This window comes from Microcaecilia unicolor, chromosome 8 (assembly GCF_901765095.1).
Source record: "Microcaecilia unicolor chromosome 8, aMicUni1.1, whole genome shotgun sequence".
NCBI lineage: Eukaryota > Metazoa > Chordata > Amphibia > Gymnophiona > Siphonopidae > Microcaecilia > Microcaecilia unicolor.
Genome location: NC_044038.1, coordinates 208,860,374 through 209,004,552, shown reverse-complemented (window position 1 = coordinate 209,004,552; position 144,179 = coordinate 208,860,374). Strand labels below are relative to the sequence as shown.

Here is a 144,179-nt window from a genome sequence, read left to right as displayed (position 1 = left end):
TGCCCCCCCCCCCCCCATCCACTTTCTACTACTACTACTTAGCATTTCTATAGCGCTGCCAGGGTTACGCAGCGCTGTACAAGTTTAAACATGGGGAAGGACAGTCCCTGCTCAAGAGAGCTTACAATCTAAAGGTAACAAGCTATGTAGTCAGTATAGGTATCATGAATGGGGAAGGTGTTTAGGCGCCAAAAGCAAGGGAGAAGAGATGGGCTTTGAGTAAGGACTTGAAAATGGGCAGGGAGGGTGCATGGCGTATGGGCTCGGGAAGTCTGTTCCAGGCATAAGGTGATGCGAGGCAGAAGGGGCGGAGTCTGGAGTTAGCGGTGGTGGAGAAGGGTACAGATAGGAGTGATTTGTTATGAGAGCGGAGGTTACGGGTGGGAACATACGGGGAGAGGAGGGTAGAGAGGTAATGGGGGGCTGCAGATTGAGTGCACTTGAAGGTCAATAGGAGAAGCTTGAACTGTATACGGTAGCGGATCGGGAGCCAGTGAAGCGACTTGAGGAGAGGGGTGATATGAGAGTATCAGTTCACGCGGTAGATAAGACGTGCAGCGGAATTTTGGACAGATTGAAGGGGGGATAGGTGGCTAAGCGGGAGGCCAGCGAGGAAAAGGTTGCAATAGTCAAGACGAGAGGTAACGAGCGAGTAGACGAGGGTTCGGGTGGTCTGTTCAGAGAGGAATGGGCGAATTTTGCTAATATTATAGAGGAAGAAGCGACAGGTCTTAGCTGTCTGCTGGATATGGGCAGAGAAGGAGAGAGAGGAGTCGAAAATGACTCCGAGATTGCAGGCTGAAGAGACGGGGAGGATGAGGGCATTGTCAACAGAGACGGAAAGTGGGGGAAGAGGAGAAGAGGGTTTGGGTGGAAAGACAAGGAGCTCAGTCTTTGCCATGTTCGGTTTCAGATGCTGGTTGGACATCCAGGCAGCGATGTCTGAAAGGCAGGCCGAAACTTTGGCCTGGGTTTTGACTGTGATGTCGGGAGTGGAGAGGTAAAGCTGGGTGTCATCAGCATAGAGATGGTACTGGAAACCGTGTGATGAGATCAGCGAGCCCAGGGAAGAGGTGTATATCGAGAAAAGAAGCGGTCCAAGGACAGATCCTTGAGGAACCCCAACAGAGAGCGGGACAGGGTGGAAGAAGAGCCATTAGAAAATACTCTGAAGGTCCATTGGGAAAGATACGAAGAGAACCAGGAGAGGACGAAGCCCTGGAACCCGAATGAGGACAGTGTGTCAAGAAGTAAATTATGATTGACGGTGTCAAAGGCGGCAGATAGGTCGAGGAGGATTAGGATGGAATAGTGACCTTTGGATTTGGCAAGGAACAGGTCATTTGCAGACTTTAGAGAGTGCTGTTTCTGTCGAGTGTAGTGGGCGAAAGCCGGATTGAAGCGGATCGAGGACGGCCTGAGAGGAGAGGAAATCAAGGCAGCGGCTGTGGACAGCGCGTTCAAGTAATTTGGAGAGGAAGGGTAGGAGAGAGATGGGGCGGTAGTTGAAGGGACAGGTGGGGTCAAGTGATGGTTTTTTGAGAAGTGGTGTGACAAAGTCAGCACGGATTTAGTGAAAGGAAGTCTTGCCTCACCAATCTAATGCATTTTTTTGAGGGGGTAAGCAAACATGTGGACAATGGGGAGCCGGTTGATATTGTATATCTGGATTTTCAGAAGGCGTTTGACAAAGTGCCGCACGAAAGACTCCTGAAGAAATTGCAGAGTCATGGAATCGGAGGTAGGGTATTATTATGGATTAAGAACTGGTTGAAAGATAGGAAGCAGAGAGTAGGATTGCGTGGCCAGTATTCTCAGTGGAGGAGGGTAGTTAGTGGGGTCCCGCAGGGGTCTGGGTCCGTTGCTTTTTAATGTATTTATAAATGACCTAGAGATGGGAATAACTAGTGAGGTAATTAAATTCGCCGATGACACAAAATTATTCAGGGTCGTCAAGTCGCAGGAGGAATGTGAACGATTACAGGAGGACCTTGCGAGACTGGGAGAATGGGCGTGCAAGTGGCAGATGAAGTTCAATGTTGACAAGTGCAAAGTGATGCATGTGGGTAAGAGGAACCCGAATTATAGCTACGTCTTGCAAGGTTCCGCGTTAGGAGTTACGGATCAAGAAAGGGATCTGGGTGTCGTCGTCGATGATACGCTGAAACCTTCTGCTCAGTGTGCTGCTGCGGCTAGGAAAGCGAATAGAATGTTGGGTGTTATTAGGAAGGGTATGGAGTCCAGGTGTGCGGATGTTATAATGCCGTTGTATCGCTCCATGGTGCGACCGCACCTGGAGTATTGTGTTCAGTACTGGTCTCCGTATCTCAAAAAAGATATAGTAGAATTGGAAAAGGTACAGCGAAGGGCGACGAAAATGATAGTGGGGATGGGACGACTTTCCTATGAAGAGAGGCTGAGAAGGCTAGGGCTTTTCAGCTTGGAGAAGAGACGGCTGAGGGGAGATATGATAGAAGTGTATAAAATAATGAGTGGAATGGATCGGGTGGATGTGAAGCGACTGTTCACGCTATCCAAAAATACTAGGACTAGAGGGCATGAGTTGAAGCTACAGTGTGGTAAATTTAAAACGAATCGGAGAAAATTTTTCTTCACCCAACGTGTAATTAGACTCTGGAATTCGTTGCCGGAGAACGTGGTACGGGCGGTTAGCTTGACGGAGTTTAAAAAGGGGTTAGATAGATTCCTAAAGGACAAGTCCATAGACCGCTATTAAATGGACTTGGAAAAATTCCGCATTTTTAGGTATAACTTGTCTGGAATGTTTTTACGTTTGGGGAGCGTGCCAGGTGCCCTTGACCTGGATTGGCCACTGTCGGTGACAGGATGCTGGGCTAGATGGACCTTTGGTCTTTCCCAGTATGGCACTACTTATGTACTTATGTAGGGACCGTAGCAGTGGAGAGAGAGAGGTTGAGGATGTGACAGATTGAGGGGTTAACTGTAGGAGAGATGTTGGTAAGCAGGTTGGTGGGAATGGGATCAGAGGAACAAGTGGTGCACTTAGAGGAAGAAAGAAGGCGAGCAGTTTCCTCTTCGGTGATCTCAGGGAAGGAGGAGAAGGAGGCCAGGTTAGGTTGGTTGAGGGAGTGGGTTAAGAAGTCACAGGGAGGAGAAGGCCTGGAAGTGAATTCAAGGTTTATCTTCTGCACTTTATCGCGGAAGTAGTCAGCAAGTGTTTGAGGAGAGAGTGAGGGGGGTGGGAGCGGAGGGCACTTTAAGTAGGGAGTTGAGGGTGGCAAAGAGGCGATGAGGGTTGGAGCCAAGAGAATTGGTTAATTTAGAATAATATTCCTGTTTGGCATGGAATAGGGAGGACTGGAAGGAGGATAGCATGAATTTGTAATGGGTGAAGTCTGACAGGGTGCGAGATTTCCTCCAGAGTCGTTCAGCAGATCAGGTGCAGGAGCGAAGGTAACGGATGCAAGGGGTTAACCAGGGCTGAGGTTTAATGCGCTTAGTGGGGCGAGAGACAGATGGTGCTAGGGTATCCAGAGCAGTGGAGAGAATTTCATTGTAGGTAGAGACAGCCCTGTCGACAGATTCAGAAGACGAGATGGAAGGGAAGAGATTGGAGATGTGAGAGGATAGGGTAGGGGGGTCGACAGCTTGGAGATTCCTGAAGGCAGTGGTTATAGTTGGGCGAGGTTGAGGGGGAGGGTGATGAAGTGTGAGGGTGATTAGGTGATGATCTGAGATAGGAAGGACTGAGGTGCAGAGATTGGAAGGTGAGCAGGAAGGGAAGAGAACGAGGTCGAGACAATGGCCATTACGGTGAGTAGGGGTGGTAGAACATAGTTGGAGGTTAAAGGAGGATGTCAGAGTGAGGAATTTAGAAGCGTAGGAGTTGGAAGGGTTGTCCACTTTCCCCTTTCTGTCCTGAGCCTGGGTAGAGAGGCAGAAAAACAAACCCCATAAAGGCAATGGGGCCCACCCCAGGGGTCTCTAGAGCAGCTGGGGGCCACCCCAGGGCAGCTACTGGCCCCCAGGCCTCGTATTGAAGAATACTGACCTAGGGCATCCGATACCCGTGGGCCAGCATGTGAAAATGGTGTTGACTTCATTAATGAAGAAAAAGGGAAAGAAGATAAAATCCCAGCAGCAAAACAGATGAATAAAAACATCAGTACAACCAAAGAGAGGAAATAGCAAACAACTTGGTTCAAATATTAATTGTATTGTCCAATAACAATTCATGCTGACCTGACATGGCTGTGTTGTGACATACCCTGCCTGCATCAGGGATCCAAACACTGTAAAATGGAAGATCCTATACACGTATCGATTCATAGGATACTCTTGAGCTCTATCAGAGCTGATCCGCTGTTTTTCTTCGTTAACGTCATTAATGCAAAGTACCAGTTAGAGACATTTTCAACTCACTGAATGATTCTCTTTATTTGAGTCATACAGCTTATTTTCAAAGCACTTAGACTTACAAAGTTACATAGAGGCGTATTTTCAAAACATTAGACATACAAAGTTACGTGGAGGGGCATTTTTGATATGACATCTAAGGCAGACTTTGGACATTTTGCACAAAACGTCCAAAATCTGAATAGGAAAGAAGGCCATTTTCAAAAAAAGGAAAAGGTCTATTGTTTTTTTCCAAAAGTACCATTTTGAACAAGGTTTTGTGCTTAGTATGTTTTTTAAAATGAAAAAAATAGAAAATAAAGGCATTGGGATGTAGAAGGAACCAGCATTTTTAGTAGTCCCCCAGACATCCCAGGAGAGCAGTGGGGCCACCCTAGGGGCACTGCAGTGAACTTCAAATAAATGCTCCCAGGTACATACATCACCATTGCTCTCTTATCTTGTCTGCTAAGCCCCACAAAACCCATCCAAAACCCACTACCCCCCAAACTATACACCACTACAATAGCCCTTATGGGTGAAGGGGGCACCTATATATGGGTGCAGTGGGTTTCTGGTGAGTTTTAGAGGGCTTACAGTTTCCAGCACAAGTGTAATAGGCAGGAGGAGGTATGGGCCTGGGTCCGCCTGTCTGCAAGGACCTGCATGATGCTCTAACGACCTCTGGGGGAGTAAGGGGAGGTCATCCCTTATTCCCTCCAGTGGTCATTTGGGGCACCGTTTTGTGCCTTATTCATTATGAAAACAGGTCTATCTCAAAAGTCTTAGTTTTAGTCTTGGACAGTTTTGTTTTGTTCCATCATGACTGAAAAACATCCAAGTGTTAGGAACACCCAAAGCATAGTAACATAGTAGATGACGGCAGAAAAAGACCTGCATGGTCCATCCAGTCTGCCCAACAAGATAAACCCATATGTGCTACTTTTTGTGTATACCTTACCTTGATTTGTACCTGTCCTTTTCAGTGCACAGACCATGTAAGTCTGCCCAGCACTATCCCCGCCTCCCAACTACCAGCCCCGCCTCCCACCACCAGTTCTGGCACAGACCATATAAGTCTGCCCAGCACTATCCCCGCCTCCCAACCATCAGTCCCGCCTCCCACCACCGGCTCTGGCACAGACCGTATAAGTCTGCCAAGCACCATCCCCACCTCCCAACCACCAGTCCCGCCTCCCACCACCAGCTCTGGCACAGACCGTATAAGTCTGCCCAACACTATCCCCGCCTCCCGCCACCGGCTCTGCCACCCAATCTCAGCTAAGCTCCTTAGGATCCATTCCTTCTGAACAGGATTCCTTTATGTTTATCCCACGCTTGCTTGAATTCTGTTACCGTTTTCATTTCCACCACCTCCCGCGGGAGGGCATTCCAAGTATCCACCACTGTCTCCGTGAAAAAATACTTCCAGACATTTTTCTTGAGTTTGCCCCCCTTCAATCTCATTTCATGTCCTTTTGTTCTACCTCCTTCGCATCTCCAGAAAAGGTTCGTTTGCGGATTAATACTCCCCTAAACACACCCCTAACACACCCCCTTGAGATTTGGATGCACTGTAGACAAACAGCATAGAAAAACAGTTGAAACAATAGATTTGAAAATCCTGATTTGGACGTTTTTGTGAGTAAAATGTCCAAATGCTGCTTTATGCCACTTTGTAGACGTTTTTCTCTTTTGAAAACGAGCCCCACAGTAACCTATGCACCTTTGTAAGTCTAAGTGCTCCACAAACATATCAGAGCGGTGTGTAATTAAGATATTAAACTGTACGTAAAAATAAAACCACATAAACACCATAATAAAAATTACAGACAAGTCACAAACGGAAAAGAGATGTATAGCACAACAATTTAAACCAATCACAACCATGTAATCTGTGATACACAAGGAAAAAACATAATTAATTAACTACCACCGCAACTATATAAATTCAATCTTACAATTCAACAATTTTAATCTCAAATTCTTCACACAGATTATTCAACCAATATTAACCTAGAAAAGCTTGCCTAAACAACCATAATGGTAATTTTGAATTTCTGAACAGAGGGTCTCTAAACGAATTTCCAGTGGTAAAGAGTACCAGGGCCGGTCTTAGCAAGTGCGGGGCCCTGTACAGACCAATTTGATGGGGCCCCATCCTAGCCCCGCCCCACCCTAGCTCCACCCCTCCAAGCTCCAGGTCTGGCCACCCCTCCTTCTGAGCTCCAGGTCCGCCGCCCCTCCCTCTGAGCTCCCTCCGAGCTCCAGGACTATCCCCCTCTCCCTCTGAGCTCTCTCCAAGCTCCAGGACCATCCCCCCTCCTTCCCTCTGAGCTCCAGGGCCCCCCTCCTTCCCTCTGAGCTCCAGGGCCCCCCTCCCTCCCAGCTCCAAGGTCTGCCTCCCTCCCTCCCAGCTCCAAGGCTTGACCCCCCTCCCTCCGAGGCCTCCCTCCCAGCTCCAGGGGCCTCCCGCCCTCCCTCTGAATTTTAAAAATCATCTTACCTCGTCGGGTTACAGCGGCAGGCAGCAGCAGTGAAAAGCATGCGAGCTCGGCGCTTCAGGAACATGGACTGATGAGACAAAGTCAGCACGGATTTAGTGAAGGGAAGTCTTGCCTCACCAATCTAATGCATTTTTTTGAGGGGGTAAGCAAACATGTGGACAATGGGGAGCCGGTTGATATTGTATATCTGGATTTTCAGAAGGCGTTTGACAAAGTGCCGCACGAAAGACTCCTGAAGAAATTGCAGAGTCATGGAATCGGAGGTAGGGTATTATTATGGATTAAGAACTGGTTGAAAGATAGGAAGCAGAGAGTAGGATTGCGTGGCCAGTATTCTCAGTGGAGGAGGGTAGTTAGTGGGGTCCCGCAGGGGTCTGTGCTGGGTCCGTTGCTTTTTAATGTATTTATAAATGACCTAGAGATGGGAATAACTAGTGAGGTAATTAAATTCGCCGATGACACAAAATTATTCAGGGTCGTCAAGTCGCAGGAGGAATGTGAACGATTATAGGAGGACCTTGCGAGACTGGGAGAATGGGCGTGCAAGTGGCAGATGAAGTTCAATGTTGACAAGTGCAAAGTGATGCATGTGGGTAAGAGGAACCCGAATTATAGCTACGTCTTGCAAGGTTCCGCGTTAGGAGTTACGGATCAAGAAAGGGATCTGGGTGTCGTCGTCGATGATACGCTGAAACCTTCTGCTCAGTGTGCTGCTGCGGCTAGGAAAGCGAATAGAATGTTGGGTGTTATTAGGAAGGGTATGGAGTCCAGGTGTGCGGATGTTATAATGCCGTTGTATCGCTCCATGGTGCGACCGCACCTGGAGTATTGTGTTCAGTACTGGTCTCCGTATCTCAAAAAAGATATAGTAGAATTGGAAAAGGTACAGCGAAGGGCGACGAAAATGATAGTGGGGATGGGACGACTTTCCTATGAAGAGAGGCTGAGAAGGCTAGGGCTTTTCAGCTTGGAGAAGAGACGGCTGAGGGGAGATATGATAGAAGTGTATAAAATAATGAGTGGAATGGATCGGGTGGATGTGAAGCGACTGTTCACGCTATCCAAAAATACTAGGACTAGAGGGCATGAGTTGAAGCTACAGTGTGGTAAATTTAAAACGAATCGGAGAAAATTTTTCTTCACCCAACGTGTAATTAGACTCTGGAATTCGTTGCCGGAGAACGTGGTACGGGCGGTTAGCTTGACGGAGTTTAAAAAGGGGTTAGATAGATTCCTAAAGGACAAGTCCATAGACCGCTATTAAATGGACTTGGAAAAATTCCGCATTTTTAGGTATAACTTGTCTGGAATGTTTTTACGTCTGGGGAGCGTGCCAGGTGCCCTTGACCTGGATTGGCCACTGTCGGTGACAGGATGCTGGGCTAGATGGACCTTTGGTCTTTCCCAGTATGGCACTACTTATGTACTTATGTACTTATAACCTTCCTTTCTCTCTCTCAGCTCTGGTCCCGACTCCCGCCCTCATTTTCTGTTTCCACAAGGGTGGGACCAGAGCTGAGAGAGGGAAGGGAAGGCTCCTGAAGCACCGAGCAGCTCGCATGCTTTTCACTGCTGCCGCCTGCCGCCATAACCCCGACAAGGTAACTTAGATGACTTTTAAAATTCAGAGGGAGGGGGACTGGAACTCGGGCGGTTGGGGCGGAGTTCAGGCGCGCCACGTGGGGCCCCCTTGAGCGCGAGGCCCTATGCGGTCGCCTCGCCCTAAGACTGGCCCTGAAGAGTACCATAACTGTGGCATAACACTTTGAAAGGCTGTTCACCTGGACTCCTCCAAGCAAAGTTTTTTTAAATGATGGGATGACTTCAGGGAAATAAACAAAGTGTGAATCTAAGATGGAATCCCAGTGTAAAAAACGTGGCAAGTTTATCATCAACATTTTAAATTTAATTGTATGAATAATTGGTAACCAATGCTGTTCATGCCGCAAAGGTTGAACGTGCTTATTTTTTTTAGTCTAGAAAAATATTATTATGTCTTTTCTCATTTTAGTATATAGCACTATTCTGGGAACAAGATACTTGGATTGGAAACCTCTCTGCTTCCAATAAAATATGTCATTTACTAAGCCCAAAGAGTTAAATTAAAAAAAAAAAAGGTGATATTTATTATTTATTAGTGACCTACTGTGTCATTTGCAAGACTGGTAATGACTGAACACAGAAGCAGCTCCAAACAACACTGACAGCCCCGAGGCAGGCAGCCGGCAGCCGTGATATCACACCTTGGAGTGCTCACAATTATTGCTGTTTCTCCAGAAAGCCTGCTCACTCCCTATCAGCCCAGACTCTGATAAATAAGCCCCTGTAGACACAGACTCACCTACGTGCCAGTCTGCTTCAGCTGGGCATAATGACAGATGTCTGCTCTTGCTTGCACCACCCAGGATTCCAGTTTAGTTCTAGGCTGAGCTCTCTGGTTATGGCTGACATGAAGGCTTGAGGAAATGCAGTCAGCAATAGGCAGGCACAAACTCTGAAAATAAGCAGCTTTTTCAATGATTTTTTTGGACTTTGTTTTTATATACTAGGCCTTTAGACAATAGTTTATGAAGTAAGGTGGGCCCACAGGAGCTGAAGGGATGAAATACTGAACAGAGGAAGGGCTTTGGGAATAACTACTGCTATTATCATTTCTATAGCGCTACTAGACGTACGCAGCACTGTACACTGGACATGAAGAGACAGTCCCTGCTCGACGAAGCTTACAATCTAATCAGGACAGACAAACAGGACAAATGAGGGATAAGGACAAAGAGTAGCAAGATTCTGGAATCCCAAAGAGTAGCAAGATTCCGGAATCCCAAAGACTACTACTACTACTTATCATTTCTATAGCGCTACTAGACGTACACAGTGCTGTACACTGGACATGAAGAGACAGTCCCTGCTCGACGGAGCTTACAATCTAATCAGGACAGACAAACAGGACAAATAAGGGATAAGGGGCAAAGAGTAGCAAGATTCCAGAATCCTAAAGAGTAGCAAGATTCTGGAATCCCCAAGAGTCGCAAGATTCCATGCAGAATCCCAAAGAGTAGCAAGATTCCGGAACCCCAAAGACTACTACTAATACTACTACTTATTTCTATAGCGCTACTAGATGTACGTAGTGCTGTACACTGGACATGAAGAGACAGTCCCTGCTCGACAGAGCTTATAATCTAATTAGGACAGACAAACAAGGCAAATAAGGGATAAGGGAATTACTAAGGTGGGAATGATAAAATATGGGTACTGAACAAGTGAGTAAGGGTTAGGAGTTAAAAGCAGCGTCAAAAAGGTATGCTTTTAGCCTAGATTTGAAGACAGCCAGAGATGGAGTTTGATGTAGCAGCTCAGGAAGTCTATTCCAGGCATATGGTGGAGCAAGATAAAAGGAACAGAGTCTGAAGTTAGCAGTGGAGGAGAAGGGTGCAGATAAGAGAGATTTACCCAGTAAAGAGTTCCCGGGGAGGAATGTAGGGAGAGATAAGAGTGGAAAGGTACTGAGGAGCTGCAGAGTGAATGCACTTGTAAGTCAATAAGAGGAGTTTGGACTACATGGAAATGGACAGGGAGCCAACAAAGTGACTTGAGGAGATGGCTAATATGAGCATAACGACACTGGCGGAATATTAGTCGTGCAGCAGAATTTTGAACAGATTGAAGAGGAGCGAGATGGCTAAGTGGGAGGCCTGTGAGAAGCAAGTTGCAATAGTCTAAGTGAGAGGTGATAAGAGCGTGGATAAGGGTTCTGGTAGTGTGCTCAGATAGGAAAGGGCGAATTTTGCTGATATTATAGAGAAAGAAACGACAGGTTTTAGAGGTCTGCTGAATATGTGCAAAGCAGGAGAGAGAGGAGTCAAAGATGACCCCAAGGTTACCAGCTGACGAGACAGGGAGCATGAGAGTGTTATCCACAGAGTGGTTGGGAGGTGAGGATAGTGGAGGGCAGACTTATACGGTCTGTGCCAGAGCCGGTGATGGGAGGCGGGACTGGTGGTTGGGAGGCGGGAAATACTGCTGGGCAGACTTGTACGGTCTGTGCCCTGAAAAGGGCAGGTACAAATCAAGGTAAGGTATACACATATGAGTTTATCTTGTTGGGCAGACTGGATGGACCGTGCAGGTCTTTTTCTGCCGTCATCTACTATGTTACTATGTTACTATGAGATAGAGAATGGGGGAAGAGGAATAAAGACAACCACTACAGTCACTATTAATTTCTTTTTTTTTTTATTTTTTATTTTATTTATTAATTTCAAATTAAATTGACACGTAAATTTTACATTGTCATGAAATACAGCATCATAATGTTATATAAAGTATATGGATACAGCTCAAATATAAAGGGAAGAAAATAAAAGTAAAAAATAAAAAAAAAACGAAAGAAACATTTTTTCCCCCCATCAGTATCCACTAAACTATTAATCTGTAACATTCAGTTATATTGCTTCCTTAGACCACATATTGAGGGGGACGGGCAAACATATTAGAGAAGTTACTTATTATATTCAATTTCAAGAAGAACTGATGCAATCCCAAACTCATATCATAACAGGCTTTTTAGAATCTAAGAAGACTCTCAATTGGTCAGGCGAAAAAAAGACATACTTTGTTGAACCTAACCGAACTATACATTTACATGGGTAGGCCAGTAGGAAAGATCCTCCCAAGTCCAAAGTTTTTTGTTTTAATTCCAGAAAAAGTTTTCTTCTCTGTTGAGTAGATTTAGTAACATCTTGAAACATCCAAACCTTGGCACCCGCAAATAGAGTGACTGAATTCCGAAAATAAAGACGTAAGATTGCATTAAGATCTTGCTCAAAAGTAAATGAAATTAATAAAGTCCTTCGCTCCGTATTAGCGTCCAAAGTTTGTTCTAATATTTCGGATATATTCGCCAAATCCAAACTTTTCTCTCCTAGACCACCTGGTTCAACTGGCTCTTTTCCTTTCTTCTGGGGTAAATAAAAAATTTTACTTATAGGAGGAAAATCTTCCTGGGGTAACTTTAATATCTCAAAGGAATATCTTTTAAACATGTCCAAAGGTGATATCCCTGGGAGTCTTGGAAAGTTCAGAACCCTTAAATTTAGGCGCCTGTTGTAATTTTCACTATTAATTTCTAAAGCACTACTGGATACACACGATACTGTACATATAAGAGACAGTCCCTGCTACATGACTTACAATCGAGTCAAGACAAACAAGAGTCTACAGGGAATGTATTTACTATAGAGAAGTAGTTAAGATGCCACAAGTGTATTAATGAGACATCAGCTCACAGGTGTTGGAATGGGATTGGGCACCTGAGCCCTGCACTAGACACATTTTCTGATAATAGAAAGAACTTCTTCCTTCACTCTCCACAACTGCATTCTGTTTGCCAGCTACTAACAATTAGGTGGTGGGGGAAATGGGGAAAGAGGATCATTACCAACAAATGCTGGGGAGGGGGTATAATAGAGAAAGAGTTCATTACTGGCGGATGGTGAGGAAGTGGGGAAGCAAGAGTGGGCTGATGCTAGCAGATGGGGGAGTGAGAAGGAAGAGGAGGGGGAGACAGAAGAGCATAGGCAAGAGAAGGTGGAGGGGGAAGCTGGGGTAAAGAGGAGGAAAGGCAGAGTAAATAAATACTGGAGAATGAAGCAGTTTGGGGGAAGAGGCAGAAGGCAGGGAAGGGATGGGATGGGGAGGATGGGGAGAAAGATGCAGGAGGGCAGATGCTGGGAGAGAATGAAGAAAACAGAGGGAAGATATTAGGGACATGAGGATGAGAGAGAGAAGGAACTCAGAGGGAGACCCAGGGATTGGGTGGGGGACCAGAACACAGTATCAATTGGCTGGGCATTGGAAGGGTGGCTTGGGGATTGGGTAGTGGGAAAATGTGGGGACATGGAAATTAAGTGAAGGGGCAGTGGAGAATAAGAAATTGAGGGATTAGGAGGGCACTGTGGGCTAGGTGAATTGGAGAGTGGCATGAGTAGAGCTGTGCGACTGAGTGTAGAAAGATGCAAGGGGAGTGGTTTGAAGGACCTGGAGGTTTTGGAAAGGGGTTGTGAAGCAGTGAAAAAGGACACAGGGTTACGGAGAGGATGAGATACAAAGAGGACAGGTCTTTGATGGGAGTGAGAGATGGTGGAAATGGATAATACAAAAGGGAGAATGAAAAGCTTAAAAGGGGATAAGACAGAAAAAAGGAATTGGAGGAGGACAGAGGATACGTAACAGGAAAGGAATAGGGACTGGTGAGAGGATGACAGAGTAAGATAGGTGAGGTGAAGGACTGGATGAGTACATGGAGTGGAGATGGGGCCTTGAAAGTGGGTGAAAAACAAAAAGAAAGAGGAAGCTGAGAAAATAATAAGAGATAGGGAAGAATAGGAAATGGAAAGTTAGTAAATAGGAGAAAAGTGGAGAAAGAAAGACAGAACAGGAGAGGGAGAAGGAGAAATAGAATCTAGTATGAATAGGTAGGCAAATGGAAAAAATGGAGATAAAAGACGAAATAGAAGTGTCAACATTAGAGACAGAGGTAAGGAAGGAATTAGATTGTAAGCTCTGTCGAGCAGGGACTGTCTCTTCATGTTCAAGTGTACAGCGCTGCGTACGTCTAGTAGCGCTATAGAAATGATGAGTAGTAAAAGAAGAAAGGGAGAATGAAGAAATAGAAAATGAAATGAGACCCTGGAAAAGCACTTAAGAGAAGGTCAACAAATGAAAGTGGTCTAGGGAGACCAGGACCAACCCAATTAGAAATATTATATAATCAGCTAAATGTAATGTATTTTAAGTTTTTACCTACTCACCTTGAACTAATGTAGAAAATGTGAGCTAAATCTACAAAACATTTTTAAAAAATTGAAAAAGGAATATAGTGGCCAACCAAATTTTTGTTTCTGTTTTGGTTACAGTGCTGGAACCAGTCCTTTTTCTGCTCAGTTTCAGTTTTGGCCAAAAGGTTACTTTAATTTTGGGCCATGGGTTTCAGTTTTGGCCCAAAATGACCTTGTGTTTTTGGTGGAAGCTGAAAATTAGTGTTTGGTTCCATTTATCTCTCTCCCAGCCCCCCCTTGGGTCTATTTTACAATCCCTGGTGGTTCAGGGGTGTAGTTGGGGCAGGAGTGATCCCCAGTTACACAGGCCCAATCTGGCTATACTCTCAAAGTTTCTGAAGTGACTGGGACATCACTCCCGTCCTGATTACACCACTAGACCATTAGGGACTAGCAGTGTTCGGCGGTTTACAATGGTTTTAAAACACGTTGGAAAAAGGAAAAGAACTAGAAAATATGACAGGAAATCAATACAACTCTTAAACAGAAAGAACAAGAAGGAAAGAAGGAGAAGACAAAGGGAGGGGGGACAAAAGAGGCTAAAAGGGAGGGACTAAATTTGAGGGGGGGGGGGAAGCGGGACAGTAGTTTTGTGGCACAAGGGAAGTTCAAATTTAGGGAAAAGCAATACTAAACAGCCAAGCAGTGGCATACTAAGGGGGGGGGGGGGCGGTGGGGGCGGTCCGCCCCGGGTGCACGCCGCTGGGGGGGTGCCGCGCGCCTGTCGACTCTTCGTTCCGGGGCAGAGGGAGCATGAAAACGAAGAGCCGGCAGGCGCGCAGCATCCCCCCCCAGCGGCGTGCACCCGGGGGGTGGTTTCGCCAGGGGATCGGGGGGGTTTTCACCGGGTGGGCGTCGCGCTGTTCCGGGGGGGCGGGGCGCATCGGCGATCCGCCCCGGGTGTCAGCCCCCGTAGGAACGCCACTGCAGCCAAGTCTTCAATTTTGATTTAAAGGTCTTAAGTGAAGATGCAGCACGGATGTCTAGTGGAAGAGAATTCTGTTTAAGTGGAGGAGTGGCTTAGTGGTTAGGGTGGTGGACTTTGGTCCTGGGGAACTGAGGAACTCAGTTCGATTCCCGGCACAGGCAGCTCCTTGTGACTCTGGGCAAGTCACTTAACCCTCCATTGCCTGCCACATTGAGCCTGCCATGAGTGGGAAAGCGCGGGCTACAAATGTAACAAAAATAAATAAGGCAGCAAAAAAAAAAAGCATCATGGCAAGTAGAATCAAGATGAGCAAGTTTAGAGGGAGTTTGTGTTGCCATTACTGATGTGACACCATAATTTGAGGAGAAATTTGTGTGTTCAGTTGTACACTGAGACATCCTACTTCTCTGCACCTTTTTTTGGAAAGATTTTTATTGGTTTGGAAATGTCCTATGTGAATGAATAATTATACACTAAGGGGCTTCATTTTTGAAGCACTTAACAAAGTTGCACAGGTAACCTATGGACGAACTTTGTAAGTCTTTGAAAATACACCTCTAAATGTCATTCTCATACTTAAAAAAAAAATAAGTCACAAAGTATAAACGTAAAATAAGAAACCAGGGTGGGAGTAGGGTGGAACTTGGTTTGCTTGCCACCCTTTCCAACAACATCAAAAGCATTCTGCTCCCATGCATCAGCTTGCTGTCTAAAGAAGGATAAAAGATTTGAAGCATTATTATACCCAATGGATCAGTCTTAACTGACTCTTGGGAGTCTATAGCTGGTTAATAGAAGGAAAACATGTTTGCTCTTTTTTTTTAGGCTTGTGCCTTTAAAGTATACGCACAGGGGCAGAAAGAGAAACGTGTAAACCAACTGCCTTCAAGCACGGTGCTTTGTCATTAGTTTCTATGCTCTTTTGGGGCTTGCAGGCTTAATTGGACTTCCCAACCTACAATAAAAGATTAGTGGTGGGAACACAAAGCCTACAGGATCCAAAAAGGTGAAATGAGGACAAAATCTGCACGTTGCATGGACTTCTCTGAACCCTGTTTGAGTCATAATGTAGTGTAGGAGTTGTGTTCCTTGTGTATAGTACGAATGAGTGAATGTGACCATGTGCACAAAAGAAAAACCTATTCATGACACAGTTGGGGAGGGGGGAGAAGAGAGATTAAGAACGTCGCCATAATTTTAAGACCATTTAGAGGGGCATAATCGAAAGGGACGCCCAAGTTTTGCTGAGGACGTCCTCGCAAAATGTCCCGGTGGAAGGGCGGGGAAACCTGTATTATCGAAACAAGATGGACAACCATCTTTCGTTTCGATAATACGGCCAGGGACGCCCAAATCTTGACATTTAGGTCATCCTTAGAGATGGTCATCCCTAGACTTGGTCGTTTCTGATTTTCGGCGATAATGGAAACTAAGGACACCCATCTCAGAAACGACCAAATGCTTGCCCTTTGGTTGTGGGAGGAGCCAGCATTCGTAGTAAACTGGTCCCCCTGACATGCCAGGACACCAGCTGGGCACCCTAGAGGGCACTGCAGTGGACTTCATAAATTGCTCCCAGGTACATAGCTCCCTTACCTTGTGTGCTGAGCCCCCCAACCCCCCACCCCCATAACCCACTACCCACAGCTGTACACCACTACCATAGTCCTTACGGGTGAAGGGGGACACCTAGATGTGGGTACAGTGGGTTTCTGGTGGGTTTTGGAGGGCTCACATTTACCACCACAAGTGTAACAGGTAGGGGGGGATGGGCCTGGGTCCGCCTGCCTGAAGTGCACTGCACCCACTAAAACTGCTCCAGGGACCTGCATACTGCTGTGATGGATCTGAGTATGACATTTGAGGCTGGCAGAGAGGCTGGTAAAAAATATTTTGAAAGATTCTTTTTGAGTGTGGGAGGGGGTTTGTGACAACTGGGGAAGTAAGGGAAGGCCATCTCTGATTCTCTCAGGTGGTCATCTGGTCAGTTCAGGCACCTTTTTGTGGCTTGGTCGTAAGAAAAACAGGACCAGGTGAAGTCGTCCAAGTGCTCGTCAGGGACGCCCTTTTTTTCCATTATAGGTCAAGGATGCCCATGTGTTAGGCACGCCCAAGTTCCGCCTTCGCTACGCCTCCGACATGCCCCCATGAACTTTGGTCATCCCCGCGACGGAAAGCAGTTGGGGACGCCCAAAATTGGCTTTCGATTATACCGATTTGGGTGACCCTGTGAGAAGGACGCCCATCTTCCGATTTGTGTCGAAAGATGGGCGTCCTTCTCTTTCGAAAATGAGCCTGATAGTATAGCACGTTTGGCCATTCAGAATTTCCTTGGTACCTTCAACAAGCTCTACTTGCCTTCAGATCCCCTTCTAAATATCATTTTGCATGACAATTTTGGATATTTATCTAAAAATATAGTCTGCATGATCTATAAAATCCAAGTGAATTACAATAAAATATACATAAAAATGAACAATGCATATCTATAATTATTACATCCACACTGCAACAAAATAATAACTGACTAAACTCATAATAATATCAAAGTAGAAAATGCTTGCTGAAACAAATATCCTTTCAATCAGTGGCTTAGCTAGGACTGAATGGGCCCCCCTATAATACCAGTGCTCTCAAGGTAGTGAGGACCAGGGTGGGGGGAGATGGAAGATGCACAGTTCCCAAAGCTCACATATTACAATAAATAAATTCAGAAAGAAAATACTTTAAAAAAACAAAACTTTGTTGTCTGAGCATTGCTTTGGCACTAGTGTTTCTCTTCTGCTTTTCTTCTTCACTCTCTCCAGGGTCTCCTGTCCTTTTGACATTTCTTCCATATGACTACCATTCATCTTTCTTAGGTGGTGTCTCCTATCCATCCTGTCCAGTGTCTCCCCTCTGTGTCCCTGTCCCTAAGCATCCTCCAGAGCCAGCATCTCTTTTGTGTCCCTGGCTCCTCTCCTCTCTCTTCTTTTTCTCCTGTGTGCCCTTGACCCCCCACCCACCTTCTGTAGTCTGGCATCTCTACCCCCATCCAGTCTCTGTCTCTGTTATCTCTGCTTCCCTCTCCCCTCCCCTTACGCTCCAGGTCTCTCTCTTTCCCTCCTCTTAGCTCCTCCATCCCCTAGGTCCAGCATCTCTTTCCCTCTCATCCATTTCTCATTGTTCCCAGGTCTCTCTTGTTCTCTCTTTAATCCTTCTGTGCTCTGTCCCTCCCACCCTCCACTTGAGTGTGGCATTTCTCCACCCTCCCCTCTCACCAGTCCTCCAAATGCTGCGACAGGTCATGGTAAAGGCAGCGTTGAAAGAGCAGGGTCCTGTGTCCAGCAGGGTCTTTCCTCTGCCACATGCTACCCACAGGACGTTGCAGCAGATGTGGGATGCAGCCATAGGCGTAGACTGGGGGGGGGGCGAGGGGGGGCAATGCCCCCCCAAACGACGCGAGGCGCCGCCGCGCCATTAGTTAAAAAAAAAAAACACATGCAGGCACGCGCTCCTCTCCATCCGCTTGGCTTCCCTGCCCTCTCTGTCTGCGTCCCGCCTTCCTCTGACGTCAGAGGAAGGCGGGACGCAGACAGAGAGGGCAGGGAAGCCAAGCGGACGGAGAGGAGCTGTTGTCCATCTACCCCTCTCTCTTCCTCCCTCCCTCCCTCCGCGGCGCAGGCAGCAGTCTTTTCCAGCGTTCCTGGCAGCGGTAGCATTGTACACGCTGCCTTTGGCTCTGCCCCGAAGCCTTCTCTTCAAGTTCCTGTTCCCGCATAGGTGGGAACAGGAACTTGAAGAGAAGGCTTCTGGGGCAGACCGAAGGCAGCGTGTACAACGCTACCGCTGCCAGGAACGCTGGAAAAGCTGAAGACTGTTGCCTGCACCGGAGGGAGGGAGGGAGGAAGAGAGGGAGTAAACGGAGTCACCATCTTGGACCTCGCGGGGGGGGGGAGCAGAGGGAAGATGGATGGGACTGGGAGGGGTGGGGAGCAGAGGGAAGGAGCAAGAGATGGATGGGACTGGGAGGGGTGGGGAGCAGAGGGAAGGAGCAAGAGATGGATGGGACTGGGTGGGGTGGGAAGCAGAGGGAAGGAGCAGGAGATGGATGGGACTGGGAGAGGAGGTGAGCAGAGGGAAGGAGCAAGAGATGGTTGGGACTGGGAGGGGTGGGGAGCAGAGGGAAGGAGCAAGAGATGGTTGGGACTGGGAGGGGTGGGGAGCAGAGGGATGGACCAGGAGATGGATGGGACTGGGAGAGGTCAGGCACAGCAGAGGGAAGGAGCAGAAGATGGATGGGACGGAGGGATGGTGAGCAGAGGGAAGGAGCAAGAGATGGATGGGACTGGGAGGGTGGGGAGCAGAGGGAAGCCTACTGGAAAGAAGACACTGCATAAAACAGAAGACACTGGGACCAAAGCGAATAGAAAAACTAAATGATCAGACAACAAAGGTAAATAAAAGTATTTTATTCATAATTTATTAATTGAAATGTGTCAGCTTTTTGAAATGTGCATCTGTGATATTTTGCCTGTAAATTTCATTTCCTTCCTCCATATTAGCATATTCATTTGCATATGTATATATGCAAATTATATGCTAATATGCTCCGCCCATTCTTTGCCCCCCCAAATGAAACAGTCAAACTATGCCTATGGATGCAGCAGAGGCAGTGCTGAAAGCTGCTCTCTATCTGATGGGGCCTTTGGAGGACCAGTGTGTGTGGGGGGGAGGGGTATAGACATATGCTGGCCCGCATGGGCTCATGGGGGGGGGGGGACTGAGAGGGGAGGAAGGAGGTGCAATTTTAGGCAGCCCCTATCATTGGGTAGCTCTGGGTCTTTTGCTGGGCTCACCCCTGTTTTCCTTGTTTTCCTATAGCGCCCTGTAGCGCTATAGAAATGCTAAATAGTAGTAGTAGCTTCCTAAAAGAGAGCAAAGAAGTCATTTGTCTTAATTCCAATGGAAGCTCATTGCACAGTGTAAGTTCTACAATTTAAAAGAAAACCCAGCAGTGCTCGATCTCTCTCCAAGTGGACCTGATGAAAAGAAGGGACATCTAAAACGATTTCACCCTACTTCCAAGCCCATTCTTCCGTACTATGCTGTGTGTAGGCCAGTTGTTAAAGCAGCAAAGGCAGGGTTCAAATTAGAGAGCTGCACGGTTTCCGTCCCCGCGGGAATCCCGCGGAACCCGCGGGATTCCCGCGGGGACGGAGGCAGTTCCTGCGGGGTTCCCACGGGGATGGAACCAGTTCTGCGGGGTTCCCGCGGGGACGGAGGCAGTTCCTGCGGGGTTCCCGCGGGGATGGAACCAGTTCTGTGGGCTTCCCGTGAAAGTGTAAGCTGCACCTGCACCAGCCTCTCATCTACCGAATACCAATTTATTTGAGTGCTGTCTCCTCCTCCTCTTCTTCCTTGCTTTAACAGCATAAATGTGGAAAGTCTTCCATTAAGGAGGTGGTAGAGTCACAAATGATGACGGAATTCAAAAAGGCGTGGGATGAACATAGAGGATCTCTAATTAGAAAATGGAAGTTATATAAAACCTAACCTTAAATGGCTGCATGTGTGTGGATATGTCAAGTGGCACTTAGATGGTGACTCTCGCTGTGATGAACTAGAGCTGATACCTGGCAGACTTGTATGGTCTGTGTCTCATACATGGCAATCTGGTGTAGGATGAGCTGGAAAGGGCTTAGACAGCAACTTCAGTGGCTGGAACATGAGGACAGTGCTGGACAGACTTTTACGGTCTGTGTCCCACAAATGAGAACATGAATAGGCTGGAGTGGGCTTTGATGGCAACTCCAGCAGTTGGAACATAAGGATGGGGCCAGATATGTTCCAGAAACACGAAAGAAAAACCATAATCAAGTATATAATATCACACTCGTTGATTTAATGATGAATTGATCATGAGTGTGACTATTGGGCAGAGTGGATGGACCGTTCAGGTCTATTTGCTGTCACTTACTATGTTACTATTAATCCTCTTTGCTCCCAGGCTGGTGCACAGACCTCAGCTCTGACACAGGCACGAGAATCAGATGTCACCTGACCTACTGGCGCGTGCATGTGGCGGCCTCTCAGCACACACTGCCAGTGAATCAGAGACAAATCTTACATGTGCGCACCAGGGTTCCAAGTTCCAAATTCCGTTCCTTCCTTGCCTACAGTGCTGTGGCTCAAATCCAGAAAGAGACTGAGGGAGCTGACTGGAACTTTCTTTTATGTACTATTAAATTCTTACGGGGATGGGTGGGGATGGGTTAAATTCTTGCGGGGATGGGTGGGGACGGGTTGGGATGGTTTAAATTTTTGCGGGGATGGGTGGGGATGGGTAAGATTCCAGTGGGGATGGGTGGGGACGGGTAAGATTCCAGCAGGGACGGGCGGGGATGGGTAAGATTTCTGTCCCCGTGCAACTCTCTAGTTCAAATCACATCCTCTCACTGATGCTCCCCTGGTGGCAGAGCAAGGTATTACAATGATGGTACCAAATATGTCACAGCGTTTCCCCAAAATGACTCAACACCAACCAGGGAGTTTAACAATAAAAAGAAAATATTTTTTTTATTAGTTGAATTATATTTAAATGCTAATGAAATTTTACCAACTTGCAAATTTAACATATGTATTTCAATTACAGATTTGCAACACAAATCAGTTGTCTCTAGAAACATTGAGAGCATTTTCAGATAAGTATAAATATTAGTTACATAAATCATTTAAGTACATTCAATTCTGCAAAACACTAGATTCTTTAAAGTTTCTTTTCTCCTGTCTTTCAGATTTCCGGAGACCTTCAAGGATCTCAACATGTAAGTTTTCCTCTACTCTTTTTTTCTTCTTTTAGTTATCTCTCACTTATTGTTCAGGTTTCCTTTACTATTTTCTCTTATGTGCACTTTTTAAAATAGTTTCAGTCACTTGGCTGCTCTCTTGGTTTTCTCTCTCTGGCTCTCTTGAACGTTGGGCGCCTTTTCTTTCAGGTGATGATCTCCAGCATCAACTTTCTTCCAGACTTTCCCTAGTAACAAGTTCTCACCAGGGGCGTATCTGCGTGGGGCCACAGGGGCCTGGGCCCCCACAGATTTCACCCTGGACCCCCCTACCGCCGTCACTTACCCCCGCCGAGGTCCGCTTCCTCCTGCCTGCCGGTGCCTTTTACTTCAGCTGGCGGGGGACCCCAACCCCCGCCAGCCCAGCCGAGGTCTTGTTTAAGTTTTCTTCCTCGTGCTGTGCCGTAAAAACTGCATCCCTTCCCTTCCAGTTTCGGACAGAGTGTCTGACATCACAGCACGTTGACGTCCTGCACGTACAACGTGCTGCGACGTCAGACTCTGGTGGAAAAGTTAGGAGCACTCATGTAGGTCACAGGGATGGCAGTAGGCTTACCTAGAGGAGGAGCAGCAGAATACCTTCCATGACTTCTTTGTCAACCTGCAAAGGAGGGCGGCAGGAGTTTCATACAGAGAAATATCCATCTCCAGAAACATAATGTGCATTATGCCACATTATATCCAGTGCAGCTCTGGGAGTCACAACTTTTGACTCAGCTAAACCATGAAGAGATTTTTTCCTGGCCTGGGCCTTGCAGACTCACTGAATGAAAATAACTAAGGCTGGGTTTTGCATGATGATTGCAATGGCTGATACTGAATCTTCTCACATCTCCCTGTAGATGTGAGGATTGGTGTAGGTCTGGTAGTGTGAGCTCTGGATAGGTTGTTGGGATCGATTGCCATGTGGAGTTCAGAGTATAGGCAGATAAGGAGGTTGGGTCTTGTAATTCATATGACTGAATACTGGAAGACAGAATACTGGCTTGTATTAGGCAAGGCTAGACCAGCACCTAGGGCAGCAGCTTATAGGGAGGGGGGGGGGGGGTGTAGTAATAAACAGCTGCATTCAAAGCAAAATAAACATTATCAGGCTTATTTTCGAAAGTGATCCCCGGGCATCTTCCGACATAAATTGGGAGATGGCCGGCAATCTCTCGAAAGCAGCGAAATTGGTATAATCAAAAGCTGCTTTTTTGACAACATCGCTGAGCCGGTAAAAGTTGAAGGGGGCGTGTCGGAGGTGTAGCAAAGGCGGGACATGGGCGGGCATGGGCGTGGCTACCAGATGGCCTGCTTTCGCAGATAATAGAAAAAAAAAGTGGCGTTAATCAGTATTTTGCCGGGTTTACTTGGTCCTTTTATTTTCACGACCAAGCCTCAAAAAGGTGCCCCAACTCACCAGATGACCACCGGAGGGAATGGGGGATGACCTCCCCATACTCCCCCAGTGATCACCAACCCCCTCTCACACTAAAAAAATAAAAACCTTTTTTGCCAGCCTGTATGCCAGCCTCAAATGTCATACCCAGCTCCCTGACAGCAGTATGCAAGTCCCTGGAGCAGTTTTTAATGAGTGCAGTGTACTTCAGGCAGGCAGACCCAGGTCCATCCCCCCCCCCCCCACCTGTTACACTTGTGGTGCTAAGTGTTGAGCCCTCCAACCCCCCCCCCAAACCCACTGTACCCACATGTAGGTGCCCCCCTTCACCCATAAGGGCCATGGTAATGGTGTAGAGTTGTGGGGAGTGGGTTTTGGGGGGATTTGGGGGGCTCAGCACCCAAGGTAAGGGAGCTATGCACCTGGGAGCTATTTGTGTATTTTTAAAAATTTTTTAGAAGTGCCCCCTAGGGTGCCCGGTTGGTGTCCTGGCATGTCATGGGGACCAGGGCACTACAAATGTTGGCTCCTCCCACAACCAAATGCCTTGGATGGAGCCGGGGTTGAGATGGCGGCTTTTAGCTTCCATTATCGCTGAAAAACAAAAGCAGCCATCTGAAACCCGGCTCCATCCAAGGCATTTGGCCGGTTCGAACCGTATTATCGAAAGAAAAGATGGCCAGCCATCTTTTTCGATAATACGGTTCCGGCCAGCTGTTGTGCCACCGCCAAAATAAATCGCCGGCGCCGTTCGATTATGCCCCTCTAAGACAACCAAACGCACTCAAAGAAGCATCAGTACATAGGTTAACCTGCATTTTTGTACAACCATGATTGAGTTTAATTATCAAAATCGGGGGGGAGGGAGGGGCACAAGGTAGGAGCCTGAAAGGTAATGAAGGGGAGGGGGTATATGAAAGCTTACCTAGGAAGCCGACCAACCCTGAAGCACAACTCAGCTGTGATTCCATCCCATCTCATTCGACAAAGTATCTTGCAAAACCTCAATTTAATGTGACCTCAATAATGTAGTAACATCCACCAAAACTCACAAGTCAGCAGAAGTACCTGTTTTCTCTGTGATATATAATACTGCTGGCAGCTTGTAATGTAGCAAGGCAAAATTACATTTGTGTAAATCTATGTACTTAATAATCTGATTACATAAAGCTAATATGATTTTTCTACTCTATAGAATGTCTTTTTTTTCTCAATTTTCATTGCAATGTTATTGAATTCTGTGCTTTGTTCTTTTCATTTATGTCACTAGCAATTGTCAAGCTGGCGATGCTTTTTTTTTTCTTCTTCAGTTTTGCCCTTTTTAAAGATTCTACACCAAGAGGAAACAAATGAGACGACAAACCAGACATATTTATCTGTTGCAGTGTCAATGCCACCCACAGCTGCTCCAGGAAGTGGCTTGTCTGCCAGAGATGTGTCAGCCTGGCTCTGACAGACACTGTAAATACAAGCAGCTGACCCACATCACTGGCAGTAGCACTTAAGACACAGGTACTGTCAGTTGCATCTCTGAGGACAGGAAATACGTTGCATAATTATAATGCAACGTTTTCATTTATGATGCAAGTTCCAGTATATGTGTTCATTCTGGAGAAACCAACAATCTTTGCTTCAGTTATTGTTTTGACATAGGTTATTATAAATATAATTTTTGTAATTTTATACCATTTTAAAATGTTTGTGTTTTATTATCCCAATAGTTCACAAATATCCAGCTAGAAAGTACTTATATATGTTATTCTCAAAAACACTGCTTTTTTTTTTTCAAAAAAACATTCAGATCACTTGTCTCTCTTTAATTGACCCTAGTGATGTTCGCTGCCAACAAACGTTTGTTTTTTATGGCAACGTTATCAACATCGGAACATCTTCAGAGGTCAGCTACACTGACTTTATACAATGTAAAATTTGTTTATTTATTTTTATGTTTAACATCTTTTTAAGATCATTTTTCTTCGGACCCAGGGGATTGTCCTTGAGACAGCTGGGCCTCAGGCGAAGCATATGTCAGACATTTTTAAACCCCTGGGTCCGAAGAAAAATGATCTTAAAAAGATAAGTTAAACATAAAAATAAATAAATTTGAGATTGTGTAAAGTCAGTGTAGCTGACTTCTGAAAATGTTCCGATGTTGATAACGTTGCCATAAAAAACAAACGTTTGTTGGCAGCAACCATCACTGGGGTCAATTAAAGAGAGACAAGTGATCTGAATGTTTTTTTGAAAAAAAAAAGCAGTGTTTTCGAGAATAACATATATAAGTACTTTCTAGCTGGACATTTGTGAACTATTGGGATTGTATGTTGATGCTATCCAAAAGACATTGTAAAATTGCCTTTATACTGGTTTGTTTTATTATCATCATATTAACTATATTATTCAACTTTTAGAATCCCCCATCTTGACTTTCGTAGAAAGGTGCTTTCTTCAAGTGGAACCAGTAGGTTTCAACTTGGTCCACAAGTCAGTCTGAGGTTCAGCATAGCTTTGATGAATATGGATTAGATTTGCCTATAATAGGTATAGTGTAATTACATATTCATAGTCACTGTAGCTTTCTTGATAACTTAAGTGGTTGGGTTGCATTGCAAGGGCAAGGTTAAGAACTACTGAATAGGACAATCAGTGCAGGGCATATCAAGACAAGTGAAATCTGATATTCTATCTAAAGATGTTTCCAAAACAGAAGAACTTTGTAAAGACTTAAATTAACCTTAATCTGTTAAAAAAGATCGGTGTTTTGTTTATTTACTCCCTCAAACTACTCATCCAGCCCAAGTTCTTTATGGAATTTTAAAGTTCACATAATTTGGGTACTTTTGACAAAAACAAAATAGAAAAATACAATGTAAACAATACTTAAAAGTATTCAAGGAGATGGAAAATGTCAAGTATTCCTATAGAGTTCAAATCAATATATAGAATCACAAGTGTATGTATATATGAAAATTGTAAAATGAAAATAGAACTGATAAATAAATACCTTAATAGGGGTGCCCATGGAGTATTAACATACACAATTTATGACCAGATTTTTAAAACTGATTTAGAGCAAAGGTTTTCAACCCAGTCGTCAGAGGGCACACCCAGCCAGTTGAGGTTCTCAGGATATCCCCACTGAATTCAATGGTGATATCCTGAAAACCCCAACTAGCTGGGTGTTCCCCGAGGCCTGGGTTGAAAACCTCCAAGTTATACTTATTGGTACATTCAGTGGCTTTGCATTCATATCCGTGAATTATAGCCATAGTATACCACTAAAAGTAGTATTAAGCAAAGACACAGTTTTCCCAATTTGAGAAGAGCATCTGTATTGTAATAGCTAAGACAAGATTTAGGGGTCCTTTAACCAAGCTGCAGCTGAGGCCCGCTTTTACAGCAGCAGATAAAAGGCTGTTTTTTTTTTTTTTTTTTTTAAGAAATGGCTATATGGGAAGTGAAGCCCTTGCCACGTGGCCATTTCAGGGGGAGCACTTACTGCCACCCATTGCGGTGGCAGTAAGGACTCCCATGCAACTGGGCCATGTGCAGCACTGCCTGATTACCGCTGGGCAGGGGCGTAGCCAAACAGATTTTGGGTGGGCCTAGATAAGAAGTGGGTGAGCACCAAATGTTCTCCCCCTACCGCCACCAAAAAAAATATCTCAGCTGGCAATTAAATGCTTCTTTCCACCTTGGCAGTCTGCAGCAGGCATGCATTGAAAACTGAGCATGCGCAGGTGCCAGTATTGTGGAGAGTAGAATTTTGTTACTATCAGGGGAAAGTCTTCAGCTGACAGAGATTGGGATCTCCACCAGCTACCACTAAACATGTGCTACTGTTGGGTGGGCCTGAGCCCTAAGTGGGTGGGCCCTGGCCCACCCAGGCCCACCTGTGGCTACGCTACTGCCGCTGGGTAAATAGCGCTACAAAAATAAAAATATGTTTGCAGCACCAGAAATGGCACACACTGTGGGTGAGAACTACCACCGGGCTGCTGCAGTACTTCCGGTTTAGTGAGCAGCAAGCCCGCTTTGGGATTACCGATGCTTAGCAAAAGACCCCCTTAGTAATCAATATTAGCCCTCTCCAAACCATTAGATAAATAGCAGGGATCTAAATAAAATTATAGGGAAAGTCAAATCTTCCAGTTATAGGGAGAAAGTTTTTAATGTCCACCCATATAGACATCCAGAAAAACAAAGGGGTCCTTTTACTAAGGTGCGCTGAAAAATGGCTTGCGGTAGTGTAGGTGTGGGTTTTGGGAGCGCGCAGAATCATTTTTCAGTGCACCTGTAAAAAAATGTATTTTTTAAATTTTTGCCGAAAACAGACGTGCGGCAAAATCAAAATTGCCATGTCCATTTTGGGTCTGCAACCATACCGCCAGCCATTGACCTAGTGGTAAAGTCCCATGCGCTTGCCTCCAAAAATAAAAATTATTGGACACGTGAAAAAAATGAAATTACCACAAGAGCCGCTGTGTGGTAAGTCCATTTTGGCGCATGTTGGGCGCACATAGACGCTTAGGCGACTTAGTAAAAGGGCCTCCAGATCAAGAGGCAAAAATATATCATATGATTTAGATCACCTTGTGATGAGGTGCAATGCCAACATTTGTCAACCTGTGAAAGACCAACCTTACACATTTTATGTGGGGTCCAAGGTGCTCTATGGATTAAAAAGTACAGGGTTTGAGGATGATAAAAAGAGTGGGATTGTTAACACAAGAAAAATCATTTTTGCACTCCGTGTCAGTACCAATGTAACTGCAATCCACTTCCTATTTTGTATTTATAGAAGAACTAAGAGGAAAATTTATTTCTCAGTTTCCTAGAAAAGAATGAGGTAGTATGACCAAGTCTTTTTTTTCCAGATTGAAAAATCAGTTTAAAGTGTGATATATTAGGGAGACCTTTTTAATACTATGTTGTAATTGTATCCAATTATAAAATTGTGTGGTGGGAAGGTTGTATTTCTCCATTAAAAATTCAAAAGATACACCATTGAGAATTCATTTGTAAGGGCCATGTTCCAAGTTGACACCAAGAATACAAATATAGGGTTTTATAACAAGCATTATTTTGGTGTTAAGCCAAATGGGTGCGGTCAGACTGCCAACAAGGAATAGCTAAGATCTTATCTAAAGCAAGAAAATCAACTAGTGTAGATCTTAGGTGTGCTATATCAGGGGAAATAGGCACATGTTTAGTGTAAGACAAACATTTAAGAGGCATATTATAAAGAAGTGCCTTTTCGATCAGGAGCCAATCAGGACTGTAAGATTGGTCAATCTGATTAGATAACCTTTGGGCTCTATAATGTATAAGACTGACTAGGTGTTAAGTATAAAAATCAGGAAATCCAACACCTCCATCTTCTTTAGATTTGAGAGTCTTCGGTACTATTCTAGATTTTAAAATTTTAGTATCTATGGAAAAGTAAACAATCTGTAAACAATCTATATTCTTATTAAAATAGAAAGGATGGAGCCAGCATTGGTAACATACTAATATAGTAATTGATAGCAGGTGTGTGTCATTTTTATGGTTTCGATCCTACCCCACCAAGAAAGCATTAACAGGGTCCACCTTTGAAGTAAAGTATCTATTTTCTTTAGGATGTTATCCATATTTAAATTTCATAATTTGTTGTCTCTATGGAAAAAGCATGCTCAGATATTTAATATATAAAGGAGACCAGCAAAAGTTAGCAGATACTAAATCTGTCTGCATTGTGTGGTCATTCGTGGGCATGACCTCAGATTTGTCCCAATTGATTCGATATCCGGAAAATGAAGAAAAATTAACTAGTTTAAAAAGAGCTGGAATTGATGTCATTGGATATGTCAAAAAGAGCATGAGGCCATCTGCATATGCCAACAATTTGAATTCATGTCCCTCAATAACCACACCAGATATATTGATGTTATTTCTAATTTCAATCAATAGGGGTTCTAAAGTTAAACTAAATAAGAAGGGATAGTGGGCATCCCTGTCTGGTACCCCTTGCTAGCTTTACATTATCAGAAAGCTCACCATATATCAGAAGTCTGGAACATGGTTTAGTATATAATACTTGCAAACCAATTAACAAAATCAGAACCACATCCAAACCATTTAAGAATTTTGAATAAATATGGCCATGCGACCCAGGCTGAAGGCTTTTTCTGTGTCCAAAGAGATACCAAGGCAGATGACAAACACCAAAATCGCATCAATCGGTCATGAAATTTTCTAGCATTGTCTCCACTGAATCTTCCAGACATGAATCCAACTTGATTAGTGTGGATTAGAGAACCAACTAGTCTTGTAGTTGAGATATGGAATGCAAATTTTGACCTTCGGTTATGTCACATTCTGGTTTGGGTGAAATAACTTGTGCTTCAGCAAATCAACCGTGTGCCACTGGATATTACCATAAGAAGTGATATAAAGAACACAAAATGGAAGATATTTTACCGTATCTTTCATGGTAATCTTCAGTCGTGTGGTCTGGGTGCCTTGTTGCTAGCCAGAGACTTAATAGTTTAAAATATTTCTTCATCTTTAATTGGTGAATCAATATAAGCCTTTTGTACATGAGAAAGGACTGGATGATGAGGCAGGCTCTTCTATGAAGCTAGTCATAGCATCAGTAGGATTTGCACAAGAAATGCTGAATAAATGTTGATAATAGATGACAAAAGCTCTGGAAATATCTTTATCCATAGTAGCTGTGTGATCATTATTTAAATGTATAGTTGATACACAATGTATGTGTTGTCTTATAACAATATATCTGGCAAGTAATCTACCAGCTTTATTAGTTGAAATATAGTGACTAGTTTTATGTACAGATTATGATTGGCTTGATAAATATAATAAAATGTGCAATTCAGCTTAGCTACATAAAAGTGTAATATGGCATTTAGTATTAATATGAAGTTTTTCCAGATTTTAAATGTTATTTTCTAGTTGAAGTTGCACAGATTCTTGTTTTATCTCCAGGTAGCAAAGCTTATTATTCCACTTCTAAGAAGCTTTGAAGGCTTCCCAGGTAGAGGATCTATATTATTGGGCCATGTGTAGAAATTCATTATAAAATTATCATTTTTTGGATGAAACCTGAATCCTCAAGGAATTTATTCTTAAATCTCCTTATGTGCTTCGGTTTACTATAGTCAAGCTGTAACTTAAGATGGATCATTGCATGATCAGTAATTAAAATTGGATCAATTTTGGTGTCAATGGTCTGAATTAAGGATTTAGAGAGAAGAAAAAAAAAGCCTGTTCTTCAGTATGAGTGATGTGGAGCAGAATAAAATGAGTATTCATGACCATCAGGGTGTTGAAGGTGCCATATATCCACAAGACCTAATGCTTGGATGGTTGCAAAAAGCTCCTTTCCCATTTTGGTTTCGTCCTTGAATGCAGCTGGACTGACGATCCAGGATGTTATACAAAGAAACTTTTAAATCTCCAGCCAACAGATTTTATTAGAATGTAGTACTGTACCAATCTGATTTGATGTATGAAGTTACGTGTAGCAGTAGTAGGTGTATAAACATTCAAGATAGAACATTTTATAGGACCAACCTGTAGCACAGCATAGGCGATTGTTGGAGAATATGAATTGGAGGATTCCTTTTTTTTTTTTTTTTTATAAAATAGCTACTCCTTTTTTTAGAATGAGCAGGTGTATGAATCAGTGACCAATCCATAGAGGATTAAATCTCATACAATTAGAGTCTGATAAGTGAGTCTCTTGCAATAGTAATATATGTCAAGATTTCATTTTTTTAGCATGAGTTGGTTGATTCAGTCCATTGACATTCCATGAGGCTATATTGCAAAAGGATGACATCAAATCATATCAAGACAAAGCTTAAATAGCACAGTATGCCCATAGTAGCATTGAGCATTAGAAATGCATGACAATCAATAGAATCAAATAAAAAATTGACAAAATCAGTATTTCTATAAGCATTATTAAAGAACCAGAGATATTCCAGTAGTCATTTCAAGCATTTGGAAACTTAAAAGGTTCTCAGTCTCTATATGAATAAGATGCACCTGTCAAACCATATACAGGGAAAACAAGAGGAAATGCTTTTGTAGGCAAAGCATAAATGCAATAAAAAAACATGTCACTCACAAGTAAGTATTTGGTGGAACTGGATTTTATTATACCAAAAATATGAACATTACTTATTCCTTGCTTGGTCTTCCAGCTGGCCTTAAGAAATTGAAAACAGTAAGGGGTCCTTTTACTAAGCCACGTAAGCGTCTATGTGCACCAAAATGGAATTACCGCACAGCTACCATGTGGCCCCTTGCGGTAATTTCATTTTTGGCACGTTTCCGCAAAATATATATATATTTTTTATTTCCTGGCGCATGTAGTGGCATTTGGCACATGAAGGCCATTACTGCCCAGTTACTGCATGAGACTTTACCACTAGGTCAATGGCTGGTGGTAAGGTCTCGGGTCCAAAATGGACATGCAGCAATTTTCATTTTGCCGCATGTCCATTTTCAGCAAAAAAATTTTTAAAAAGGCCTTTTTTTACAGATGCGCTGAAAAATGGATTGGCGCGTGCCCAAAACCCACGCCTACACTACTGCAAGCCCATTTTTCAGCACACCTTAGTAAAAGGACCCCACAATCTTTTTCTCTCTCCTATGACTTAGCCATATATTGTTGTTTATAATACTCTGCTTTATTATATATTGTATTATTGTACTTGTTTTTCTGTTTTAGAAATGTACAGGGTTTTTTTATTCAATAAAAATAATTTAAAAAACCCCACATCACATCATAGGTGAGATAAGGCATCAAATTCGCATAACAAATATATAATTTAACATATATATTATTTAGTTACCAAGAACTTCAGAGTTGAACTAGCATAAGTTCAAGACTCATTCATATATAAAAGGTGAGAATAGATGATCTCATTATGGGCAAACACGTAGCCAAATCATCAATATATCCAATTTTCATTTGCATGAGCCACATAGAACTTCAGGCTCTTTGTAAGTGGTGGTACAGTTATATATAACTTTCATTCTTGAAAGGTACATTAATCTGAAACAGGCTCCTAAACCTTTCAGATCTTGTCTGACAGAAATGCCTTCCTTTTCATAACAATGGTTTTCGCTATGTGTGGTAAAATAAGTACTTTCTTGCCTTGATACAATACAGATGGTTTATCTTTTGCAGCCATGAGGATCTGAAGGGCCTGTGGATATTAGAAGGACTTTTGCCACCACTGGTCTGGGGGGGGAGGGGGGTAATGCATTAGCTAATTGGTGGGTTATGACTGGTGGGCCCTTTCAATTTCAAGGGCTGGAGCTAAATCAATATTCAAGAATTTAGGTAACAAATCTGTTAAAGATATTGTATTTTGATTTTCTACTCCTTATAGAAGACCTAATATCCTTATATTATTTCTATGGGTTCTGTTTGCTAAATCTTCAAGAGTCTCTCCTAGGCATTTAATGCGTTTAGCATTAGATTCAATTAGAGGCAACACGGCTTCCATTTTCTGTCACACATTTCTCTAAGGCCTCAGCATACTATTTAAAAGTTGCACGTTTAGCATGTAGTTCCTCAATCTCCTTTCTGTGTCTCAGGATAATTCAATATGTGATTAAAGAACGACCTTAATAGATTTAAGTTCAGATATTACCGTGTCTTCAACATTCCAGAAGTTCTAGATCCACCAGGTTTGTCAGGAGGAAGTCGGATTTGTGGCATTCAAGGCCAGAGGGCAAATTAAACTGATTTTCAGCTATCAGATTTCAAAATATTGAAAAACACCACCAACTGGAATGACAAAGTGATTTGCTGCGATGATCATCTGGGTAGAAGCGAGAGCTCCACCCATAAGGGGAACCTGAAACCCTCTTTATGGAATTCTACTTTTAACCCCCCCCCCCCCTTCCTCCTCCCACCATTCCCAAAAAATAAAAGGCAAAAACATTTGGTTTTTTTTTTGTCTCAGTCATAACTTTAATGTGATCTCTGCAAACTGACCACAGAGGAACCCCCCCCCCCCCCCAAAACAAAACAAGAAATAGTGCTTAGGACTTTGAAGCCCAACTAAATGGTTTTGCAATGAATCTGCATTGATGGCCCCCTGAAGCATGAAACTCAGGTGCAATCCGAGATTCAGTGCTCTGTACAAAAGAAAAAAAAAGCATGATCACAGGTATTCGGACATATGGTGCAATAATGCAATCAACAGGAATGCTTCTTCTGGAATAAAGCTGCAACACCTTTATCAGGTGCATATAGATTAAATAGAGATACCTAAAATTAAAAAAACAAAACAAAAGAAACCAGTACTTGGTTGCAGAAAGCATGCATGCAAATATACCACGAGGTTTTTTTTTGTAAATGTGTCTGAATAGGACACCATCATATAGTGTATTGTACAGTTTGGCCCTGTAAACTGAGCCAAATATCAGAAAACAATATTGAAGCCAAACACTATCGTAGCTAACAAATAAGTAACACTTTGGAAAGTGCTTTTTTTTTTCTCTCTTTTTCTTTTTGGTTAGGAAAATTGGATAGAGTCAACTTTCAATTTAGAGACCAAAGCAAAAGTGAAGGCAATATTCCAAAGTATTGTAAAATTTATTATTTTAAGTATTGCAGCTTTTTGTATGACATAATTGCCACTACTGGTTACTTTTACACAGTAAGCATTTACAGAGGTTTTAACTTGGCAGATTACATAGTTAGGCTTTAAACTGCAAAATATAGATAAGTCCTGCACTGGATGTGTTGTAAGTTAGCTTACAACGTTTAACTCGAAACAGAATTCCGGATACGAGACTGTCCACAAGAAACTCCAAAGCAGAAGCAATGCAGCTGGAAGTTTTTAAGAAAAAAGTTACACAAGGAAACATGGTTATAAGGCAGGTAAATGAGGACTTTACTACAGTCCTTAACGAGCGTTATAGTACAGCAAAAGGATGAAGCACAGTTCCCAGAAAACATTTATTGTAGCTTTAAGATGTAAATACAGAAAACAAAACTTTTGCCCAGATATATAATTCACAGAGCATAAAAATCCATTCAGGTTAGGATTGTTCACACCACACATCTGGTTTCAGTCATTTCACTAATCACGTAATAAAAAGGTTGGGCTTTTTTTTTTTTTTTTAATTTCCCTTACATAACTGCAGCGTATAGTGCAACTTCATAGTTTTTAAATTCATACTCACGCAGGAAGCGGTGGGGTAGGCCTTCCCCACCCCTCCCCCACCAACCATCAGAAAGCCATCCATTTTCTTTACTTGCCACTGAAACGTTTTTTTTTTTTTTTTTTGAAACTTTTAAAAGGAAACAATGCACTAGATTAGTAAAGCTGATCTTTCCGCCCTGTGGTAGGAGGGCTGAGAAAGGAACCCGGGTGTACAAGTGTCCGAACCTATATCAAGAGAATCCATCACTCTATAGGGTACCTGCGATTAATAACTCATTTCCAGTATTCCATTGTTCTACTGTACTATGTTCTTGTGACACTATCAGCGCCTATATGTCTGAACCGTAAAACCCAAATCCCACTCAAGGAGGCACAATTTTTGTAAACTTCTGGCACAAAGGCTAAAGATGGAACAACAGGTTATTAAGCAACATCTCCACTTAATAAAGTGGGCAGCAAACGTAAATCAATTTCATCCCTTCTAAATATAAGGAAGGTCTTGGATCTGAAGACAGCAAATAAAGGAGCATCTGTCCACTTGGGGCTGGTGGTTGGGAGGCGGGGATAGTGCTGGACAGACTTGTACGGTCTGTGCCAGAGCCGGTGGTTGGGAGGCAGGGCTGGTGGTTGGGAGGTGAGGATAGTGCTGGGCAGACTTATACGGTCTGTGCCAGAGCCGGTGGTTGGGAGGAGGAGCTGGTGGTTGGGAGGCGGGGATAGTGCTGGGCAGACTTATACGGTCTGTGCCCTGAAGAACACAGGTACAAATCAAAGTACAGTATACACAAAAAGTAGCAAATATGAGTTATCTTGTTGGGCAGACTGGATGGACCGTGCAGGTCTTTTTCTGCCGTCATCTACTATGTAACTAGGATTAGGTATTAATTACTCAGTCTTAGTTAGGGCCACTGAGTAATTCAGGCTAGCAGAACAGTTTTGCAACTTGAAAGGAAGAACTCGAAGAGCAAAGGGTTCTCTCTAAACCTTTCCAAGTCTTATAGCAATGGACAGAAAGATGCAGCAGCTTGATTTTCTGACTAGATAAGAGGTTAAGGGCACCTTTTACCAAGCTGCGGCAAAAAGGGGATCTGCGCCGGCATGTGTTTTTCACGTGCGCCGAGACCCCCCTTTTACCATAGCTGGTAAAAGGGAAATCTTGCTTTCCTACAGGAAATGGCTGTGTGGCAAGTAAAGCACTTGCCACGTGGCCATTTAGAGGGAGGGGGGAGCCCTTACCATCGCCCATTGAAGTGGCGGTAAGGGCTCCCGTGCTAACCGGGCGAGTACACTCTGGCGCTACAAAAATAAATACATTTTTGTAGCACTGGAAATGACGGCACGCTAGGTGTGGGAAGTACTACCAAGCTGCTACAATAGCCCAGCAGTAATTCCTGTATAGCAAGCGGTAAACCTACGTTGGGCTTACCGCTGTTTAGTAAAAGGCGCCCTAAATAGCTTTCCCTCCATCTCATGTCTCCTACAAACGAAACAGTTTTGAGAACTGCAACAATGCAACTGTGATCTGAGAAGTTTTAGAGAGGAAAGAAGGGGTACTGGGGGTGAACAACTAGATAATCTTTTACAGAAGACGGTAAATTACCAAGGAGAAAAAGAGAAATACTTGTCCTGGATAAGGAGAGAACTCACTATCTTTTTATTTGAAATATTTGAAGCCTGCACTATCCACAGCATTCTATGGAGGACAGCTGGAATGTATCCCCCTAACAGAGTGGGGAGAAAACTGGGCACAGTGGGAGAGCTGGTTGTCGTTTTGTCATTGTCCCTCATATTTAGGGCCACTATATATGGATCGTTTCAGAACAAGGAATGTGGTTACTTTTCTAACCATGAACAGCCACTAGACCTATCCCAGCATAAAATGTCTGAGGGTTTGTTTGTTTGTGAATTTTATTAAAAACACTGTTTACCATGTGCCCAAAAAATGCAACTGGTATTTAGTAAGAGCGGTAACGTTAGGATGCATTTTAGGTCAAGGAGGATAAATAAAATACAGCCAGTTTGAATAATTTTGAACAAACATCTTACCACAAATTTTTCTTGCAGTCTCAGAAGAACTACAGACTAAATTAGGCAGAAAAAGCATCTATAAAATGCACTGTGGGACTTTAGCCAAGGCTGGATTAGACATCGGACCTGCTAGGCAGCTGCCTAGGAAAGAAAAATCTTGCGTTGGCAAAGGGCAGGTAAAAATCAGAGCACAGTGAGAGGTTCTAACAGCTTTGGCCATCAGTGCAGTGTTTTAGCCACAGGAAAGGTGGGTGGTTTTCAAGTAGCCCATTTACCTGGGTGCACAGCTTTTGAAAATTGTCCTCAGAGTGAGTGGGTGTGCACATATGGGAAAGAGTTTGTGGGGCAATATTCAACCCACTGTGATCAGTTTTTTTTTTTTTAATTTTTTGTCAACACTGGCTGCCACAGTCTTTTTAGACCTGGATATTAAGCCGTAATTGGATACAGATACTGAATATCTGGGTATTTGGCACTGCTGGCACTAAACAGGTATCAGCGATTTTCAGACCAATATTTAGACAGCAACCCAGATAGACTGAACATTGCAGCTAAGGGGGTAAAACTGCTGGCTCCACCCAGACACTGCCTCTAGACCACTTGGATACTGTCAAGGTTGTCTGTCCAATTTTCAGGTACTGCTGAAAATCCAGGTCCTGGTCAGCAGGACCCACTGTGATTGCTCAGTTTAATGATCAATGTGTGTGTGTATTGGGGGAGGGCTGAAAGTGAATGGAGGGTGGGAGAGAAGAGAAACAAGGCTGATGGTTTGTCTAGGGTACGTAATACATTTGGACCAGCCCTGACCTTCACCCCAAAACATTGAGGGGTCCTTATACAAAGGCGTGTTGAAAAAAGGCTTGAGGTAGTGTAGGCATGGGTTTTGGGCGCGCGTCGATCCATTTTTCAGCATGCCTGTAAAAAAAAGGTCTTTTTAAAATTTTTGGCAAAAATGGACGTGCGGCAAAATCAAAATTGATGTGCGTCCATTTTGAGTCTGCAACCTTACCGCCGGCCATTGACCTCATGGTAAAGACTCGCACGGAAACCGGGCAGTAATGACCTACTCGTGCCAAATGCCACTTGGCGCGCATCTGTGTCCCCGAAAATAAAATTTTTTTTGGATGCGCCAAAAACGAAATTACCGCAACAGCCACATGGCAGCTGGGCGGTAACTCCATTTTGGCGCGGATAGATGCTTACGCGGCTTAGTAAAAGGGCCCCTAAGTATTAGGCAAAAACTTCCATTGAGTGTATGTATGTGTAATTTTTTTTTTTTTAACAGATTTTACTTACATAATGCATCTGTGGATTTTTCCCTCTAAAGTTGCAGAATATTTAATCTGGGAGTACGTGATGCACATTTTGTAAAAAAGTTAGCAAGTTAGTCAAATGTGTTAACTTTTTTACTTTATTAACTCAATTTTTGCAAAACCACAATCTTAAATTAGAAAGTGCTTTTTCCATCTTGTGATTAGAACATAAAGTAACCTGTTGCTTTAGGAACCTCCAGTCTCAGTGCCACTTCTTCATTCGCTATCCCGTTATTATGATAGTTCAGCAAATCTTATTAATTTCATTTTATTTTTTGCAAAGTAGTTAATTCATAAGACAAAAGATTATGTACGCAGTTTGGCTCAACAGGGCAGTGCATACATTTTAATGTCTCTTTTGGTTGCTATCTCACCTACTGGAGTGGGATTACTGTGCATTCAGATGTATTCAAGTTATACACAGCACCTTACAGTCAAAAGAAAATAAACCAAAGTGGCAAAAAGGGAGCACCTTACAAGGCTAGGCACATCGAATTAGGACTAGTGGGTTGAAAAGGTTTTTGTTTTTCCTTAAAGAAACAGTATCCCATTAAACAGCTAACTAGGAAACTGAATAAAGCTTACAGAGGTCAAAGCCAGCCCCTGGGTGTTTCTTCTACTGGAGAAAGGGTTTACTGTTTCTTTAATAAGGCACTAAATACATACATTACATAAATGAAATATACAGAACTCTTTAATTAAACAAAACCATAAAAACAAAACAAAAAAACAAAACAAAACCCAAACTCTACAAATTCATTGTTGTACCTTTTTGTGGAAAGTTGGGTTTGTAAGCTTTGCTGTTCGAAGAAACATACTGATCTTGATGTTAAGTGACTTATAAAGCTATAAATGTTCCAAGCAGCTCTGGATAAGCTGAGTCAGACTTTGCGAAGGTACAGGATTTCTTCTAGGCAAATAGGTAAAAACAGTCAAACTTCAAGTCCATCTATATTTATCACCGTTCAAGGTTTATAAATAGCAGTTCAAAATGGTCACAACTTTAAAACTATTCTCATTTGGGGTTTACTTCAAGTAATAGAAAAAGTTGCTTAAAATCAACACTTATTGCCATTATATCTAGTTAGCATCTGGCAGAAGCCAAAATGTCTCCACGCTGACGGTTTCCCCAACTTTGTCTGCTTATAAATATGGAGAAATAGTTCCAGCAATAGAGAAGCTTAGCACAAGTATAGTAACATCTGACCACAAGGTATAATAACCCCACCCCATCCCTAGCTATTCTCCCTCCCCCCCCCTTAAAAAAACATGCACACCCCAAAACGATTCATCAAACACCTACACAATGTAAACATTAGTGTCCTAAGACAAATGCTTATGAAATGGAGGTACGGAAAGTGATTTTTTTTTCTTTTTGCAGGGGTGGGAGAATTGGGAAGAAGGGTGATGCTACAGAAGACAGGTATATGGGATCATCAGAATCGGTTTCTCAAGCTAGTGCACCAAAATGCATCTCTTATATTTTCCTGGGAGAAAAATGGTACAAGGTGGGGGGGGGGGGGGGGGGGGGGGGAGGGCTCCAGTTTCTCAGTTTAAAGTAGTACAACTAGGATTTTATGTTTGAACTTTTTTTTTTGTTTGTTTAAAGTTAGCTGGCAGCTAAAATGAGAAAAGCTTTAGGACAGGGGGGTCCTCAAATTCCACAACCCAGCCTGGTTTTCAGGATTTCCACAATGAATATGTATGAGGTCTATTTGCATGCAATGGAAGCAGTAAACAAATTGATCGCATACGCATTCATTGTGGAAATCCTGAAAACCAGGCTGGATCCGAGGACCCCCGATTTAGATTCTTATTTTGTATTTTTATTTCTGGAGATATTATTGGCAAATTCATTCTACTTAAGCTCTCTATGGCTGGCGTGGCTAAATGAACTTAGGGGATTGCAGAGGTTCTCAACCTAGTCGTCAGGACACATCCAGGATATCCACAATGAATATGAACAAGATAAATGTGCATCCAATCCAAGGCAGTGCATGTAATGCATATTCACTGTGGATATCCTGAAACACAACTGTCTGGGGAGATCCATGACTGTGTTAAGAACCTCTAAGCTGGAGCACAAACTCAAAGGAGGATAACGAATGTAAAAATAAAACAAAATAAATGTGTGCAAGGGAAATTAGGAAAGGAAACCCAAATGAAGGATGGGCCTTTACCAACAAACAGGCAAGAACTCAGCCTGGTTCTACAGCTTCAGGCAGACAATGGGACCATTTTACTGAAGTGTGGTAAGGCTTCACACTTACGGTGCATCAGATGCAAAAATTAACATGCCTGTGCACTAATTGGTGTTAACAGCTACCATGTGATAAGTGTGTTAACATCAAAGATGCACTGCGAAGTGCCAACTGAAACTGACAGTGGGTGGTAATGCACTGTTACCATGTGATAAGTGTGTTAACATCAAAGATGCACTGCGAAGTGCCAACTGAAACTGACAGTGGATGGTAATGCACTGTTACCATGTGATAAGTGTGTTAACACCACAGATGCACTGCGAAGTGCCAACTGAAACTGTGACAGCGGGTGGTAATGCACTGTTACCATGTAATAGTGTGTTACCATGTGATAAGTGTGTTAACACCACAGATGCACTGCAAAGTGCCAACTGAAACTGTGACAGTGGGTGGCAATGCACTGTTACCGTGTGATAAGTGTGTTAACATCAAAGATGCACTGCGAAGTGCCAACTGAAACTGTGACAGTGGGTGGTAATGCACTATGTGCCAACTGTCATGCACAGTCAGCACCCATAACGTGCCTTATAACAGGTTATGCAATCGGTGCATTGGTCTTCATTACTGGCTCTTGCTATACTGATGTAGTCACCCAAACGTGCATGCTGCCCTAAATGCACTCTTACTGTGTTTCACAGAGTAACCCAGGGGTGGGCAACTACAGTCCAAAGGCCACCACCCAGTCAGGCTTTCAAGATTTATTTGCATACAATGGAAGCAGTACATGCGAATTAACCTCATGAACATTCATTGTGGAAATCTTAAAACAAACAAAAAAACCTGATTGGGTTGGGTTGTGGCCCTTAAAGGACTGTGGCAGCCCCCCCCCCCCCCCCCCCCGTGCTAACTGCTTAGTGCGCTTTAGTAATAGGGTTCCTACAAGACTGATATTCCGAGGTCTTGGGTTCTGGTTGCGTATTACGAGTTGGCCCTTCCCAGTTATCTAGGTTTGGAATGAGTTTTGAAAGAACAAAAAAAGCAAGCTTAACAGCATATCCAATTACTGGAATGCCTACAGCCACTTACAACACTAAGAGGCATTTTATTTTGGGGGGGGGGGGGGGGGGGACGACCCTGATATTTTCTTTTGCTAAATATATACATTTCTACGGCATTTCACTGTAAAACTGGCGATTTTAATGACCCCAAATTTGCTTCTATAGGTTCTGTTTGGAAAGGTTAAAAGGGGGAAATAATTTTCATCCGTGGCATGCTATATTCTAGCTCTGTTAGCCAAAGTAGTCTGCAAACTGAAGCGAGGACCCAGGCTTTTTTTTTAAATCTTCAAAGACTGCTGATACTTCACAATACAACTATACTGTTTTCTTCAGTAATTCAGGTTTTTGGAATCTGTTTAATCATACACCGTTTGCATGACTACAGATCATCCAAGCTCATGTATTCAATGGGATGTTAAAAAAAAAAAAAAAAGGCAGGCTTTTGGTATATTGCAACAAACCTACATTTACCCTCCCTTCACCACGATTCTCAGTGCTGACCACAAACAAGTCTAGTTTCCCTCAAGATGCAGATATCTGGTCTCAAATTGTAATGCATTTAACACACCACCTCTCACGGGAAAGCTCAGTAATCAAACAGAACACTTATCCCCTAAAGTAATCTTTGAGAAGCATTTGCGGCATAGGAGTCGAGCTTTTGACTAAGAAACCTCCTTTACAAGGAACAATTTGACCTAGAGCTAGAAGGACCATTTTATGTCTATGAGGATGCTCACATAGACCTGGTCCTTCATTTTTAATACGCAGATACTGTAATGTTAAGGCCAAAGATGCCACAGGAATTCGCCACAGGAATTTTTGCTGCGCTCCCCCTACTGTTTGGGAGGGAATGTACAGCAATTAGCTGAAGATTCAAAATATAAATCAGGAGAACTTGGGTAGCCCTGGACATTAAGAGTTTGCATAACATACTATGCTATTCCACGGTTTCTAACTATTGTGTTTATTTACCCACCTTCCCAAATTTCAGCCATTCTTTGCCACCCTTTTTAAAATGTATCATCATTTTTACTTTACATTTATCTTTTGCAGGTTGTGGTAGACATGATAAAGGCTTCCAACACAAGCACTGACATTTATATTAAAAAATAGTGCAAAATTTCAACATTTATATAAATAACTCTAATCCCCTGCTTTTTTGAACAATGTAGTACACACTTTTTTTTTTTTTTTTTTGAGTGCCAACTCAAAAAAAAATTGCCATTTCTCTTCTAGTTCAGAAAATCAAATGTTTTATAAGCCTTTTCTAATACAAAAATACTCCTGCCCCTCACACATACATTCTCTTTAATATATATATATATTTATATTTATATATTGCAGATCTTTTAAACAAAAACATTTTGTGCAAATATTTCTTTTAAAGTTAAGTGAAACCATCCAAATAAAGAAATAAAAAGCATTCACACACAGCTCAACTAGAAACAAAATGAAGATTATAGTGTAAATGTCTTTTTTCACTTCAAGACACAGCTCAACAAACACCTTGCAAGCTTCTTGGCTTGTGCATTCAGACCAGACACAACAAGTAAATATTTATAGAGAGAGAGTTGGACAAGGACATTTTGCCGCCTTGACTTTCCACAGCTCTCTTTAATTTGTAGTTAGAAGTGCAGAGTTTGGAGTTCTATGATGGTTCGTTTTTCGAGTCGACAAAGGGTGCCCTCTTTTGCTTCTCCTTATCTTTGTTCCGTGCAATTGTGCTTTCTATGCCATTGATTTGTGAATGAAGTCTGGGGCCCTCCAGTATAGAAGGCGTACCATTGTTTTGCTGGTGTTGGTAAAATGTGGATCCGGGATAATGACCTATGACCTCATTGTACGTCGGCGGGGGTCCTTCCATTCTACCGTTACTACTGTAGCAGGTAGCACTGATGCCAGAATGACTGCTAGGTGGGCAAGGCCCCCCAAACACAGAGGTGTCTATCAAGTCACTGTCAAAAATAGTTCTGTTGGGAGGGGCCCGGACCGATTCACGGTTTAATTCCATTTGTTGTTCTGGATCACGGAGCTGGAGTGTGCAAGGGCCTTGATAAGGGGGTGGCTCTTCTCCATCTGATAATGAGATGGTGGGTGGAAGATCAATCTCATGCTGTACGTAGGGGTATGTTGGCTGAAATCGGTTAAAACGATCCCTTTGCAAGAAAGATGGCACTGCAAGTCTGTCGGTCGGTCTCGGGATATATATGTGCTGCTGGAAATACGGGCAACAGTTAGTTATATTAAACCGTGCATGGCAGGCAAAAATAAACAAACAGGAAAAAAATAAATGTACGGTGGAACTCATTATCTTCTGTTGAGTAAATATTTCCTGAAATCCCATGCCTCCCATGCTAGTTTAATGATTAAAGTATCCTGTTGTATCGAATTGCTAGTTAGCATGCCAAATTAATGGGAAAACACTTAAATACCATCATATTTCTAATTACATACGGAAACAAAGGATCATCATACTCACATCATTATACAAAACTATGACCACCACCACACAGGTACAAACTAGCAACCTACGACGGCACTTCATGAACATCAGACATTGGCTGTTAATATGGGTGAAAATTTTATAAATGATTTTTTGTATACAGTATATATGTTTAAAGGAACTTTTACTCAATTACCTTAGGGGTTACAGTCATGAAAACATCCATGACGACAAAGTGTATTCTTTTAAGATATCTGCCTGTAGTGGGGCCAGGGGTGAAATTTGAACAGAGCACGGGTACAATAGCGATTTACACACATTGGGCCAGATTCTATATATGGCGTCTAAAAAATCTGTGTGGTAAACATTTGCCGCCTAAGTGTATTCTATAAGCAGCGCCTAGATTTAGGCACGGTATATAGAATACGCTTAGTTGATATGCCAGCACTTAAAACTACGTGTCTCCATTTACACCGATGAAACCGTGGCGTAAATTATGCGCACTGGGCCATATTCTACAACTATGCGCATAAATTTAGGAATGCCCATAGCCATGCCCCTTTTGAACTGTATGCATTAGAATTTAGGCGTTCATTACAGAATCCGCTTAGCAAGTTTTGTGCGTGTAAATTCTATATTATTGCCAATTGGTGCTCACGATTGCTTGTTAAGTGCTGTTAAATATGCCGATTGGCTTGTTAAGCCCATTAAGTTACGTGCGTTTTTATAGAATACGCCTGGATTTGGATTTTGGTGTGGATCTCTAGGCGCGCTATATAGAATCTGGCCCATTGTTTATAAAATGCGTACGAGTCAGTCAGCAAAGGGAGAGGTGAAGAATGCAAAAATCAGAGAAAAACAAAATAAAAAAAGCTTGCACTGAAGACAATAGAATACCGGAATGGCAAAAAAAAGGTGCTTCTTGTACAACAGAAGACCCAACACGGACATGTTTCAGCAGTTGCCTGCATCGGGAGTACACTTTCTAAAATCAAAATGATAAATATCTATGATTTTTAAAAAAATGTGCATACAAATATGAATAAAAACATGGTGGTATACAAATAAATTACACTAATATCTATAACAAATAAAAAGCCATACAGATGAGCAAATGAACGTGTACTAAATATTCATGAGAGAGATTTGCATGCAATGGAAGCAGTTCATTGTGGCTATCCTGAAAACCTGACCGGCTGGGGTGCCGCCAGGACCGGGTTTGGGAACCACTGGCCTAGACTGATGGTGCAGACATTAGGTATAAATTAAGGGTCCCTTTTATTTAAGCGGCAGTAAGCCCAACGCGGGCTTACCGCTCGCTAAACAGGAAGTACCGCCGGGCTACCGCAGCAGCCTGGTGGTACTTCCCATCCCTAGTGCACCGTCATATTCGGGAACAGGGTAGTGCTGCCTGGTTACCAAAGGGTTAGTGTGGGAATCCTTACCACCACCTCAATATTCAAACAATATTGTCTGAACTGTTCTTTTAAGTTACAGATATTACTGTAATTTGTACACCATATTTGTATTGATATGTTTTTATTATAGATATCTGTGCTTGTTTTCTTTCTCACTTTAGAAAGTATATCCCTGATGCAGGCAACAGCTGAAACACGGCTGTGTTAGGTCTTCTGTAATTCAACAAACACCTTTTTGCCATACTCATGTTCTGTTCTCAGGAGCTTAACCGAGATTGGATAGCAGAGCCGGTAGTGGGAGGCGGGGCTGGAGGTTGGGAGGCGGGGATAGTGCGGGGCAGACTTATACGGTCTGTGCCAGAGCCAGTGGTGGGAGGCAGGACTTGAGGTTGGGAGGCAGGGATAGCACTGGGCAGACTTATATGGTCTGTGCCAGAGCCGGTGGTTGGGAGGCGGGGCTAGTGCTGGGCAGACTTATACGGTCTGTGCCCTGAAGAGCACAGGTACAAATCAAAGTAAGGTATACACAAAAGTAGCACACATGAGTTGTCTTGTTGGGCAGACTGGATGGACCGTGCAGGTCTTTTTCTGCCGTCATCTACTATGTTACTATGTTGTCTTCACTGCTGCTTTGTTTCTCCGACTGCTTATAAAATGGCTCATGTACATCAGTTCTTTACTCATGAACATTTATGCCTGCTCTTGAGCCGGCGTAAATATCTGCAGCTGCAACCTGTGATTTCTTTTGGTTTGGACCTAGTATCTCATACAAGTAAAAACAGCAGCCTTTTATAAAATGGGCAGCAAGGCCTTCACACGTAGGCAACCTGCTATATTACCCTCACATCTTCCCAGTGGCATTCTTACCTCTGTTATTCCATTTCCCGATACTGTGCTTTCTGAAGGCCACAGACTTCCATCCTAAAATTGAAAAATAAAAAAAGCAACCTTTATCCACAAACTGATCCACTACAGGCCTTTATTTCAGATATATGTTTGGTTCACCTACAAATATTTTATTTATTTGGGGAGGTAGGGATTGGGAGAGATTGTCAGCCCTCTAACACAGGAAGTAACCTAATAAATGACATGTATATAATGTGCACAGTGCGGCGTACATCTAGTAGCACTATAGCAACAATTAGTAGTAGTAGTAGATTTTTATGATCTGTGCTCTGCTCATGTACATACCTCCACCGGCAGTGTATGTGTCATCGATTTTTTTTGAGGCTAGGAGCAACCATTAGCGCCCAATACTAAGGGGCCCTTTTACTAAGGAGCATAATAATCGGGACTTCGAGCATCTTAACACGGAAAATTCCACAACCTAAGTCCAGATTCAATGTGGCAGTATTTAGGGCTTTAATTTATTTTGTTACAGGTCCCAAACTAAACTTTTCCATTAGCGAACAGAGGGGTCCTTTTACTAAGCTGTGGTAAAAGGGGGCCTGCACTAGCTTCAGCGTGTGTTTTTCACTCGCGCCGAAGTCCCCTTTTACCACAGTGGGTAAAAGGCCGTCTTTTTTTTTTTTTTTAAAGAAATGGCCACGCAGTAAGTGAACCACTTACCGTGCAGCCATTTCAGGGGGGGGGGGGGGGAGAAGCACTTACAGGCAGTAAGGGCTCCTGCGCTAACCTGGCAGCGCACAGCACTGCCCGATTACTGCTGGGTAAACGCCGGCGCCACAAGAAAATAGAAAATAGTTTTTATAGCGCCGGAAAAAGGCGTGCGCTGGGAGTAGGAACTATCGCTGGGCTGCTGCGGTCGCCTGGCGGTAGTTCCTGTTTGGTTTTGGAAAAAGGCCCCAGAACTTTTACAAAAAAAAAATTATGCCGGAGCAGTTACCTCCTATTTAGGAGCTGCTATGTCTTGTTGCATTAACTCAGCATTAGCCAATTAGCAAGTGCTAATGTGAACCGGCTAGCTGGTCAACATTTCCACACCTATTCTCCAGCCATGACACAACCCTCTCCAAAAAAAACTACATATAAATAAATAACACTTGGCCAGCATACAGAAAAAGGGGAAATTACTGTAAAATGCATGCGTTACGAGGCAATGCCCTTTAGTGTCGTTATGCTCATATTAGCCCTGTCCTCAAGTCACTGGGAGGCGGGGATAGGGCTGGCCACACTTATACAGTCTGTGCCCTGAAGAGGGCAGTACAAATAAAAAAGTAGCACATATGAATTTATCTTCTTGGGCAGACTGGATGGACCGTGCAGGTCGTTTTCTGCCGTCATCTACTATGTTACTCCATACAGTTCAAACTCCTCTTATTGACTTACAAATGCATTTACTTTGCAGCTCCTCAGTACCTCTCCACTCTCATCTCTCCCTACACTTGTCCCTGGGAACTCCGTTCACTGGGTAAATCTCTCTTATCTGCCCCCTTCTCCTCCACCATTAACTCCAGACTCCATTGCTTTTATCTTGCTGCACCATATGCCTGGAATAGACTTCCTGAGATAGTACGTCAAGCTCCATTCTCTGGCCGTCTAAAAGCCCACCTTTTTGATGCTGCTTTTAACTCCTAACCCTTATTTTATCATTCCCACCTCACTAATATTCCCTTATCTCTTGTTTGTCCTGTTTGTCTGTCCTAATTAGATTGTAAGCTCTGTTGAGCAGGGACTCTCTTCATGTTCAAGTGTACAGCGCTGCGTACGTCTAGTAGCGCTATAGAAATGATTAGTAGTAGTAGTTAAAGGGCCCCCCCTTCTGTCCTCTGCTCATAATGAGGGTAATTTTGTAAGTATGCCCGGTAATTTTGAAGTGTTATATGTTTAGGTTAAAATTACCTCCACTAAAACCCTTGTGAAAAGCGCCTGTAGGAGGCTTTATTCCCTGCTGCCGACTGCGTAGACATGGGTAAGACCTGTTCCACACTGGAAGGTCTGCTATTTCTATTCCTTGATAAGGCTGCCAAGCAACAAATTTCTACAGTACTACCAGTGCTTTACAACTGCATTCTCAAACCAAAAGGAAACGTATAATTAAGATATACATCCATAATTATAAGAGATAATGTAGTGTTTGATCTACACAGGCAGTTCAAAATTAGAAAACTCCTTTCCTTTGAGATAAATGCAGACATGCTGGGAAACTGTCGCACGCAACAGCACCTCTGGACTGCTCGGGTCTTTCACTAGTCGCTGAAGAGACTTTCAAACCTTGACAAGGCTGTGTTCAGACGAGTTCTCAGTTTCGTTTCCTCAGAAATATTTACCAGGATGTGGACAACCCTCCCCCCCCCCCCCCCCCCCCCCCCCCCCACCACCCTTGGTACTACTACTGCACCATCCCCCACTCTGAAATAATTCATCATGAAGATGCTGTGTGTAAATGATTTAGAATGTCATAGTTTAAAATTCACAATCTTCTGTCACCCAGCTCCCATCAACTCTTATTCACACTCTACCAATAAGATATTTCAAGGGAGTAGTGTAATGGATCTATCGGATCTCCATGTCACCACCATTCAAGCTATATACAGTATATGAGCCAGGCACTTTTCTTTATGGTGGGCATGTATTCGTCATTGATCCAACATATTTAATGAGCATCTCTGACTTCAGCTGATATAAAGAAAAAGAAAAAAAAAGATAAAAGATAAAAAGAATTGAAGATTCTTGCAAGTTAAGTGAATTTTACTATATGAAATTTTTGGACTTTGAAGCAATTAAAAAAATGAAGGATAAAAGTTAAAACGTTAAATGTTAAACATTAAATATGTTGGATCAATGACGAATACATGCCCACCATAAAGAAAAGTGCCTGGCTCATATAGATAGCTTGAATGGTGGTGACATGGAGATCTGATAGATCCATTACACTACTCCCTTGAAATATCTTATTGGTAGAGTGTGAATAAGAATTGATGGGAGCTGGGTGACAGAAGATTGTGTATGTATAATACCCCCTTCCTTAGAAAATACTGATACTGTGACTAATAGTTTAAAATTCTCCTTTGAAGTTCTGATTGAGCATCCAAAAGAAATCCCTGCTGCAAAGAACTAGTTAGGATGCCAAGGCAAAATGCCCTTTAGTAAACTGGCAAATGCTTTAAGCAAAAAAAAAAAAAAAAATCAAACTTGTTTTACTTTTAACATTTTACAGGCATCTTGTCTGACAAGCAAAAGCAGAGAGCGCGAGCGTGCAATTACTTACTGATGACAAGGTCTCTTCTCTCCTTCGCCCCTGGCTGTGTCTGCTGATGAAGGATCGTGCAGAAAGCTTGTAGTGGTTTAGCAGACATGTGATAACAACCACCATCACCATCATCACCACTACGATTATGATTATCTGCACAAACTCCAACTCCGCTGCAAAATAAAAGAATCACTTAGTCATTGGCAAAAATACATGCGGCAGTAAATTAGATAAATGTAATGCAATGAAGTCGACTAAGTTTTACAAAGCCATAATATACACTCGTAAGTGCAGCCTGCCTTTTTACGTCGGTGGGGGGAATGGGGACAAATTCGGCATCACCACCCCCCCATCCTTGCTCACCCTAAACTATGCACACACAAGTGAAAATATTTAGGGAAATGCCATGGTGCTCTCATAACTCAACATCCGAAAGCCTCTGGGAGGGAGATTTGAGAGAAAGATGACAGACCTCTCAAATCTTCTATTGGAAAGAAACACTGGAGATACCTTAAAAGGAGAACGAGATCTTAAACGTGTGAGGCTCATTTCCTGTCATATGAAGCCAGTTATGTGCATAACTAACCCATCTGGAGCAATACCCCCGTGAGTGCTAAAACATTCTTCCTGCAGAGGCACAGCAGCAAGCAAAGCCCATGATACCCAACCCGTAGCCTGGGAAGACCCCGAGTACTCTTTCGCCAGTAGGAAAAGTAATTGAATTGGAAACACTTGAGGATACACTCATTAGGATATTGGAAATTTCTTTTTTAAAAATTTCCCCCCATTTTCCTGCTCCCCTAGAATCTATAAGTAGAAACTTCTCGGCAACATACAGTGTAGACGTTAATGGGGTATGGGGGCTTAGGGCAAATCAGTTTATGAGAAAATGGTCCACTCCAGATGAAGCGAGTGGGAAATATTGCTCCAGCTTTTGACACTACACTGTTGATCTCTTCCCAATATGAGACACAAAAGCTTCTCTCTCTAGCACACTTGCAACAAATGCAGGGCCCTAGTGGCAGTGATGGAGGAAGGGAAAGGGAAATGGGACTTGATATACCGCCTTTCTGAGGTTTTTGCAACTACATTCAAAGCAGTTCACATATATTCAGGTATTTATTTTGTACCAGGGGCAATGTAGGGTTAAGTGACTTGCCCAGAGTCACAAGGAGCTGCAGTGGGAATTGAACTCAGCTCCCCAGGATCAAACTCCACTGCACTAACCACTGGGCTACTCCTCCACTAGCAACATTCCATGTAGAAGCCTGCCCTTGCAGATCAGCAATGCGGCCGCGCAGGCTTCTGTTTCAGTGAGTCTGACGTCCTGCACGTATGTGCAGGATGTCAGACTCACAGAAACAGAAGCCTACTCGGCTGCGTTGCTGATCTGCAAGAGCAGGCTTCTACATGGAATGTTTCTAGTGGAATAGCAACATTAACATTCCGTGTAGAATCTCAAATAGTAGCAACAGAATCTCAATAGTAGCAACATTCCATCTAGAATCTCCAATAGTAGCATTCCATGTAGAATCTCAAATAGGGAAAGGGAAATGGGACTTGATATACCGCCTGAGGTTTTTGCAACTACATTCAAAGCGGTTTACATATATTCAGGTACTTATTTTGTACCAGGGGCAATGGAGGGTTAAGTGACTTGCCCAGAGTCACAAGGAGCTGCGGTGGGAATTGAACTCAGTTCCCCAGGATCAAAGTCCACTACACTAACCACTAGGCTACTGTAATGTCAGATAAGGAAAGGCGGCCCCGAGGGAGGTGTGTATGCCATTTCTCCCCATTCCCTCCCCATCCACATGACCCCAGGTCTCAGCACTCTCCTCCACCCTTCCCTCCCAGGCCCCAGAATTTTTAACATGCCGAGGACAAACCAATGGTCCTTCAACCTGACATTGGCCAATTTGGTTTACTTGGAAGACCTGGATCCTAATAGAAAAGTCCATTCCCTACTGCTCACACCTAGAAATCTGTGTGTGCTGCAAGAGTTTTCGGTCACTTTTGCCCTGTCCCTAGCCAGTGACCTGGCATTACAAAAGATTTCTTCTGTAGCAGTTGGCAGCAGCGGGCAGCAATTCAATCTGCCAGCGACTCCCGAACCTTCTCTCCGATATAACTTCCTACTTCTGCATAGGCGGGAAACATCAGTGAGGGCTCAGGCTGGCACGAGTAAGCTGTCTGAAATCACTGTCCGCTGCTGACGGCTACAGGGGAAAAAAAGGTGAGGGAAAAACAGATGGGCAAAATTCCACAGTTTGTGTACCCAAGATACCATGAGGAAGTTAATGGAACCTTCATACTAAAATCTATTTTAACTTGGCCATACATCATTAACTGGTTCAATTACAGTGAGTATGTGTATGTTCCTGTGGCAGTTTGCTAGGTTTTCATCACAAGTTTTAACCAGATTATTACATAGCGAAAATTATGCGACAGTCTATGTCCATTTGGTATGACCTCATTTCTTTGAGATTACTGGGGTAGTTCTATAAACGTGTGCCTGATGGAAGCCTATTATAAAGGAATTTAGGCCTACAGACCTACTGATCCGATGCAGTGAAGGGATGTAATCACTACCAGCACTGTGGTGGATGGGTCAGGGGATATTCACTTTAAAATTATTGTTTTTTAATGCGTGTTATTTGTGGATAATTTTGTTACCTTTGAAGTGTATTATTGCCCTTTTGCCAACTTGTGTTTCAACAAAAATGTTCAACAATAAACATAATGATCAAAAATGTAATTACTGAACTTTAAAAACGATCTTAATACTCATTTGTTAAATGATATATCCTTAAAAACTGATGGTGTGTCTTGCCAATTTCGCACCTTTTCAACATGCTGCGAGATGAAAAATGTTGAAAATTACTATGCAAAAGCATCAGAACTGCATATGTCCAGTTAATGCTACAGGGGAGAGGGGGGGATAACACAGACTAACCCCTCCCTGTTTACTAAGCCACGCTAGCGGCTACCACGCAGCAAGGCCGACATAGCCCATTCAGAGTGAATGGGCTGTGTCGGCACTAGCGCTGCTTAGTAAACGGGGGGGGGGGGGGGGGGGTGAAAGTTGGTCTAGTGGCCACTGTACATTCACTCTGCCTCTTGCTTATGTTCCGAGGTATTTACCGGTTAAGAGTGGACATTTCATCCAAATTCTAAAAATGAGCGTTTGCACTACAACGTCATTGCATCTGCGAGAGAATTCCTGGCCCAGAAGTCAACCTAATTTAAAGTGAGAAGAAATCCGCTGAAACACGGAGAACTCAAATGTCCCACGAAAAAAACAAGTGGGTAAAAAAAGTGGGAGAGCGACCAAGGATACCAGAAACTGGAAGATGTTCGTTAATAAACAACTTTATTAATGATTTGAAGACTCGACACAACGTCGTGTTTCGGCCGTCAGGCCTGCATCATTTAGCCTCTTTACAATCTGTTTCCCATAATTAATATACATGTGCGTTTTACATTATTTTATTATTGCTTAAATTTATATGTACATATATGTTTTATTCATATGATTTATGCATGGCGTTTTTACTTTCGAAATACATCATCGCATTACCATTTTACAAACTGTATATTATTGTAATCATTTCATTTTTTGTAATTTTTTCTGCATGTACTTCTAAACTCCATGACTGGATTGTCACATTTTTAAAAATTTATTAGTTCATATAATTTGCAAATTCATTATTTGTGTGCACTGTATTTTATCTTTTCCACCTTTTTTACATATAAATGTATGTTTTTATAGACTCCTGATGCAGGCCTGACGGCCAAAACATGACGTCGTGTCGAGTCTTCAAATCATTAATAAAGTTGTTTATTAACGAACATCTTCCAGTTTCTGGTATCCTTGGTCGCTCTCCCACTTTTTTTACCCAACCTAATTTAAAGGCAACGTGATCATGAAGAGCTAAATAATCCCTGTGGTTTTAGTTGCAATAATCAAAACTCCACTTGCAGGAAGGGAAAAAAAAGTTACTCATGCATGCATCTCTAGCTAAAAGGTGAGGCAGCCACATCCCCTTTCTTCCTCCCCAGAGACAACTCAATTGTTTCTCTCTCCAGTTCCATCCCTCTCATGGTTTCTTCTGAATTAATGATATTCACTCTCTACAGCTCCTGTCACTCACCTAGTTTCCTATATGTCCACCGACATTGGGAGCCTTCACGTTATTATTAGTCTACAACATCAACTCATTTGCTGTCTGCACCCGCTCTTCACGGTCTGCGGCACAGCACACAGTAGCATTGCTCTATAAATTCCAGTTAACTGTGCATTTAAAAATGTTAAGATGTTCTTAATTACTGGCTCCCACAAGCAGCAGTGGAATTTGATGTCTTCAAAATCAAATAAAAATTAAACAAATAGACTTTTGCTGCTCAGGGCACGGTGAGAGTTTGCCAAGTAGAATTTGGTACAACAGAAAACGACTAAAAAAAAAAATGATAAATATTGTGTGTGCTATGTTATGTCAGAGGAGATTATTCATTATGAGAAAGCCAGACAGACGTTCGGTGCTGCAGGAGAAAGCGGGCTGTCGGCCAGCCAAAAAAAAAAAAAATGCAGTGTAATTGAATGTCTGCAGAGTCAGACAGACACTCACCTGCCTTAGTGACTGAAGCAGACAGTGCATGCGTGTTTGTGATACAGAGAAAGAACCGGGAGGAGGGGGGGGGGGGGGGGCGAAGGGACACCAGAGGTTACAAAACAAGTGGCTTCAAGAGAAAGACAAGACTGAAATTTTTACAGCTAGCCAGCCATACATTTATCCTGTTGGATGAATAGAACGTACATAACCAGTACTTGTGTACTTCTTCCCTTATAGACACCAAACATTGCTGCCAAACCAGCGAAAAGCAGTGAACAGATTTATACACGCACCTAAAATAGATCAGAACAGTCAATTCAATAATAAAGCTCAAGAGCTACTTCTAAATTAAAAAGGTACCGTCCCGAGTGCCGGTTTCCAGCAGTCTTTCAAAGAAGCCACAAAAACCACCATTTCTATACTCAAAAGCTGCCTTCCAAAATCGTGCAGATGCTGTAATTTGCATGCAAATGAAATCTGTAAAGGAAAAGACGTTGTGTTACTGTGACACAGTGCTGGGTTTTTTTTTTTTTTGTTGTTGTTACTTGGCTTTTACAGGATTGGAGGGGGAACGGGTGGATTTCTGCAGACTCAGGGGTTTTGATGCCAAGTTCCATTCTGACAGCTGGCAGTTAAGCGCCACTAGGAACAGACAGAATGACAGACAGTTCTGAGGGCGATCCGTACCAGCTACCCAGGAGTCTGTTTTCGCAAAGTAGAAGCCATTTTAGAGACGTTTGTTTGTACAGCTAAAAAAGGACAAACACTTCCCTCCTTGACACACATGTACCCTTTTAAAAACAATGCGTCCTCTTAGTGTTTTGGATGATCTTAACAACCCAGATGTAGAATTCCAGCGACTGTCCGACGATCCAGTACTAATGCCCAAAAGCCTTAAAATAGAGTGCAACAGATTAAAAACAAAGCTAAAATCTGCTCGAAATCTAGGATTTTCAGCTGTCAAAACCAAGGCCACATAGAAAATCTCTTAACCCGGAGAAAGATCAAGGGCAATGTTTCAGCTAGAAGACCAGAAGGACTGGTGGCTGGTCATTGTTCCCAGCTACTATGAAAGAGGCAGTGTTTCCCCTGACGTGTACATTCACAGCTCTCTGGCTGTCACTGATAATTGATTTTAGGCCTAACTAAGGTCTTTAATCCACTCAAGGAGAGTGTCCATGCCTCAGCCTCAATGAGATTCATGTCAACAAGCCACATAGCCATTTGAAGAGATACGATCAGGAGCCCCTATTACTTCATTTGCATATTGTTCATTAAAATGCAAGACCTTTTGTGACCATTTTTGCCGCATGACTGAAAGGATGAGCCTCTTACAACGTGCCCCCATTCTTTTTTGTTTTCTCCCAGCCAAGAGAGGTTAAAGGTAACTGAAAACGCCAGGGAGGAGACAATCCCCTTGTCCTTGTGATAACTGCAGTCGCCCCAGACATGCTCGGCTGCTCCTGAGACAGTTACGAGCAGTTCAGCAGACTGGGGCGGGGGAAGGTGGAGTTTAAGCAGACCGCATTCAGCAGTCTCCTCATGTGCTATACCAGCCTGAATCTGGCCTGATGGAGGAGGGGCTGGTGTGCAGATCGGTTGGGGGGGGGGGGGGGGGGAGAATGCACATGACATGATGGATTTTTGCTATTCATATTCATGAGTGGCTGGAACTGGGCAAGAGCATAACAATGAACCATTTATAATGTCCTTGGCTCCTGTCTCTCCTCCCTCCCCAAGAAATAAAAAAAACAAAAAAAAAACAACACACTGCTCCCCACAAACACTACTACTAGTACTACTTATTATTTCTATAGCGCTACCGGACGTATGCAGCGCTTCACACTTGAACATGGAGAGACAGCCCCTGCTCAATAGAGCTTACAATCTAATTATGACAGACAGAACAAGTAAGGGATAAGGGTTAGGACAGACAGGACATATCAAGGATAGGGGACCGTTGAAGGGTTAGGTTTAGGAGTTAAAAGCAGCATCGAAAAGGTGGGTTTTTAGCCTAGATTTGAAGATGGCCAGAGATGAGGCTTGGCGAACCGGCTCAGGAAGTCTATTCCAGGCATACGGTGCAGCAAGATAGAAGGAACGGAGTCTGGAGTTAGCGGTGGAGGAGAAGGGTGCAGATAGGACAGATTTGCCCAGTGAGCCGCGTTCCCAGGGAGGAGTGTAGGGAGAGACGAGAGTGGAGAGGTACTGAGGAGCTGCAGAGTGAATGCATTTGTAAGTCAGTAACAAAAACAAAGTGGGAAAACGCCTTACAAAAAAGGTTGCAAAGAGAATTAAAAATGTATATATACAATTCTTCCCTACAGTTTCTATCAAAAGATATGGCACAGATCACTTTCTTTTTAGAAGGTGCTCCATTGAATCAGTTCCACATTTTTGTTTGACCTGTTCCAAGACCAGCTTGAAAATAAAGCAATGAGCTGTGGGTATAGATTTCTGGTACACTTATTTATAAGCTGCAGTATTAACAGATGACTTGATACAAGGCACTGGTGTCTTCTGAGTTAGGGTGTACCTTTCTGAAGGTCCCCCCAACCCCCTTCCCAATTCATGGGCTACAAAAATGTATGCTGAATAAAAGATGTCTTTTATTTTGTAGTTACAATCCCCAATCGTCAGGATTTCTGAAAACAGTAGACACAGCAAGGCCTGCAGCTTTTATTTTGAGGCTGCCAGAATAAATGGAAAGTAAGTAACATTAAGGGCTAGAAGTCTTGCACACAGGCAGGCAGCACGCAGCTGGGTCTCGAACCAGGAGCGTAGCTACGTGGGGCCACGGGGGCATGGGCCCCCTGTAGACTTGGCCCTGGCCCCTCGCTGCCAACCCCTTCGACCCCCCTCCCGCCACCAACCCTCCCCCGCTGTTGGGTACCTTTGCTGGCGGGGGTCCCCAACCCACGCCAGCAAAGGTACCCGACGGCAGGGGAGGGTTGGTGGCGGCAGGAAGAGGGGGTCAAAAATGGCGGGGGGGGGTCCCCAACCCCTGCCAGCAAAGGTACCCGACGGCGGGGGGAGGGTTGGTGGCAGCGGGGTTGAAAGGGTTTGCGCCGGGGGGGGGGTCAAATATGGTGGTGGCAGCAGGGGGGGGGGAGAGACTAAAATGTACCCCCCTCACCTCGGCCTCTGGACCCCCTTCCCGCCGAAATCTGGCTACGCCCCTGTCTCGAACAACAATAACTAGAAGTCTTAAAACACAAGCGCTCACCAGAAGAGTCCCATGCTGGAATCGCCCTCCCACTCACTACGCTGTGGCCACTGCAGAGGAAACCACGAATGGTTTTTGTACTCCCGTCTCACTTGTGCCTTGTGTGGCTGCGCTGCTTGCACAGGCAGGGGACAAAGGCCCCTATGCTCAGAAGCAAAAGCAGGCCCTTACTGCAGGAAACAACAAGCTCAGCAAAGAACAACTCAAATAGCATGCTAGTGTAGTCAAAAGGATGTAAAATGAGGTCATTTCTTATTCCCTCCAATGCACAGTGCATTGAACAAGGGTACCCTTACCGTTGGAAACCTAAGCCAGCTCCGAGCTGGCATAGGGTGTCTGAACAGGCATAAAATAGAGAAAAAAAGTCTTTCAATCGCATGAGATTTAATACTTTGGATGCCAAAGAAATACACAAAATGTCTGCCCTGTCAGGGAGCTTGGAAGAGGGAATTATGTGTACGGGTTTGAAAACTGGAGAAAAATTCAGCAGCGTGTCCATTAAAGATGGCTGAGGTTTAAGAGACCCTCTCTCAAACAAAGCTCTAAAGTCAGGAATCGAGGCATGGGAGAGGTAGAAAGATGGTGGATTTGATCGCAGGAGAGCTTAGCCGGCGGTGGGAGGCGGGGATAGTGCTGGGCAGATACAGTCTGTGCCAGAGCCGGTGGTGGGAGGCGGGGCTGGTGGTTGGGAGGCGGGGATAGTGCTGGGCAGACTTATACGGTCTGTGCCAGAGCCGGTGGTGGGAGGCGGGGCTGGTGGTTGGGAGGCGGGGATAGTGCTGGGCAGACTTATACGGTCTGTGCCAGAGCCGGTGGTGGGAGGCGGGGCTAGTGTTGGGCAGACTTATACGGTCTGTGCCAGAGCCGGTGGTGGGAGGCGGGGCAGGTGGTTGGGAGGTGGGGATAGTGCTGGGCAGACTTATACGGTCTGTGCCCTGAGAAAGACAGGTACAAATCAAGGTAAGGTATACACATGAGTTTATCTTGTTGAGCAGACTGGGTGGACCGTGCAGGTCTTTTTCTGCCGTCATCTACTATGTTACTATGAGAGAGTTCATCGTCCTATAGACCACAGCTAGTGTGTTGGCCTCTTATGCTGTGTCCTTTTTGTGACTTGGACCCTTTTGCAAGGTAGCATACATTCGTGCCTCTTCCCCCAGGCCATGTGCTCCCTGCCCCCCAGTTTGACTGGGCATGAGCACAAGCACTTTGCTTAGTGCACAGCTCTTGTGCACATGCCCCAGGCACAATCCTTCCCCCTTAACTTCCTAATGCTTAACAGTATCAGCGCACAGATGATTTGCATACTATTAGCAGTGAGCGTTAGGGAAGGGGGTTTCTTTGGTGCTGTTCCAGGACTATTCCATACAGTGCCAGAGTTTTGATCATCGGGCTGTGGATGTTTAAGCAACAGCCATATTAGAGTTTGTAGCTATGTAGAAGAGGCTTAAGGCAGAACTATGCAAGGGGTCCTTGTATACTCATCTGGCTAAGGTACTGAGGCATAAATAAGATAGACATCTCCTGTACCTCCATCTACCAATGCACTTGATAACCTTCTCGTCCAATCCTGCCACCTCGGCGCTGGTAGCCGCACCGATGTGAAATAAGTGGTAGGGTGGGCTGGGGGTGGGGTAAAACAGGAGAGATCGAGGCCCAGAAACTTCACAACCTGAGCACTGCTGCAAATTGGCACTTGGTTAGGGGGTAGGCCATCCTCATGCAGGAAAAGAGAAGAACTGGCTGAGTGCAGCCTGCATCCCAGATATTCAGAAATATTGAGGTGAGGTCAAGTCACAAGATCAGCCGCACAGTGAAGAACCAAAACCTGGCCCACACCATGCACATCAGTTTTGGACCTAGCCATTGTAATATGAACCAATTTTGCTAAAGCTAAACATGGCTCCACAGAAGGTCCCCAGGTGACTGCACAGTCCAAGGAACAACTTTTCCCACCTGAGGCATGGCAAAGAAGCAAAAGGCTGCTCTGAAAAGACCAACCTCAAACATGGAAAAAGCCACTGAAGGCAGAGCAAGCCACAAGGTCAAGAGAATCATGTGTAGTTGGTGCACAGGAGTCAGGAAGCAGAAGTGCAACCCTAACACAGGCCTTAAACATCTGATGTACCAGAAAGACACCCCCAAATCTGCCAAGTGTTGCACCACTGCTCACTTGGAAAAAACCTGGGCTACGGTGCAAAGAATATATTGTACCAGTCGCCCATCCAATGACTTGTAAGCGCCAGATGCATTATGACACAACAAACGATCAATCCTGGTAAAGCCTGACGTAACAATTCCAAGTGGACTTCGCCACTGAGGTTTTCAGCATTTACCAGACTTCTCACCTCCCATGCTCCATAAATGCACAGGCATCGGAGTTCCTTCAGAATCTGCCCTGGGAAACAGAGAGCGAAAACAAGACAGTAAGAAATAAGACAAGGAATCTGCAATTAGGTTCTGCACACCAGGCACATGGCAGGCCCTGAAAGAGATATTCAACATTAGACATTTGAGTATTCTCTCTCTGAGAAGTGTATTAACTTTCAAGCAGTGAAGTACCTGTCTACTCACCACCTCAACCACTCCATGGTTGTTGCACCAGAACAGGACCTGCTTATTGTGCAGCCTATCTAGCCAGATTTCAAAAGCCGCAAGTAAGGAAAGAGCTCCAGAAAGGTAATAACCTTGGACAGTCCAGACTCTATCTACTCGGGTGGCCAAGTGGCAGAAAATCACAAGGCCTGGCAAGAGGGACCAAAACGACCACCACCTGCTGCATCCGAAAAATGTTCCAGCTCCGCATTGGAAACTTCCGTTTCCTGCAAAGGCTGAACAACATTAAAGTCAGACAAGAAACACTCCCAGACATCCAAGTCCTTCCTGATGCTGGTAGACAGTGATGTAGCTTGGAAATCCTTGCTGTTGCCACCAACAACCGTCTTACGAAAGCCCAGCCTAATGGAATAACCCTGCAAGCAAAACTGAGGCTACCAATATGGGATTGAATGGCTGGCAGGGGCACCTTACCTGCAGCACGGACCCTGGACACCAAGTCCAACAAATGCCTAGTTACCATTTTGATCAAGTTATCTCAATGCCAAGGAAGGTTATGGTTACAATCGGTCCTTCAGTTTTGACCTTGGATAAAGGAACATCAAAGGCAAAAGCCGTAGCTATAAAAATCTCCATTAACTGGTTACACTCATGGGATCCAGCCGGTCCGACATTTAAGAAGTCACCCACGTAATGGACAATAAAAGCCGGACCCGCTGACTGCTCAACCACCCAAAGAAGAAAGGTGCTGAAACATTCAAAATACACACACGAGATCTACCCTGTACAGCCGGAAGATCTCTCCGGACCAGAGTCCCACTGAATGAGGAAGAGGAAACGGAGGAGTAGGATGAAGAGGAAGACAACTTATACCCTTTCACTTAAAAAAATTTAGACCTAGATACTTTGGATTTCTTTGTAGAAACTGCCAGGGAAAGAGCCCCAGCCTCACCCGGAGCCATTGCAGGAACCTCAGCTGACGCAGTTGATGCAACAGCCACAGCAGATGGACCAGGAACTTGATCAGGCAAGGCCTCAGCTGAAGATTGCCTCGGTCTGGATTGCAGATCTTCTGGGCCACCGGTGGTTTCTCTCATAGTTGTCAGCATCTGGGTCCTCCTGCAAAGAAGAACAAGCAGTAGGAACAGCATCTCTATATGGCCAAGGGTGTCCGCCATATCTCCAGCCCATCATGTGTCCATGAGGACCACGGACCTCCCAAGGGTCAGTCGGGTACTCCCAATCGTACAAGTTCCAGTATCTGAGTGGCTCCCACCAAGACAGTGGAGGGGCGGCACTGCAGCTGCATCCCCAATGTAGACACAGCCAATCAGGATAATCCTCTCTTTCTATCCCAGGCATCCCTACCTGGAGATTCCTGAAAATGCCAAGGGGAAGCAATGGTAACATAGCCAATGGGACTGCCTGTGACTACCGTGTACCAAAGCCAGAAGCACCTAGGTGCTTAGAGAGACAGATCAGAAATAGAACCCCCAGAAAGAACACTGGGAGAGATGGACAAACCCAGGGCATAAGCAGAATGTAATAGTGCGATATTGTTGCTTTAGACCATAAGAATGTCTTTTAAGGGAGGGGGGTGGGGAATAACACTTGATATACCACCTTTCTGTGGTTTTTGTAACTACATTCAAGGCAGTTTACATAGTATATACAGGTACTTATTTCTACCTGGGGCAATGGAGGGTTAAGGGACCTGCCCAGTCTCACAAGGAGCTGCAGTGGGAATTGAACCCAGTTCCCCAGGATCAAGGTCTGTTGCACTAACCACTAGGCTACTCCTCCACTCCCCTCCCCCACCACTAACTAGCATAATTTATTCTCTAAATAACCACCTTATGATTCTACCCCTCCCTGTAGAGATATGCAGCACCTGCATGTGTATCTCATACATCTCTCCCTGCCAATTTTGGGGCACAGACCGTAGAAGTCTGCCCTGCACTGGTTCTACTTCCCAACTACTGGAGCTGTCATCAAATTTATTTAAAAATTTATATTCCGCCTACAACAATGTGGATTACTATATCACAAAGTAAAACAATAAAATTCAAATCAAAACAAATACAAATAAAGATATAACATATTAGCCACTTGGTAACTCATATACTCTAGCCTTGATCCCAGTTTGCAATTCATGGGAGACTTGCCAACCTCTGGAGAAGGGGGCAGGCTATAAAATTCAATTTAAAACTAAATGTCAAATTAAATCCTTTCACCGAGGTTGTAACCACATTGTGTAAAGCAAGAGCAACACAATTATGGAAGTCAGTCCATAAATTTGAATATGAAATCTCTAACATGATGCTTTTCCCCTTGTGAGCTGGGAACTGTCCAACTAAAGGTCATAGAAGAACTGAAACTACAGGAAGTTATTCTCCAGATATACCTATGCCTAAAATCTCACTTTAAAAAGTGGCCCATTTAGAACATATACTCAAGACACTACAATGTGGTGGAGTGGCCTAGTGGTTAGGGTGGTGGACTTTGGTCCTGAGGAACTGAGTTTAATTCCCACTTCAGGCACAGGCAGCTCCTTGTGACTCTGGGCAAGTCACTTAACCCTCCATTGCCCCATGTAAGCCGCATTGAGCCTGCCATGAGTGGGAAAGCGCGGGGTACAAATGTAACAAAAAAAACAAACATAAAAAAATGTTATCAGCCTCCAGGCAGAAGGCATACCTGGGAGCCTTAGATACTGGGTAAAGCACATAACCTTATCAAATGGTAGGAAGGAAAGTGGTAATGATTTTTTCTGCATATACAACATTTTGGAAGGGGTTATAGCAGCTCATATAATAGTCAGCTTTACTACACCTGCCTTGTCAGACTGTCCAGTAGTCAGCAGAGATAAGAACACCTCTAAAAACAAAAGAAGCATTTTCAAAGTTTAACAACAAAACACTTCCTCCTGACCTTCTTCAAACATGATATCAAGGAGTAGCTAGTTAACAAAAGGCATATTTCTGCAGTCTTGTAAACACAGTTTGCTGCTTACATTATGCTTCTGCAAATAAGCAAACTTATTACGATGCTGTTTGCTTAAATGACTCATCCACAGAGCTTTAGAATTTTCACCCTCCTAGAAAATGCCTTCAAACATCAAAACAAGAAAGTCCCGAGAAGCTGCTCTGTTCTGCAGATCCAAAGAACTTGATTTGTGAAGCAAGACTTACTAAGGTCATGAAGCTTAAGTGAACCCTTCGAACATGTCTAAAGCCCAAGCAAATCTCTTGGGTGGCTTCACACACATCCATGATCTCTTTCTCTCTCATACCCTTCATCTGCTTGCCCTAACTGAAACCTGGATTTACCCTGAAGACTCTGCTTCAGCTGCGGCCCTATGTCATGGAGGTTCTCTCTTCTCCAATACTCCTCGCTCAGTTGGCCGCGGAGGCGGTGTCGGGCTACTTCTCTCACCCTCCTGTAAATGTCAACCCATTCTTCCACCTCAGTCTCACTGTTTTTCTTCTTTCGAAGTCCATTCGATCCGTCTATTCGCTAAATCCCCCTCTTCCTTTCTCACTGACTTTGATGCCTGGCTCTCCTTCTTTCTTGAACCTTCATCTCCTTCCCTCATCCACACTCTCATCACCTCTCGCTTGGACTACTGCAACTTGCTTCTCACAGGTCTTCCACTCAGCCATCTCTACCCTCGTCAATCTGTTCAAAATTCTGCTGCACGATTAATATTTCGCCAAAGTTGCTATGCCCATATCAACCCTCTTCTAAAGTCACTTCACTGGCTCCCTATCCGTTTCCGTATACAGTTCAAGCTCCTCTTACTGACCAATAAGTGCATTCACTCTGCTGCCCCTCACTACCTCTCCACCCTCATCTCTCCCTACACTCCTTCCCAGGAACTCCATTCACTAGGCAAATCTCTCCTAACTGCACCCTTCTTCTCCATCGTTAACTCCAGACTCCGTTCCTTTTATCTCGCCACACCTTACACCTGAAATAGACTTCCTGAGCCATTACATCAAGCTCCATCCCTGGCCGCCTTCAAATCCGGGCTAAAGGCTTACCTGTTTGATGCTGCTTTTAATTCTTAACTTGTCACCTGCTCGTAACCTTTATCTTGTCTTCCTCTCTTCAATAGTCCCTTTCCCTATGTGTCCTGTCTGTCCTACCCTTATCCCTTGTTTGTCCTGTCTGTCCTAAATTAGATTGTAAGCTCTTTTGAACAGGGACTGTCTTTTCTTCATGTTCAATTGTGAAGCGCTGCGTACGACTGGTAACGCTGTAGAAATGATTTGCAGTAGTAGTAGTTGCAATTCTTTTTCTAATTTATGCAACATCTATTAATTTGCGTATACTGAGCTTAATTAAACATTTACCCCTAATTCTATTAACTTGTGCACTCAATTTGACACGTTGCAAAGTTGTGTGTGCAAGTTATAGAATACTAGCAGTTGTGCATGTAACTTGTTAAATTAGGTGCTATTTCACTAATTTGCACTTACACCCTTAAGCGCCAATTCTCAGAACCTAAAGCTGGTGCTAGAGCCAATTAGCGCTGGCTTTAGGGTGCGCAGTACGTTCGGGCTCTAGCATGGGAGACAATGTGGGCGGCAGACAATACCGCAAATACCATGCAAATGGAGCTGAACTAATTGTAATTAGGTCATTACCTATTTCCTCCCAATGCTGACAGAACATTGCACAATACAAAGCTGCAATTACCGCCAAAAACCTAATGCCAGCTGAGCTGGCATTGGGGAGTTTCAATAGAGATTTCTCATTGGATTCAAAGCTACTACATTCAATATCCTGCAGACCCCGACATGGCTGTGCTGGGACAGCTCAAATTATGTTTGTGAACAGGCTCATCACATGCAAGGGACCAGCTCGAGGCAGCAGCTCCATATTATCCTGACGAAGCAGAGGGACAGCAAAAGCCACCCATAGCTGGCAACCTGCAAGCCAGCTCATGGGTGGGTAAAGAAACCAAAAGGGCTGCAACCAGAACACTGGTGACGGGATAGACTCTCGCCCGGACCTCTTTCAGAGGCACTTCCTTTCATCCCACAAATCAGAGCCAGGGAGCCGTAGAGGGAGGAGGGGGTCATAAAAATATCTTCCAGATGCTTATATTGCTATGCATACATACGTGCAAAGTTGATACACCACCTAAACATCTATAATCAGATGGCTATGATTTAGAACATTCATTAGTAATATTTTCAAACCGATTTAGGTTGTGAAATAACCATTCAAGAGCAAAAATTATCATTGTATTCAGACCATGAGACAGCTGTAGCTCCAGATACAGAAGGATAGATATATTTAAAAAATAAATAAAAATACATACATATATAATCTGACAATTCTGAACAGACCTGAAGAATGTCGTCTACTGAATTTTTTGTCAGATAATAGTGTCTAATTTGTTGCCTTCCTATGAAATTACTGGTTGTTAACACTCTCTCAAAACGTATTCTTCTAATCTTCTTAGCTCATTGCCGTCTATATGACAGGGCAATAAGACTCATTATCATTCTGACTACTACTACTACTTATTTCTATAGCGCTACTAGACGTACGCAGCGCTGTACACTTGAACATGAAGAGACAGTCCCTGCTCGACAGAGCTTACAATCTAATCAGGACAGACAAAGAGGGCAAATGAGGGATAAGGACAGAGTAGCAAAATTCCGGAATCCCAAAGAGTAGCAAGATTCTGTGCAGAATCCCAAAGAGTAGCAAGATTCCGGAATCCCAAAGACTACTACTACTTATCATTTCTATAGTGCTACTAGACGTACGCAGCGCTGTACACTTGAACATGAAGAGACAAGTCCCTGCTCGACAGAGCTTACAATCTAATCAGGACAAATAAGGGATAAGGGAATTACTAAAGTGAGAATGATAAAACATGGGTACTGAACGAGTAAGGGTTAGGAGTTAAAAGCAGCATCAAAAAGGTGGGCTTTTAGTCTAGATTTGAAGACAGCCAGAGATGGAGTTTGATAAACTTGCTCAGAAAGTCTATTCCAGGCATATGGTGCAGCAAGATAAAAGCAATGGAGTCTAGAGCTAGCGGTGGAGGAGAAGGGTGCAGATAAGAGAGATTTACCCAGTGAACGGAGTTCCCGGGGAGGAGTGTAGGGAGAGATGAGAGTGGAGAGGTACTGAGGAGCTGAAGAGTGAATGCACTTATAAGTCAATAAGAGGAGTTTGGACTATATGGAAATGGACAGGGAGCCAATGAAGTGACTTGAGGAGAGGGCTAATATGAGCATAACGACACTGGTGGAAAATAAGTCATGTAGCAGAATTTTGAACAGATTGAAGAGGAGAGAGATGGCTAAGTGGGAGACCTGTGAGAAGCAAGTTGCAATAGTCTAAGCGAGAGGTGATAAGAGTGTGGATGAAGGTTTTGGTAGTGTGCTCAGAAAGTTCCCTGGCAGTGACTGCGATGGCATTTATTGCAACTCGGAAAGCTTTCCACTCAAGCTTCGACCCCATCTACCACGGAGGACCTTAGCCCCGTAAAATTTAAAAAAGTAAACCAAACCAGACATTTAAGGGGTAATTCTATAATAGCACACTTGCCTTCCTTTATAGAACACTACCAATATATGTGAACCTAAGAACATAAGAATTGTACTACGGGGTCAGAACAAGGGTCCATCTAGCCCAGTATCCCATTTCCAACTGTGGCTAGTCCAGTGAAATATGAACCTATAAATTTAGACATGAACACTTATGCCAGCCATAGAGCTGATGAAAGTGCTTGTGCTTCAGTGACAGATATAATATCCCACATTCTGCCAAGACTCTGCCTATGCACCTATAAAATATGGAATGCGTAAGATACGCACATATTTAGAGAATAGCATTTACGCATCTATAGATATTTATTTTTTAAAATGTATAACCCGCACTTCACAGCTCAAGGTGGGGAACAAAAAATACCCCCAAAAAACCAAAATAATTACAATTAAGACAACATAATACAAAACACACACATATATTATACGCCCGTTTCTTCTAAGCATTTGTGTATGCAATCAGCACATAAATGATAGCATCCACTTTATAGAATTATTCCCCCGTGGGGATAATTTTATAAAGAGACTTTTGGCATAAAAGCCTCTTAAAAATTACTCAAGAGTTAAGCACATAGAAGTATGTGCAGTACCATAGACCATTATTAAATGGACTTGGGGAAAATCCACTATTTCTGGGATAAGCAGTATAAAATGTTTTGTACTTTTTGGGGATCTTGCCAGGTATTTGTGACCTGGATTGGCCACTGTTGGAAACAGGATGCTGGGCTTGATGGACCTTTGGTCTGTCCCAGTATGGCAATACTTATATATGTATGTATGTATTGCATTTGTATCCCACATTTTCCCACCTATTTGCAGGCTCAATGTGGTTTACATAGTACCGTGCTGGCGCTCGCCAGTTCCGGTATGACAAATACATAGTGATATCATGGTAAAGATCATATCGAACCCAGTTTTTATACACAGCGTCATTGGAAGCGCTTTTATTATAGCTTGTATTGAATATGAGTTGACAGTATCTTTATACATCCAATATTCTCCCTGATACTACCTGCATCTAAAACTCAGGACCCCCTAAGAAAGGCTGACTGTCGAAACAGGGCCTGTGTTGGGTCTGGTCTACACTGACATTTTTTGTTGGAGAATAAAAACACTGATGTTTTGAAGAGGATCTGATTATCGGCGTTCTTGGAATCAAATAGAAATAGGCCTGTTTTATTACCCTATTAAGGAATAACTTTTTGGTTGTGGCTAAGCAAATATCACAGTGTGGCATCCTGAAAGATTTACATTTGAGTTTTAGGTTGCAAGATAACTGCAGAAAAATGAGCAGAAATATTGAGTAAAACGCATTTTAAAAGTCAGTGTTCTTCAGTGTAAGGCCCCTGGGCTAACGGTGGTCTCTGGAGCAGCCCCCATCATCATTCTGTTTTGCCTCACTACTCCGTCTCGATTCCTTAGCTCCTAACAGAAAGCAGAACTAGATGGGGTAAGTGTCGCATGCTTGAAGGACAAGGCATTTGAACTTGAAAATGACCACTTCCCTTATGGATACCCCCAATGAAAAGTTTAAAAGTGAGCTAGAAGGCATGAAAGTCGTTGTCACATGCTGGTAAGAAATGTTGTCTCTGCATGGAAAGATATTTGGTGGCTCATCTTTAGCTCATTTGGATTCAAAGTGGCCCCAACTTAAAAATTAGTGAAGACCACTTTCCTAAGTGGTTAAAAATGCATATATTTAAGCACGAAAAAGCTTTTTCCTCCTAAAAAGGGAGCAGAATTCCAACAGAAGCTTGTTTCTGGTAAAATAATGCACATCATCCAAAGATTAATTGAAAATGACCTTACATCATACAATCCGTATTGAATTAGCTTAAATTTTCTTTTTAAGATCTGGGAGAAAAAGTATAGGCAAAACAACACTGAATGACTCATTTGTAGCTCCAATGTGAATTCCAACATTTAACTATTCCTCTATGCTGTATGAAGCGCAGTAAATTCAGTCTGCTATACCATCATACAAAATTCGGTCACCCTAGGGCCTAGAAAGAATTTCAGACTTAAAAACTGATTCTATCACCTAAGGAGTGATCTAGTCTAGTTTCAAGTATTTGACCAGAATTCAGAAGAAATCCTAGACTTGGGGGAAGTCCAGGCCTTGAGTGCAGCAAATATCTCTAATGAATTTGCATACAAAGGAGTAGTATCCATGCAGATCTAATATCATGCAAATTCAATAGGGAGAGCCTGAAAAGCTGGCCTGTTTGTGGAACTCAAAGCCTGACCTTTTGCATCCCTGTCCTAGACCATGCACTCACCTCTGCAATGGACTCTATGAGCTTGGATAAATTGTTATCCCCCTGTGCCTCTGGGATCCAGCTAAAAACAAGGCATGTGTCTTAATCTAAATTTTAACCACATAGCTACAATCTGAAAATGCAGGTTTCTGGCACTTATGTTATGTTAAACTGCTCTGAGTCATCAGCCAATGTGAACACTACGATTTCATAAATATAGAAGACAATTGTGATGGGATTATTCTGGGGATAATGCAGTCCGATTTCGTGTCTCATTAGTTTCAATTCTTAAAGAGCACACAGACGATGCATTTCTATAGTGAGTCATCAGTAAGATGGCTCTGCGGAGTTTGCTTTAGGTTTGTTCAATTAAAAAAAAACCAGATTCATCTATTCCTATATACAAATCCTTGGAATAGTATTGCACTGCATTTAACAGACTCATCAGAATTTCCTCAGCATGTTTTTTTTTCTTTTATATATTTTTGGAGATATTTCTATAGGTTTTGCCTACTTCTCCAGCCTCAGGTACCCTAAAAAGCCAAAAGACCCATGTTCCGTTTCCGTCACTAAAGGGAACAATCTAATATCAAAGTAACAAAAATAGACTACATAACAAACAAAGCAGGGAACAGAAAAAAAACAAAAACAAAAAAAAAATACCTCCCAATGCAATGTTCCACCTTGTTCATTAACAGTTTCCACAACAAAACAGCCAATTTTGGCGCCCAAGGCGTCTTTTCCTGTTAGTGTTTATTCGGATTTGGGTAGCCATATCCTACACAACTGGGCAAGGATAATTCCACACAAGGAACCATTAGTTCTCACTTTTCAACAGCAGATACTGAAAGCCATAACCCGAGGCAGGAGGTGCTTTCCGCCAAAACATGGCTCCATGTCAGGTCTTGATTTGGTGCAATGAAGGTGCTTTGATATACACCTCCCGTGTTGGAGCTCCTGTCACACTCTTTTCTATTCATTAAACAGTTTACCAGTAAGTACCTAAAACAGACTAAAGGTTGATGCCAAAGTTGAAAAAAATGCTTATTGTAGTGGGATGCGTAATGGGAGTCAGTATATTTAAATTCATTTGTGAAAGAGAATGCAATGTATTAAGAACATGAAAAGCACACTAACTGGAGACTAAATGGATAGAATTTATCCTTTTGACCAAGCAGGGTTTCATGAAATGACTGAGTTATTTCACAATACATAGAAATGTTACTGAGGAGATTTCAAAGTTATTGTTATTGATCATTGCCTCAGGTACAAAACTTAAGATTGTAAGCCCTTTGGGGATAGGGAAATACCTTGAATTTAACTCGCCTTGAAATAGCAATGAAAAAGACGGAACGAAATAAATAAATCTTTAGTACAGAAAATCCCTCTAAGAGAGGAGCCAATATCTTACTTCTAATTCTTATGAACATTAATCCCTCACGTAGACTTGTTATATTTTCCTATCCAAGGAGATCGGTATCAGATTTGGTTCTTCCACTAGATAGGACTGCATTTCACTTATTAATCATTTTCAGATCTTTCAAACAGGGTTGGTCCAGAATTACCCTACAGACCCGCACTTGATCAGACACACAATCCAAATCAAGAGAGCAGATCTCTCTGTTCCCCAACACCCTACCACTACCTGCAGGCTGGTAAGACCCATGTTGAGTTTTTGGGTGTTTTTACAGAAATTCTGGAAAATATCTTATACTGATGCCAATCATTTATGTCCTTTCAATTTATGTGCATAACCTTACACGGTGTGCAAAATTATACATGAGGGACATGGTCTCAGAATTGGAAGCACAGCATCCACAACTAAGAAGGGTTCACCTATATTTCACCACTGCCTCATTTCCCCTATTTCGAAAGTTTCTGTATTTTCTTACACAGCCCAAAAATGTCCAAAAAGATGAGCACTTATCGCCCAAATCATGCCATACGAGACCCAGATGTCACAAAATGTAAACGGCATTCCAAGGTTTTGCTCCAATATTCGAAACTCCTTTTCAGTGACTCAAACTCCTCAGCTCAAAGTAGCAACTGGGCCGGTAGTTTCATCTCCTCTGGCTTCATCAGGGAGTTTGCCAGTAAACTCAGTTAATGTTGTGAATCATATTTGAAGAACTGATATTGTATGATTTCTACAGGTTGAGTATATTTGTATTAAATTGTCTATTTTCCATCTTATATAAATTGAAGTATGTAAGTATCCCCATCCTGGGACAGACCGAAGGTCTATCAAGCCCAGCAGCATCCTGTTTCCAACAGTGGCCAATCCAGGTGACAAGTACCTAGTAAGATCCATAACAGTAAAACAGATTTCATTCGTGTCAATATCACGTTTATCTGTTGTGGGAAATAAAATAGGAACAGAGATAGTATATACTTCATAGTCAGAAAACTAAAATATTCATGCCTATGTGGAGGAAGTGGCAATTTTCAGCTGTTCCCAATATCCACTCTTACTTTCATACGTGTACTTTGGTCACTTGGAATGATTTCAGGTCTGGTTACAACTGTGCATGAAAAGAATGAAGATCAGGAATAACACATCTGAACAGGGATTCGTCTTACTAGTTTTTTTTTGTTCTCTTCAGTCACATTCTGAGCACTGAAAACCTGAAGCTATTCTCCAGCTCACGTGGCCAGTGAAGCATGGGGGTAAGCTTCCTCACTCTAATCCACCTCCCCTTCCTCTTGAGACCTCTTGAGGCTTTTCATGCATCGGAAAGTATGTTACCATTTACTTTCAACAGGCTTGGTTTAACCACTTAAGCATTTTGTTGTGAAGTTCAACTGCAGCTTGTCTAAGTGCTATAAATATTTCTGTTCTTGCTAAATGCTCTTTTGGATTCTAGATTCCAGAGTGAGCAGGCCTGCTTGAAACGACTGTTTCTAGCTTTGAAAATAGGTAACTCACTATGGACCTGTTTGAGCCAGAAAGGGGTTGTCTGTGCTAGACTACAACTTTCAAAACATTGAAGCCTCACAAAAAAATAACGAAAGCTTATGAAAAAGGGAAGTCATACCACTTCTCTAGAAAGTTAACACAAATTAGACGGCCATGAACGTGTGTGAGGGAAAGAGCGAGATGCTACATAAAGCAAAGCAGAGGGACCTTTTACTAAAAAAAGGCATTTGCATCTGGGCTTGGCACATCAAACACAGGACTTTGCCCACACACTAAGCCCAGATTCAAACAACAGTATTTAAAGTTTATGCTTTTGATTTTTTTTTCCCGCAAGTCCTGCCTAAATTTTTCCCACTAGCTCATGGGAATTGCAAGCAAAAATGAACACATAAGGGAAATGAGACTTGATATACCGCCTTTCTGAGGTTTTTGCAACTACATTCAAAGCGGTTTACATATATTCAGGTACTTATTTTGTACCAGGGGCAATGGAGGGTTAAGCGACTTGCCCAGAGTCACAAGGAGCTGCAGGGGGAATTGAACTCAGTTTGCCAGGATCAAAGTCCACTGCACTAACCACTAGGCTACTCCTCCACTTACAGCACTTACAGCCTCCTATTCAGGAGACACCATCCCTTAGACTCTATAAATCGTGCCCAAAATTGTGCGTGATCCTCAGATCCGTGTTCAAATAAATTAAGTTAGTGGGCCATTATCAATAGGTTAATAATTATTGCCATTAATTGGCTCTAATTTGGACTGGAACACAATCTGGCTGTACACGATTCTATTAAGATATGCGCCCAAATCCTCTCATGCACAACCCAAAAGAGGGCATGACTGGGTGGGGGAGGGGCATGGGTGGGTCACTGGAGTTTCAAAGAATTACACACAGTTATAGAATTTTCTTTTTTTTTTTTTTTGGGGGGGGGGGGGGGGGGGGGGGGTTGCTTACGCAAATTGCCTACTAGGATTTCCACCAGGTTTCATTTGGTGTTAAGTCCTCATGCCCAAAATTGGGTGCTGGAATACGCACTGAGCACTGTTCTATAAAGAGCACTCAGCCCGGAAAAAAACTCTTTATTGAGTAGCACTGAGCGCAAATTTATCCTAGCACCTACTTTTTAGCACCATTTAGTGAATACAACCTTATATGTGTGTTAGCCAGGTAGCACACACTAATGTGAATGCTGTAGCTGGTTAATGCTTTCATGACCACTTTCTGCTCATGAAACGCTTACTTCTAAAAGAAAAATTATTTTAAAAACCAACACACGCCATTACGCAAAATACCGCAAAACACTTTAATGCATCTTATAGTAGCCTTTTTTTCACATACTAAGCGGTCCTTTTACTAAGGTATGCTAAAATGTGGTCCACACTACCTGTAGTGCATGAGTTTTCCATGTGCTGCGGCCACCTTTGATGCACCAGTAAAATGGCCACATTTATGTTTTGTTTTTTTGTAATGGCCACACACTAATTTCCTCATTAGCATTTGGCCATTACAGTCACCTATTTAGAAGGCAGTAAGGGCTCCCACGCTAATCAGGTAGTGTGTGGTAATGTGACTGTGCTACCCAATTAGCACACGCACACCGACTCGCCAATGCCTCCAGCACTGAAAAGTTTTAAATATTTTTCAGCGTGGGAATAGTGCATGGTAACTGGATCACTACTGCAGGACAGCTCAGTGCATCCCGTGATAGTGCTCTTTGAGTGTGCGGTACGCCCGCGTTACGCCTACCACACCTTAGTAAAAGGGCCCCCACCCCTAAGTGCTTGTTAGGGCTTTAGTAAAAATGCCTCCAAATTTCTTTACAAAAAAACATACATAAAATCCCTCACTGATATTCTGGGAGAGCTTAAACGGAGTACCCTGCATTCATGTCAAGACATTAAAAAAAAAAATTGAATGGAGGAGTAGCCTAGTGGTTAGTGCAGCGGACTTTGATCCTGGGGAACTGAGTTCGATTCTCACTGCACCTCCTTGTGACTGTGGGCAAGTCACTTAACCCTCCATTGTCCCAGGTACAAAATAAGTACCTGAATATATGTAAACCGCTTTGAATGTAGTTGCAAAAACCTCAAAGGCGGTATATCAAGTCCCATTTCCCTTTCGTTGAAATAGAGGCAACTTGTCTTAATCCCCTCTCTCAACAGGTTAGATACAGTACAAAGTCCTCCAACATACGCACACGATTAGACTGAAATGCATCTCATTTGAGTTCCACAGACGTTTCAGTAAATGTACCTGAAACGAAAACTCATCTGTAAGGAAGTTAAAGGATCCTACTTTCTACTTAGCAACCTTAATTCCGTATTTCCTGAATGGTGATTAACACGTAGAACAATCAACATGGGAAAACAAATGTCTATATATTTTTAGGAAATGATAATTGCATACATTTCAAAAAAAGCTCTTTACATAGGCAACGTGTTAAGTATATATGTCAAAGCCCAAGTTGGCATAATTATCTTTAATTATGTTAGGCAGAGTCGTTTATTATGCACACTTTTCTGTTCGCTCAAGGCTATTACAAGTTACCCATCAAGGCATTTTCTATAGCCCATAGAAAAATCATTTATTGTTCACTTCCGATTGTTACTTGAATCAGAAGGCAGAATAAACGTGTTTCTACTGTACACCAAAGAGCAACTGTAGTAGAACTTTCAAGTAATTTGTTCTCTGGAAATCAAGTTGTTTTTTTTTATTACAAGGCGCTTCCTACACCTGTTTTTATATGGGTCACTGTTCCTTTCACCTACCAAAAGAAATCCAAAGAGGCTGGGTAACATGTAAAACTTCAATGCCGATATGACGCTCCTTACACAAGTGAAATAGCAAGCAGTGCTACAGTCTTCTGCCTTCTGAGATGAAGGCGATGATATGAGAGCTAGCCTGCTACTTTGTCCAGACAGGCCTGTAAAGCAGCAAGGTCATGATCGCAAGGGTCTTATGGAGAAACCAAAAGGATACCATTGGCACTAAAGAAACACTTAAAAAATAATGATTCTTGAATAAGGGACGCTGATGATACGTTGAAATCCTCTGCTAAGTGTGCGGCAGCGGCTAAGAAAGCAAAATAGAATGTTAGGTATTATTAGAGAAGGAACGGAAAACAAAAATAAGGATGTTATAATGCCTTTGTATCGCTCCATGGTGCAACTGCACCTTAAATATTGTGTTCAATTCTAGTCATCACATCTCAAAATACAATGGAATTAGAAAAGGTACAGAGAAGGGTGATGAAAATGATAAAGGGGATTGGCCAACTTCCCTACGAGGAAAGGCTAAAGTGGCTAGGGCTCTTCAGCTTGGAGAAAAGACGGCTGAGGGGTCTATAAAATACTGAGTGGAGTGGAACGGGTAGACATGAATTGCTTGTTTACTCTCCAAAAATACTAGGACTAGGGGGGGCACACAATGAAGCTACAAAGTTAAATTTAAAACAAATCTGAGAAAATATTTCTTCACTCAACGTGTAATTAAACTCTGGAATTCGTTGTCAGAAAATGTAGTAAAAATGGTTAGCTTAGCAGGGTTTAAAAAGGTTTGGATGGCTTCCTAAAGGAAAAGGCCATAGACCATTATTAAAATGGACTTGGGGAAAATCCACTGCTTATTTCTAGGATAAGCAGCACATAATGTATTGTACTGCTTTGGGATCTTGCCAGGTACTTGCAACCTGGACTGGCCACTGTTGCTGGGCTTAATGGACCTTCGGTCAGTCCTAGTATGGCAATAAATTACGTACTTATGACCGAGCCTTGTGGAATCCCACATCCAAGAGAAACGGAGGCCAACTGAGTCTGGAAGTGCAATCCAAAAGGACCTATCTGCGAAAGAGAAGCAAAACCAATGCTGCTGGTGCCCAAATAAGCCAAGGGCACATGTGGCTTACAGTATTAGGTTATGTGCTTAACTGGAAACGTCACCCATGTCCCATGTATATGTCCCCTTGCAGTGGCATGCTATGGCACTTATACCTGCCCTTACAGAATAGTGCTTACACACGTTTGGGTGCATAAGTATAAAGAAGAGTAGCGTCTATGAGACACCCACTTGTGAAGGCCTAGTTACAGAATTGCCTTAGAGAGAAGTTTTATAGCAGGTCCCGTGTGTGAAGGCACCTGTTTCTAGTCTATAAAATACCAGAGATAAGGTAGCAGAACATAGTATTATATAGTAACATAGTAACACAGTAAATGACGACAGATAAAGACCTGTACGGTCCATCCAGTCTGCCCAACAAGATACTTTATATGTATACCCTAGTTTGATTTGTCCTTGCCTTTCTGCCCAGCAGTGTTCTTGTACTATGTTCTGATGCTAACGTCGAAGCCCCTTAAAATTTACACTCCAGCCCATCCCTATCTATTCAGTTACGATCAGGTCACAGACCGTAGAAGTCTGCCCAGCACCGGTTTTGCTTCCCAATTACCAGTGTCACCACCCAATCTCCGCTAAGATTCCGTAGATCCATTCCTTCTAAACAGGATTCTTTTGTGTTTATCCCACGCATGTTTGAATTCCATTACCGTTTTCCTCTCCACCAACTCCCGCGGAAAGGCATTCCACATATCCACCACCCTCTCCGTGAAAAAAATAACTTTCTGACATTAGTCCTGAGACTGCCCCCCTTCAACCTCAATTCATGTCCTTTAGTTGTACCGCCTTCCCGTCTCCGAAAAAGGTTAGTTTGCGGACTAATACCTTTCAAATATTTAAACGTCTCTATCACGTCACCCGTTTCTCCTTTCCTCCAAGGTATACATGTTCAGGTCAGCAAGTCTCTCCTCGTACGGTTTGCAACGCAAATCCCATACCATTTTTGTCGCTTTTCCTTGCGCCTCTTTGCAGAAATTGTGCCTATTTGAAGCTGTGTGTATTTATGACTGCTTGGGAACAAAGTAAGTATGCATTTTATGGTGACTAAAACTGAGCACGTGAACCATCATGCGTTGCCAATTTGAGCATGCAAATTAGTTGATGAGCCAATCAATTCCAATAATTGGCTGCTAAAACAATTTTTGATGTTCGGTGGCCTTAATTGGGATTTACATGTGCATCGTATTTGGGGGTGTTCCTAGAATTTATGCACATTGTTACAGAATAGACCCAATCAGTGCCTAACTTAGGCGCTGGCATTTATACCTCCTTTCAGCAGGGGTAATTGCCAGAGTATTAACTTAGGCACCGTTTATACACTTAACCTCTATTCTATAAAGAGAACAGATTCTTTATAGAATAGCACTCGGCGTTTAAATCTTTCAGCGCCGATTTCTCGGCGCCATTTATAGAATCTAGTCCAATGTGCATAACCCTTTATATTAAAGAGTGACAGACTATACACTCATTTTGCACCTGGACTAGTTTGCTACACACTTAGGATAGGTTCCTTTCACCTGGTTTACCTGTACAAAGAACTTGCCTTGAGTTTAGCCATCCATCTGTTCATCCCAACCGACTGTACCACTCATCTTATCCCCACCGATATCTCTTACTTCGCCCCTCAGCTACATGTAGAAAAGCATTAGTTTCATAGAACTGCTATTGAATGTTGTAATATGTGCTTATTAGATATTTCATGACATCCCAGCTGGCATACGTGGATCCTGATTAACCCTATTCTTATGTACTGTTATATGTAACGTTTCCTTTCTTTCTTGCCCTTCTACTCTACTATTCTCATTTGTATCTGATATCAACCGGAGTCCTCTCTCTCTCACTCTGGTTTATGTAAGCCACATTGAGCCTGCATGTTTGTGGGGATAATGTGGGGTATAAATACATTCATAAATAAATATTATTATCTCTCTGTTTGAATTTCAGTGCTGTTAAATGTGTATATTTTTGATCCCGTTTCATGGTAGGCCTATTACTAGGTTTCAATTTGCTGTTCTTATGTATTGTATTTATGTTTATTCTTGGTTATTTTACTATTGTTATGCTGTTAATAAAATTCTAAGTTTTATGTTAAACTGTACCTGCTGTACACCGCCTTGGGCGAATCTCTTCATAAAGGCGGTTAATAAATCCCAATAAATAAAATAAAATAAAGTGAGACGCCACCTGTGATCTGCATAAACACAGCCCCTGAGCATGCCTACATTTAGGCTGCATAAACACACGTTCTCTCGTCACCAGATGTATTTTTGTATGTGCATTTTAAATACATAAAAAAAAGTTTTTAAAATGTTCTAAGTGTAGCTCGACAGAAAAAAAAAAAAACCCCAAAACGAACAAAAACCTTGAATCATGATACACAGCACATATGTGGTAACAATGTTCACTAGAAATAAAAACAAAAAATTAACCCCAATGAAAATGTTATAAAGAACTGCTACCTCTACAGTTCTGTGGTTTAGAAGGTCTGTTCCAGGGTGCCCTCTGCCAGTTTTTAGTGACAGCAATGGGGGGGATTCCCCCTCCCCCCAACAGCTTGCCCCTTCCTCAGTCTGTTCAACAACCCAACAGGGGCTGAACAGGATTATTACTGAATCAAATTTGCATATGAAAACCCCAAACCTGTTCGGTCATGGTAATATTTTCTATCAGCCAATCCAGACGCTCCTTGATCATTCTTCCCACTTAATTAATGCAGACATTTAAAAAGGAAAAAAAAAATGCTCCTTTATAGTCATCTGCATATAACAGCTGACTAACAAAACCTCCCCTTATCCTGATAAGCTCATGGAAATTCAAGCCAATATGTTGAAAGAAAATAGTTTTTTTCCTACAGAACATTTCTTGCTTAATGTTATTAAAAAAAACCCCCAAAACAAGCCATGAATGTTTGGAAATCTGCTGTTTACTAAAGTATAACCAGAGGGGAAACCTGTCTTTCACCACAAAGGTACATCTGCCTGTCATCTAGACAGTCACAGACAGGCCATTTCAAGCAATGAGCTGCGGACTGTAGGGTCTCTGCAACTTGTACATGCAGCTTAAATGCACTGGAGCTACTTGGTTTAAAATAAAGCCCAGTTTATGCGAAAATGTTTAGAAATTCAGTTTTAAACAGACTTGGAAATAAAGCTTACAGTCTTGTTAAACCTACCCTGAACATAAACAACTTCTCCCTCTCCTCCCAAATAGCATCCCTGTCTAAACTAGAACAAAAGGGCATTTTAAGCCCTGAAATGCACAAAGTAGCCATTTAAAGAAGCACCGCTGCTTTCTCAGGTGGCAGTTCATTTATGTCTTCTGTAAAGCTCAGAAGGCCAGATTCTCAAAAACAAAATGTTAAAACATTTCATCTATACTTCATATCTTAGGTTTCTCTTGTACTGTCACAAGAATAGTATAAGTAGATGCTCGAAAAAAAAAGGACAAAATTCAAGTACTCTGCAGCAACCAAATTTCAGTTTTTTGATCCATGTAGTCTTTTTGAACTGTAGGAAGCACCAGTGTGAGAAAGAAGGGTTAACACAAGGTATTTCAGTCTAGTCTAAGCTATTTAACATCAAATTATGTTCAGCTCTGGTGTAAGGCAAGGCATTTCACATCTTATCACCCTCCCTCTGTCCTATTATGCAAAGCCGATACATTTGGTGACTGTCTAGACTAAGCTCCTTTACCTAACAAAGGGCAATCGTCTGGATGACGCATCAGTGAGTTCAAAGTCCTCATTAAAATCAGGAAGCATCTTTCTAGTTCTACCAGCTGTTTCAGATTCTGTGATCATGTACTAACTGAACAGTAAGCTAAGCTATATTTTGCAGATATTAAATGTAAAAAAAAAAGTGGATTTAGCAGTTTATTCACCAAATGATGGTAAAAAAAAGTGTTGCACTTATCACATGGTAATCAATGATATTAAAATGCAATAATGGAACAAAATATAATGCAGTGACTCCCAACATCTTGCTACACAGTTCAAGGGAAATTCTATAATCTAGGTGCCCCCATTTACATAATCCTTACGCATATAAATGTATAGAACACGAACACTTTATCCGCCGGATTCTATATCGCGAGCTTAAGTTGTGCTCACAAATCCAGTTATATTCTGGATTTGCGCTCGCAACTTAGTTAACAAGCCAATCGGTGCCGATAGTATCAATAATTACTTGTTAATTGGCAATTAATTGGCATTAGAATTCACATGTACAACTGTCTTGGGGCCCTGTTTACTAAGCTGCGCTGTAGGCGCACTGGTGTTTTTAGTGCACACGCCCAGGCTAGAGACACCAATAAAAATATATGGGTGTCTCTACCATTAGCTAAAAAACACTAACACACCTTAGGAAACAGGGCTCTTGGCATATTCTATTACATAAAATGCATAAATTCTAAGTTGTATAGTTGAAAAGGGGGGCCTGGCCATGGGCCTGAATGGGCAGGTCGTGGGTACTTCTAAGATCTATGCGCATTATAGAATACGCCAGGGCCACGCCTCATTCAAGTATCTGTATTTACACTAAGTTTTACTTGGCGTAACTGCACGTGACTAAATTTAGTCACGCAGTTAGGCACTTAACGTATTCTATAATCCACACGAGTAGATGTGAAGCATCTGTTCACGCTTTCCAAAAATACTAGAACAAGGGGGCATGCGATGAAGCTACAATGTAGTAAATTTAAAATGAATCGGATAACAGTTTTCTTCACTCAACGTGTAATTAAACTCTGGAATTCGTTGACAGAGAATGTGGTAAAGGCGGTTAGCTTAGCGGAGTTTTAAAAAGGTTTGGACGGCTTCCTAAAGGAAAAGTCCATAGACCATTATTAAATGGACTTGGGGAAAATCCACTATTTCTGGGATAAGCAGTATAAAATGTTTTGTGCTTTTTTGGGGATCTTGCCAGGTATTTTTGACCTGGATGGGCCACTGTTGGAAACAGGGTGCTGGGCTTGATGGACCTTTGGTCTTTCCCAGTATGGCAATACTTATGTACTTATATGTAGGCTTATTCTACAAAGTACACTTAAATCTTGGCATACTTTATAGAATACACCTAGGTGTACAGCGCCAATTTTTTTTTTAAGTTCAAAGTGTGATATACAGAATCTAGTTCTGTGTGTCTAAGCTCTATTCTGTAACAATCAGATAGCATGTTAACTTCATGGGGTGTGCACATGGGCGGGGCTCCCAGCTATGCACATAACTTACAGAATACCGTCGGTTGTGTGCATCCCTGCTGCATTTAGGTACCCACAGTTACACCAGGACTATGGCTAGTGGACCTGCAGGCACATGTTAGGTGCACCGATACTGGATTATACTAATCTTCTACAACAGAAGATTATATGCCATTATAGAATAGGATCCTAACACGTGGCCTCGCGACCCCTAAATGGAGGTGCCCAGTTGTAGAACTGCTCCGTTAAATGCAGAAAAATGTTCTTTATCGTGCGTTAACTGCACTGCAAATGTATAGTTACTAGGGGTTGTGCAGGCCCAACATTTTGATTTTCTGTAGTTTATTACTGGTGCACACTCTTTCCTAACAAAAAGGGGGGGGGGGAAATCTTTGTACTGTCATTTTGGGCCAAGGCCAGATACAGGAAATATTTCAAATGAACATACATCTCTATTAGGTACACTTACTGAGGTTGGGTTAACTCTGTCACGTTATCAGTGATTAGCACTGTGTCCCTGCCCATTTTCCACCCTTTTCATTAGTTATTATATATATTAAGGAGTCAGCACTCAAGGAAAAGATCTAGGTCATTGTAGATAATACGCTGAAATCTTCTACCCAGTGTGTGTGGTGGCAGTCAAAAAAGCAAAGTGGATGCTAGGAATGATTAGGAAAGGGATGCAAAATAAGACCAAGAAAACTTACAGTGCCTCTGTATCACTCCATGGTGCAACCTCACTTTGAGTACTGCATTTGGTTTTGATCACCTCTCTCAAAATAGATCTAGCGGAATTAGAAAAGGTTTAAAAAAAAAGTGACCAAAATGATAAAGGGGATGGAACGCCTCCTACATGAGGAAAGGCTAAAAAGGTTAGGGCTCTTCAACTTGGAAAAGAGATGGCTCAGAGGGATATGACTGAGGTGCAGGTGTATAAAATCCTGAGTGGTGTAGAACAGGTAAAAGTGAATCAATTTTTCACCATTTCAAAAAGTACAAAGACCAGGGGACACTCAATGAAAGTACATGGAAATACTTAAATAAGAGGAAATATTTTTACACCCAAAATAGTTAAGCTCTGGAACTCTGTCGGAGGATGTGGTAACGGCAGTCAGTGTATCTAGGTTTCATAAAGGTTTGGACAATTTCCGGGAGGAAAAAATCCATAGTCTTATTGAGACAGACATGGGGGAAGCCACTGCTTGCCCTGGAATTGGAAGCATGGAATGCGGCTACTAATTGGGATTCTGTCAGGTACTTGTGACCTAGATTGGTCACTGTTGGAACCAGGATACTGGGCTAGATGGACCACTGGTCTGACCCAGTATGGCTCTTTTTATGTTATGAAATTGCCAAATGTTAACTCTTAATGAGAGTTAATAGCCAATGTAGCTTTGTAACTACACTCTCTTAATTTAAAAAAAAGGACCTAATGTTTGCAAGTTACTGTAGCACATTTCTTGCACCCAAATGTGAAACATAACAGAAAGCAACAAGTTCTTTTCTTACAGACTGGTTTACATGGTTTAACAGAGCCATTTCTTGCTTTAGCTTTGTTGTATCATATGAACTCCATCAATTTCTTGCGAATATTAATGTAGATTTATTATGTTAATGAAGGCTGCTACCAAATAAACTGTTAAGGGTAGCAGTGACACAAGGGCCACAACTATTAAATATTCTAATTGCATTGACACAAATGTGACAGAAACAATGAATTTGGAGACTTCTGCCTATTTAAGAGGTATATCACTAAAATCCATTTAGGTTGGATTATTAGGGTATGCCTTTTTGAACAAGTTAGTTTTTAGTGATTTCCGGATGTTTGATAGGTCAAATGTTGTTTTCACGGTGTGTGTGTGTGGGGGGGGTGTGTGTGTGTGTGTGTGTGTGTGTTTTCTCATGGTGTTTCACGGTACTATGTAAGCCACATTGAGCCTGCAAATAGGTGGGACAATGTGGTGTATATATATATATATATTACTCCTACCAACCATATATTTTGTGCACAGGAAGACCATATATTAAGGGAACCTTGTACTAAACTGTGGTAAAGCTTTGCACTTGCTGAGCAGTACATTTTCACACATATAAGCCACGGATTTTCTGCCTTCCTGTAAATGTGCTTTTGCATAAGTTGCACCTATATGTTAGCCTCTGCTCAGGTATGTGCACGTTATGTGCCAAATATCTGAGCACAGGTATTAACTTGTGTGATAGAGATGGCCGCAAGCTGTATGGAAATGTATTTAAATACATGCTTAGCAGAATATTTTATGGATTCTGATGTTTTTGAAGATTTTGACTAATTTTCATCTTGTGGTGATGACAACACTGGATTCACATTAGGACACATTTCTTATTTTTTTTTTAATAGTAATTGAAGAGCACTTTTCCAAAACTCACTCGGTCCATTTTTTGGTCAGTTTAGGAACTATGTGATTAGTTTCATTTGTCACCGAGTTTTGGCACAGGAATAATTCAGAACCCTTATGTTATCATCCTCATTTTAATATTCCCTTCTCTCTTGTTTGTCCTGTTTATCTGTCCTAATTAGACTGTAAGCTCCGTTGAGCAGGGACTGTCTCTTCATGTTCAAGTGTACAGCGCTGCGTACGTCTAGTAGCACTATAGAAATGATAAGTAGTAGTAGTAGTCTTTGGGATTCCGGAATCTTGCTACTCTTTGGGATTCTGCACGGAATCTTGCTACTCTTTGGGATTCCGCACGGAATCTTGCTACTCTTTGGGATTCCGGAATCTTGCTACTCTTTGTCCTTATCCCTCATTTGTCCTGTTTGTCTGTCTTGATTAGATTGTAAGCTCTGTGGAGCAGGGACTGTCTCTTCATGTTCAAGTGTACAGCGCTGCGTACGTCTAGTAGCGCTATAGAAATAAGTAGTAGTAGTAAGCTTCAGTAAATGAAATCTTGCCTTCATGAACAAAACTAAATCGCATAGTTGTAACTGTATTTGATTCCTGTACATTGTAAGTCACTTTGAGTCTGCTTAATGTGGAAAAAAGTGGGGTATAAATGTTCATTAATAAATAGTTCGTGCGTTACTGTGTTTTGCATCATTCCTATGTTAAGTCTTTACATTGCATGGTTCATTGCATGCTTAAATGAACAAAACTGAAAGCAGACATACTTTGCTGCCTGTTCTTCTGCACCTACGTGTGCTGGCACTTCCATGTGCACAGAGCTGCGCTTACTGCATCACCTCTCTGTACGTGACAGGAACGTTCCTCCCTCAACTTTTCAGTTTTATAGCACAAAACTGTGCATAAAATTCTGATAGGATATAAAATCATACCCTTGTATTAGCTGCGGCCCTTTTAGTCAAACTGTAAAAACGGCTATCAGCCACTGCTTATGGCATCCGGCGAGTTGCCACTGTGACAATTCCCACCCACCAATTCCCTCCTAGGACTCCCTCCCCAACCCAGTGGCTTATATGTGTGAAACTATTGTAAATGTCCATATTACCTTGAAGTGCAGTCTGTACATTAACTGTGGGAGTTGTGCTCAGTATGGTTCCATATGGCTACTGCATTAGGGAAAAACTACCGCAGAGCGAGTGTAATTTAAAAGAAAAAAAGAAAAGACCACATTGTGTGCAGTAGTACAAGGCATAGTAACTGAAAAAGTTATTACAGTATCTCATGGGAGGTCCCAGTCCCACAAAGCTTAAAACTCATCAAGAAAGCTGTTCAAGAGAAGAGAGAAGACAGGCTGAATCTCTTACAGAAGTCAATTCAAAGTGGAGGAGTGGCCTAGTGGTTAGGGTGGTGGACTTTGGTCCTGGGGAACTGAGGAACTGAGTTGGATTCCCGGCACAGGCAGCTCCTTGTGACTCTGGGCAAGTCACTTAACCCTCCATTGCCTGCCGCATTGAGCCTGCCATGAGTGGGAAAAATGTAACAAAAAAAAAATAAAAAAATAAAAAAATCTTGACTTTAGCACACAAGGTGCTAACTTCTAGTGACATTATACCTGGCATCCTCGACTTCACCACACACTTCAACCAGGGTCCTACGATCCACTCAAGATGGTCATTTAACCAATCCCTACTTCTAGTGACGTTATACCTGGCATCCTCGACTTCACCACACACTCCAACCAGGATCCTACGATCCACTCAAGATAGTCATTTAACCATTCCCTCCACTATCAGGCCCAGTTGGAGTCCACTCACCAAGTGCCTTCCTCTTTGATGCTCAGACTCTTTGGAGTATCCTATCCATTTCTCTTTGTACAGAGTAATCACAGAAGTCTTGATCTGGTCTGAAAAACTCATCTTTTCACGCAAGCTTTTGGCATTATACGTGCTGCTGTGAATTCATGTCTTTTGTACTACGGCTTCCTTTTTTTCTGGCATTACTCATCTTTACTCTCTGTCGATTGGTTGATGCTATTTCCTCCTTTCTTTTTATGTAAACTGCTTTGATTGGAAGACTCCAGAAGGTATACCAAATACTGATAAACAAATATCCTTAATAATCTTTCTGGGGAAAGAAATGCTGAAGTTGTGTCTAGCTCCTATGAATACAAGTTGCAGTGATGAACTTGAGTGACAATGCACTGTAGTGACTCCAGCACCCAAATAGTTGTGTGCATCAATTCAGTGGCACCCTACTGAGATATGCTCTTGATTAACCAATTATCCAGACAAGGAAATGCATCTGCCCCAGTTTACATAGATGTTCTACTATCACAACAAAACATTTTGTGAAGACTCATGGAGTGAACTAAGTCACTAAGTCAAAGGGCAGGATGTGATACTGGATGCACTTCCCTAATAATTCTTGTGTCTTAGATGCATCTGTGTGGGTGTAAACATCCTTTACATCCAGGGAGCACTGCCCGTTCCCTTTTCGACCAGCAATCAGTGGCACTTGCAAGGTAATATAGAGAAGTTATCATCCCAGTCCTTGGGGCACACCCACCCAGCTGGTTTTCAGGATATCCACAATAAAATAAGCAAGAGATAGATTTCCATACCAAGGAAGCAATGCGTGTAAATTCTCATATACATATTCATTGTGGAAATCCTGAAAACTGACTGGGTTGAGAAGCACCAAAAGAAACTTGCACTATGCCATTAGTTGAGCCATAAGGATCAGACTGATCAGTCCTGGGTTTTCCCCATTCTATGAAGCTTTAGTTCCAATTTCTCTAAAGGCAGGCTGGACCACAAAGTCCTTGGATGCAACAGGGCAACTCAATCTACCCCTTACAACATGAAATTGCCTTGCAACCCTAACTGCCCTGATCATATCATTGTCTTTCCTTCAATCCGTTCAGAACTCTGCTGCACGTCTTATCTTCCGTCAGGACCGATATGCCCATATCACTCCTCTCCTCAAGTCACTTCACTGGCTTCCGATCAGGTACCGCATACAGTTCAAGCTTCTCCTACTTACCTACAAATGCACTCGATCTGCAGCCCCTCATTACCTCTCTACCCTCATCTCTCCTTACGTTCCTACCCAAAATCTCCGCTCACAGGTCAAATCCCTCCTCTCAGTACCCTTCTCCACCACCGTCAACTCCAGGCTCCGCCCTTTCTGCCTTGCCTCACCCTATGCTTGGAATAAACTCCTTGAGCCCATACGTCAAACCCCCTCCCTGCCCATCTTCAAATCCTTACTCAAAGCCCACCTCTTCAATGTCACCTTCGGCACATAACCATTATACCTCCATTGAGGAAATCTAGACTACCCCAACTTGACATTTCGTCCTTTAGATTGTAAGCTCCTTTGAGCAGGGACTGTCCTCCTTTGTTAAACTGTACAGCTCTGCGTAACCCTAGTAGCGCTATAGAAATGTTAAGTAGTAGTAGTAGCAGCAATACATAGAAAACTTCAGCTTTCAAAATTGTTACCACCAAAACATTTTGAGTACTAAAATTCCAGGACAAAAAATTTAAATATTGAAAACCAGGACAAAATTAGGGTCAAGTTGGACTTGTTTCCAACTCTAATAAGATTCAATGTGCTTGATCAGCTGTGATTCAGCAAATATGAACCAAATCACCATCAGTTCAGAAATCTAATTTACACTGTACTCTTCTGTACCACGAACTTGGATTCCATTAGCATTCCGCATTAAAATTTATTGGCACACTCTAGAAAGGATTTTTATATTGTCTCAGCTGAGCATCTGTGCATGTAAGAACTGAAGTGGGAGTAATTCTTGACTATTTCAGCAGCAAATTTCTGTTAGGGAGCTACCTTAATTATAAATCTGAATACATTTAAAGAGTAGTTTGACATCTTATGATTAACATACATTTATCTTTCTGGTGCTTCAAAAAACCACAAAAAAAAGAAAGCAGTAACTCATAATTATTTACTGACGATTATAAAATAGAAAGCCAATGAACTATTACTACAATATTAGTCTCTCTCCGTTGCTAAAAAGACCCCGAAGATATCAAAACAAAGTTTGTGATATTCTCCTTGCTCACCTTAACAGGAACAGATTTAGAAAGGGGACTGCAGATGAGTTTAAATTAACAGTGTGGTCTACTCAGTCACTGGAAGAGTACTTCAGCAGTAGAACTACCCAACACTGGGATTTCTTTTTCAGATTTAGTGAGAAAAGCTAAACCGAGCCACTGGCCACTGATCCCCACCCCCACTGTTTTATCATCAGTTCTTATGACTGAAATCAATGAAGACCTTCCAGCAAGTAACCAAAGCCATGATGAAAGAAGTAGGCACAGGACTCAAGCTCTTTTGGATGAATTATCCATTTGGCCCCTGATGCAGGCGGACTGATACACCGAAACATGGACCGTGTCAGGTCCCTTAATATTTGCATCAATAAAGTATTTCTCTACAACATCTCCAGTGGTGGAATCGTCCTTTGATCAGCCTCTACTTTCTTCTGTTTGAGCTTCTTGGCGTAGAGGTTTTTTCCTTTGTGTTTGGACTCCCTTCCATTCCTCCCCACAACCGTACTGACAGCTTTTCTTATATCTCTGATTGGAGGACAGAGACCCCTTCACGCAAGACTCAAATTGTAAGGCACTAGGCCATCTATAATTTGCACTTACCAGGCAGGATGTTGTGGTGCTCACATCCCACCAGTCACCAGCACAGAAACAAAGCTTTTCTCCATCAGAATGTGTGGGCCCCCCTCATTTGGTTTAACTTGTACAGTGCAAAAAAACTCTTGCAAGTCTCAGCTTTTGCAGGAGCAGCACTGGACTTCCTAGGAAGGACCTAGCAAAGCTAGAGGAATGGACCGATATTTGGCAACTAAGGTTTAATCCCAAAAAATGCAGGGTCGCAATAATCCGAGGGAACGGTACAATATAGGGGGTGTAGTGCTTCAGTGTGCGAAGAAAGAGCGGGACTTGGGGGTGATTGTGTCAGATGACCTTAAAGCTTTCAAACAGGTAGAAAAAGCGACGGCCAAAGCCAGAAGGATGCTTGGGTGGAGGCATGGCCAGCAGGAAAAAGGAGGTAAAATCAGGTTGTAATTTTAATTAAACGCAAAGCACTGAAGCAAGGGCCATTTTAGAGCAGAGTGAGTAGGGTAGTTACCCAGGGCATCATGGGACAAGAAGCACCGCTGGGAACCACAGTGTGAGCAAAAGCTGGTGTGCTGCCAACCCACTAGAGCTGCAAAACGGAACAACATCTTACGCTCTCTCTCTCTCTCTTGGATGGGTGGTGGGGGGCACCATTGACTGCTAGTCTTTACCCATCCCAGAGCCAGCCTTGCACTCAACTTGTTGGAACAGATTTAACATTTTTGGCAGGAATGGAGTGGGAGTGGTAGAGAATTGCAAAATGCATATAAAATAAATTTGCTTTTATAATTCTTGAAAGATCACATCTTTTGCCCAAGGATTTAATATCTTGCAACTATAAAAATAAGAAATGGGGGGGGGGGGGGGGGGGGGGAAGAAGAGGAATGCAAAAGTAAGATCATACAAAAAAAAAAAGTGCCTTGGTACTTCTGGAACAAAGAGGGGTTACATTTTAAGAACCAGACTGAAGGGCCGCAGTGCTTTCTGAAAACTAAATCCTTCAAACAAAAGCAACTTGTGGCTACTTGGCATTATTTGAGCCCTCTGCCTAAAACTTAAAAACAGTCAGTAGCATTTTGAGGTCTAAAGCCCCTTCTGAATAACACTCAAACCAGGCAAGACTACAGAGCACAACAGACAATGGCAAACAAAACCACAGGACTCTGCATAATTGAGGAAATCAGCTCAAACCTGGCTGACCATAAATTCTGAAGGCTCTGTCAGCTCAGAAGCAGTCTTTTCAATAACTACTTTCTTAATCACTGATGCAAAGTGCTATTCAAGAGCGGAGTTTACAATCTGTCCCCTGGAAATCTGAGACAAACGTTGCACACCAAAGCCCTTTCATGAGGACTTGTGTTTATAGTCTTTTTACATGATTTCAAAGAACAAGCTTTAGAGCTATAATTTTGGTTTATTTCCATTTGCGTTAATAGCCCAGGGATAAGGTTCTTCCATGTATTTCCCCCTCCTCACATCTTGGGTGTGGAACTGAATGGGCTCTGCAGAATCTAAATAAGACATTTACTGGGCATTGTTCAGATGCAACAAGGATTCCTTAAAAATGCATCCAGTTTACTAACGAAAAACAAAAAAGTTCTGTCTGAAACCCTTCTACTTGAGTTGCAGGGGCGGCTTAAGCATATCCTCTTAATATTTGAGACCGGCTCTAGGAAAACATGACTGAAGCTGCAGATCCAAAATGCTGAGTATTTCAGGTCATGGGTCCCAACCAAAATTGAGTTAACGAGTTTACATAGTTATTAAATCTATGATTTTCTATTCTCTTGTGTAATAAGAACGAACTCAAAGTGGTTTTCTTAAGGACTTTTAGAAAGGCGTTTTCTGTGACTTTAGGTATGTTTTCCCAGAGGCATCACATTTGTTTGTATTTTGGGAAGCAGATTTTAAGCTTCCCTGTTTTATCGCTGCTTTAGACTCTGGATCAGTCAAGGAGCTCCCTTTTCAAGGCCTAGCCTTAGCAGTCATTTAGCAGAGTGAAGGATAAGTTATTCAGGCCTGGGAGCTGTGCAGCTGGGAAGGTCAGAAAAAGGGCTGTCACCAGTCTGCAGAGACTGGAGGTCATGGGGGAAGGGGAGGTTGGATGGGGACAGCAGCTGCCACCTCCGATAAAGCCCTCCCCCTGCTATTCTAATGCAAAAGATGATGCTTCCAGGAGTCTGCTTCTTCAGCTAATCTAGGAAACAAAGACTACAGCCCCCTTGCCAAGGAGCACAAATGGTGAGGCTGTGTGGCTTTTGCCCACAGGAGTGCTGCAGTAGTCAGATAAGAGCATCAGCGAGAGGCATTAACTCCTGTGATCTCAGAGCTGGGGGGAACTGAAGGCTGCAATAGAGATGTTACTAGAAAAAAATAAACTATTAAAGATGTGTGTATAATTACCTGAAGTCTAATTTAACTTTCGATTGAAAGGGGGGTGGGGAGGGGGAGAGAAAAAGCTAAAAGCAAAACGGAACTAAAAGTACCTGTAAAACAAACTCAGAAAACTGAAGCTGTGTGTGTAGCCCTCTGCTGGGGGGGGGGAGGGAGGAAATGAGAAAACGGTTTTGGTATTGCAATATTTGCATGAGGTTTTTATGCAACATTGAACGCTTTCCTGATTTGCATAAAAGGGACTGCAATGGACAAAGCTCAGGCAGTTTATTTTAACATAGTAACATAGTAGATGACAGCAGAAAAAGAACTGCACGGTCCATCCAGTCTGCCCAACAAGACAAACTCATATGTGCTAGTTTTTGTGTATATCTTACCTTGATTTGTAACTGTCATTTTCAGGGCACAGACCGTACAAGTCTGCCCAGCACTATCCCCGCCTCCCACCACCAGCTCTGCTACCCAATCTCAGCTAAGCTCCTGAGGATCCATTTCTTCTGAACAGGATTCCTTTATGTTTATCCCATGCATATTTTCTGGAGCCATATGAAGTAATAAGAGCTGGATAGTATCTAGGGTGATTTCAAATGTATTAGTAAAGTGAAGTGGGCATATGGGGGAGAATTCTATAAATGGCTCAAAATTTGTCACCGGGGGGGGGGGGGGGGGGGGGGGGAGAGGTCAGTGTTAAGCGCGATTCTATAAAGGGTGCACGACTTTTACAGAATCGAGCTTAGTGCCGATTCTCACAACTAACTCTGGGAATCACTTATGCCTGCTGAAACCTGGTGCACATGCTGGCACCCAAGGTGGGTGCGCTGAGACGGTAATCTGTAACTACGCATGCAACTTTTCAGAATGCCCCCGACACGTCCATGGCAGAAGCATAGCCAGACTCGGTATTCTGGATGGGCCCAGAGGTAAATAGGGTGGGACCTTCCACGTGCCCCCTCCCCAAACCACACACCACAAATACCTTCCAGGAGATGAGGGGTTTTTTTTCCACCTACCCCACATCATCTTCCTCTTCTCTGCGGCATCTGCGCTCCTGTCTCTCAACTCTCCCTCCCCAATGTCGATACAGGTGTCTCCTTGGCACTTGCAGTGATTCATTCTCACAGCTTGCACTGGCCCCAGAGGCTTCCATCTGCCATGTCCAGCCCTCGCTGGCATCATTGCCTATTTCCTGTCTGGCGGAACGCTGCAGATGGAAACTTGCGGGGCCGGTGCAAGCAGCAAGAATGAATCTCTGCAGGCGCTGAGGATGCCTGTACCGATACCGGGGAGCGAAAGAGTTGAGACCAGAGTGCAGATTCCAGGACGCCGCAGAGGGGGGAGAGAGGAAGAGTGCATTGTGGCACTGCAGCTGGGTGGGCCTGAGCCCACCCAAGTCCACCTGTAGCTACGCCACTGGCAAAGTATGCATAATTGCATAGTCATAGAATAGCGCTTAGGTGTATATCTGGCATGTGTGCAAGCGTGAACACACTGGTATATGCTAGTACAGTAGAGTCTGGGTCGACCAACGATTGGTTCACCTGGTTCTGCCCACTCTTCCTCTTGGCAGCCCCAGCCCATAGCAAACGCCAGTGGAGAATCTCTTTGGCTGGCGGGGCTTGGGGATGCCCGCCAGTCATAGCAGCAGACACCCAGTAAGTGGAGAGGAACCAGAGTGTGTGTGTGTGTGGAGGGGGGGGGCGTCCAGGAACAGGGAAGCTGATGTGGGCAATGTGTAATATAAATACAGCGGAGTCTCAGATTATCTGATTTTTCAGTTATTACATCAGATCATTGAGACTACTGTAATCTAGACATTTACAGGCTTACCATCCTACTCTCTACAATTACCCCCCCCCCCCCCCCCCCGTAGCATTTAGAAATCTCTTAATTATGCCAGCTAAGAGGAGAAAGGAATTTAAAAAAAAAATCAGGGGAGTATATCTCCTTCAACAGAGGACACAAATCAAGACCAAAATACTAAAAAGTCACCACACATAACTGCTCCCTCCACTCATCCAATTTTTCACGCATATTAAGTACATCAAACTATTTTAAAAAGAGAGTCTTGAGTTGCTGGCACATCCTTCTCAAGATCTCCAATGCAACTTTATACTTTGTCTGAAGTGGCAACTTTTACCTTTGCAAGGAGAGAGAAAAGATGAAGGGCAGAATGACAATGCAAGTTATTGAAATAAGTATCCTAGATTTGGTCTGAACTTTCTAAACATGGTGTAACCCAGCCTGCAGTAGTTTATTATGGACTACCCAATAAAATGGTCTGCCAGGTAGTTGTGAGCTGGCTTGGCCACTGTTTAGAAAACAGGATACTGGACTAGATGGACCACTGGTCTGACCCAGCATGGCTATGTTCTTATATTTATATACACACAGTTTAAGTCTAGCTTTCCAAAGCCATTAAGAATTACAGGACAAAAATATGCTCAAAATTGCAAGAGTGTTGGGTGTCCTAGGTAAACCTTTAACCTCATCCCCCATTCAATTAAAATTTCAGGCCTGTAACCCAACTCTCCTTCCCCGAGATTCAGAAAAACATATGATCATTCTATAAAGATCCTATAAAACACTTAAATTGGACATTATACTTTCATTAAATACTAAAATTTGCTATTCTTGGCTGACCCCCATGAAGCTGCTGACCTAGGTGACTACTTAGTCTTGCCTAATGATTATGCCTGCCTTGGCTTCAGAAAGATGAAAAATGGAGCATCTCAAGTTTTCATTTTGTGTTTTTTTGTTTTTTTTTAATGCTAAATTGTAGTTCAAGAATCTCCTAGGTTGGTGTCGGAGAGCTATAGAGAAAATGCTGTGACTCCAGTAGAGATTCTAATTAACTTTTAGGAAGGTGCAACTTTGTAGGTCAAACATGACAGAGTTAATCACAGGTGGGATGTTGGGCACGGACCTACCTCCGCACTCCCCTGACATACACACATATACTTTGGAGTCAGGCCCATCCAGTCACTGGCAGCGCTATAGAAATTATAAATAGTAGCAGAGGCAACTTAAAGGTGGTTTCAACGCCAACAATGCCTTGGGCTCACCCATATTAACCTATTGTCTCACTCCAAAAGGTAGACTGCAACATGTTTCTCTTAGGCACTAAGATAGCGGACCTGTTTCCCACATTTGTAATGCCGTGATAGATTTATTTCCACGGTACCTTCCACAGGAATTCAAGAACACAATACATGAACAATTACATTTAAGGAGCCAGTCCGATTACACTGTAGCTTATTCAGACAGATCAATAGAAATAAAAAGGACCTTTTACTAAATAATAAATTTTCCCATTTTTTTGTCTAAGGGAAAAACGCTTAGTAGCTAAAGAGTAAAACTAAAGGGCTTAGAAACAGAGTATTATGATAGGTAAGACCCTTTGGGCCTAATTTGCCCTATGGACGCCATACTTTGAAGTTCTCTGGATTCAGATGGACCATTAACAGTTGAGCTAGTAATTTGATCCATCTGGACTCTGGTTCACATCATGGCAGAAAAAAAAAATCTATTTTCTTGTAAAAGTTCACAGAACACGTGTTCCGTGATGGGACTGAAGTGAAAGAGGGCCTGTGTCTAACATGCAGTATTCTGGGTGCTGCAAAGATACTTATTGCAATGTTTTGTGTTTTCATTGGCAACCTTTAAACAGCAAAGATGTGAGCGGAATGATAGCCACAAGTTTTTTGTCCTTTTCATTTCACATAGTCAAAGAACACGCTGTTCTCCTTCCTGGAACGGTCAGATGTTCTTTCTGGGTCTCATCTTTCTGGAATCAGAAAAACACACACAAGCAAGAGAAAAGTTTTAAAGTCCAAAGTCCTTCTTCCATGGTCTTCTCTCCTGAAGGTGAGACGTTCAGGCACACTTTGTCTCTAAGAGGGTCTTCCATCAGATCCTGACAAATCACAGTGCTGTTATCACCAGGTAGATACGTAATGCCCTGGAAATTTCAGACATGTAGTGGATACATCTAGAGAAGGGAAGATTTTTTACTACATCCTTTATAGCAGAAACAGTCTGTGGCCAATTCTTGTAAAGCCTCATCATCTCTTTACTCAAGATGCATTACCCTTAACCCTTATAGCTCCAGAATTGTCCTTGGAGACAGAACATGGAGCACCTCCATCTTTGGAGCCTTCACTACTGCATCCCATTCAGCATCATTCAGCCCAAGGAAATACTTAGTCCTTCATGTTTTACCAGCAACGCTCATGGAAATTAAGTCAGTGCACTTTTCACAGTCACCGCATGCCACTGCATCAGTTGCTCTCCATTTTCCCCTCCTACCAGCACACCTGCTTCAGGATCTGGGGGATTATTTGCTGTTTCTTCAGGATTTGACAGGCCAATAAGACCTCCTTCAAAGGCTTGAATATCCCTGCTAGATCTGATGAGATTGCTGCTAGGCCAGCACCCAATCACCTTGATCACTAGCCTCTGAGAGCAAGACCTATAGTAAAGGGTGAGGAGAAGGGCCACTTACTGGCTCAATCTCTCTCAACGTCTTCGCCCTTCTCTTTTATCTGCCAGGTATTTTTGTGCGTCTGCTGCAGCCCACACAAATTAAAAAAAAAAAAAAAAAATGATGTGTTCCAAGGTTGTCCTAAACCACATTCAAAAATTAAACCCGAGACAACAAAGCTAAGAGAAAAGGCATTTACGGCGGTGACACAGTTGCAATAGAATAACTTACCAGACAAAATTAAACAAAAAGCTAAGTTTCCATAAGAAAGAAAAACATGGCTCTCCCCAGAGGGATAGACTGTAGAAAGGTCATGAAATTATTGGTGATGCTCTGCTACAATAAAATGCGAACTTAAAGAGATATGTCTGTTTCAAGATTCTTGTAGGTTTGTTATTTTAATAATCTGTTGTACTTCCCGTTTGCCAGTTGTAAACTGCTTTGGACAACCTTTGTTGGGTTGGGAAGGCAATCTAAGATATTTAAGAATTAATAAGTAAATTTTTTTAAAAATCCATTTCCTTTTCAATATTCTTGTTGAGCTCGAGGGGGGGGGGGGGTGCTCTTTTTTTTTTTTTTTTAGCATGGTGATGTAAGCACTGGCACCTCTGTTCATCAACTCTCCTTGAAGGACACTGATCAGTGAAACCATGGCCAGGCCAAGGGGGGGAGGGAGAGGAGCCTACAGATATCAGCTACAGAAGATTTTACACATGATAAGTCTTAGCTATTTATATAAAAAAGTAACTTGTTAAAGATGCATCTATGAAAGAACATAATTTAACTATTGCTGATGGTTTTGAAATTGGGATTGGATTGCTAACAAGTTTATATTTTGGAAGTAGCTTTCGTCAAGATTTGTAGAAGCTACACATTTCCAGTGTTTACAGTGTGAAAGGCTTTAGTGATAACCCAGCGTCTAAGGTTAACTGAGATAATGCAGTAATATTTAGCTGGATATTGCCAGCAATGAAGCTGTACGAGCCAATATTTATTTCCATGGGTGCCGAGATATTTTGATTAGATTTGTGCTCCAAATCCTGAAATTAGCTCACAGAGATTACGAAATATGAACTGCGACTACACACTGCCCCTGCCTATAGTACACATTCATCTTTTGCGTGATGTAATTCACAGGAGAAGACATCTCTCATATACCTATCACCGAAATGGGGGCATGACCTAGAGCAAGGGTTCTTAACCTAATCCTTAGGACACATCATGTCAATCTGCTTTTCAAGATAAATGTGCATCATGCATATTCACTGTGGGTATCCCAAAAACCAGATTGGCTTGGTGTGTCCTGAGGAGTGAGTTGAGAACCTCTGACCTAGAGTAACCTTGTGACCCCTTCCCCCAACCTAACCAATTTTTACCTAGAAAACTGAATGTTGGCAGCTCAGGTGTAGGAGACTAAAGACAAACTATTTGAGGACTTTTCTTCAAATATTTGGTGCCTAACACACACAGATATCCAAAGATAAGAGAGACTAATTTAAGGAAAAGAATAACTAAGGATCAGATGGATTTTCTTAAAAGCGCAAGTCTTGTCTGGGATTCAACACACCGTATCGACCTGGTCAGTCAGATGTGCTCCAAAAATCCCTTCTAAATACTGACAACTTTAGTAAATGATAGCAGGTTAAAAAGAGAACGGAGGCAGGGTCGTTTCCCCCCCCCCCCCCCCCCCCCCCCCCCCCCCCATTTTATATCTTTTGGGTTGCAATTGAAACCCAGTGCAGTCTAACCTGCTCGTGGCCTTTTTTTTTTTTTTAATTCTTCAGAAGAGTGGAAAAGTTGTTAAAGTGGAAATGCTGAATACCTTTATTCAGTTTTCATACTGCATAGAAAACCTCTGTTTATCCCATGTCCTTTAGAATTCCCTCACTTTTTTTGACCACTTCAGCATTCCAGGCAGGGCCACTGAGAGGGGGGGGGGGCAGAGGGGACAAAATTCCCCAGGCCCAGCGCCATCTGCCACAGCGCCTCTCACCTCCGTGTGAAAGTGCTGCAGGCAGCAGCAGATCGCCTCCCTTATGGCCTCCTTCCCTCCCTGTGTCCCGCCCTCGAGGAAGTTACGTCAGACGAGGGCGGGACCCAGGGAGGGAAGGAGGCCTGAAGGGAGGCGATCTGCTGCAGTGCTTTCACACAGAGTTGAGTGGCGCTGTGATTTCAATGCAGGGGGCCCGGCCCAGTGGCGGACGGAGGGAGGGTGGCAGCAGCGACCTCGGGGGTGGGGCCCCGGGGGCGGCCTTGCCCCAGGCCCAGCCCAGTCTCTCGGCGGCCTTGATTCCAGGCATCCACCACCTTTCAAGATAGTCATGCTTGGGGGGGAGGGGGGAAATCAGTACTAAGTCGTTTTTTCTGAAGGCTCAAATTGAAATAATTTTAAAAGAACTTAGCTTCAGTTTATGTTAAAAGCAGCACACTTGAAGGACTTATCCCAAATTTTTACCAGAAAAACATGTACTATGGATGCCTGCTATAAAAAGCGTAACAGTCTAGTTTTGGCATGACTGAACAAATACAAAACTACAGCAAGAGAGAGAGAAAGATGCATGGCACAAACTACGCTAGGAAACCAAAAGAGAATTTTCCAGGCTCTGCGAGACCGGATTTCAACACTTTCTTTGAACTTGGTAGACATTAAATGAAAAGTGCATTGCAACATTCTCTCTGCTTTCACATGATAAAACAAGTCAGTATTTTGAAATTAATAGGAAATAGCAAACACTTCATTCTTCTAACAGAAATTTAGAAACAATGAAGTATAAAAGTCAAGACAATGTACTAAGGGAACGTTTTTACCTGTGAAATACCTGCTGGTCCCTAGCAGTAGATTTTCATATTTTACTTTGATAACAAAATTTGATTTCTGTAACTTGATAATGAGAAGTATTTAATTTCAGATCATAATTAGATCAGACCAGATTCACTGCCTTGAATGATTCTCTTCATAATGGTACATAAGTACATAAGTACATAAGTAGTGCCATACTGGGAAAGACCAAAGGTCCATCTAGCCCAGCATCCTGTCACCGACAGTGGCCAATCCAGGTCAAGGGCACCTGGCACGCTCCCCAAACGTAAAAACATTCCAGACAAGTTATACCTAAAAATGAGGAATTTTTCCAGTCCATTTAATAGCGGTCTATGGACTTGTCCTTTAGGAATCTATCTAACCCCTTTTTAAACTCCGTCAAGCTAACCGCCCGTACCACGTTCTCCGGCAATGAATTCCAGAGTCTAATTACACGTTGGGTGAAGAAAAATTTTCTCCGATTCGTTTTAAATTTACCACACTGTAGCTTCAACTCATGCCCTCTAGTCCTAGTATTTTTGGATAGCTGTGAACAGTCGCTTCACATCCACCCGATCCATTCCACTCATTATTTTATACACTTCTATCATATCTCCCCTCAGCCGTCTCTTCTCCAAGCTGAAAAGCCCTAGCCTTCTCAGCCTCTCTTCATAGGAAAGTCGTCCCATCCCCACTATCATTTTCGTCGCCCTTCGCTGTACCTTTTCCAATTCTACTATATCTTTTTTGAGATACGGAGACCAGTACTGAACACAATACTCCAGGTGCGGTCGCACCATGGAGCGATACAACGGCATTATAACATCCGCACACCTGGACTCCATACCCTCTTAATAACACCCAACATTCTATTCGCTTTCCTAGCTGCAGCAGCACACTGAGCAGAAGGTTTCAGCGTATCATCGACGACGACACCCAGATCCCAAACAAATTTCATATACCCTTTACATTAAATAATGTCTAGTATGATTTAATACTCAGAGTGCACACAGAATTTTTAGTCTACATTCTCAGATGAACTTTCCCATGCATCTGAGTGTAGTTTACCGAGTCTCCTGAACAGGCTTAGGTTTACAGTTTAATAACATTTGATAAACCGCCCCATCAAAAAAGGCCTAGGTGGTTCGCAATAATCAACAAACAAGCTGGCGTTAGGTTCCTGGCATTAAGAGCAGTACTCTTCTCGCAAATAGCAGCAATTTGCATACTATCTGCACTAGACTTTGGCAAACTAGTCATTCCATGGGCTGGAGTACTCCGAGCATTTAGCAGTAGCAAATGCAGGTGCTAATCCGGCGCCAATGGCCTCTAGCGCCCGCATTTGCTTCTGAGCATCGGGGCCAGAGTGACTTTTCTAGACCGTTCCCACACAGACACTAGCCCCCATCACCACAACGCTTACTCAAATACCATACCCTAGGGCAGATGATCAAAAGCCCTAGGGTCCCTTATATGGTGTGAAGCCCCACCCAGCGCATCCCAGGATACACTGGGCAGGGTTGGGCACTGCCATTTTGCAGGTGGCATTGAAGGAAGAGGAGGGAGGGAGGCAGGCTACCTCCCTCCTCCAACTCAAGGTAGGGGGTGGGGGATAGGGGGATTGACACTGGACCACCAGGGACCCCTTGCTAATGCTGGGGGGGGGGGGGGTGTTGGTGGGGCTGGAGACCCACTGGATCTGCAGCCTTCCATGAACTGTGTCGGGTGGGGGTGTCGGTCACCCACTGGGCCACCAGGGACTTTTTAGAAATGCTGAGGGGAGTTTGGGGGAATGGGGGCCTGCTAGTATGCAAATGCATGCTGGACAGGGCTCACCATTCCTCCCCAATGGTCTGCAAACCCTAACACCAGTTTGGAGCTGGCGTAGGGTTTGCCACAGCCAGCGACCCAATCTTTGGCACGCTGGTCGCTGCTCATTGGGGATGAATAGGTTTAGCATGCATTTGCATGTTTCTTTTGTGCCAAGAGCCCTGTTTTGCATGCATTTGCATGCTAGTTGCGTTCAGAGCCCGTGAGCATGTTGTTTCACGCGCTCACGGACTCTGATCATGGGGTGGTAGCAAACGCAGGCGCTAGTATGGCGCTAACAGCCTCTAGTGCCGGCGTCTGCTTCTGATCATCCGTATGCCTGAGCCTACAGTCTAAACAGAGGTGATGTGCCATTGAATCACATGGCAAGGGTGGACCTTAGTTTTTCATTGTCCCTGCTCCTGAGATTTTCTTTGGTTATGGTGGATCAGTTTTCTGGACCATGGTTATGGGTTAAATTGTGGTTTTCTACTGTACTTAACTGATCAAGTGTATACTTGTTAAATGCAAGCAAAAAAAAAACAAAAACAAAAAACAAAAGACGACCCACACCTTATAACACTGGCTAGTCTCCCATTTCAGGATTCAATCCAACAAGCATAGTTTAGCCTACTGGTGTTTTTGAAGCCTACAGTACTGCATGCAAGCACACGTATGAGGTTTGAAACTTATCACAACAAATTAATTGTTTATACATAGTAAACCCTTTAACACTGGAAACAAGACCCAAGGTGTTTCCTAGAACAAAGTAGATGAAGTGAAAAATTGTTTTAAATGTTGTATAGCATTTTTAAGTAGAATTACTATATTCTACTACTACTTAACATTTCTAGAGCGCTACTAGGGTTACGCAGCGCTGTACAGTTTAACAAAAAGGACAGTCTCTGCTCAAAGGAGCTTACAATCTAAAGGACGAAAAGTCAAGTTGGGGCAGTCTAGATTTCTCGAATAGAGGTATAGTGGTTAGGTGCCAAAGGCGACATTGAAGAGGTGGGCTTGCTTTGAGCAAGGATTTGAAGATGGGCAGGGAGGGGGCCTGGCGTATGGGCTCAGGGAGTTTATTCCAAGCATGGGGTGAGGCGAGGCAGAAAGGGCGGAGCCTGGAGATCAAATGTCTAGGTTAAATTAAATGAATATGGTACTTGGGCCAGGGTGTGGGGGGGGGGGGGGGGGGGAGCCTCAGCACTAGCTTTCCTCAGAAGCAGGTGCCAGGCAGTGCATTTTAGCCACCGGGGCAACAGCAGAACAGCAGCTGTGCCAGGAGAGAAGCAGAGGTCCTGGATAGAAAGAGAAACAAAGTACTAAATAGGACACATCACCACAGACCTGGGGCCTGATGAAAGAGCAAAAGGAGCCATAAAAGGGGCAATAAATTCCCCTTCCTACACCACCATCTAAGTCTGCCTGGTGCCTCAGTTTTCTAAAATTAATTTCAACCCCCGAATTGGCCCTCCTTTTATTCACAGCAACCTTTTTCTCACTGTTGAGCCTGGAAAAAAAAAAAAAAAGGTCACTGCTAGAATATAGTGCTGTTTAAGAATTCAAGCTGCTAAAGTAGAGATGATAATTCCTCAAATCTAAGATAAGGCCAAAAAGTTGTTTTGTTTTTTTAATTCTGTTTTTATTGAGAAAAACATATACAAGAGCCATAATAAACTGTATCAGAGAAAAGATACACCATAAAAAGATCATTTCAACCACAAGACTATCCCTGACCCTCAACCCACAAGCTAGATAAAAACAAAGGAAAACAGCCAATCAAGCCAGCTACATAAACGCATAGTCAAACTAAAAACAAAAACTGTCTGCTTAAGAGAACTGCGGGCCCTGACAGAGTCGACTAACAAGGCTCCCCCAATCAATTGAAAATTCCTGCTACTGAAGTTCATTCTTAATACTCACACTCATTCGCCCCAGCTTGAGCAAAGACGTCATTTGAAGTCTTCATTGAACAGCAGCAGGGGGGCTGTAGGTGATATCTTAAGTACAGCATTGCATGGGGACCGAAATTATACCTATACCTGCCCATCCCCCTTAAGCTCCATTTGATCCCCCCCCCCCCCCATACCCGCAGGAGCCAACGCTATTTACTTGCTTGCTCTTCAACCAATAAGTGTTCCGAACCTCAGTCTGGTGGTTCTAGCTGTCTCTGGGCATTCTGCTCCAACAGTCTCTCTCCGTATGTTCCAAGTCTCATTCAGGAGCTACCAGAGATTTTGATTACACTCCTGTGGGAATCCCACAGCAACTTCTTCCATCTCCACGGGAATCCCATGGGTTCCACAGAATTCCCGCAATCCCCATTCCCATGCAGCTCTCTAGTTCTAAGCAACAAGATGCACTTAGTCAACAAAAGCCTTCTCTCAGAAAAAGTTTAGAAACCTTAAAATCAGTACGTGCTGTCGCTCCCACATCAAAAATTAAGTCCAGCTTAAGAATTAGAGTCAGTCGTAATAACTGGCAGTGATAAATACAAACAGGTCAAGACAGAAACGATGAGCTGCTACAAAGGTTCAAAACATGACTTATGTCTGCTTTAGGTGTACCACACTTTAAACATTTATCTGTGTCTACAACGGATGCTCTATAGGCCCGACAGGGTGAGAAAAGCCCCAAAAATGTAAGAAGTGGAACAACCGAGTCATTCATTGTCAAGTGTCTCAATTAAATACTGGACATAAAACAAACCAGTGGAGACCAAGGACCTGACCCGAGGCTTTTCTACCAATCACTCTACCCATGGGGTAAAAAAAAAAGTTATCAAACCAGGACTCACTTTATGCAAATCTTAAGCTAATTATCTGCAATGTGGTTTTGCATTAAAATCCTGTGCAGGAGGAATGGATCCTCAGGAGCTTAGTCAAGATCGGGAGGCGGGGCAGACTTATACGGTCTGGGCCAGAGCCAGTGGTGGGAGGCAGGGATAGTGCTGGGCAGACTTATACGGTGTGTGCCCTGAAGAGGACAGGTACAAATCAAAGTAGGGTATACACAAAATTAGCACATATGAGTTATCTTGTTGGGCAGACTGGATGGACCGTGCAGGTCTTTTTCTGCCGTCATCTACTATGTTACTATGTTTTAAAGAATGACCTTCCACTTTTACATATTAGCAGAAGTGTTCTGGATGACATTAACACAGTCACTAACCACTTGTGAAAAAAAAAATTCATATAGTAAAGAAAAATAAAGAGGAGATTCCATAATATCAGCATTTAAAACTCACAGTCCAGAGGAACTAATATCTCTATTGAGATGACAGGCAAAGACGAAGAATGCCATTAACATTCATTCCCTGTTGGACAGCAAATTTAATGGCACCACTTTTCTACAATAATCCCAAAATCAGTACAAACGCTTAACATTTTCATTCATGGTGATAAAGTTCACATGAGCCAGCTTCATTTGTTTTTAAGCAAACTTGACATTTCCAGTGTGTCCCATTTTGCACATCTCACTTGGTAAACAAAAAAGGTGGAAACAGAGAATCTTTGGATATATCGTAAGTGCCAAGAGGCCTTCCCTTTTTAAATTTCTGAACAGTGGAAACATATAGAAAAAAAAAAAAGATTTCTGGTGTTCCGGGATCATTCTTCAGTCCATGCTGGCAGAAATCATTAACTCTAATAATTTAATTAAACAGTGGGAATGGGAGATACCTAAAATTAATTGCTTTGTTTTTTTTTGTTTTTTTAAATAAAATATCAAAGTCATTGTCTTCAATTGCAAGTGTCCAAGTGAACACTACAAATAAACCAAAGTTCTGGTTTTACTTGTTCTGCCCTAGGCCATGGCACTATGAAATCCACGTGACATCAGAAGCCGTCATAGTAACATAGTAAATGACGGCAGATAAAGACCTGTACGGTCCACCCAGTCTGCCCAACAAGATAAACTCATTTTACATGGTATGTGATATTTTATATGTATACCCGAGTACTGTTCTTGTACTAAAAGTTCTGAAGCTAATGTCGAAGCCCCTTAAAATTTACACTCTAGCCCATCCCTAACTATTCAGTCACGATCAGGGCGTAGACCGTAGAAGTCTGCCCAGCACCGGTTTTGCTTCCCAATTACCGGCGTCACCACCCAATCTATGCTTAGATTCCGTGGATCCATTCCTTCTAAAGAGGATTCCTTTGTGTTTATCCTACGCACATTTGAATTCCATTACCGTTTTCATCTCCACCACCTCCCACGGGAGGGCATTCCAAGTATCCACCACCCTCTCTGTGAAAAAAATACTTCCTGACATTACTCCCGAGTCTGTCCCCCTTCAACCTCAATTCATGTCCTCTAGTTCTACTTCGTTCCTCTCTCCAGAAAAAGTTTGTTTGCGAATTAATACCTTTCAAATATTTGAACGTCTGTATTTGGCCTTTGCTGTGGTGCCGCGTCACAGGTTACGAACCCAAAGAACAAGCTCAAGGAGAAAGACCAGCCATTCTTACTTCCAATATTTACAGGATTTCCTCTACCTGAGGTGGTTCCCTTCCTTGCTATCTCCTCGGATGGCTCCACTGGAACTCTTCCCAGTAAGGTTTTATTCCTTGCAGAGATCTAAAGATCACAGACATGCCAGATTCCACACTTTTTATCCTCCAATTCCTTTGAAATTAGGATTGCAGAATGCCAGATCCATTTGCCTGATGCATATGTTAAATTATAATTTAAGTTGTGCATGAGCTCAGTCTCTTGGCTGAAGGATGGTGAACTAGCTTAATTACACCAATGCTGCCTACCAAATGTGACCTCTCTCAAGAAATGTTATGCAAGGTTGTTGGTGGTAGGATGCTCTCTCGGTCTCAGTAACAAACTATTTGCCTTACACACTCTTGAGGCATTAATAGTACATATTGATAGGACTCTAGCTTTTTTCATCTTTTGCTTCTCTTGTGTGCTGTCCCCCATCTTTAATCTTACATCCTGGGAGTATACATTTTCTACTATACTCAGATATCCTAGCGGTTTTGTGGGTTACTAATTTTCAGTGATTTCAGTGTTCATGTCATTAATTCTCAATAACCCAACAATAAGGGCACCATTTTTAACCTTACCCTCCTGGGAGGACACAGTTTTTACAATACTCTGATATCCTGGTGGTTTTGTGGTTTACTAATTTTCAGCGATTTCAGTGTTCATGCCATTAATCCTCAATATAAGGATAAGGATTTTCTGGCTTCTTGGGAAACCTTAGGCTTTAACTTGAATGTGTGGTCTCCAACTTTACTCTTCTAGTCATATTATAGATTGTTTTATTCAGTTTCACTTGGGAGATGGTGGTCTGGTCATGACAACAGAGAACATCATCTGATTTTCACTTGAATTCATCTCCTATAGACGTCAGCATCAAGTGACTGGGTGGTTTTGGAATCACAGATAAAAATAATCTTGAATTCTTGATGTTCTGTTTGACCCGTTGACTTTGCCACCCAACTGTTGGCTAATCAAGCTACCAATTTGAATTACATGCATTTCATGTGATGGTGCCTCTTTACTGCCATCATCCAGTTCATATAAAAAATTTTTTTTCATGCAGTGCATTTAATTAAGCCGTGGAATATGTCTCTGGAGTGTATGGTCAAACTGACTAACATAGCAGTTTTCAAAAGGAGGTTTAATAAGTTCCTGGAGGAAAATACTATAAAAGGTAGACTTGGGAGAGCCATCGCTCATCTCTGGAAATGAGCTAGGAGAAAAGTCAATTTCTGGGGGATTTGCAGGGTACTTGTGTCCCCAGACTGGCCTCTTTTAGAGACAGGATGTTGGACTCTATGGATATTGATGGCTTTTCTTACACTCTTAGCAGTTATGAGGACTTGTTTCTATTCTTTAAGGAACACTTGGTTCTATTAGACATTTTTTTTAGTGATTTACAGTTCTTGATGCATGCTTTGATTCTATGTCACACTGATTAAGTGGAGAGCTTAAAGCCACTATACAAAGCACTCTGCAAATGATTCCAGAATATTTTGCAGTCGGAGGCTCAAACTATTCGTGGTACTACCACCATCTTGGCATTCTGTATTTAGGGGCCCTTCTAGCAAAGTGCGTTGAAAACTTGACTTAGTGAGTGCTAATGATAGTGTTCGGCTGGTGGCGTCTCATTTTTGTAAGGTTCAGTCCTGGTTAAGGAGGAATGGATTAAGTTTGAATGCAGCAAAGACTCAAATTTTGTGGTTGTCATTCTTGGGTGAGGTTTGTCCCTTCTCTGGATTTTATTTTGATTCTGCTTTTGGGCCAGTGGCTGCTTCCATGCGGAGTTTAGGAATGACCTTGGACACCACTTTATCGACGAAGGTACATGTTGAATCGGTGATTCGAGCAGCGTTTCTGAAATTGCGCATGGTGACATGGTTACGTGATTTTCTTTCACAGCAGAATTTTCATATGGTTTAGCAAAGTTGTGTTACCGCACTTTGATTATTGTTAACACCTTGCTGTGTGGATTACCGCGAGTGTTGCAAGCTGTACAAAGTGGCACAGAATGCTGCAGTCCGATTGCTTACTAGAAAGTTTCAACATATTACTCCCCATTTTAAAAAATTGTATTGGCTGCCCATTGCTTGGCGTATACAATTTAAACTGTTGGTATTGGTTTTCAAGGCACTGCTTGATGAGGCTCCCCACGCTGTGGTTCAAAAGTTGTAGTATCAGCTCACAAGATCCCTACGATCGCAGAATCAGGAATTGCTGACCAATCCTTCGGTCCGCCACATTTGATTACAGACTGTTCCTGCGCAACTTTTTTCTCATTGTCAGGCCTCAATCGTGGAATGCTTTACCACTTTCTGTATGGTCCTCCTTGGCAGTTTTTAAGAAACAGATAAAGACTTCAATGTTTCAGACAGCATTTTTTGAAGCATAGTTGGGGAATGGTTTGGGCTTCAGGATCAGGGTTCTGTCTATGTTATTGATGGTGTTTTATATGATTTGATTATGTTTGTTTATAATACTCAGCTTATATTTTTGGATAGGCAGATTACACATTTTTGTCGTAAATAAAATAATGCGGGATTGTCCCACATGCTAAGCCCAGATTTACCCAGCACTTTTTTGGGGGTATCCCCCCCCCCCCCATTTAATTTTCAGGGCACAAGCTAATGTCCGCATTTGCGTGCGATACCTGGGAAAAGTTAATGCAGGAGCACATACTGCTTCCTGTCTGGAGATGCTAAGTGATCTTGCATCAAGTCTGGATTACCACATGCTAACTGGTTAACGCTTCCATGCCCATTCACTGCCCATGGAATGCTCCCTCCAACAAATATTTAATGAGCAGTAAGCATGCAGAAAAGGGGAAAACGTTGCAAAAAATCTTTAACCTGTTTTGTGGTAGCCTGTTTTTCCATGCCCAACACGCATTAAGAGTAACATGGTTTAGGAGAAAGGCTGCTATGTTATTTGGCACCAGTATTGTGGAATTCCCTTCCACTGGGTTTGTGACTCATTGAAAAATCAGTAGTTTCCAGAGTTAAAGGCCTGCATTTCTTCCCAGGTATTTGGGGAGTAAGGACAGATGAGGACTGGTAATAGTCTGCGTCAATCTTAGCTTAGAGAATACTCAGCTTCAACGGGCCCTGGCCCGTTGAAGCTGAGTATTCTCTAAGCTAAGATTGACGCAGACCATTTGACCCTGAGGCAGGTGACGAAACGTTGGCCACCGTTGGTCATGGTCGTATCCAGCGTCTTGAGAGCTTAGATGGAATGAAAGCTAAGTAATTTGTATATTTAAATTTTTAAGTAAAGAAAAAGTAAGCAATAAAAAAAAAAAATTTTGTAGAAGACCATTGAATTGTTTAGGGGTGTTTGCTGATGATGAAGCAGCCCAGCCCCCGTGAGCTTTTTTATCTCTCCGGGGGCTTCTTGAGGCATCACCTCTTCATTCTATAAATTTAATGTATGGTCAGACTAAATGCCAGTTGAGTTTGCACCTATCTCCTTCATTATTGTATGTGGTTGTTCAGATAGAAGTATTAGGAGGAGATTGCCTTCATAATTTGCTTTAATCATTCTATTATGATATAAACAGGATGGAGTCGGTACAGAGGGCGGCCACTAAAATGGTCAGTAGTCTTCCTCAAAGCTTATGGGGATAGACAATCTCAATTAGGGCTGTCTTGAATATTCGTATTCGATTCAGCTGAGAATACATTATTTGTATTCAGCTGAATAGTGATTTAAATATGAATACAAATAATCAGGGGCTCTAATGTGCTAAATCCTATCTAAATAAACACTTGATCTCTGATTTCAGAGTTGCTTCTTTTATTATTTATTATGTTAAAGCTCAATACCCATTATCTGTGTTCCTCCGAATAGTAATAGGCTGCTTGGTACAGCTCTAACCTCAATATGTATACTTTTGGAAGGCAGGAGAGCGGAGATATGAGAGAGACACTTAAGTACCTACATGGTATCAAGGCACAGGAGGTGAGTTTTTCAATTGAAAGGAAGCTTCATAAGATGAAGGTAAATACTTAATGGAAAAGGTAGTGAATTTGTGGAACTGCCTCTTGGTGGAGGTGGTGGAGATGAAAACTATCTGAAATCAAGCGAGCTTGAGACAAGTACAAACGATCTCTAAGGGAGAGGAAGGCATAATGGATGGAATGGATGGGCAGACTAGATAGGCCATAACATCATTCCCTTTGGGAGAAAATCCTCTAAAACATTTTACTCTTGGGGGAATTCAGTTCAAAATTAATGCTCACTATTTTTTTTTTTTAATTCTGCATTTTTTTTTTCAAAATGAAAATCAATTACTAAAAATTACTACATTTTGAATCTTTTTGTGCAGAATTTCCTCAGCATTGACCTGTCACCATTCCACACCCATACTTCATTCCACAGCTCGCTCCTCCTCCCCAGCCCTCAAATCTAGTTCTCGCCTCAGATCTTTCCCCAAATTAGTTATTTCCAATCCCCATTCTCAAACCTGTACCGCACTCCTACCCTACCCCTGTATTGGACCCCACCACTCATACTGGCTCTCCCTATTCCCCTCCCCCCTCAGGCTCTGTCCTTCTGCGTTAACTCTCTCTACCACCCCACCCACAACACACACTTTTCTTAGATTCCTCATCACCAATCTTGCTCTTCCCAGACTTGTACCCCCTTCAGCTTTCCCTGGGAGTGGAGGAGTAGCCTAGTGGTTAGTGCAGCGGACTTTGATCCTGGGGAACTGGGTTCAATTCCCACTGCAGCTCCTTGTGACTGTGGGCAAGTCACTTAACCCTCCATTGCCCCAGGTACAAAATAAGTACCTGAATATATGTAAACCGCTTTGAATGTAGTTGCAAAAATACCACAGACAGGCGGTATATCAAGTTCCATTTCCTTTCCCCTGCCCCCAACCATAATCCTATCTCCAGCTCTGCTTTTAGCCTCATGACCCTTCTACTGAGCCAGTACTTCATTTGTAAATCCACTCATCAGCTCTTCCTCTTAGCCCCTGATGGCTGCACTACCAGATTCTTCCATCTCTGACTGGCCCCAGAACCCATTCTTCCAAATGCTGTGGTCACACACCCACACCGCCGGTTCTGCTCCTCCTTTTCCCACACAAGCCAACCGAGCAAACTTAAGCAAATTCAGCATTGTGCAGTTGCACAGAATTTTCCCTCAGGAGGAACGTCAGGATAGTGATTGGTGGCTGAGACTTTTCTTATAAACACAACAAACATATTTATGGTTTATAATTTATAAAATTATATATAACGCTAGGCTTTGTCAGATCACAGCAGTTTACAATATGAATTAAAAAAAAAAAAAACCCCACAAAGACCAAACAACTAAAGAGGATCTATTCAGAATTAGGAGGGCAATTTTATAAACTGGAAAATAATAGGAAGGTGCATGCATTATAAAGGAACATAAACACTTTGCACACAGCACTTACGCTAGGATCTCGCAATGTAATTCCATTGAGATATCATCGCAGGTACTTGCTAGACATGACAGAGGATTTAGACTACAAGAGGATTGCACAGATCTGGGCTGCTGAACTACAAGCAGAATTAACCGAGGACCAATTTAAGCAGCATGTTTTAAGTCTACAACATCGCTCTCCTTTTATACGTTATTGGGAACTGCAGTACAGATTTTCACTACGCTTGTACATACCTCCCATAAAGGCTTATCAAGCAGCGTTTGGCTCCTCAGGGGCATGCCCAAAGTGCAATCAGGATCCAGTAACACTATGTCATATGTTCTGGACATGCCCCCAAATCACTCAATTCTGGACACAACTACTAAATGCAGTGTACAGTTACTGGAGACGCCGAGTGGTGTTACACACTTGAATACTGTTTGACATATACAAATACGACAAGCCTGCACACTCAGGATTCAAATGTTTTCTACAAAAAGTCACTTTAATTGGAGAAAAAAGTTATACTGCTGTTTGCCCCATCAGTGGGGATGTGGTACATGCATATCATTGATCTCCTGAAGTTAGAACGGCTGTGGAATTAAGGACATCTCTTCTGAAGAAGGCAGACGAATTCAACGGACTTGGGAACACTTTTGGGCCACCCTGCAACCAGTAGCAGAATGGTTAACTAGAGAGTTATTTCTCCTCACAGAGTCTCGAATATCATTTTGAGCTGGTATTATAGAGAGGGCTGTGGTGGGAAAGGGAAAGTTAGTGTGACGTGTTTACGGCTTACATCACTGGAACATCGCCGATTGTATGTATTGATAATAACGATGATTTAAATATAAAAGAACATAGCGCGTATGCCAGTGCTTTCCAAACCAGGTCCTGGAGGCATCCAAGCCAGTCAGGTTTCAGGATATCCATAATGAATATTCATGAGAGATATTTGCATGCACTGCCTCCACTACATGCAAATCTCTCTCATGAATATTCAATATGGCTATCCTGAAAACTTGACTGGCTGGGGTGCCTCCAGGATCAGGTTTGGGAACCACTGGTGTCTGTGTTTTTATAAAATAATGACAGAAACTCTGCAGAAATTGCACCTAGACTAAAGGCATAGATATTGTGTGCGTAGGGTTATACGGATTCTATATATGGCAACTAAAGTGGCATGTACAATTTGGCCAAGTGGACATTCTGCGCGCACAACTTAGTTGGTGAACAAGCAAATCAGTGCTGATAATTAGCCACTAAAGCAATTACTGGCACGACTTAGAATTTACACATGCAGCTTTAAGCATTTTCTGTAAAGTGGTGCGTGTAAATTCTAATGGCTGAATTTTAAAAGGGGTGTGGCCATAGGAAAGGCATGGGCGTTGCCAAAAATTGCACACACTGTTACAGAATACACTTGATCCACACCTAAATTAGGCATTTACACCAGCGTTTAGCTGTGTAAATGATCACGACTAAATTTTAGTCGCAGGAACGGGCACTACATGTATTCTGCAAACCGCATCTAACTTTAGGCAAGGTTTATAGAATAGCGCTAAATTATTTTTTTTGCCCCATATACAGAATCTGGTCCTACGCGCATAAATCGTACAATACTGCGTAAAATCAATGACTCCAACCTAACCCCTCACTGCACGTGCTGTTAGGTGTGATCTAATTTTAGAAAAGCTCTTTTCTCCACATTTAAAAAAAACAAAACATTTTGTGCATGAAAATGATTTACAAAATGACCTGCTTATTGTAAATCTCTTCAGAGTAAGCACATAAAATGATTAAATTTCAGCTAAAACCTCCAGAAACACATGTACAAGTTACTGCAAAATGCAGCTTGATATTTGAGTGAAATGATGCCTGTTCCTTGATCCTAATCTCAGAGGGACAGATGAGTTAGACACAAGACATTTGTCGCAGGACAGATGCAGCTTCCATCCAGACACAAGAAAACTGATATAGTATGCAGACGAGATACTGTTCAACTATGATGTAATACAGTGGGGTCTCAACCCAATCCTAGACTCACTCAAAAGATATGCAATGTACATGTACACTCTGCCCATTTACACAGGGGGTGTCAAATGCAATCAGACATGACTCAAGGATGAGACAGTGATTTAAAAGGTAATGATTGCAGACAACAGGCAGAACAGGGTTTTGCGGAGGGTTAAAATGAAAATACAGAAGCCTCTGCAGAAGCTGAAAAGCAAGAAACACAGAGAAGGCGACAAGCCCACACCAGATGACACCATGCGCGTTTCAAAAAGGTCCTTTTATTCTCAACAGCGGCTGTGTTTTGGCCACTTGGCCTGCATCAGGAGTCTCAATTGGATTGCAAAGGGAATAATAATTGTAATTTGCTTGCTGCTGAGGCGAGCGCCTAGGCCACTTTGTGGATGTGGAAATTTGTCTACGTTGCTATTCCATTGTTTTTAGGAGGGTTAATATAGCTGGCATTTTTTTCTCCATCTTTTCCTGTACTTCTCAAAGCTGGAAAAGTTTTTGCAGACAAACCTGATCCCATTTGACCACATACAAATCATGTGGTCCTGAAAATCAAGATCTAACCGGGTGGCACATATACCAATAAATGAATCATGCCTTCTACTAGGCTTAGCCTTTGGGCTTTTACAGGCACAATTACTTAATAATAACATAAAAGAACAAAGAAATGCCTCAGTATATTTGTACAAAGTTATGCAAAGCTGATTCATAGGTTTTCAGAACCGTTACTAACATGATCTTTTCTTTCCCCCTTGTCACAGTACCTGGCGAGGGAACAGCACGGCAAGTGATCCGCAAGATCCAAAACAGCAGTATGAAAGGAGCAGATCACACAAAAACGGGTCCTTTGAGAAATACTTTTTCATGTGGAAAAGGGCAGAAGATAATTAACCAATGTGGAACTAATTTAAAAAAAAAAAAGTCAGCTATACAGGGAAAAATTCTGCATAAGGCAGTACTAATGAAAAAAATAACCACCTGAAAAATGAGTATTACCCACAAATCATCCAGGAAGACCCCTGGGCCCTAGCTATAAAGATCAGCACACCACAAAGAAAATTACTAAGTGCTATAATAAGTCAAGGCAAATGAACAAAACTACGACAGATGGTTAGACGTTCCATGTAACATTGGTAATAAAGAGACTTTTTGCTCATTACATCATTAGTATCACAGGATTTCCCCCCCCCCCCCCCCCCCCTCAGAATACATATATAGAAGCCATTTTTTCATGGCTTACAGACAACCACCTCAGTCTTGTCCTACATGCTGTCACTGGTGCAAGTTCAAGCTTATTGAACATGGACTAAATGTGTTTTTGCAACACAGCCAAAAAAAGTTAGGTTGAGCAAGTCAGCAGATACCACCATATCCTTCTACTACTACAAACCATAGGGACCCAAGGACTAAAGTGGAACAGCTAGATCTCCTGCTCTGCAACACCAGAAAACCATTAGGTCTGCCCAAACCAAAGTTAATGAAGCCAAACTCAGAATTCTACTAATTTACTTAAGGTGATGTTGATGGATGCGTGGCAGACAAACTGTTACATCACACCAGTCAGAAGCAGAGCTAGAGGACTGACTGTAGAAACGAGTTCTTTTGGCTGCGTTTTGGGATGTTAGAAAGCATCCAGACATCTGAGGAACCCCAACCACGGCATGAATATCTTCACATGGGAGTTACGACGCCTAAGACCTGCTACTACTACACTACCCGGTAGGGCAACAGGTCTGAATCAAACAAAGGTGGTCACGCACTGTTGCAGTAAAGTAAAATTTAAAAAGACACAAAGGAGATCCTAAATGCAGCCAACCTGTACGTTTGCAACATACAGTGACAGCGCCACAACACTACATAAAAAGTATACTGATCTGACAGGATCTTTTGTCAGAACCTCCAAATACAGGGGGTCATTTACTAAGGCATGCTAGCGATTTTAGCGCACGCTAAACGCTAGAGACACCAATATATTCCTATGGGCGTCTCTAGCGTGTAGCATGCACCTATTTTTAGTGCATGCATGCTATTCCCCCATAGTGTAGGAATAGTATGCAGAAACACAGATGCTATTTACATTGGGCACGAAAGGGGAATGTCAATGACAACACCTTCTATAGAAAGGAGGAGACATTTTTAATCAATCTACTAACAAAGAAAAGTACAGAAGTAAAAAAGTGATACTAAATGGAGGTTAAGGAGCCCCAGAACAGTGGCAAAGGAGGCGGCCTTCAACTCAAACCCTCAAATTCCCTGATTAGTAAATGCTACGTGGGACCTTGCAGCGCTGATATCCATTCTCATACAGTTCAACCAAGTGACTTACTCAAGGTCACCTACGTCACTAAAAAGACTCAGGCTGACTAATGTCCTCCTGTGTATCTGCGAACTGGAATTCTTTTAAGATGGGGGAAGGAGTTCTATACTTGAGAATTTCTTAACACAGTTTTGTGGGCAGAATAAAACTAGTTTTTGCATCTCTGCAGGGAACTAGCATGTTCACACTACAGTTTTGTCTGACATCTTTTTATCACATGCTGCAGAATCCTCTCTCAAGATTCTGCAAAGGATGTGCAAGGAATCAGTTTATCTTTGTAGCGGTGGCAACTTTTACCTCTGCTTAGCAGGTCTTGTGCTAGACTAGCACGAGGGGGAAAACACATCAGCAATATACAGTATGAAATGAACACCAAGCAATTTTACTAACAGCAGTATGGAAAGGACTATTCAGCTCAGTATATTAAATGGAGTCATGATGATCCTAAGTCTCTGGTACTTTTCAAGGTTCTATTTTTCCTCAATGAGGTGCCCATACATGTACCACTAAAAAAAACACAGCCTCGGAGGGGTTATTTAAACACCTAAAGAGGAAATCAACTGGTACACGCGAGTAAGAATTTCTATTTTACTTATTTATTACCTCAGGGAGTGTGCCTATTCCAAAAATATGAAGGGTTGCTATATTTCCAAATATTCTGGTCATAAATTGGGAATGAAGGCCTCAGATATTTAGATCCACTGTTATTGTTGATTTTATCTTCAATAATTAACATACTACAGTTACTACAAGCCACATTCAAGGCTATCCACCAGACTCTCACAAAGAAAAATTTGTGTGTCTGAGGCTGGGGAGGAGTCAGAGGGAGAAGGAGAACCTTAAAATGTCAAATTTTAAAAAGGGGGAAATTAAAATACAAGACAACAGGCATTCCAAGGCATGTTCTGATGACGTGGTTAAAGCAAGAGGCTGAGAACCAGAGAATCCAGGGTTCAAATCCTACCTCTCCTACTGAAGCTTCTTGTGACCTTGAGCAAGTCACTTCACCCTCCACTACCTCAGCTACAAAAAAACAAACAAACAAAAAAAAACACCTAGCTTTTACATCATTTTGGACATAGAATATTACTATTCCTGAACTGTAAATCTCTTCAGCTTACATTTGAAAAGGTAAATTAAAAAATCTAATCATGACAAACTGCTCAGGATAAAGTCCGTCAACAGAGGGATATCAACTATAGACGCAGTATGTTAAAATTCATGTTTGCTTATTTGATTTAAGAGTCCAGGAGTAGACTAGTGGACTGAGAACCAAGGACATCTGGTTCAAATCCCACCGTGGCTCCTTGTGATCTTGGACAAAATACTTAACCCTACATTGCTTCAGGTGAAAACAGATTGTGAGCCTTCTGGGGACAGGGAAATACATACTGTACCTGAATGTAACTCACCTTGAGATACAACTCAAAGGTCCAAGCTAGATCTAAAATCCCCTTGCCTTCCCCTTTTACCAAATACGCCAAAGGGACGACTACTAGATATCGCGTTTAAATACTGCACTAATCTTGGTTCTAACTGAAGCAAGAAGGATTCTCAATAATGAAGCACGAACATCTGTGGCATCATTCTGGTGCCCTGACTTGAACAGGGCCATCTTGACAACTAATTTTCATTTCCAAACTATATGTTCTTCGACTCCCACCCCCCCACCACCCCCAAAAAAGAAAAATGAACAGGGAAAAAAATGATGACATCCATAGTGGACATGTTATAGTAATTCAGAATGGGTTTTTATAACACAAAATGTAAATGTTCAGTAAAGCTCCAGAACTTGAGAGAATCTAGCTCCAAATTATATAAAAAAAAAAAGAAAAGAAAGTCCAAAATAAGGATACATACTTCAAACGTTTCACTTTCATAAGATATACAGCGCCACATACAAAGTCCCAATTTAGTTGGGGCACAAAAAAAGAATGGATTCTTTTATAAGAAACTTGTGAAACTAGATAAATTATTCTAGAGTCTATGCAGTACTTCTACCCAAATGGAGGGGCCTTTAACTTTAGGAAGTTATTCTGAAACAAGGAAAACAACAATAAAAAGGATTTGTTCCAAGTTAATTGCCTTGTATAAAATTTATACGTACGGGAGCATGAGAACTTACTTGGACATGTTTTCAAGCTGTGTCATCCAAACCTTTTCCATGGTTATGCAGCACAGAGAAAGTTTAGAACCAGCAAGCCTCAAATGGACTCTTCATTTGACCAATACTGCACATAACTTGATTTATTTATATGGATGTTGCTCAAGGTGAGTTACATTCAGGTACCCCAGATGAGATTTCCATGTCCCTGGAGGGCTCACAAAGAGCAGCATTGGGATTTGAACCAGTACCCGGTAGCAAAGTTACAGAGACCATATTGTTAAAAGGACACTGCTATGCTGATCAGATCTATTAATGGTAGTGAAGTCCTTACAGGAAATGATACCAACGGTAAATACTGCACAAAGTCATCACCACCATAAAAAGAAGGGGCCATTAACGATTTGACCATGAACATAAGGAAAAGACTTATTTCTGTACTGAACTAGAAAGCTGGGTACTAAATGCTGAGCGAAGTACCCCTTTAGTGAGCTGAAATCAGTTGTTTATAGGCTTAGGGGCTCTTTAATATTAAAGTGAGTTCAGCAGTTAATGTGCAAATTAGTATGCACTTATCACACAAGTACGGTAACTTACCATGGTGGCATGATTTGCATGTCAACTGCATAATGAGGGGGCAGGAACTGGGCGGCTGATGGGCATGGGCTGCACACCGCAGTTAGCATGCAGTAAGTACCGTACGCTGTCACTTGCACGGTTAGTACGGGTGAACTTACCATCTCCTCAAGAAGAGATGTTAAGTGCATCTGCATTAACTCTGGATAGTCTAAGTACAGTAAAGAACAGTGTGGTAACTGCAGATGGCATACAGGGCACGAGTTACCGCATGTTAACGTTTGCTGTAAACATTAATCACAGTTTGATAAAAGGGCCCCTTAGTAACACGAAAACTCATCCCTGACCCTCCTTCCTCTACCCAGATGGCTGATTGGGGTCTGCATTAAAGTGGTCTGCATGGCTCAATGTCATCCTTCTGTGTAATGGGAAATACAGTAGTTCAGTAGACTCCCTTTGACTTAGCAATGCATCTTTTCAGCCTTAAAATCTTCTTCAGATACTTTCTGCAATGCCAAGTCTAAGGGTGCGAGTATACAAAATAGTTCCTAAAATTTCTGGGGGAAAAAAGTCTTGGAAATAAAATAGCTGATCCAGAAAAATCATGTTAATTGTATAAGGAAAAAAATTGTCATTGTAACATATATTCATGTCCCATGTACCGTATACAGTTGTCTAGAAAGGTTAAACAATTTCAGAGTAAACCTCATTAGCAGCTTTCTAGCATAATGTGAAATGATACTTGAAAAGCCAGGCTCACAGAAAATCTTTGCAGAGATCCTGTTTGCTTCTTTAAACATCACACTGCAGAAGCACTGTTTAATTCAGTTTTTATGATTAATGTACTTCTAAAATAATTCACCGTAATAAACCAGGGATGAAATTTAGTATTATTGATGTAGCTGTAGGGTCTGGTTTTTTTTTTTTTTTTAAATGAATAAAATAAATGCATCTATTCAAATAATGAAAACTGCATCTTAAATCATCTCACCAATAAAGTGGATGCTGACAACTCTATTTTAGAGCTATTAGTTTTCTATGCATTTTAAATCCCAAGTCAGACAATAGCATTTCAAATTCTACTTTAAAATAAGGAATTAGATACATTTCCCCAAAGACTACACATCTATACCCTAACCAGTGTCTATTTTTTAAAAAAAAACAGAAGCCGGCGTCAAACTTTTCAGAGCTGATAGAATGAGACCAGTGCTTTGCAAACTTGGGACTTTCAACCAGGTCTGCTTTTAAAGGATAAAAATTATTCAAATTCACATTCCTAGATGGAATGTATGCAAACAAAGCACATGAACAGCCATTGTGAATTCTCTAAAAACCATACTAAGAGGGTCCCAAGGACACAGCATGGGAAAACAATGAGAGACTATTGTACTGCTAAACACCATGGGATGCACTGCAGCATGAGCCAGACGTATACAGCAAGGGGAATACTTGTCAAATGGTGAACAGTTTTACTCCTTGCCCTTTGCTTAACATTCAATTACATATTTTTTTCTATCCTGTATAAGAGAAAACATAGTATTTTTTTTTACCTACAAATACATCCTATTAAAAAGAACAAAGAAACAGTATAAAGATATTCCATTTCCAACTGTGTAAAGAGAAAAACCCCATAGAACTACATCTCTGAAGGGTGGCATTGAATGTAAAATGAATAATGATCTATTGAGTGCTGTAGTGTTAATGAAGCCAGGCAAATCTACATTAGCTTCCTCTGAGCATAACTGAGGTTAAATAGTGCTTAAATATGCATTTTGTACAGCTCACCTTATAGTTCAAGTTGAGCGAGTATTTTTAAAATGTTCACTTTTTTTTTCTAGTCCTCTTGAAAATACATTGGACAGAAAAATGAAAAGCGTAGACTTTTTTTTTTCAAGCTTAAGATAAGTAAAATATTGGTGACAAACGCTTTAGGAATTCAAAATGAATTCCTTATTTTACCAGTCAAGTACCAGAATCAGGCAAACCTTAAAAAAAATTATATTACTATCTAGCTTCAGGACTGTTTTTAAAAAGTTAAAAAGCACAGCCTAAGTGTTCATCCTCAATACAGCTTTGGGAATGATTTTATGCTTAATTAATACAAAGTTAAGGGGGTGATGGGATTATATTAGCTACCAAGGGCAAAACTATAGGGAGAAACACTATCATACAATAACCACAGCTAGTCTACTCAGCTCTGAACGAGAGCCACCAAATTGAAGACTTAAAAAAAATATATATATATAAGTAGACAAAAATGGGAAAGTTAAACCATGAATAGCTATTTAGAACGAAAATTCAAGTGGAAGCCATCACTTAATATCTTAAGCTACTTGCAGACGTCTAAGTTATGCCCATCACACTGGAATCTGATTTGGAGGATTTTTAATTTTGGATCTCTGAGTGGGATTACGATAACAGGACTCATTTGTCAACTCATTTACCATGTAACCTAAAATATGCTATTGTGTCATACTAGACTGAAGATTTTATCTGTGAAATCAGCAGCTGGATTGTCAAAGCCCTCAGATGTGTGTGAAAGGTTTCATGATTCAGAGCACTCTCAAGCAATGGTACTGGCTTCAGATTCTACACGGTGGAGGGACCTCGTCCAGTCCCCAAAAGACAGACATTTTTTTTTGCAAGGAAAATTGCAAACAACTCCTGCCAATCTATAATAAGATTGATCCAAATACTCCAAGAATGTAGGATTATTGCCCCATAATCCTACAAAATAGTCTTTTGTGGTAAATTTGCAATACGTGGAACTAGTACCAATAAGGCATCTCTCACAAGTTTTTCCTTGTTTAATTCTTGCTTTGCAGTTTCCCATAGAACTTTTTAAAGCAGTTGTTTTGTCATACACGTCCTGAACCTAGTAACACCCTCGATTAAAAAGCCAAAAGTACTAATTATGCTAGCTTTGATACTTTAGACAGGCAGGAAGGAAGTCTTCTTTTGACTGAAAAGGCCAAGGTTGCTTTTTTTTTTTTTTATTACAGTGCTGTTTATGTGCAGCATGTAATCTGAAGGTTTATACATGTTATTTTAACAATGTGCTGATGTATTTATTCAAGCCCATTTTTGTGTCTGTCCCTCCTGTACTAATCAGCCATAACGATATTTTGACTGAAACCATGACTGCTAAAGACGCAAACCAGTCTGCCTTGTCAAGAGACTAAAGTTGTCACTTCTGGATACACGGAAGATTTTGACTTGCAAAATTACGTCTACTAAGGTTTAAGAATTTTGCGTTACCAAAGTCAAAGCCATGGTATTCAATTCAAATGGTTTTATTTTCTTAAGTAGAACCGTGAATATTTTTTCATGAATAGGAAAGGGAAACATATTCAATTGAGAAATCGAAAGGTGAGAGTTTTAAACTATTAATTCGTTTGAGTATATTAGAGAATCTAGTCTCCTTGTCAAACGTACTGGATAGTTACAGTTCCAAATGTGATCAGCTGTCTTGTGGAGATAAAAACGATTTAATTGCTACAGTTCTGTCTCTTGGCTGAAGAGTTGTCTGTACCCAGTTCTGGGATCCGCGCCACTCCATACCGATATGTTAGCTGACGTTCAACTTCTGGGGCTCATTTTCAAAGCACTTAGACTTACAAAGTTCCATAGGTTGCTATGTAACTTTATACGTTTAAGTACTTTAATATACCAGTTACACTGTACTTTACAAAGTACAAGTCAAGAAAGATGAAGTCTGTTAAGTCTGCCATCCTCTCGGAAGTTAAAAAAAAAATCATGTTGTCCATATCGAACAATGCAATAGGTTTTTTTGTTTGTTTAATCTGGGGAATGCTTTATCTCCAGGGGCTGAAGGAAATGGTGCAATGTTTAGCATGGAGATGATAACCTCTGGGAATCTGCTCCAGTTCCTGGGACTGGAGGACTCAGAAGCCGCGTCCTATGTAAATGTGCTTTAAATAGCTCAGTGTTTCTGTGTCTGGCCCTGGTACACACAGACAGAGCTGCCAAAAAGCCAGGGAGGAACTGGCCGAGCTGCAACCGAGGACAAACAACCCCAGTGCCCTCCAACAAAAGCCCCCTGGGCACGGCCCTGCCGCAAGAACTAGTGCAAGTTCACTACCAGCAACCTAGAAAAGAAATTCGACCTCCTTCCTTCCTACTTCAGGGGAAAAAAATTTACATACAGCCAGACGCTTTGCACGTAGTTTGGGAGAGGTTAAACTAGAGAAAGAAGCGGGGTGTTTTCCCCCTACACTGTTCATATGACAACAACCCGGTAGCCCACAATCAGGCACTGAAATATAAAGTAGGTTTTAAAAGTGTAAAATCGAATGCTTTTTTCAGCTCTAAAAATCTTCTACCTGGCACTGCAGTTCCCCTTTTCGGTGCTGAAAAGCGATTGCTTTATATATACTCAAGAGTGGCACGAACAAGTTCAGAAAGTTTTTTTCCAAGCTGCTGGCCAAGTTCCACTTAGCAGAGGGCAGAGAGAGAAGCTTCTCCGCCAAAGAGTCCTTTGATCAATGAAAACTACATAAAACAATCTTAAATGGAAAACAATAATGAAAAGAAGCAGTTACTCACTGATCTCCATGCTCTGGAACATAGACCGCTTGCAGTTGCATGTACAGGAGACATTGGGCTGAATGGCTGCGCTTGTGCTGTTCAAACCCATCAAGTCGTACATTAAAAAAAAAAAAAGAAAGAAAAGAAAAAAAAGTAAAGACTGTCCCTCTCTCTAGAGGCACCTATGCATGGACTGCAAACGAAAAGCTGCTCTCAGAGGGCGCAGCCGGGCTCTCCCGCCTGCAGGCTGCCGGAGAGCCCCTGCATAGCCCGTGCGCCAAGGAGAGCGAAGGCGAAGTGAAATGTGGAGAGAGAAAGGGCGGAGGGAGGGAGAAGGGAAGTCCCTGGGAGAGGCTCTGCCCCCCTCCTCCTGCAACGCCGGGGCCCAGAGGATGAGGTGGCTGCTTCTGCTGCACCGAGGTACCATCGAGTCTCCCCCTGCAGGTCTATAACTGCCCTCCGCCCCCTGCACCTCCCCTTTTCCAAAAAGCAACCGGCTGCTGGCAAGGCTGCAGAAACCCCTCCAAGGGAGGAGGGAGAGTACGAACTTGACTTGATAGACACTTGAACCAGAAACGGCCAAAATCCACACACAGGACGTTTGCCTGGAGGAGGCTGGGATTGAAAGGACAAAGGAATGGCCAGAACCCGGTTAAAACTCTCTGTTCTACCAAGATGAGTGGGGGAGGAGAGCTGAGAGAGCGAAAAGGAAGCTCTCCGGTCCAGTTTCCCTACCGGCTGCACGGAACGGGGAAGAACTCGCAAAGCCTTCGCCTACTTGATTGCATGAAATCTGGCACCTGGGGGCGAACTAAATGTAGAAGAGGGGGGGGGGTAGGGGATTACTGTGGGGGAGCTGAATGCAGGAGAGGGAGCAGTGAAGGATACAACTCTGCAATCTGCGCAACGCTAAAAGGAAGGGGCAGCAACCACGGGGGTTCGCCGCCTTAAATCCCCAGCAAAAAAGGAAAAGTCAAGTGCAAAACGCACTCAGACCCCGTGCCTCACAGCTGATCGCTCTCTCCCCTTTCCCTGAGCCGGCAAGACAAGGAGGAGTGACCCAGCTTCCACCCTTAATGCCTGGGGAAGAGGGACCAGCTGTGCACCAAGAGGTGGGGAAGGAGCCGCAGCTAGTAAGGAAGTGAACCCGCCCCTCCCACGACTCAGTCGCCTGCGCTGGAACTAGCACAGCAGGACCAGACACAGGCTGCTGCCTCGAGCTGAGAGCTAGCAAGCACAGTCAGCTTCCCACGAGGCAGAAGCCCCGCCGTACAGCTTCCTCATTGGCTGCCGCCTCTTCTCAGCTCCTCCTTCTTTTCCCTGCTCTTTCCTCTTTGTCCCGAGGGAAAGGAAATCAGACAAACCTGTGCTGAGAAGCCGACAGGTCACCCCGGCCCTCCCTCCCTCTCCTGTCTGAAAGCGCAGCCCACCCTATATTAGGAAAAAAAAAAACCGACACACACTATCATAAGCGTTTTCTGATTGGCTGCGGTGTCTCCGTTCATTGGCTGAGCTCAGTGTCTTAAATATGGGTTTTTTTTGCCATTGGTTGGTGGTGAGGGCATACTATGTTGGGTGCTACGCTACAGTGGGGAAGGGAACGATGTGCAAGTCAGAGTGGGAGCGCAGATCGTTGCATGGTGAGAGTGGTGCAGGGTTGTTTTACACATCTAAAACAGTTTCATCTATTAAAAAAAAGAACAAGTTTGCTTGTTTACTTGGGGGATGCAATGGTTAAGGCAGGGGACAGGGTTCTCAACTCAGTCAGGCTTTCAGGATACTCATAATGATTATGCGTGTACATTTACATGTATCTCATGCATATTCATTGAGGGTATCCCGAAAAAACTCACTGGCTGATTCACCAGTGGCATACCACAAGCGGGCACATAAGAATAGCCATACTGGGTCAGACCAGTGGTCCATCTAGCCCAGTATCCTATTTCCAACAGTGGTCATCCAGGTCAAAAATACCTGGTAGAAACCCAACTAGTAGCAACATTCCATGCTACCAATCTCAAGGGCAAGCATGGCTTCCCCATGCCTATCTCAAAAACAGACTATGGACTTTTCCTCTACAAACTTGTCCAAACTCTTTTAAAACCCAGATACGCTAACCACTGTTACCACATCCTCCTGCAACGAGTTCCAGAATTTAACTATTCTTTGAGAGAAAAAAAATATTTCTTCCTATTTGTTTTAAAAGTATTTCCGTGTAATTTCATTGAGTGTCCCCTGGTTTTTGTACTTTTTGAAAGAGTGAAAATTCGATTCACTTTTACCCATTCTACACCACAAGATTTTATGGACCTCAGTCGTATCCCCCCTCAGCTGTCTTTTTTTCCAAACTGAAGAGCCCTAACCTCTTTAGCCTTTCCTCATATGGTAGGAGTTCCACCCCCTTTATCATTCTGGTCACTCTTCTTTGAACCTTTTCTAATTCCGCTATATCTTTTTTGAGATACGGTGACCAGAATTGAACACAGTACTCAAGGTGAGGTCACACTTTGAGCTCAGGCCTACCCAGAAGAGGCACAGCAGTTATTTGTTTCCACCTCTGTGCCAACACTGTGAATAATTAGAATGTATGAGCAGGCACTTCCTGCTAGCTGATGTCATGCAGCGTGGGAAAGACCAGAGGCAGGAAACAGTGATCTGTGATTTTTGAAGTTGCCCATAGTACCTGTGCAGGATTACCGAGAGACTGAGCCGGGCCCAGGGCAGGACTGTCACCATCAGGCCCGGGGCAGGACCACCGCCACCAGGGCAGGGCTGCCACCCTGCCAGGATCACCGCCACCGCTGTCCCCAAGGATCACTGCTGCCCTTCTAAGATCATTGCCCCCCCCCCCCCCCGCCGCAACTGCAAATACCTTGGCTAGCAGGGATCCCGAGGCCCCGCCAGCAGAAGAGGTCTTCCTCCAGCGCTGCTCTTCACTCTGCCGCGTGGCCTGTCCCTGCGGCTGTTTTTTCTCTCACATCCCGCATGCTCAGTTTCAAAACCAAGCATGTGCGGACTGAAGGGAAAAGCAGCAGCTTGGCAGGGAATGCGGCAGAGTGAAGAGCAGCGCTGGAAAAAGACCTCTTCTGTTGGTGGGGCCTGGGGGGGTGGACTCCCACCAGCCAAACCAGAGGCCCTGGCCAGAAGTCCTGCTGTGTCTGCTCCTCCCCAGCCTCCAAGGGGGGCCCAGCGCCAGAGTTTCCTCTCTCCTGCTCCTGTTAGGACATGATCACCCAAGTCCTGTCAGAAGCATGAGAGAGAGAGAGACCCCAGAGACAGGGAATTTTGCCCCTCCTGCTTTCCCCTCTCGACGGCCCTGTACCTACAGGACAGGCTCCCACCAGTCAAATAGCTGATGCAGTGGAGAGTGGATAATGGGGAAAGGGGAAGCAAGATGCAGCCATCAGCTGAAGACTCCCAGCGATCTGTCATCTCTTAGGTTCCTCCCCCAACTCCATCATACCTTTTAAATCCTTCAGTGCTGGGCCGGCAGCGAGCAACGACTCATACCAGATGCCCGCACTAGCCTTGAGCCTTCCTTCTGACCACAACTTCCTGTTCACAAGACCAGGTAGTTGCATCAGAGAGAAGGCTCAGGGTCGGCATGCAAAGCCAGTGTGAGTTGTTGCTCACTGCCAGCCCAGCACTGAAGGATTTAAAAGGTACTGGGGGTGGGGGGTTGGGGGTGAAGTTAAGAGATGCTGGATTGAGCGGGGTTCCTGTGCCCACTCACTTGAGGCTGAAGCCCGCCCAAAATTGGGTAGCTGGCTAAGCTCCTGGCTAGGTGTCTCCTGAGGACTGGGTGAAAATCCCTGGGCTACAGAAATATTTTTGCCAATGGGGAGAGGTGGACCAATAGAGCATTATTTATTTATTTATTGGGGTTTATTAACCGCCTTTATGAAACTATGGGTAAGAAGGATTTGGCTCCATATCTAAACCTCATGGTTGGCGTGCTTTTTTTTCAACACCTGTCATGGTATTTAAATTATCCACGTTTATTCAGCAGTGGTATATGTATAGTCAGCAGTGCTACATAAATGTATGACCACCATTCTTCACATACAGCTGCTTGGTGTTCTAAATTAAATAGCTAACTAATATAATAGCAGAATATCACTGCTATCTGTATAGTAACTTGGGGGAGGACAAAGGCAGTAGATAATTATACCAGTAATAATATTCAAACAAAACACATTATGGCATAGTATGCTACTTACAATGTTAACATATGCACATTAAAATGTCTTAATAGACAGCATACGGTGTAAGTAGAGATGGAATATATAGACAAATAAAACAGAGTCACAAGAGTCAAAAATAAGAGTTGTTAACTTATGGATAAATTGAACATGAAGTCAAAAAAGTTGCAGGAAAGTGATCTTACGGAGGGGAAAACTCAGTAAACACCAGTAATTGGGAAGCAAAGTCAGTGCTGGACAGACTTCTATGGTCTGTGCCCTGAAAATGGCAAGGACAAGTCAAGGTTGGCTATACATATAAAGTATCACTTACCATGTGTAATGAGTTTATCTTGTTGGGCAGATTGGATGACCGTGCTGTCATCTACTATGTGTTTGATTAAAAACAAAAAAAGCCTCCATTCTGAAAAATAAAAAGTTGACTACCTAAAACCCCTAATTCATTACAATTACTGTGCTTCTTCAAGGACTGGTTTAGAGTTAGACCATCCCAAGGGCTTGTGGGGTGGATGGGGGAGGGGCAGATGTGAGATGTTTGCTTGGACATAAACTTTTTATATTATATTTTAAAGTCCAACACAAAAATAGCATCACATCCAGTTCCGAGTCTCAGCATTTCACAATCAAATACAAACTCCTGTCACAACCAGAACTTAGTATAAAAGCATGTAAATTTTCCCCATTATTCCCCCAGCCTCCCATATAGTAAATAAAAGTTATCACCGAGGAACGTGGTTCCTTGTACCCTTTCTTTTAGTCAGTGAAATATGCTGACAACAAAACTATATATTCATCACTCACACCCTCTAAATATGCCTTTCTCGCTTCCCCTTCCCTTTCCCGCTTCCCTTGTTCCCAGCGATTTGCTTGAACATAAACTTTAAAAAGTTAATTTCATCATTTTAGCAGGAGTGTGACAAGGCCAAATACATTACAAGCTGTGTAACATAATAGGTTTGAAAAACTTTTAGGTGGACATCAAGGATGAAAGCTGGGAAGAAACAGCAAAGGATGAGTGCAGGCATGATTGATTTATTTGTTTGTTGCATTTGTATCCCACATTTTCCCACCTATTTGCAGGCTCAACGTGGCTTACAATGTTCCATTATGGCATTCGCCATTCCAGAAAGTTACATTTGGTGTTACAAAGAGAATAGGTTGACATAATAAAAATTAAGCAAAAAAGTGGCAGGTACAGAAGGAAGAGGAAATGAGACCAGGAAGTGCATGTGGCTCGAAAAGAGATATGAATGATCAAGAGCGAGAAGTAAAAACGAGAAGGAATGATTGAAAAGGATGGTTTCAAATCCAGTCAGACAAGTGGTAACCAAAGTGGACCATGCGAATGTCTATAAAGAAGTCCCATAAGTTAAAACAAAATCTGTAGTGTTCATATTAATAAAATAAATCATTTTCTTTTAAAGACTAGGGGATGCTTTGTTTCTAGGGGTAAAATGGTGCACTCATTCTACAACCCTTCCCAACCTCCTATGGTTTTAATAATTATTTTATTTATTTATTTTAGTTACATTTGTACCCTGCGCTTTCCCACTCATGGCAGGCTCAATGCGGCAGGCAATGGAGGATTAAGTGACTTGCCCAGAGTCACAAGGAGCTGCCTGTGCTGGGAATTGAACTCAGTTCCTCAGTTCCCCAGGACCAAAGTCCACCACCCTAACCACTAGGCCACTCCTCCACTTTTTTTTTTTTTTTGCAACTGTCTCCAGGATTTTGTCTTTGTGCATTCCTTTTCTTGTTTGTTTTGGTTTTTTTTTTTCCTTTTTGTAATGCCAAACTACTCTGGGGAAAAAAAAAACCTCTTCAGCAAGCACTTGACCTCTGAGAAAATCTGTTCCTGGGACTCAGAAGCCACGTCCTATGTAAATGTTCTTTAAATAGCTCAGTATTTCTGTGCCTGACTCTGGTACACACAGGCAGAGCTGCCAAAAGCCAGAGAGGAGCCAGCGGAGCTGCAACCAAGGAGATAGGACCCTGGTACCCTCTAACAAAAGACCCCTGGGCACAGCCTTATTCTCTATTTTTTTAAAAAAATCCCTGCAGCAAGAAATAAAAAGGACTAGTGCAAGATCACCACCCCCACCCTAGTAGAGAAATTCAACGTCCTCACTGCTTCAGAAAAAGAAATTAAAATAAGAAGGAAGATACAGCCAAAGGCAATAAAAGCAAGTAGAATATCCAACCTAACACCACCCCCTACTCTAATTTCTCTTTTACCCCATGAGCACTGGAACAAACACTCAAAGTTTTGCATTAATATTTGCATAACATTCAAGAATGACCCAAGTGAAAATGTTTATAGTAAGAGCAGGCCACAGCTTCATTTATTGTTTAGTGAAATCAAAACACATTTTGCATATCAAGATCACACCTGAACTGAGGTAGATAAGGAATATTCATTTTACTACAACCCCCTCCTCCTAGGCTACCCACTATAAAGCTGGATAGCCAATGAACCCCATTAAGAGATACATGAATCGTGTATTACTCTTCAGGGTCCTGCCATGTCACAGTTAGAGCCTAAGAGAGCTGACATGGACATCCATGCCATATCACTGGTCAAGAGACCTCATTTAGAGCAACAATTTTGCACCCTTGAGTGCAAATTGATGCCCATGCCTCAATGACTCCACCCCAAATAACTCAAAAGTTCAAGTGTCTCCCTCCCCAATGCTGTGACCCTATGTCCCCATAACACTTTAACTGTACTGGTATCTAACTACTGCCATTCCTCTAATAATAGAGAAGGTGAGTGGAAAAGACAAAATCCGAGGGCGGGAAATTCATGCCCCTGCCATTTAAATAAAAACAAGCCAATCAGATCTTGCCACAGGGGCAGCCGCACACGAGGAGCCTGCGGAAGTAGCCCTGTGTTAATGTGCTCAAGACTAGGGTCCTCACATTGGGTTCAGCTTCTATATTTTCCACACTGTTTAGTATGACAACATGATTGTCAAGACAAGACTTGAACATATCTTTTAAAAGTATGCAATCTAATTTTTGCTCCAGCTGTTAAGCCCCAGGCATTGCAGTTTCCTTTTTGGTGTTGAGAAGCAATTGTGCTCTATAAAGACTCCAGGCTGACAAGAGCAAGTCGGAAACTTTTTTCCAGAGCTGCTGGCCAAGTTCCACTCAGCAAACAGAGCAGAAGGAGGGGGGGGGGGGGATCTCTGCCAGAGCCATTTTAACAAGGAAAACAATTATTAGCATAGGAAATACTGAACTGTTTTCTTTTAATTTTTTTTCTTTGTAGAGAAAAGAAAAGTGGAGGAGTGGCCTAGTGGTTAGGGTGGTGGACTTTGGTCCTGAGGAACTGAGTTTGATTCCCACTTCAGGCACAGGCAGCTCCTTGTGACTCTGGGCAAGTCACTTAACCCTTCATTGCCCCATGTAAGCCGCATTGAGCCTGCCATGAGTGGGAAAGCGCAGGGTACAAATGTAACAAAAATAAAATAGATACTATTGGAGATTCTACATGGAATGTTGCTATTCCACTAGCAACATTCCATGTAGAAGGCTGCGCAGGCTTCTGTTTACGTGCAGGATGTCAGACTCACAGAAGCAGAAGCCTGGCGGCCACATTGGTGATCTGCAAGGGCCGACTTCTACATGGAATGTTGCTAGTGGAATAGCAACATTCCATGTAGAATCTCAAATAGTAGCAACAGTGGAGGAGTGGCCTAGTGGTTAGGGTGGTGGACTTTGGTCCTGAGGAACTGAGTTTCATTCCCACTTCAGGCACGGGCAGCTCCTTGTGACTCTGGGCAAGTCACTTAACCCTCCATTGCCCCATGTAAGCCGCATTGAGCCTGCCATGAGTGGGAAAGCGCGGGGTACAAATGTAACAAAACAAACAAATGGTAATCAATGGTCTCCACACTCTGGAACAAAGACAGTTTGCAGACACATTAGACTAAACTATTGCATCTGTACTTTCAAATCCATCAAGTCAGAAAATGTTTATATGTACACATAAACGTGTGCAATATTTGTATGTTAAATCTGTTTTATTTGTCCAATAGCAGAAATCTAAACATCAGGACACATCATGAACATGTTCTGATATCACATAACGCATAAAGCTATATAGAACATATGGGGCAATTCTATAAAGTGGCACCATGAAATTACAGTTATGCGCCTATGTGCACTAGGAGGTAGATGCACCAAAAGTCCCGGTAAAGCACCGATCGCTATTTCCACCTCGGTAAACCTTACCGAGGTGGAAATAGCGAAGGATGCTCAATAGAAACGGGATGGAAATGAGCTGCTCGCAAAAACAGCTTGGCGGGGGAGCCAATCAGCCATCACAGCCAATCAGTAAGCTTGGCTGCTCTGTACATGCTACAAACATCTTTCATACACACATACAAGCTGCACGTATGAAAGCAGTGTGTGGCTTTTTTTTTTGTTTTCAAACCTTTTTTTTTATCGCCGCAAGCTGTCTCCTCTGCAGCACTCACTTTCCTGCATCCAGACCTGCCCAATCTGATCTGACCCTCAGCAGCAGTACAGCCACGGAACTGGTGTCGAGTCTGCAAGCAGGCAGGGAGGGGAACGAGGGACAGCGAGGCAAAGGAGAGAGTGAAGGGCTGTGCCAGCATGCTTGGCCAGTCAGGGAAGGTGGTGGGCTGTGGAGATACCACAGCTCTCCTCAGCCATCTAAGCAGCTGCTATGTCAGCGGTAATGGGAAGGAAACAGCAGTACCGACAGCTCCTGACCAACCGTAAAAATGTCATCTGTGCATAGCTAGGAAAATGGCTGTGCATCACTCAGGAGGCACATTTGAATAGTAATTAGCTCATTAAAATTATTTTGCATACAATTATCATTAGTTGTTACCGTGACACGAAAAGAGCCTACAGAACCCGTTTGTGCATGTCTTGCTGAACTCCGTGCTCACTTAACAGGCTACAACCAATATAAAAAGCACCTTGCTGCCTCGTTGGGTTTTGTGCATCTGGGCCTAGGTGGTAACTGAGTACATGCTGAGACGCTCAGTTGTAAACCGCTCAGAAGGTCATTCCTATAGGCTGTATATAAAATTTGAAATAAAACTTGGGAAAATCCACTGCTTATTTAGAATAAGCAGCATAAAATCTGTTTTAATGTTCTGGGATCTTGCCAGGTACTTGTGAACTGGATTGGCCACTGTTGGAAACAGGATACTGGGCTTGATGGACCTTCAGTCTGTCCCAGTATGGCAATGTTTATGTTCTTATGTCAAGAAAGACCTGGACCTCCAGGATTGAGTTTGAAAGCTTAGGCCCAATAGTCACCATCTTATGACAGTAGCAGCTTTGTTCATAGGACCTCCTTTGAACGCGTTCCTAGCTCGAATATCCTCCCCCTCCAAGTTGCTAGAAAGAAGGCAACACAATAACACACTGAAAGAAACACCAGCAAGATAGGGGTGGGTGTGGAGAGTAAGCCCATAGGAAGAGGGAGATTAGGGGAAGATGCTGGAGAGAGGGGTGGAGAGAGGGAAGATGCTGAACAAAATTTGATAGTGAGAACACAGGAGATGCTGGATCAAAGGACGATGGAAAGAAAGGAAATGTGCTTGCTCAAGGAGAGAAGAGTAGATGGTGTACACAGTGGAACTAGGGTGACAGAAGGGAGTTGCCAAATTGGGATGGGGAAGAGAGGGGGTACTGAAACAGGATGGGGAAGATGCTGGCTTAGAGGAGGAGGAAGAGGGGAGGAGATGCTGGATTGGGTAGGAAATAAAAAGGGACATGGGGGTATAGGGACACAGAAGGGGACATGCTGGACATGGGGGATGGTAATCAGAAATCAAAGGGAACAAGCTGGACAATTGGAGAATAGGAATGCTGGACATCGGGGGATGGGATAAGAAGAAAGGGGAGATGCTGACGGAGAAGCTGGACACAGGGGCTAGCATGAAAATTGAGGAATCATAGGATGAGGAGTAGGAGGGCAAGGGTGAGGGAGATGGTAAGATGGGTAGATGTAGTAAAGAGAGGAAGACTGAAGACTACATAGTAAAAATGAAATCTGACAGGCAGAAAAATAAATGGAAAAAACTGAAAGGAAAATATCAAAATCAGAGATAGATATAGGAGAGGAAGTGAGGAAGGCAGAAAGGGAGGGAAATGGGCTGGAAACCTTTGAAAGAGTTAAGAAAAGCCAGAGGAAGGTAGAGTTTGACACTTTATATTTTGTGATTTGAATAATATTTTTGTATGGTGAGTTGTATGGGGACATCTATTATTGGGGACTGTGGTGTGTGTTACAAAACTTTGGGAGTCAGTGCCGAAAAAACATGCATCAAAATATTAAGCGATGTACGTGTACACATATTTTCCAACTGATGCTAGGTAGGTGCCAGTCCATGGTCATAAAGAAGTTCAAGACTGACTCATCCAAAGGTAGTGGGGTATCTAGGATTGTGATTGATTGGGTACAGGCCTTCCTGAGGCTCACCAGCATGTGGGGACACGAGCATCCAAATCATTATGGCATGCTGCTGCATTACACAGATTCCATCCTTGATGCCTACCAAATATATAGGGACTGGTGCTGGTTAAATTATGATGAAGGTTTCCGGGACAAAATGGAGGAGAACCTCCATATGTCTTGGGGGACCCAGAACATAAATTTATGGCTAACGTACATGCAGAAGTTGCCCAGTATAGGGGTTACACCAAGGACACACGGGGCTCCTACCCCCGTGTGGTCGGCCATTTAGAGTGGATATGTCCTCGTCTCTCGCCCTGGGGGGCATAGCTGCAATGGATCTTTGCTGGAGATTTAAGAGGTCTGCTTGTTCATTTCCTGACTGCTTATTTTGCCACACCTGCGCAGGTTGTTGGAGAGGGGGCACTCATAGCAAAAGTGTACCAAAAAAACACTCCCATCTGCGCCCCAGCCAGCAAAACAGTACGATTTGGTGGTTGGCGCCTACTTCCATCAGGGTTAGTCATTGACATGGTGGTTGGAGGTTTACCCAGATCGTGAGGCAGTGCGAATATTATTGGAAGGTTTCTCGAAGGGTTTTAACTTTCCTTATCAAGGAACAGTGGAACTGAATGTGGTGAGCAATTCTAAAGCCATTATACACATGGCGTAGATAGTTTTGGACACTCTGAGTGAGCAGATCACTTTGGGCCGCATGGCGGGCCCAATTCAGAGTCCTTCTTTCCTTGCTATGCACTTGTCTCCACTAGCGGTAATCCCCAAAAAGGATCCTGGGAAATATTGTCTCATTCACAATCTGTCTCACCCCTGGGTTCTTCATTGAATGATGGTATCTCGAAAGAATGCTATATGGTACAGTACACATCTTTTAATCAGACACTGGCTCTGGTCCGTACAGCCGGAACTGGGGCTATGCTGGCCAAAGCAGATATTGAATCAGTGTTTTGACTGTTACCCAATCATCCTGAGGCATTACCAATGTATGGCATGCATTTTGGGGTTACTATTAAGTGGACATGTGTTTACTAATGGATTGTATGATATCCTGTGCATATTTTGAATGTTTTAGCTCTTTTGTGAACTGGGTAGTGGGAGTCAGGTTAGGGGTAAGGTCCTTGTTGAATTATCTGGATGATTTTTTTCTTTGTGGGATTGGCTTCCTCTAACGAGTGTCAGTGCCTTATGGCTATGTTTTTTCAAGTGGCAGAGGAGTTTGGTATTCCATTGTCGAGAGCCAAAACACTGAGACTTTAACCTTCCTAGGTATTGAAATTGATACTTTATCTATGGTTACCAGATTGCTGAAGGTCAAGGTGGCTGAATTGTTAAGATTGGTTTCCAAGGTTGGGACGGAGAATAAAGTTCAGTTGAAAGTACTGCAGTCAGTTTAAGTTTTGCTTGCAAGGTCCTTCCCATGGGAAGAGCATTCATTTGTAGACTGTCAGCAGCTAAGGCACAAATCGGTAAATCTCATCACTATGCTAGTCTTTCTTCAGGTATCAGGGAGAATCTGAAGATCTGGGAAGGAAAGGGAAGGGAAATGGGACTTGATATACCACCTTTCTGTGGTTTGTTTTGCAACTACATTCAAAGCAGTTTACATAGTATATTCAGGTACCCTGGCAGAGCTATAGAAATGCTAAGTAGTAGTAGTAGTAGTAGTAGTACTTATTTGCACCAGGGGCAATGGAGGGTTAAGTGACTTGCCCAGAGTCACAAGGAGCTGCAGTGGGAATCGAACTCAGTTCCCCAGGATCAAAGTCCACTGCACTAACCACTAGGCTACTCCTCCAGATTTTAATGGGGCATTGCTTATCCAGCAGCCAGAGTTATCTGAATGTCATCCAAATAGATCTGGAGCTCTTAATGTACTGGTTTCCTGGAGTGACATTCATCTGGTCGGATATCATCCCCTGGCCCAAGTGTGTTGAGGATAAGAGATGAACCAGAGGACGAGTGAAAGTCAATCGACAGGTGGTGAAGTGGCTGATGGGCAGGGGCAGAGTGCAGATCAGACATGCATTGGTTGATGTAAACTGTGCTGGATTGTATGGGAGGGACGGGGTCCACTTATCAGACATTGGACTGGACCTCTTCTTTAATGACTTCCAGGAGACAATTGAGCAAGTGGTTATGGCTGCAGCTTCCTTTTTAGTGGTGGTGGTGATGGGGGGGGGGGGGGGGAGCCGCCAGTTAGTGGCTCCCTAATGGAGGTACCCAAGCTTATGCCCTTCAAGGAGGCCTCTACCTTTCACCCGGCGGTGAAAGGTAGGCTTTTGGAATCGTTAAGCTTAGAGATCTAGGCTTGGGGTTTGGATAACTTGCCCTAGCTGCATGGCGGGGCAAGGAGAAGGTGTATTTGCTAAGGTTTACTGTGGACACCTTGCTTCAGATGGCAGGTAGCCCTGTTTCCTTTCATTGGTTGAATGTTTAGCTCAGGTAACTGGCTTAGACACCAATAAACAAAGCTGCGGCCATGTTAAATTCCAAATAAATGTTCTGATGTTCAAAATGTTGTTTTGGTGTCTTATTGTTTGGGAGGGGGACAAGTCTCACATCTCTTGTTAATAGTGCATTAGTACCTGTATCTAATTGGTGGTTGTCAGCTTTGTTTTCTGTCAGCCCATAAGAGTGAATGAATGGTTGTTGTTGGGGGGGGGGGGGTAGTGGTAGGGGTAGGGCTTGCATTGGAGGGGGGGGGGGGGCTCAAGATTGTTTGCCCCAGGCCCAGTTTTGTCTTTTGGGGGACCTGGTTGTATATATAAGATTTTGCAAAAACAAGGAGAAAAAAAAAGGACCTAGACATTACACCCACAGCTACTCTGATGCTGTATGTGTTAGTAACTATAATCATAGGTTCTCGAAAAAAACCCCAAAAAAAAATCCATGCAAGAAAAATGTTAAATTCTTGTCAGTTTTTATATACTGACAACAATAATGTTTATGGATATACACTTTCAAAACTTTAAAGTTTCATCTTCCACATAACATTTGTACTAGTCAATTAAAACACCCACTTCTCTGCTCAAAGAACAAATACTACCTAATTGCCAGTTTCTCTGAGTTGTTGTTGTTTTTTTTAAATACAAATAGGACCTGTCAGCCTGGATATTCCCTTTCTGGTACTATGGAGCCTACTGTTCCTAGTCTTAGGTTTTACCCTCTCATTCATGTACTTAATAATTCTCTCTGCTTATACAATATTTTTGTTTTCCAAATTAGCCTGCCCATTCTCCAGTCTCATGCATCTGTAATATATTCCCTGAAAAAAATAATTTCTGAGTCTAGTCACCTTGTTACTGTTATCATGCCCTCATTCTAGATGTTTCCACTGTTTCTTGTGCATTATTTGCATGTTTGAGGTATTTAAATACTTCTGCCATATCAGTCCTCGTTTCTTTCATAGTATACGTGCTTAGATGCTTACATCTCATTACACAAATTTTTGGTCACTCAAAGAATTGTGGTTGCCATGTTAGTCCATTTGGATATGTGGAAATACAGTCAACAAACAAGGACAGTTTACAAAAGCTTGTCACAGCTATATTATTATAGTTCAATAAAAAGTATTACCTAGAACTTGTTTATTAACCCTTACATGAGACATTTTTGACGTACCACGGGCAGTAATTTATTATTTTAAGCCCTCAAGATGTTGCCCCCATTCTCAAGCCTTTATATTTAATGCTCCATCAAATTATCTGTCAGTTTAGTGGAACATCATTTTGCCGATTGTTTTAACACGGGTTGCTTTTGCCGAAACATTTTTCTAAATTTCTAGGTGAATTGCCCTTCTTGTTTTACCAGGGTATGAAAGCCCTACTGCTACAGCAAGAAATCATTTGGTAATACTGGTTTAGAGCTTATACTGTGCTCATTTAAACATAGCAGAAATGCACGTCCACTGGCAGAGCAGCTGTAAAGCAACTTATGGGCACAGAAAGCACCTATTGTGCAGGAGCTCAGACTGGAACAATTACAGCTGCACTGTTCCTTTAAATTTCTGCAGCTCGGCCAGACGTCGTAGAACCAGACTTATTTATGATGCCACAGACATAGCGTAAGCGCAGGCGAGAGATATGATTGACAACCAGGGCTCCTAATCACCACCAGAGGGCGGGGGGGATCACAGCTTTCGATTGGTTGCTGCTGGGGGCACAGCGCCAGTTCGGCAGGAAGGGGCGGGGCGACTAGGGGGACGCACGTGAGTCAAGTTCCACGTGGTAGCAGTGGCTGGGGCGCGGAGGGCTGTCTGAGTTCCCAGACACAATTCATTACCAAGGCTGAACTGAGCGTGACCCCGCTGTGTCACAAAAGGATAAACAAGCATCCTTCTCCCGCTGCCAAATGCATTAAAGGGACAGTACCTCTCCCCCCCCCCTCCCCCCAATGTAGCCGGCTGGGCATCTCTGTGAAATAAACAAGTGAAAAGCTGCTGCCATGGAGCTGAATCTTGAAAAGGTTGAGTCACGTCTAGCGAAGGAGAGACGGCAGCTTAAAGATTAGCATTGGCTTTTATAAATTGCAATTTTTTTAAATAGATTGAAATTTTCAATCCTCGCTGGTTGATCGTAAGTACAGACGGAAAATAAAAATCTTGAAAGGTTGGCAAATCCAAGTCGCCTTAGGGATTAAATCCTTTAGAGGCTGCAATGAACAGATACAGGCAGGCAATTAGAGTCCTTAGCAAACGCACCTTATTTTCAGATTTGAACAGACTGGCTTTGCTAACCCAAATAACACTTCACACCATAATTGGCTGAGGAATGCAAATAGCTCTCTAGAATATTCAGAAGTCTATTATTCACACTTTCTCATTTTCAGCTTCTTCTTCTTCCTCCCCCCCCCCCCCCCCCCCCCCCCCCTTTTTGCAGGCAGGCTCATCCACTTCTTACTCTTACTCCAGGCTTTTGAGAGTCTGGAAATCTCATTATAGAAATAAGTCTGGGTCTGGGATGGTGTCTGAGAGCAGCTGATAGAAAAGTGTTAAAAAGAGCAGACTGCGAAGTCCGCTGGCTAAGGCCTGTTTTGTATTTCAGACTTTGACCTCACGCTTGACTGCTCACGGCTTTTGGTGGCAATCAGTCAGCTGAATAGAGCGGCCGGTTTATTTTCCCGAGGCCGGATGGGCTGCTGAACTTGCACTCAATTTGCCCAGTCTCCTTGAGATAACACATTTGTTCTGTCCTGAATAGATTCCTGCGGTTGGGGATGTATGATGCTGTACTGTAGGGTGGGATAACAAGAGATTCAATGACATTGGTAAGCTCCCCCCCCCCCCCCCCACCTGCCTCTATGGGGAAAAAAAGAGAAGGGATATGAGACTTGATATACCACCTTTCTGAAGTTTTTGCAACTACATTCAAAACAGTTTACATATATTCAAATACTTATTTTGTACCAGGGGCAATGGAGGGTTAAGTGACTTGCCCAGAGTCACAAGGAGCTGTAGTGGGAATTGAACTTAGTTCCCCAGGATCAAAGTCCACTGCATTGACCACTAGGCTGCTCCTCCACTCCACTCTGTGCAGTAAAGTATGCTATTGGCCAGCACATATACAATCTGATCACTAAAGGGGGTTTCCTATTTTGTGTTTTTATTTATTTTATTTATAGCATTTGTATCGCACATTTTCCCACCAATTTGCAGGCTCAATGTGGCTTGCATTTGCTATAATGGCGATTGCCATTTCCGGTTAACAGAATTACAAATGGTATTGCATTAAGGTGCGTACATACATGGTAAATAATAATACATTATGGTATTGCATATAGGTTCCTGAGTGGTAGATTGGATTGTAACATATGTTAGGTCATCAATTATAAAAAGATCATTTTCGACATAAGGATTAAAGTGGTATTGCATAAGGTGCATACATACATGGTAAAGTAGAATACGTTATGTTATTGCATATAAGTTCCTGAGTAATAGATTGGATTGTAACATATGTTAGTACATAAGTACATAAGTAGTGCCATACTGGGAAAGACCAAAGGTCCATCTGGCCCAGCATCCTGTCACCGACAGTGGCCAATCCAGGTCAAGGGCACCTGGCACACTCCCCAAACGTAAAAACATTCCAGACAAGTTATACCTAAAAATGCGGAATTTTTCCAAGTCCATTTAATAGCGGTCTATGGACTTGTCCTTTAGGAATCTATCTAACCCCTTTTTAAACTCCGTCAAGCTAACCGCCCGTACCACGTTCTCCGGCAACAAATTCCAGAGTCTAATTACACGGGTGAAGAAAAATTTTCTCCGATTCGTTTTAAATTTACCACACTGTAGCTTCAACTCATGCCCTCTAGTCCTAGTATTTTTGGATAGCGTGAACAGTCGCTTCACATCCACCCGATCCATTCCACTCATTATTTTATACACTTCTATCATATCTCCCCTCAGCCGTCTCTTCTCCAAGCTGAAAAGCCCTAGCCTTCTCAGCCTCTCTTCATAGGAAAGTCGTCCCATCCCCACTATCATTTTCGTCACCCTTCGCTGTACCTTTTCCAATTCTACTATATCTTTTTTGAGATACGGAGACCAGTACTGAACACAATACTCCAGGTGCGGTCGCACCATGGAGCGATACAACGGCATTATAACATCCGCACACCTGGACTCCATACCCTTCCTAATAACACCCAACATTCTATTCGCTTTCCTAGCCGCAGCAGCACACTGAGCAGAAGGTTTCAGCGTATCATCGACGACGACACCCAGATCCCTTTCTTGATCCGTAACTCCTAACGCGGAACCTTGCAATTACAGAGAAAACATTTTAGACATTAGGATTAAAGTGGTAGTGCTTGTTCATTAATAGCAGTGAGATTAGTCAGTCAAGTGATAAGAGTTCTGTTCTGTCTAGTTCGTGATCAGTCTTGTTATTTAGAAATTAGGATGGTTGTTTATGGTATGTCTTCTTGAACAGGTCAGTTTTCAGTAGCCTTCGGAAGATAGCTAGGTCTTGCGTTGTTTTTATGGCTTTCGGTAGTGCGTTCTATAGTTGTGTGCAGATGTAGAAGAAACTGGTTGCGTATGTGGATTTGTATTTTAGTCCTTTACAGTTGGGGTAGTGGAGATTGAGGAATGTGCGTGCTGATCTTTTTGCGTTCCTGGTAGGTAGGTCTATACGGTCTGACATATAGGTCGGGGCTTCCCCATGTATAAATTTGTGGACCAGGGTGCAAACTTTGAACATAATTCGTTCTTTTAATGGAAGCCAGTGTAGTTTTTCTCTTAAGGGTTTCGCACTTTCGTATTTCGCTTTCCCAAATATGAGTCTGGCTGCTGTATTTTGAGCGGTTTGAAGCTTCTTAATGATTTGTTCTTTGCATCCAGCATAAATGGCATTACAGTAGTCTAGGTGGCTTAGCACCATCGATTGTACCAGGCTGCAGAATATTTCCCTTCGGAAGAAAGGTTTGATCCTTTTAAGTTTCCACATTGAGTGGAACATTTTCTTTGTTGTATTTTTCACATGGTCTTCGAGTGTGAGATTTCGGTCAATTGTGACTCCCAGAATTTTCAGACTGTCAGAGACTGGAAGGGTGTAATCTGAGATGTTTATGGTATTGTGTTTATTTGTGTTATATTGTGAAGATAAGATGAGACACTGTGTCTTTTCTGCATTTAGCTTTAGTTGGAATGCGTCCGCCCATGAATTCATTATTTGGAGGCTGTGTTTGATTTCATTTGTGATTTTGGTTAGATCGTGTTTGAACGGGATGTATATCGTGACATCATCTGCATAGATGTACGGGTTGAGTCCTTGGTTGGATAGCGATTTGGCTAAAGGTGTCATCATTAAGTTAAAAAGGGTTGGTGAAAGAGGTGATCCTTGTGGTACTCCACATTCGGGTTTCCATGGTGTTGACGTTTTTGATTTTGAAATCACTTGATAAGTTCTAGCTGTTAAGCCTTTAAACCATCTTAGTACGTTTCCTCTAATCCCGAAGTAGTCTAGGATGTTCAATAGTATTTGGTGGCTGACCATGTCGAACACGCTGGACATGTCAAATTGTAGGAGTAGCACATTGTTTCCGGTTGCAATTAGTTGTTTGAATTTGGTTATGAGAGTGGTTAGCACTGTTTCAGTACTATGGTTGGATCAAAATCCTGACTGTGATTCATGTAATATTGTGAATTTATTTAAGTAGTTGGTAAGTTGTTTGGTTACCATACTTTCCATTAGTTTCACGATCAGGGGGATGGATGCTACTGGTCGATAGTTGGTTGTGTCGTTTAATTTTTTCTTTAAGTCTTTGGGTATAGGTGTAAGTAGTATGTTTCCTTTGTCCTCGGGGAAAAGTCCGTGTTGTAGCATGTAGTTCAAGTGTGACGTGAGGTCTGTTATGAAGCGTTTGGGGGCGGACCTTATTAGATTGCTGGGGCAAATATCCAGTTTGGAGTGGGTTTTGGAGAATTTGTTGATTGCTTGAGTGACGGTTTCTTCGGTTAATAGATCAAAGTTAATCTAGATTCGATCTGCTGGGTATTCATCGGGAGTTGGATCCAGGCAATCCATAAATTTTTTGTGATCAGTGGTATTGAGTGGTAGTGTGGCTCGTAGTTTTATAATTTTCTCATTGAAGTATTTGGCAAGATTGTCTGCTGAAGGGGTGTCTGTATTGGTTGTGGTAACTGGTGTTGTGTCTATTAGTTTATTCACGAGTTGGTAGAGTTTATGTGCGTCTTTGTAGTCAGGCCCTATTTTGTTTTTGTAGTATTCTCTTTTAGTTTGTCTTATTGAGTATTTGTATTTTCTTTGTAGTTGTTTCCATGCATTAAGTGACTGTTCATCTTTCATTTTCTTCCATGCTCGCTCAAGTCTCCTGACATGTGTTTTTAGTAGTTTCAGTTCTTCGTTGAACCAAGGTATTGAGTTTTTTCTTCGTGTAATCCTTTTTTGTAATGGTGCAATTTTGTCTAGTGTGTTCCTACATCTCTGTTTACTTGTCACTATGTAAGCCGCATTGAGCCTGCTATGTGTGGGAAAGCGTGGGGTACAAATGTAATAAATAATAATAATAATAATCTGTCGTCCCAGTTTAGTAGAAAGTGTTTGGAATCTGTTTGTGCTGCCCATTCATTATTGTAGATCTCTTGCCAGAATGTTACAGGGTCAATTTGGCCTCTCGTCATGTAGGTTGTGGGTTCTTGTTTGAGGTGCGTACCTTTTTTCCGCCACTGTAAGGTAAGGTTTAGTTTATAGTGGTCTGACCATGGTATCTCTGTCCATTTTGTATCTGTTAGTGTAAGGTTTAGGTCTGAGGATAATTTGTGTGTGATGAGGTCAATTGTGTGTCCTTTGGCATGGGTGGCTTGCATGCTAGGCCAGCTAAGGTCAGTAACATTGGGCTTACAGTTCTTGAAACATAAACATATGCTCTGGACACACTTAACAAAACAAAAGAAGGGGCCTGTGTAACAAAGGTTTTCCATTATTTTGTGATTTTTAAAAAAATTGACCTGTAAATAAAGGCCTCGTCTGTAACTCGTGTGTTGAACTTTATTCTACATACCCAAGCAACCACAATATATTATTCACATGTAGAAAACGAGAAAGCAAATTATTTACGCAGCAACAAAAAGGAGGCAGAGAAAGAGAACAGGCTGGAAAATGAGCGATGTGCTGTCATTTTAAAATGACATTAAAGCATCAGCAAGATTTGTTATATTGCTTTGTGTTGTTTTCCATCCTAACAGACAAAAAGTAACAAAATATTGTTTCATGACGTTTGGTTTTAGCATGTGCTCTTTAAAAATATAGTAAATAGGTGCATGAAAACCATGGGGTGGGGGGAAGGGGAGGTAACGCACTAAGAGATAGGTCCCTCCTGTGTCTGCTCCTTGAGTACTGTGGGGGAGATGCAGTAAGCCTCACAGTAGAGCCACAGATCTACCACAAAATGCCACACACAAAAATACCATGGCATGCTATAATCAATGAGTGTGCAAAGTACTGCTATGTTAAATCATGGCAGTAAATCGCACCTCATTGATAAATATCTCCTTTCCATTCAGAGCCTCAGTGGTGATTGGCTCAGACACGGACAGAAAGAGTGACATTTAAAAAAGCAAAACAAAGCATACTGGCATCTCGTCCCATCCATCCTGTGTAGATAGGGCCCCTCCTTCCTCCCCAACCTGACCCGATCCCCCTATCCACAATTAAAAGATTCCATCATAGTCTAGTGCCCACTCACCCACCCACCCACACTCACACAACATTTCCCCGGTAGTTTAGTGGCCCACCCCCTCCTCTCCCTCAACCCAAACCCCTTTCCTCAAACAAAAAAAAATTAAATCCCTGGTGTCTAGTGCCACCCTCCCACCCCTCATCCCTTCCCCAGTCCACCCAAGTCCACCCAGCATACCTTACAGGAGAGGCAGGAACGATGTCCACTCGCTCCTGCCATCTTGAAAAATGGTGGCGCCCTGCCTTTCATGGTTCATCTTGGAGATGCGTTGAGTGGGGTCTGCTGCCATATAAGGGAAAATTCCCCTCAGGGTGTGGCACCAGAGGCAGGAGCGAGTGGACATCGCTCCTGCCTTTCCAGTAAGGTACATTGGTTGTGCTGGGAGAGGGATCGGGGATGAAGGTTTAGGTCTGGATGAGAGAGGGGGTGAGCCACTAGACTACCAGGGAACTGTAAGTGGGGGTGGAGGTCCAGTAGACTACCAGGGAAATTTTTTTTAACTATGGGAGAAGGTCAGTAGACCATCAAGGGGGCTGATGTAGGTATCTGGGGCAGGGTGGATGGGTTTGGGGGGGTGCTAGTAGACACCCACTACTCTTAACCAACCTTCTATGCTGTCCCAGACAGGGTCCTCTGGTTGTTGTGTAGGCAAAGCTTTTTTTTTAACATTTTTTTATGTTGTGGGATAACAGATGCACCACATTTGCAGTGGTTAAGGGATTCAAAACCCTTTCTGCATTGCTATCCCACAGTAAACATATGTAAAACCTGTGGTAACCATGAGGGAAGCTTTCTGCATTGGCCCCTGTGTGCAGTTGTGGTTGTCCCATCTCAAAAAAAGATATAATGCAACCGGAAAAGGTTCAGAGACGGGTGACAAAAACGATAAAGAGGATAGAGTACCTCCCTTATCAAGACAAGTTAAACAGGTTAGGGCTTTTCAGCTTGGGGGCCAGTGCAGTAAGCCATACTATCCTTCAGCCCAGTGATTTACGCTTGATATTTTTCATGCTAATGTTTCTGAAAGAAGGATTAGTGTGGGGAAATCAGTGTAAAACTATGTTGAGGAAGGATAGTGCATATTTCTTTTGATGTAAAATCTAGTTCAGGGTTTTGTTTTTACTAATGTTGAATCTTACATCAGCTCAGACTGATATAAAGATGCAATTCAGGAGCAAAAGGATCATCTGAGGTGAAGTGCAGCACACGCATGACTTCACTGCCCCTATTCTGAGGAGGCAAATTTGGAATTGTCGATGATTTTTTGCAAAAACATTTTAAGTGCAGCACTTCACCTCAAATGGTCCTTGGACCACCCACCTCTGAAGTATCCCCAAGTGAACTCTTGTGTGCACGGCCTGGGTGAGCAAGGCCTCAGCCGAGACCTGCTATTTGCCTTTGACGCTCAGGCTGACACCAAATGGGGGTGGGGGGAGGATGCTCACCACCCTATTACTGTCAAGCTCTGGACTAGCCGTTCACTTTGTTGATTAACAGGGGATGTGAGACAACTCCCCCTTTTTAACATAATTACAGCACATAACCAAACATTTAGTTAAATATTTATTTTATAGGTGCTTAACAAGATGTTACCCGAGCAATAAAACATTAAAGCACAAACCAAATACCTTTCCTGACCAACATTAACCAAGTGCCTTGCTCTTCTACAGCAGCAAGAGCAAAATAAGTAGAATTGGACCTCCAGGTCTGAGCTTGAGAGCATAGGCCTAACACTGACCACCTGGTGACTGTTAAGGCCTACTTCAAAGGGCTTCTAGTTCAGATACTTCCCAAGGGGAACCACCACACGGGTGGCTCCCCCCACCCCCATAAAAGAAGCTGCAGGCCACAACACCAACTCAATGGCTTCTTGAAAATTGTTCAATAACAAGTCCAAGCCAATGTCCGAGAAGTGGACACCATCACGACCAAACAAACCTAGACAAGAAGTGTCCACCCAGGGATGTAGTATCTTAAAACTCCCTTTCACTAGCAGCATTTTGCCACTTGATAATTAAGCTTGCAAACTCCGCAGGACCATCTCCTCGTGACCAAGCAACGAGGTCAGGGAATCACATCGGACCACAGTAGACAAGTATTAGGGAACCAATCTAGAAGAACAGCTAAGTCATCTTTGATAACATTGACCAGCTGTCCAAGCAACTGGACTTGTCATTTCCACCAAGGTGTAGCAGAAGAAGGTCCAGATGCTTCCGCCAATGCCTGAGTCCTGTCAGTAAGGGAACCAGATCGTGCCACCGCATCTTCTGGTCACTCCTCCACAAAAGTCAAACTCCTTGGGGCTTGAAGCCAAGATGCAGCCCTCTAGAATGCCGAGCCACTCTTTTACCAGCTCAATGGATAAAGTAGGGGATTTATCAGCATGTAGCAAACAGAATGAAGAACTTGTAGGCTTCATCTGAAGAAACTGGGATACATTATGATAAGGACAAGTGGACAGTCTGGGAATACACATCAAAGTGGTAGAGTGACCTCAAGCCAATTGATCCGTCTTGGACACGCCCCCATGCTAAAAAATATTTAATATTTTATAGCGTGGGACTGGCACATGCCAATCCCAGAAGTACCATGTTACTCCTGAGAGGGTCCCATGGTAGTGCCTTTTTAGCATGTGGTAAGCAGTGGCATAACTAGGTGGGGCCACAGGGGCCTGGGCCCCCCAAATTTCCTCTGGGCCCCTGGTTTTGTTGGCGGGGGTCCCCAACCCCTGCCAGCTGAAGCATTGTCCAGCGCCGGTCTCCAGTTCTGCTGCATTGCCTGCCCTGCTCTGTCTTCCCCTCACGTCCGGTATGCTCCTTTTAGTGAAACTGAGCATGCTCAATTTTACTAAAAGGAGCGTGCAGGATATGAGGGGAAGACAGAGCAGGGCAGGCAATGCGGTGGCGCCAGAGACTGGTACTGGACAATGCTTCAGCTGGCAGGGGGGACCCCCACCAGCCAAGGTATTTGCTGTGGCAGTGGGTAGGGAGCGGCGAGGCGGTGGGGCAGGAGACCAAAATGTGCCCCTTCACCTCGAGCTCTGGCCCCCTCCCACCGTAAGGTCTGGCTACGCCCCTGGTTGTAATCATGCGTTAGTGCTTACCTCTGGTGTGTAAAAGTGCCCCTTTATGTGTCCTCTGAGTAGCAGCAGGAAGTGAAGTGATCATTCTTAGCGTTGCACTTCTCCCCACACACGCATGACTTCACTGCCCCTATTCTGAGGAGGCAAATTTGGAATTGTAGATGATTTTTTGCAAAAACATTTTAATTTTAGTTTCAGAGAGAGGAAAGAGAAAACATTGCCTTCTAAAGACTAGGACAATTAGTTCTTAAATGAATAGAGTTCTCTCAGTTAAGACCTGGGGCTTAGTTCTCAGAATGTTTTTTATTTTAAATTTTGTACAGCTAATGAATAGCTAATGTTTCCAA

At 42.9% G+C, this 144,179-nt stretch overlaps 1 protein-coding gene across 2 annotated transcripts; it reads right to left on the bottom strand.

Moving 5' to 3' along the window:
• Nucleotides 1–37,349: 37,349 nt before the first annotated feature.
• Nucleotides 37,350–120,704, bottom strand: PMEPA1 (prostate transmembrane protein, androgen induced 1). 2 transcript variants are annotated; one of them, XM_030213276.1, is made up of 4 exons: nucleotides 119,907–120,704; nucleotides 48,690–48,844; nucleotides 45,386–45,439; nucleotides 37,350–42,872 (listed from the first exon to the last, which is right to left on the bottom strand). In XM_030213276.1, exons 1-4 carry the CDS (start codon nucleotides 120,007–120,009, stop codon nucleotides 42,306–42,308), a joined length of 879 nt encoding a protein of 292 aa, XP_030069136.1. In that variant the 5' UTR covers nucleotides 120,010–120,704; the 3' UTR covers nucleotides 37,350–42,305. The 2 variants fall into 2 exon arrangements, with proteins under 2 accessions (XP_030069136.1, XP_030069137.1); XM_030213277.1 differs by having other exon boundaries at nucleotides 37,350–42,869.
• Between the last annotated feature and the right edge of the window lie 23,475 nt (nucleotides 120,705–144,179).

Coding starts and splice junctions, on each gene's coding strand:
- PMEPA1 (XM_030213276.1), bottom strand. CDS start 120,009: ATGTACGACTTGATGGGTTTGAACAGCACAAGCGCAGCCATTCAGCCC. Junction 48,845..119,906: donor GTTCCAGAGCATGGAGATCA/GTGAGTAACTGC, acceptor TTTATTTTGCAG/CGGAGTTGGAGTTTGTGCAG. Junction 42,873..45,385: donor CGGGAAATGGAATAACAGAG/GTAAGAATGCCA, acceptor CCGTATTTCCAG/CAGCACATATATATCCCGAG.